The sequence below is a fragment of the Plectropomus leopardus genome, chromosome 14, assembly GCF_008729295.1.
Source record: "Plectropomus leopardus isolate mb chromosome 14, YSFRI_Pleo_2.0, whole genome shotgun sequence".
NCBI lineage: Eukaryota > Metazoa > Chordata > Actinopteri > Perciformes > Serranidae > Plectropomus > Plectropomus leopardus.
Window position 1 is genome coordinate 14,440,191 of NC_056476.1, and position 121,896 is coordinate 14,562,086.

General features: G+C 38.6%; 8 protein-coding genes and 4 non-coding genes across 17 annotated transcripts; 3 read left to right on the top strand and 9 right to left on the bottom strand.

The window, feature by feature from the left end:
- Positions 1-24,187: 24,187 nt before the first annotated feature.
- Positions 24,188-28,053, bottom strand: rpl13a (ribosomal protein L13a). The gene is made up of 7 exons (XM_042500500.1): positions 28,018-28,053; positions 27,273-27,345; positions 26,918-26,983; positions 26,583-26,684; positions 25,119-25,204; positions 24,854-24,913; positions 24,188-24,436 (listed from the first exon to the last, which is right to left on the bottom strand). Exons 1-7 carry the CDS (start codon positions 28,036-28,038, stop codon positions 24,227-24,229), a joined length of 618 nt encoding a protein of 205 aa, XP_042356434.1. The 5' UTR covers positions 28,039-28,053; the 3' UTR covers positions 24,188-24,226.
- On the bottom strand, positions 24,630-24,705 carry LOC121954172. The gene has a single exon (XR_006106548.1). It is a non-coding gene; the product is annotated as a small nucleolar RNA SNORD50 (small nucleolar RNA).
- Positions 25,424-25,499, bottom strand: LOC121954173. The gene has a single exon (XR_006106549.1). It is a non-coding gene; the product is annotated as a small nucleolar RNA SNORD50 (small nucleolar RNA).
- LOC121954170 lies at positions 26,781-26,861 on the bottom strand. The gene has a single exon (XR_006106546.1). It is a non-coding gene; the product is annotated as a small nucleolar RNA Z195/SNORD33/SNORD32 family (small nucleolar RNA).
- Positions 27,057-27,140, bottom strand: LOC121954171. Its single transcript, XR_006106547.1, has one exon. It is a non-coding gene; the product is annotated as a small nucleolar RNA Z195/SNORD33/SNORD32 family (small nucleolar RNA).
- A 2,239-nt stretch (positions 28,054-30,292) lies between the features above and the next one.
- Positions 30,293-32,430, bottom strand: atp5if1b (ATP synthase inhibitory factor subunit 1b). Its single transcript, XM_042500501.1, has 3 exons — positions 32,320-32,430; positions 31,170-31,282; positions 30,293-30,600 (listed from the first exon to the last, which is right to left on the bottom strand). Exons 1-3 carry the CDS (start codon positions 32,386-32,388, stop codon positions 30,459-30,461), a joined length of 324 nt encoding a protein of 107 aa, XP_042356435.1. The 5' UTR covers positions 32,389-32,430; the 3' UTR covers positions 30,293-30,458.
- A 1,156-nt stretch (positions 32,431-33,586) lies between these two features.
- zmpste24 (zinc metallopeptidase, STE24 homolog) lies at positions 33,587-41,457 on the bottom strand. Its single transcript, XM_042501385.1, has 9 exons — positions 41,090-41,457; positions 39,028-39,174; positions 38,544-38,747; positions 37,888-38,040; positions 37,079-37,220; positions 36,730-36,908; positions 35,442-35,546; positions 35,151-35,294; positions 33,587-35,060 (listed from the first exon to the last, which is right to left on the bottom strand). Exons 1-9 carry the CDS (start codon positions 41,195-41,197, stop codon positions 34,836-34,838), a joined length of 1,407 nt encoding a protein of 468 aa, XP_042357319.1. The 5' UTR covers positions 41,198-41,457; the 3' UTR covers positions 33,587-34,835.
- Positions 41,458-44,647: 3,190 nt separating this feature from the next.
- On the bottom strand, positions 44,648-65,855 carry rlf (RLF zinc finger; the record flags this gene model as incomplete). The annotated part of the gene is made up of 8 exons (XM_042500447.1): positions 44,648-50,052; positions 51,059-51,200; positions 51,414-51,550; positions 56,470-56,672; positions 56,794-56,929; positions 59,349-59,430; positions 61,705-61,859; positions 65,619-65,855. Coding segments are annotated over 8 exons (5,718 nt in total), but the record flags the coding sequence as incomplete, so codon positions are not given.
- A 1,890-nt stretch (positions 65,856-67,745) lies between these two features.
- znf593 (zinc finger protein 593) lies at positions 67,746-70,004 on the top strand. Of its 2 annotated transcripts, none has more exons than XM_042501260.1 (4): positions 67,746-67,774; positions 68,082-68,297; positions 69,670-69,732; positions 69,873-70,004. In XM_042501260.1, exons 2-4 carry the CDS (start codon positions 68,098-68,100, stop codon positions 69,997-69,999), a joined length of 390 nt encoding a protein of 129 aa, XP_042357194.1. In that variant the 5' UTR covers positions 67,746-67,774; positions 68,082-68,097; the 3' UTR covers positions 70,000-70,004. The 2 variants fall into 2 exon arrangements, with proteins under 2 accessions (XP_042357194.1, XP_042357193.1); XM_042501259.1 differs by lacking the exon at positions 67,746-67,774 and adding an exon at positions 67,792-67,945.
- Positions 70,005-72,228: 2,224 nt separating this feature from the next.
- selenon (selenoprotein N) lies at positions 72,229-82,386 on the top strand. The gene is given in 13 exon segments (XM_042500333.1): positions 72,229-72,659; positions 73,436-73,553; positions 73,993-74,054; positions 74,056-74,124; positions 75,535-75,747; positions 75,831-75,955; positions 76,698-76,835; positions 76,928-77,009; positions 77,720-77,908; positions 78,001-78,106; positions 79,155-79,267; positions 79,371-79,472; positions 80,138-82,386. Coding segments are annotated over 13 exon segments (1,674 nt in total). The 5' UTR covers positions 72,229-72,470; the 3' UTR covers positions 80,306-82,386.
- A 69-nt stretch (positions 82,387-82,455) lies between these two features.
- si:ch211-15d5.11 (oxidation resistance protein 1) lies at positions 82,456-100,404 on the bottom strand. Of its 3 annotated transcripts, none has more exons than XM_042500331.1 (16): positions 100,320-100,404; positions 99,406-99,615; positions 96,180-96,376; positions 95,839-95,918; positions 92,134-92,274; positions 91,492-91,662; positions 90,214-90,345; positions 89,947-90,131; positions 89,478-89,860; positions 88,322-88,481; positions 86,783-86,981; positions 86,476-86,592; positions 84,682-84,834; positions 84,491-84,586; positions 83,620-83,693; positions 82,456-83,499 (listed from the first exon to the last, which is right to left on the bottom strand). In XM_042500331.1, exons 2-16 carry the CDS (start codon positions 99,504-99,506, stop codon positions 83,364-83,366), a joined length of 2,325 nt encoding a protein of 774 aa, XP_042356265.1. In that variant the 5' UTR covers positions 99,507-99,615; positions 100,320-100,404; the 3' UTR covers positions 82,456-83,363. The 3 variants fall into 3 exon arrangements, with proteins under 3 accessions (XP_042356265.1, XP_042356264.1, XP_042356266.1); XM_042500330.1 differs by having other exon boundaries at positions 91,492-91,665; XM_042500332.1 differs by lacking the exons at positions 95,839-95,918; positions 96,180-96,376; positions 99,406-99,615; positions 100,320-100,404 and adding an exon at positions 95,609-95,652 and having other exon boundaries at positions 91,492-91,665.
- A 1,728-nt stretch (positions 100,405-102,132) lies between these two features.
- On the top strand, positions 102,133-111,400 carry mtfr1l (mitochondrial fission regulator 1-like). 3 transcript variants are annotated; one of them, XM_042501030.1, is made up of 8 exons: positions 102,133-102,248; positions 103,608-103,727; positions 103,887-103,994; positions 104,102-104,211; positions 104,663-104,874; positions 106,393-106,774; positions 108,050-108,211; positions 108,378-111,400. In XM_042501030.1, the coding sequence occupies exons 2-7, from the start codon at positions 103,713-103,715 to the stop codon at positions 108,165-108,167; spliced, it is 945 nt and encodes a 314-aa protein (XP_042356964.1). In that variant the 5' UTR covers positions 102,133-102,248; positions 103,608-103,712; the 3' UTR covers positions 108,168-108,211; positions 108,378-111,400. The 3 variants fall into 3 exon arrangements, with proteins under 3 accessions (XP_042356964.1, XP_042356963.1, XP_042356965.1); XM_042501029.1 differs by having other exon boundaries at positions 108,050-111,400; XM_042501031.1 differs by having other exon boundaries at positions 103,908-103,994; positions 108,050-111,400.
- Positions 111,401-121,896: the final 10,496 nt, after the last annotated feature.

Genomic DNA, 121,896 nt, shown 5'->3' on the forward strand with positions numbered 1-121,896 from the left:
TTTCTCCTCCTTTTCTCTCACTAGTCTCCAGTTGTCTTTTTGTCCAACGGAAGAAAAGACCATTTGTTAATAAGGGATTTTTCATCTTTTAAACTGACAATGGATTACAGCTTTAAATTGAGCTCATCCCCTTCAAATACTGTCAAGTAACAGAGCTGAGGGAGAATTAGTATACTCAGGAGCCAGACTGGATGTGTACTATTTCCGTGGATTTGTTCAAAGGCAAATAATAAAGCATTGGGGTAATTTGCTTTATTAAGTCAAATGAAGGTTGGGCTTTTCAGTGCAGTGTAGGAACAAACGTCCTTTTTCTTTTTTGCAGAAGCGGTCATTAGTTCTGATTGAAGCCATCAGTCATCACAGCTCCTGTGCATGTACAGTCAGTGATTTTCCGAGGGCTGATAGAGTGAAAGAAAACCATAAAAGACAGTGCGATTACCTGCACCTGCCGTCATCCTCTTGTTTGTTAATGCTCGGACCCCCCAGAGATGAACAATAGATCTATTCAAGGCCCACCCTGAATTCCCACCTTGCAGCTGATGATTAAAGTCTCCGCTGATGCCTAGAGCACCCTGCTTTCTCCCTTTACTTCTCCGCTCCTTCCCTTACACACACACACACACACACACACACACACACACACACACACACACACACACACACACACAATATCACCTCAGATTTATCCCCCATTTCATCTTCTTTCACCTGAGCTTTTGATGTCTTCGGGGGCCTTTGACATAGAGCAGAAGAAAAAGGAAAGATAAACATCAATAGTTCCAGTGGATGAAGCCGGGAAGGGAAAGACCTGACGCTGATGTTAGAGTTAACCCAAAGGAGACAATTCAAGGCCGTGCCTCTAAAATAACTGGTGCTGGTGGTTATTTGTGGAAAGTTTTTGCAAGTTGAGTTGTTGACTTGCAGGAAACTCCCAAAGGTTGTGTCTAGTTCTCAGTGCCTGTGTAGCAAGTGCTAGTCAGCATTTTCTTCCTTGCAGAGCACTGAATGCTCAAGAAGTGACTGTGAAAAGTCAAAAAAAAAGAAAAGAAAAGAAAATATAGCATCTATACAGCCTTTTTTGATGTTTAATCTCTGTTGACGGTAAATATAGTTGATTGGAGCAATCAATTACTCAGTGCGTGATATATTGACGAAGAGAGCTGAGTTGGCAGTTGCAGAATCCGTGCCTTCATTTGACATGACAGTAACATAATTGGATGCAGAATGAACTACAGGCTATTTCAGACTCCTGTGGTTAGCCAGAGGGCGTGCTCAAAAACAGATATTGCTTGTTCTCTTCGCTTGTAAACTAGCTACATTTCCAACAGTGAAAATAGTATCCAAAATATAAGTGCAGAGGATGTTATGGAGGAGGCTACATTTAAGAGTGTTTTAGTTGACTTAGATATTTAGCTGTATTTTGTCATATTCAAGTATATGACTGAAGAAATGCAACGATCTCCTTCCAACCTTTTCAGGTAAAGAGTATCATAATTATAATTGCCCAAGGAACAATGTTTAACCATGACAATCTCAAAAACCAAAAACTAGGGATGGTCAATGCAACCCTTCTAGACCTGAGCAAATTGGCTTGATGTTTGAAAAACATGAGCAATGAACAATGAAAGAAGAAAATGACCCAAGAATAAGCAAGACATTAGTAAAAACGTTCAAGAAAATTACCTGAAAAAAGGAGGAAACTGAGAAAGAAACTAGAAGAGACAGTGAGAGAGAGAGCGAGAGAGAGAGAGAGGGAGAGAAAGTAAAAAAAATACAAGAAAAAAACCTTTAAAAATGATAACTGTTTCGGAACATAATTGTAAATATTTGATTATGATAATGATATAGTGTTTCCCTAGATATTTTCCTCTTGCTTTTTCAAAATAATTTTCTAAATCTTGCATTTCTTGCAATTTATGGAACACTTCTTACAAAGTTGCTCATTGACTTTTTTCTGTGTTTTTTTTAAGTAAACCGCATCAGTTAACTCAGGTTTTAAAGGTATGAACACTGAACAGGAGTCTGAAAGCAGCACAAGAAAAGTGATGTGGCTCCAGGTGCAAGAGTACTAGCAAAAAAATCAAACTCAAGAGTAGGAATGTAAATCAGCCAAGAACGGAAAAGAAATGCAATCTGAAATTCATTTATTGAACAACCAGGCTTCAGTTAGCCTATAAACTATAAAGTGAAAGTAAACATAAGAAAAATCAGCACACTTTCTGTTGCTGGCATTGCAGGTTAAACGCAGCACTGAAAGACTGTTCTCCATGTCAGTCTAACACCCTGTTAACACCCTGCTATCACCACATCGAGCCATTTAACACTCCCAACAAACTATGTGTGTGCAGACGGACTCTAACCAACCCCCCAAAGAGTAGCAATGTTAATAAACTGAGAGAGTGAGAGAGGGGGGGTGGGGGGCAGTGGGGCAAGGAGGTGCTGAGCAGATTCAAAACTCTGCACATATCTCTAAATTGAAATAAGATTTAATGTATTTTGAACAGTAAAAAATGTGGGAGTGGCGCTGGCGAGTACTACTGAAGTCCAAATGAGTACTTGAGTACTCGAGGACACCGGCACATCCCTACCAAAAACCATCCTGAAAATGATGAAAATGTGAAACGATTGCATGAGAGTCTATGAAGCACAGCTGTATGGTTTTTGGGCTGCATTCAGGGTTCGGGACAAGCGTGAAGTGCTGTTCAACACTTTGTTAACATCTGCACTTGAATTGCATGTTGTAACAAAAATCTAACAAGTGATTTAAAGTTTGTTTGCCAGCATGAGCATCTCATCTCATATATATCATTCAATGACTCAGTCGTTATGACGTGCGTGTATTGTATTCCTGCTTGTCTTTTTCGAGGCAACACAAACTGTGATGTTCTCTTTGTTTCTGACCTCAGCCGGCGTCGGCCTACAGGGAGCTGCTGGCTGGCATACTGTTAGTGCCTGTGTGCTTGTTAGAGTCGAGTATCAAAGTCTCAGAGGAAATCCATATAGAAAAGACTGGCAGCACAGAAATAATGACATAATGCATGAGAAAAGAGGGATGGACAGCATGTAAATGTAAATAGTAAAGGTTGGAGAAACATAGAAGTTAACTGTGCTTTCTCATGCATGTCTGCCAGTGTGAGAAAAACACTGGAGGAGGATGTGAGAATACAAATGTGTATTCCTGCCATATGTAATACATATGCATTCTTGTGGGCTCACAGATGCAAGCACATCCTCTGCCTCCATCTCTACTTCTCACCCAGGCTTACACTTTCCCACCAGTGTTCCCAGGTTTTAAAGATCTGTTTTTCATGTCATTTGACTCTCACAGATCCAACTCAGATTCCTCTCACACGGTGACAAAGAGGAAAGTGGATTGTAGACAGTGAGGAAATGGAAAAGATGTTGGGAATTTTAAGCATCGTACAGGCAACAAGTCACACATTGACACACATCGGATTATCTGCTGCTACCATTACCTTGAAACCTGCACGATTGCTTCATTTCTGTCCTTCTGTCACCTACAATCTGTGTTTGAATAAGCGCCAAACTCCCCGTCCACCTGTGGTAATTGAATCCAACAAGGGCCAGGACAGAAAAGGCGGTCATACAGATGGCCTCTCACTAACTTAATGATGCATTCCTGATTCTTCCTAATTGGTTACTGGAGGTATATACCACAGGACACCGGTGGGCCGAGGAGAGGGGGCTTTTCTTGACACGACCGGACACCCTGAACCCTGCATCTCCCCAAATGGAGTCACTAAGACGTTTTTAGTTCTAAAAGGTTCCCTCGCCCCTTTGGCTTCAAATACCGTAATGAAGACGAATTGACAGCAGTGGGACATATGGATTGGGAATTAGCGGTGCGCTGTAACAAGATAAATGTATTATTTAGTTTGCAATATTTTATATTTTTACTCTACAACAATTCAGATGGAATATTGTAATTTTTACTCCGGTATATTTACTTCATCAGCTATAATTACTGGTAACTTTTAATATTTTAATATAAATAGTTAAATGAGCTCCATCTTGACCAATTAAAACAGTAAACTGCCACTTAAATATTATTTATCAGAGCTAATACACCATATAGATATATATAGAATATATATGCTTTCTTGCTGAGTTATGCATAGTTCACACTGCACGAATATATCCCTGATTTTCCACTCGCAGACAGTTTCTGAAACTCCTCGACAAAAGCCCCAAATCAGAGGCCAATTGGCGTTGGCTCAGCGCCCTCAAATTGACACTGGAGTGCTATGAGTGAACTGTTCAAATACGTGAGTTGAAAGGCTCGCTGAAGCATCACAGACCGTCCCCAGACATCTACTAAATATCCGGACCTGTTGAAGACTCTGTTGGCAAACTTCAGCCAATGAGAGCATAAGACACTGGCAACTGGAAGAGACAAGCAGCGCTGCAGCACTCTCCAAGGTGTGTGTGTCTTTGAGAGAAATAGAGAGAAGAAAGGGAGAAAACCAACACAACAACTCATAACAGCTGGGGCTCATCTCCTAACAACTCACACTCTGCCTTTCATTTATAACAGTCCTACAACACACACACACACACACACAAGCCTACGTTAGATAGTGTTGTTGACGTGGCTGTTGTTTTTGCACTTCAACGTTAACATTTTTTATTATCTGCATTTTAAAAACTGCACTTTCCCTTAAAACCAACTAGTACAATGTGACTTTACAATACTACGTTTTTAATGGTCATGCTAATAACGTCTATTTGAATTTGAAAGTGTGGAAGGTGGACTATTGCATGCTATGTTTCTTATAGTTACTAGCATAAAACTTACTCCGAAGCTGCTTTGTCACTATTTGACATTGATCATTTCTGGTAGCACCCCAAAACTAAGTAGCTAAATATGAAGCCTAGTTGTGGTTCAACCCACACATTACATGATATACTCTTCAAGGATTCTTCCTGGTGAAAAATCTTGTTGTGTGTGTCTCCCTGGGGCCAGTCAGTCATGTGGTGTAAACATCCACAACTTCAAGACTACCGATTACAAGACAACAAGTTGCATAATGTAAAAAGTCCAATGATCTTACAACTGTGACAGTTGTGTACGTGTGAACGTCACTTAAGATTAAAAGTTCAATACCACTCTCATATAAGCAAAGGGGCTAAATATGAAGCCAGAGCCTGCAAGTGGTTAGCTTACCTTACCATAAAGACTGGAAACACTGGGAAACAGCCAGCCTGGCTCTTGATTCACACATAAAGCAAAAGTGGAAAACTACAATTTCAAGGTCTCAGTCCACTAGCAGAGAAGCCAAGATACAGTTCGAAATATAAACCCCTATAAAACTGCAAATTGTCCTTATTTTACCTCAAATGCAGGACTTTTGCTTTAAATGGAGTATCTTTATAGTGTGGTATTTCACTGAAGTCATGGGTCTTCATCATAGAGTCATAGATTGTCTCCACTTATGGCAGAAATGCCCCCATCATGTGGTTAAATTCAAATTAAACAGTCTATGTCTCCTTTTTCTAAACTATTTGTTCCTGTTCTCTCACAAGAACGCTCTACATCTAGATATTTATGTCCATAACTTAAAGAGAAGTTAATCATCATCTACCTGCTAATGCATCACTGAGCAAACACACTGTACTCTTGAGTTTGATAACTAATTCCACCTCCGAGGGCAATGAGTTCTCTCATTTTCTCTCTGCTGCCCTCTCTCTCTCTCTTTCTCTGTGAGCTCGTCCTACTCTCAGGGAAAACTCAGGAGAGGGGGGACAGGGGCCAGAGGAGAAAGGTCTCTGGGAAAGAAGTGATTTATTCCTAGGCATTTTCAGGGGAACATCATGAATAAATTCTGAGATAGGTAAGCATTCATACATGTCTCTCTGATTGTTTCATCTTGTCCCTGAGGTAAAAAAAAAAAAGAGGGGGGGCACTGTATGTGCATTTATTTTATTATAGGAGCTTCTCAGGGAGACAATTCAGCTTGTATTACATAGAGTATATCTTACACAATGGATATTTTATACTGATCATTATGGTTGTATTTTTGATCACGTTAATGAGGCTGATGCATTAATGAGGGTTTTTATACATTTATATATCAAAGAGGTAAGCTTAAATTTGACAAATAAGTCTAATAAATGTCTGTCAAGAGAGAAAGACTCTTCCTCAAGGAATTTTTGAAGATGGCATCATTTGTATAGCTGGGTTGACAGATTATCATTTGTCGATAGAAATTTAGGATGCAAGAGGAAGTCATCTGCATACAGTGTTACCCTGGACAATTGTTTCCCTCATTATGCCCTCAAATGCACAGATCTATTGCAATGAAAAAGCATGTGGCTCAATTACTAGCTTAGAGGGTATAATGGGGATGCAGTTCTGTCTTGGCCCTCTCTGAAGAGGGAAATACTTGCAGTAAACTGAGAATAAATGGAAAATAAGCTGAATGCTGCAGATTCATGGAAGAAATAATTTGAGCAAAAACCAATTCTTAGACTTTTAAGACTAAAGGATTTTGAAGGTCGGTGTAAATCTATGTTATGTAAGTGAGCGTCTTACTTTCAAAGATCGATTTTGATCAGAATGCACAAGGCATGGTAATGTATTTTGTAAAACCTTTGTAATCTTGGGGCAACCTCTGGCTCACCAGGTAGAGTGCATGCCCCATATAGACTGAATTCTCAATAGCGGCCCAGGTTCAATTCTGGCCTGTGGCCCTTTGCCACATGTCCTCCCCCTCCCTCTCTCCCATGTTTCCTATCTATCTGAGCTGTCCTATCAATAAAGGCAAATGAATTGCTTCTGAAAATGTGTTGCATCGTGACACCTTTTCAAAGCGATTCTGAAAATGTGAAAATGAGGATGCATTTTAGGTGAGAAAACCAACAGCATAAACTCACTTTACAAAAAGACTGAGCTCATAAAAAACAGTCAAGCATTTAGCATTTTGATCATAAAACAATAGAGTTTTCATTGAAGTAAACAAAAATTAGAGAGGACAAACACCACAGAAAAGATAACTGAATGTTCATTTTAAAACATGGTCAACAAATGCCAGCAGTAGCTTGCCTTTTATTCCAAGACCATCACTTTTCCAACCTATAGATTCATAGTTTTCTCAGCTTGTACTGATCATTAACATCAACTCAAAGTAAAATTTAAGTTTTTTCGATCCACTGCTTAAACTATTTGTGCAAAATAAACCATGAAAAAAAGTGCTCTCACCATTCCAAGAAAAAGGGGTTATTGCAATAATGAAAACAGTTTTCCTCATAAGATTTTAATATTATTTTTTCAAAGCCTCTCACACTTTCAGTAGAACGCAAGCTTCTATGTGGTCAAGGTAAAAAAGAAGATTGTCGACATCAAAAGCTCTGGCTTTCTTTCTGTCTATTTGTAATTGTCAAATTCAGTGAGAAAACCTGGAAACATTTTTAAACAGAAGTTGTAAGGTATTGTGTGGAAAAGCTGGACAAATATACATACAGGGACCTTACTGTCACAAAATCCACACCATTTTCTCTTGATGTTAAAAGTTAAATCTGTATTACCAGCCAGGGAAAAGGCAATGCTGTTAAACGGTTTGATGTGGGGAGGTAATTGGCTTCCTCAATAATTTACTGACTCTCATTCACACAGTAGTCCAAATTACCTTAGGATGAACACTTCAAATATTTCTTTGTCTTTCCCTTTTGCTCACACACTATGTCTCTCCTGATCATAAGAAGAAAAGAGGCAAAGATAGAGGAGAGTTGCTGCTCTGCAAATACACAATACTGGGTTTTTAATGAGGTTTGAAGCAACCAGGAGAACAATTTAGACACCATCATCAAAGAAAAAAGGAGAAAGAAAAAGAAGTAAGAAACAAAACGAAGAGAAACCATGTTAGGTTTCTTGTTTGTTCTTGTTTGTTAAATCCACCTCTACCCCGTTAGATACCAAGAGTGGTCGAAGCGCATTATAAAAGCTGACAGAAAGTTTGGAAATAAGTTTTAAAATGACTTTCTTTTTCTCAAACATACCTCATAGCTGCACTCACTGCCCTCCACATATCAAACACACATTGGTTAACAGCGCTCTGGATGGCTGGCAGTGCAGCGTGCCTCAGGCTGTTCAGGGTTCAGTGTCTCCATCACAGCATTTTAGCTGTGATCGTGTTCACTACAGATCTAATAACACCCACAAAGTAGACCTTAATGTCAGCGACAGAATCCGGCAGTTTTTAGTACTTTTCCAAAGTGGTGTCAAACAAAAACAATAAAATGATCATTAAAAAACTGGGAGTGTTTCTAAGTTGTGATAAAAGACTTATGGCCTCGTAAAGGTTAATGCACAACAGGATAAATAATACTATTCTATATATGGGGTATGCTATAGCAGATAGTAAAATCCCACCACGTTTTTCTCAGTAAGACTGAGAGCAACCTGGCAACCCAAATGGTGTTCTTATGTTTAGCTTATAAATAATCAATAAAGCATTAGATATATAATATTTTATTAGCCATTAACAACAAGAAGTAAGGTTTGCATATGAATGATAAGGACATGTTACGCATTGAGTCACATTAAAAGTAAAAGTTCCACCTTAAAAGTTGCTGGCAGTCGGCCCAGTGAATTAAATTATTTTTATTATTTTTATAATTTTATTATTATTTATAGCTGCTGCTGCTGGAGGCTGGAACACATCCTTTGATTTTATAGTTACAGTATACTAGCGTAGTTCAGCTCAGCCCTGAGCACAGTGTTGATTCTCTACTGACCAATGAAGCGACTGCATAGTTTTTGCTCCACCTTTTACTACCAGATCTGCCTGGTAGGTACCTAAAGCAGAGAGGTGATGAAAAATGAGGACGGTTTCAAAGGTACCAAAAGGTACCATCCACGACTTTTTATAATGGAATCACAAAAAAGTGCGTACCAAACTGAACTAAACCAACCTGCTGGTGGAAACGCCCCATTAGCGCCCACACTGTCATTGCTTTAAGAGTAAATGATCAAAAAAGTTCAATAGATCCATGACAACATTGTGGGCTCCGTCTGTGCTTTTTCTAGTCCAGTGTCAAATAGTACCCTTTTTTTCTCAAAAGTTTAATCATTAAAAAGAAGTAGAAGTGAGTAAAAAGAACATCGGAAAAGACTAAGAAAAGGGGAAAGTAGGATAAAAGGTGCAAAGAGAAGAGTAAAGTAGTAGTTCTTGAAGGCTTTGGACGGACAAGCCATGAGCTTATTAAAGAATTGATTAATGGAGGTTGCTAGAAAATGGAAAAAGCAGAGGGTCCCCTGTGACTGTACTGCAGTACACACTGGTGATAGAGACACGACTCGCTCGTACAACCACCATCGTCAAGGGGAGATGTAAATATTACTGGATACGATTCAGTACGCCGTGTTACAGGAGAGAAAATCAATACTGAATGTACAACGCAGTACAGTGCCATTACTGATTATCATGAGCAATTTATGATCCCCGGAGCGCCCCTCTTCCTTATCTGTGCTCATGGATATCATGTACCCATTTGTTAGAAATGAGGAAAAATAACCAGGAGAATGTACTTTTTAAACTGATTTTTGCCAGCTTGCAGGAGGATACGTGGGAGTACAGCATCTTGCTCCTGGTACAAGGATACACCGCTGTTCTCCAACACAGCCTCATTAGAGATGTTCATCACTGTGTGGGTTTCTGTATGCAAACGTCTCTCTCTGCCTCTGTATGTGTCATCTAAGAATCCCTGACAAGTTTTATCCGGTGAACAGAAATAAAAACCCTGTTTGTCTGCAGCTTGAAGTCAGTTAAACTCTTCTCATTAAACTGCAAAAGCCCTGCGAAAGCTCTCGCTGCTGTATTTGGTTTGTTAATGAAATGTGCCTCTTCTCCTCTGGTGCCTCAGCATCTAATCTAATTAAAACCCCATACAGGTTTTGAATACAGATACAGTCTACTGTCTGGTGGGATTTCTAATGCCTTAAAGTCATAGTTAAACAGCAGTTAGAGCATCTTTAGCTCTAGTAATGTGACGTTTTTAAACAGAATAGAGAAGTCACGACGTCACATCCACAAGCTTCTGTAACTCAATGCAATATCTCAAACAGCATTTCTTTCATCTGACTTTCTGAATAAATAAACAGTTCTGCTGAACTTTCAGTATTCTGAGACAAATCAGAATCCACTACAGCGTTCGGTATTAGAAATTGAAAGCACTGTGATTTTAACAAAGTTAAATATGGATTACTTTGTGAAAAAAGAAATTAAGCTTCCATGACAAAAAAATAGCACAAAATAGCACTCTGGCATATTTTATGGACAACATTTCACAACACCAACAATATCATAACATCCATAACATCGATCTCACCTGCCTACTGTGTTTCAATCAGAAACGCATCATGATACTGAAGCTGGATACGAAATGCTGTTTCACCTGGACTTTAAATCCTTTCAGCAATCACTGGTACTGCTATATTTGGTTAAATATAATAAGCCATATACATTATGTTCAACAGCAACAGCTGCACACAAATAATTTTGAATAATCTATCTGCTGCCAGAATCCATCACAGACTTGGGACGTTATGCAAATATAATGCTTCAAATGATGTTGAGCTTTTAAGAAATTGAACTTCTTTCAACTCCAGCTTTCAAAAGAAGCCTCACTCTTCATGCTCATGAGGTATAGATTGATGTTAACACAGGAAAACACCTGAAGCCCTTATTCATCCACCGGACACAAATATGAGCCGCTTGAGCAGAAAACAGATGGCTGGAAGTTATGAGGAAGATCATTATGTTTGCTGTGGCTTATTATGACCCTGGTGTACAGGAACCGTATAAAAAGAGCTGGCGCAGGGATTGTCTGCACTCCATTGCGCTCTCGCAGCGATGGATAACCAGCACGCTCTGGGGGATTCTTGCATTGACAGATTTCTTTAGAGCAATTTCATATCTTGCTCATATTCCCAAGTGTGTGTATGTATGTTGAGGAGTTGGAGAGTAGGAGGTGATGAATGCATATTTGTGCTTGTTGTTTATCCCACAAAATCTCTCAAGACTGTTTATGTATGGCATACACACAATATCACCTGAAAATACAGTACGTGCAGAAATGTCTCTTGTGTTTTGACTTTCCTCAACTTGTCTGCACAAAATTTCATGATAACAATGGTGGTTTGTCAAAACACTGGTGTGAAATGTGTCCTCACTCAACATCTGTCTCATTACAGGTAATTTCACACAAGCACAACAGCCTCCTCAAAGCTACGAAAAAAGAAAAAAGTATTTATAATTTTACAGTTCACATTGCAGGGTTCAGATTGATTCATTAGAGATGGAATTTGTTCTGGATGAGCTGTGTGTGTGTGTGTGTGTGTGTGTGTGTGTGTGTGTGTGTGTGTGTGTGTGTGTGTGTGTGTGTGTGTGTGTGTGTGCTCGGAGGTGGATGTCTGCATCTGAAGCCTGAATGGCTTACGTGCTGTGCTGCTGAAAGGTCTGCTGTGGTAGGACAGACACATACCTTAGTACTTGTCCAAATGCCAGTTTTAAAGCCTCGTTCAGTCTGAAAGAGACTGAAATAGGCAGCAGGAAAGCGTTCCAGATTTCTCAGAAAAAAAAAAAAAAGAATTAACTCCACGTGAATTGCACTTGTTTCACATAGCTGCAGGGTAAATGCCTTCTCATTTGAAGATCAACCATTTAGGGCACTTTTCTACAGCATATACCAAGGTATTTATTCACAGAAACCAATTGAATGCATCACTTCTTTTAGATGTAATATCACCTATAATGCCTCTGTGTTTGCAGATATAGACAAATGCCAACAAAGAATCAATATGCAGCACTTGTTTATTGTTCTACAGAGAAAAATACTGAAAATAGCTTCTGTTCGTCAACACCGATAATCCTGCACAGCTACTGCTCTTTACCCTACTGCGAAAAATCAGGTTGCATAATCATTGGAGCTGCAGAGGAACTCATGAGCGCATTAAAAAAAAGAAATCAATGATGCCAAATGATGAGGGAATAATGCAAAATCATTTAAAGCCTCTTTCTCCTGTTTTTTGCTTGTGATGATACCGCTGGACACACAAAGGCATTTCTTGTATTTTCATTTATCCTCCTCTCATAACAGGGATGACGTATGACACCGGATGATGTATTTTATGTCAAGTTTTGCTGGCTCTCAGGCTGTGGCTAAAACTACAGAGTGCATGCATATGCATTTTCGTATTGCCCGCCACCCATGCCACCGCTGTGGATACGAAGACTTTAGACGCAGATCAAGAGAAAGACCCACCCCTCTGTCTGTTCCTCACACTCAGGCTGAAATCCAATCAAATGGTAAAACCAGGCAGTTCCCACTGAATATCAATCAAGATCTGTTACTGCACTGCCAATTTCTCACCTAAAATGTTTTCAGAGCCATATTTAATGCATTGTTTCATTCCAATAGCGAGAGTTTGTGAAAAGGAAGTAGGCGCAATACTGCTTCCTGCACAGTGAAAACAGAGGCCGTAGAAACTGAGATCAAACAGTAAAACTAGCGATGATCAAATATTGACCACGGCTGGAGTGCTTATTGGTCTTGTAGGCACAGTGCATAGTTGTAGATTTTCTACCTTTTGGAAAAAAAGACAATGGCAAAGTCCTTTTTCTCTATTTTTTTGGTCATGTAGCACCAAATTCAGAAGTATCTGTGTCTTTCCTAGTTTTATGTGAGGACCCTCTTTATATCAGTTCAATAATTCCTTAATAATCTTGTCTCATCCCTCTTATTCTGTCTGAGTTTTGTCTTAGTTTTTGCCTCTATATGTGATATTGGTATTACGTCAGCTACAACTTGGGGTCATTCCGCAGCCATTTTTGTGTTTTTCTTTCCAAAGCAGATTTATTTCCATTTTTCTTGGCCACATATAAGCATGTCCTTATGCTTTGCATTTGTGCCTGTTGCAGCTCTTTAATTTGTGATTGAGAAGGTTAAAACGGCCCTGGAGGCCTCTTGTGATATACAGTATATTCTTTCCTGGGATAAAACCCCCATTGCTTATGAACATAAGCGTGTGCATTATTAATCATGTCCCACAGAGGTCAGATCTTTGGTTCAAACTACAAAAAAAGAATAAACTGCACTAAAGGCCTCAGAAATCACTGATGAACTGAATCAATAACTCTGTGAAAAACACTGCACATGGTGCCCTTCACACAGTTGTTGTTCATGTGAAGCAAACAGTCACAACTGTTCAGAAGCAGAATAAAACCTGAAGCCTTAGGCAATGGAAAAAAAAGTAATATAGTGTAATAACTTATATTTCCGTTTTTTCCACAATCATTATGGGTTTACATTCAAAGAATGCCCTCAGGCTGTTGGAGGAAACAATCACACAAGAGCCATTCAAGCCAATCACTCCAGTGTTCAAAATATGAGGCTATTTTACAGGATAAGGTGCACTCATACCATTATGCAAACGCTGTTTCGCTTGTGATGTTCCCGTAATCCAAGATGATAATGTGTTTCACATTTCAGAGTTGTTTCATGCCCACCAGGATGTTGTCAAGAGTCGATCACCACATCCACAAAAACACCACGATCAAGGAGGGGTATTATGCCCTTTTTCCATCAAAATTGCCGTGTTTTTTAAATGTGGGAAAAAATAAGTAGGCCTATGCCTCTCTGCTTTCATCTGATGTGTCACGTTCAACATCATGAATGCAGCAGAAAACAGGATTAAGCCGGAGATATACTTAACTACATGTTTGCGTGTGCATGGCTGCCTCACATATCCTGCATCCATTTGGTTCTGGACATTCTCAAAAGTTAACGTTACTTGTTCACAAAATAGACTAAGCCCAGGAGTGGTAGTGACTAGAGACTATTTCATGTTACACAGTCCAAGATTTTTAAGTGCTTCTGATTCACCTTGATCACTACTTGGAGTTATATTGAACTTATATCATCAATTAAACTTCCTTTTAGATAAAAGAAATGTTCAATATTTTAAGGTTACCAAAATGTAGATATGAAATTCAACAATATAAAACATGGCTAATTAATTGAAAAAAAAAACCATTCTCGACCTTAAGAAATAGTATCTGAAAAGACAATCTCACCTCTGCTGAGAGGGATTTTGTGATGTGATTGACCGCTTCAGAAAAGTTTTAAAAAATGACCTTTGTGAGACTATATTGTCAATTGCTTCTCTCTTAAACTTTTACTCTTTTTTACTCTGTCTTCTGTCATAATCAGCTTTTGTAAAGTGGCCACCACAGGCACTCCACTTGCCCTTGACATAAGATCATACTACCACTACTACTACTATTACCACTACTACTACTACTACATTAATACATCCACACATGCTTTTACATGCAGCATTCACTGAATACATGTTTAAATCATGCAAGCAATATATGAAGCCACATGCCAGCAACAGTGTGTTGTTGTGTGCTCAAGGCAGCATTAACTTAATTTACATGCAGCAGCAGAGAAAGTGATTGCGTCTTACACACTGTGCAATTAAGGAACAGTTTTCTTCATGCTTTCCCATGAGACACTAGTGAATGTCTGTTTAAACAGAAGAAAAGCTGGTGTCGACCATCTGCAGCTACTGAAGGGTTTAATTTTGTTCAAGGACACTTTGCACACATACAGAGAGAATAGAAATGCCGCCTTTCACATAGTCTCCGTTGACTTTGTGTCATGGGCTTACGTGAACATTGCTACTGTGTGTGTGTGTGTGTGTGTGTTTGCATCAGAGGTTCTTCATCACAATGAACTTCATAAAGGTTTGTGTGATTGGTTGTTTTCTCTTTTATCTCAATTTCTCAATCCAATTTGTGACTCTGCGAGTCCAATAGCAATCTCTCACTGCCGCATTCTCTCTTGTCTAAATTTTACGGCTGCTCTCGTCTGCAAATGGATGTAATGACTTTAGCATGACTGAATGACTCGAGCTGCACTACTGTCACTCTAAATCATTTCAACCACACTCAGAGGGCAGTGAATATCAACACGCCCTACACCGTCTCATGTTTATAATAAAAATGCATCACAGAGCTGCACATGCAGTGCATACATCATGTAAAAAGGTTTTTTGAAAGGTACTGATGACCTGCCACCAGCAGCTCCATGTGGGCAGAAAAAATGTGTTCGTCTATATTGTAGTGATAAGCAAGCACCACTTTCGCATACATTTTTCACGTATGTATGTGCATATGTTAGTGTGTATTATTCAACAGTGATTCCCAACTGCCATACTTTCACGCCAGGCATGGGTGATTTAATCCTGTCACACAGGACCATGGGTTTGGCTAAACACATCAACCATTTCAATCCAAACAATACCACAACAAACCATCTACCTCAGCACATAGCCTCGCCAGGATCCCTACACATTGTCACGGACAATTGCAAACTTTTCCAGGACTTTTAAGGACCTAGGTAGTACTCTATAATAATTTCTTCTTTCCCTAGCTTCACTTGGCCAGCATTTTTCAAACATATCAGATTCAAACTCTATTCAAACATTATTTCAGCTAGAATTATGTTATGTAGGAAGTAAATGAGGAATCGTATGCAATGGTAAACCAAACGTTACACGTCGATCCTTTCCCATGGAATGGGAAACTTGAAATCACCACCACAAAGGTACTGTTCACAAATTTAGTTCATTTATACTTCATCGCATCTTTCAAACTACAGAATCAAGTGTTGTGTGACATGGAAAAAATCATCCAGCGTAATATTTTTTTTTCCCTTAAAACCTCAATATCAATATTGAAATGATACTATATAGTGCACAAAATATTTACACAAAGATGTAGTAATGCAGTCTTTAAAACCAGGAAAAGACAACAATGACGATATCATCATATCCAAAATCCAAGACAATATCTAGTCTTATATCACAATATTGATATAATATCAATATAGTGCCCAGCTCTGGCCTTTGAGACATCTCTATCCAACAGAATCACGTCACATGCCAAAATTTCAGCACGACTGCAAGCATTATACCACCAATACAACAAACCTGATGCATTGCAAGCACAAATCCATGCAAAACAGCCAAGCACATTAATGCCATAATAACCAGGGTGAAGTCACGTCATATGGGACATTTAATAATTAATAATAACTAATAATTCATCACGAACCCTAACCTCAGTCAAAAGAAATGTTCAGGTAAAATGGAACAGTTCAGGTTTTTTTAAAACAATTCAACAAATGAAGAGCTCAGTCATCAGGTCATTAAATCATATTTGTAACCTATGCCTATTGCCCTTTTCCTCTAACAATTACGGCCAACTCTAGACTATTGTTGCTGACATGGACTCACAGCACCATAGTTTTAAGTGTCAAAAATACAAAAAAATGTCTGAATTAAGACAGGGTGGCACGCTATAGCATAAGTCATTATTTTAAGGCTTCTGGTAGAGTAAAAACATGAAAATTTCAATTTAACCTGAATTTTTTGTCTCATTTTAACTAAATGCATGAATTGCTTACTCAAGCCAATTCCCATAAAAACTAAATTGTGAAGATATTTTATTATCAGTCAAAAATTTAATGAAAAGCCCTTATTGGTTTTTTTTTTTCTTCAGTAGTCTCATTACCAACATGAGAAAATGCCTCATGGCTTTTTCCTTGTGAGTTCTGGGACCAGAGGACTTTTGACTCTTTGCTCTGTCCCCCAGTAATGTCAAACCAACAAAAATGATTGTTCCATGTAAAGCACATTTGTAGAAACACCTAAAACACACGTTTTGTATCCGACTGCTAATATTCAAAGAGCCAAAGATGTAAAACCTTGTTTGATACAATTTACCTGATGTCCCAAATAACCTGACTTCACCCTAGCTTTCATAATAAACAGTGACTTACCTTCAGAAGAGTCGACTCCATGTTTATGGAGAGCGAAATCCTTATTTTAAAAAGTCCAGTCCCCTAAAAATGTCACAACAGACATTAGATCCATACAGCTCAGTATACTGGTGTGTAATGGGCCCACTTTGGTCCGACAGTACCAGGAACCGACCCTCCTCGTGTGTGGGTCAGTCAGTTACTCTCTGTGTATCTGCGGCGGTCTCTCAGCAGCAAGGTAACCTGCTGTGTCTTGTTTCTGCTGTTTCCAGGTTAGTTACAGTATTTGCTTTCGTTTTGAGGTCTTCCTGTTGACGTCTTGGCTAACTCTCGTGCTAACAGCGGAGCTAACCGCCGCAGGTGTCCGCGTGACGCTTGCGGCTGAGTTGCACGAGTCGCACCTGTTGCTTCGTCGCTTTCGGCCCAAAATCCTGTGAACTTTGGTCATTTTAAAAGTCATTCCAGTATTTTTTTATTGGAGTATTGATCCTATGGTTTTCAATGGAGAGTCGCCGAGCTCAGGTGCAACATTGCAGCAGCTGCAACACGTGACATCAAACTGACCAATCAGTGTTAATATTACCACTAAACTAGCCAATCAGTATACAGGATTTATGACAAAACCCCGCCCCCGTGACATTTATTATTGTTATTATTATTGCCACTTTGTCTTGTTGAAGCACAAATAAATCCAAACATTTGAAGTTTAACGGTATGAAACAAATATTGTATAGCCTAACTATTAATTTATATACAATAATAAAATGTACAACTTATACAAATTTTACAACTACAAATGGCAGGTAGGAAATTTCTCTAAGGTGCTGTGTTATGTGTGGAGATTTTAAGTCAGTGCAACATCACAACAAGGAAATACTTTATAATAGACACTTTAGATATCATATTTCATCTTAATCACATCAAGGCATCAAATGAGAAAATGATAGGACTGCACCTGGGGCATTCACGGTGCATCAATAGCATTAATAAATTGTATGGATTTTCAGAGTACAACACTGAGGAGAAGAATGAAAATTATTAATCTGAGTATAGCTGCTGGTCTATCTGGGGACAGATAATAGGACTTAAATTAGATTGTTGTGGCACTCTAAAACTACTGGTTCATGGATGCCTGAACTTTGCCTCTCTAACAGGTTTTTCAGATTTTTCTCTTAGATATACATTTGCTCTTTATCTTTTTCTTACTTTCTCAAACCCAGCCTTTGAGACTTAGAATAAATTTGTTCCCATTCAAGGGTGACATCAGCATAGATGGGAAAACTTTAACTGTTCAAAGAGAGAGTCAACTCGGCTGTGTCAACCCCACACACCAACATTTAGTAAGTTTTCATGAGAAATAAATTATTACAGTTATTCAAACTGTGTACCCTGACGTGCTCCTCTTTGCTAATCTGATTTTGAAGCTATCTTTGGTTCAATAATGACTCAACAGCATAAGCTTTAGACTGACTTGGTAGAAATGAGACATTACTGAAACATCAAATAAAAGCTTAAAAACTAATCAGCTCACGCTGGCATGTAAGAAAGCCTTTTTATCGTTCTCATTACTCACACGCTGTGTGTTTTGAATGCTCGCTGTGGTAAAACATGGGCTGCATCAGGTGACAGTGTTATAATCTTTCAGGTGACACTGCAATAAGAACAGTCAAAAAAGGTTAAAACTTCAAAGTCAAACTAAAGTTTAAATTTTTCTTTGCTTGGAAACCAATTGGCCACTTGAGACTGGCTCCAAAACAGAGTCCATCACCATAAATACCTATGTTAAAATGCCCAACTTTAGAGCCGAAATAAACATGTTAACTGCCTGGTACAAAAAATGGTGTCTATAGCTAATGTAATGCCTGATATAAGGTCTGTGGTTGAGACAAGCTTCAAAGGCTTTGATGTTTTGTTCTGCCACATGGAATTAGTCAGTAATACCCACTCGTGAACTCTGAAATTTTTATGTGTCGTAAAAAAAAGGCAGTTGCTAACAAGTGGCTAAGTGAGACTACAGAACATCATCACGACGAACCACGCTGAAATAACTTAACAGCATCATTGTAGTGGCAATGTAAAGTCATGTGACCGTATTGTGGTTCTTTTATAGCCTAACATTTGCTTTTTACTTCTGGAGATTGCATTTAGGCTTCAAAAATCCTAAAAGTGGTGATCATTTCTTAAAAATGATCTTGATGAACAAATCATGTAAGAATCATAAACATTTGTTTACAACGGAGTTTATTTTAAGCCACAATGCAAAATCCAGTGGAAAAGTTCCATAGACTTTTTGACAAGGGAACCAGGGCGACACTAACGTCTATAGAAAAACATCATCGCCAGGCAAAATAGGCCTAGGAGGCCACTTTTGATTTCAAGAAAAACTGGATGGATGGCAAAAGCCAAAATGCCGAATTTAAGGCTTCAGAATGGCAGTCCACAAACCAATGGGTGATGTCATGATAAGTTACGTTTCCAATACAGCAGAAAAGAAGAAATTGCAGAGAATCTGAAAGTCATTTTAAAATTAAAACTAACACCATGAAGTATGAGCTCCTTTCGGGGTGAAAGACTAAACTTTTTAGTTTCTTCTTTGGTGATTATTCTATAACCCTTTTGAGCTGGAAGCCGAGCAGTTCAATACAAAGACGAGTATTGTTACACCCCTACAGTTGCCTAAATTTTTGGTATTTTGATGTGTAGGCTATTAGTGATTACTAAGAAGAACAAATTTCATTTTCATTGCCCTTTCTGATGGCCTGTATTAGTATTTGACTCCGCACATTAGTCACTTAATGTCGTGATTTGAATCACAGAATAACATCCATTCACGAGACTCCATGTCATGTCTCCCACACGGACGAGCGCTCCGGTTCTGATACCGAGCACCAAACAGCAGCCAGTCGAAGGAGGAGGAAAAGGAGGAGGAAGATGTCTATAATTGTTGGAGCCCATAATGGGCTGGGCCTGCTGGAGCAGTTTCAGACAATCATGGGCTTTTCAATCTGTCTCAGATTGTGTGATTAGAGAGGGATCCATTGCAGGCAGCATCATCCAAAAATCTCATTTTTGGAGCCGTCACAGTGATTTTTCCATCTGCGTGCTGGAGACACGACATCCCACCTTAACGCAGGTAGACAGCCGTCAGATTGGCCTCCCCCCGATCCTCGGTGGGTCTGTGTTCAGAGGGTAGCATGTGTGTTGACATGTACATCTATGAAACAGAGAGAGACAAGACCAACATAGAAAGTCTAAAGTGTCTTGCCACATAATACAAGAAATCCTCCATATTTAATCAGAAGGATAACCAGCATTTCAATCAGAGTCCCTCAAAATGCCATACGACACAAACACAATGCCCACACACGCGCAACTAATCACTTTAAGACATCGCAAGATGCTTGGAGAAGTGCTGAGGCAGCCGCATGTCCTTCAAGCATTCGTCTCAGCTTCAGAATCCAACTCCAGCAAATAGACAGGATCTACATACTGCTTCCCAAGAAAAGAAAAAATCTTCACCCCACATGTTCTTTTTGCTAAAATGAGATGAAGAGGAAAGAGCAAAAAGGAAAAGCGAGGAGGTGACCTCAGAATACAGATTATCAACTTAAAATGAAGTGAGAGCTAATTGGGACAATTTACTGTGAGAGGGTTTTTTTTAGACTCAGCAGATATGGAGATTAACAGTCAACAGTCAAATTATCTCAACAAGGATTTTTTTTTTTACCCATCAAAAAGGCAAGAGATTAGGTTCTGTGGATTATATTTTTATCCTGTGCCATAAATCATGTTCTGGGCCCTTGATGAGGTCTTGACACTTGGATCAACTGCTCAAAGAAATCCACACATCATAAAGCAACACCCCTACTGGACCTTTCAAAGTGTCCAAGGATCATTCACATACGATAAAAAGGATTTTAAAAAATGACTGTTTCACCCTGACTCTTTGATAATTTTCTCTTTTTTTGTGAAACACTGGGTTATTTTACCTCTTAAAGGTGCAATTAACCCCCCATATCAAAAACACACATTTCTCCTCTTACATGTGGTGCTATTTATCAGACTACAGAGTGTTGGAGATGTCTGCCTTTTCTTTACCATAATGGAACTGAATGGTACGATCAAGGACTTGTGGTGCTCAAAGTGTCAAAAAAAAACAAAAACATTTCTGAAAAACTCAACAGCAATGTCTCTTTCCAGAAATCACGACCCATTTACTTACACTAATCCACAGACTTTGTTGTGAGCGGTTTCATGTAGGAACTACTTTCTTTCTACAGAACTACACCCACAAATTGTATCATCACACAGAGGGAAGCGTGCATCTGTGCCAGCTGACATAAAAGCTCTCCCGATGACATCCAGAGATGTGCAATAGCAACTATATATGGGACCCCTAGATGGCGCCTTTTATAATTCATATTTCAAATTGCTCACCTTGTACATATGCCAAAATGCACAGTACTGTTTCTCTCGATGGCTCCGCCATGAGCTCCAGCTCAGCCCAGTGATTAGTTCATAGATTTTTAAATTGCTTTTCTTGGCCCAAGGAAAGTTTTACAAACATAGTAACTTTATGACTGAAAGAAAATCATAACAGTAGGGGTCATAATTGATCTTTTTTGCAATTCAAGGTGTGTTGTCAACAGTTTTAGAGATTATTTTATTTAACAATGGTGGTTTATGGGAAAAAATGCTTTCTGGGCAGCAGGATTTTTTTTTTTTTTTTGCTGCAAAAGGCCTACTGCAGGTGGCTGCTGGGAAAAATTGGAAGTAAGGCTGAGTGGTCTTCCTGATGGCCGCGGGTACCATTACCATTTACATCTGCATATCATGAGCATGAACATCCAGTCAATGTGTAGATGCACACTTCCTTCTGTGCGGTGATACAGTTGGTGGGTATACTTTAAGAGCGAAAATAGTTCCTACATAAACCTGCTCACAACAAGGTCCGTAGATTATGTTGAGTAAGCAGGTCATGATTTCTGGAAAGAGACATCGCTGTTGAATTTTTCAAATTAATGTTTTTTTGCCGCTTTGAGCACCACAAACTGAGTACCATCTAGTCCATTATACTGGAGAGAAGGCAGACATCTCTACAGCCAATGTCTCCAACACTCAAATTGGGCCGGCTCTACCCAATTTGGTGCCCTAGGCGCCCTAACCCTAACCCGCACCTCCGCACCCAATAACAACACATCACATGGTCACACGTAATTTAGGAACATGTCACTGTTTATTTATTTGTAATGCTAATATATATTTTTTTCTAGACAGAAAACACTAAGTGAGGGCACCAGTGTGCATAGAAAATTATTATTTTATTATTATTTTCCCTCGAGGCCGAGGGGGACTGGCAGCGTGGCGGCGCCCCTCCAGCAGATGGCGCCCTAGGCGACCACCTATATCGCCTATACCAAGAGCCGGCCCTGCCAACACTGCAACTCAAACCAAAACAGTCTGTATTGATACATTTCACTACAGATAAGGGGGGGGGGGGGCACATTTTTAATTTTGGGGTGAACCGTCCCTTTAAAATCTATAAATTCTTTGGTGAAAAAATGCGAGAAAGAAAAATCACTCGGCTTTTAGGCAGAAAGTTTGTGTGCTCTTTACGACTCATGAAAACTTGCAGCTGCTACATGCTACTGGGTCAAATCAGTAAGCACATGTTTATAGACAGCTGTCATGTAAAAGCACACGGGTCAGTGCAGATGTGATTAAGTGAATCCACATAACTGACGCTCAATAACATTCAATTACTTTTGTCAGTCCAGCTCCTTCTGAATCACTAGTAACAGAGAGGGAATGACCTCAGAGTGCGTCTTATTTTAAGTTCAGGGGGTACAGAAAAATGGACAAATCCCATTCCCAATTCCCAGGAGGTTCAGTTGTTTTACCAGAAAAGAGCAGCTAAATTGCTGTGGTTATTTTGGGCTGCCAATTGTTCTTGAAAAAGAAAACAACCTTTTCAATAAATGGAGTACCTAAGAAAGAGAATAAGCTGGAATTAACTGTATTTTCCAGTGTAATCCTTTAAAATCATATTATTGTACATGTAGTTAAACACCCATCAAGTCCACTCGGTCAGGATTGTGGTTTTTATCATATAATTCATATTCATTTTAATCAGGTTCTTGGAGGATAGCAATATATTTTACATTAAGTATTCAGAAAGAACACACTTTTATGACAAGGATAAGTCATTAGAAACAAAGGTATTGCTTTGTGCCTGAACTCCTCAGAGCAGGAGATCAGCAGTAATACCTTTATTATTTTTCTTTAAATTCACTTTTTGGCAGTCAAACTTTGTCTTAAACCCTCAATTCACTTGAGACTTTTTTTTTCTTTTTTGACAAAACTTTGAATGAATTTCAACAACTGATGCATGAAATTAGGCACAACACTGCTCTCTGCTGGTGAAAAAGATCAACTGCAGAAACAACACTGAAGGCCTGTGTGAAAACAAAGCCTCTAAAACTCTGCTGTTGCCCTGAAAGTGACTAAATTGTAACAAAGGGAGATTAGTGAACACCATGACGATGTCATTCCATCCTTGTCAACTGTCTTATTTCTTGTCATCTTTGAGTTGTAAAAGAAAACAAAAAATACAACAACCTTATAATTAAAATAGAGGCAAAATTACACTGAAGATGTTTCACTGCAGCTGCAGCAGTTGGTGGAATAAATGGGAAGCTGAATGGCCCAAATGGCAAAATGTTTTGATCATGTATGAAAAGGGAACAAGACAGAATAAACTAAAGCTGCTAATAAGCAACATTTTTGCTGCTTATTTATTCCAATACACTATTTTGGAAATAATTTTGACCTCGTATTTACTCAAACTGGCATTTAAATCAGACTGTTTCATATCAGACTTTTTTAGAGACCATTGAGATAATCTTGTGAAATTCGCTTACTACAATTATTGATTTGAACAAGGCTTAAATTTATTTAATGGCAGCTCTCACAGACGGAGGCTGCATGCAGTTTTCCAATTACACGAGTTACAGAAGCGAGAGCACAGGGCTGAGGCGCTGCAGGGTGACAGGGTACATTAATGATACTTATTAAAAATCCTTTCTGATGACATTAAACGCTGTTCATATTAACTGCATGAAAACTTTCTGGCGCTTGTTGCATTAATAAAATTAGTCTGCACCAGCATTAAGAGAACTCAGTCCAGGCCACACGTGACTTGAAGCTGCTTTTACTGTTGCGTCCCCATTCAATGATGTGATTTTTATTCAGTTACTGTTAGCATTTTACTGTTATCAATTTTCTTTATTTCAACTTAAGTGCAATTTTAAACCATGAGAAAGAAAAGTCAATACACTTTCTATAAACATTGATGTATCTTTATTGGCCAGAGACAACCAGCTCAGACAAGGACTCCATATTGTTTCAGAACGTCTGTGTATTTTGCAATTTTGCCCTCAACGTTCTTTTCTGCCTGCTTCGTCAGCTTGATCAGAGTCTTTTTCTTGCCATAGCGGAGCTTAGCCTTCTCCTTTCTCTTCTCCTCCAGGGTGGCTGTGATTGCCTGGTACTTCCAGCCGACCTCGTGTGCCAGACGCCCAAGGAGGGCGAACTGAGCGGGAACGAAAAGTCAAAGTCAGTATGTGTCATGCATCGCTGCCACGTCTCAATTACTAGAGTAGACATTGTTTTAATTTAGAGAAAATGAATGTGAAGAATGAAGAATGTGTTCTTTTATATTGTTTTGAACGTGTTTGCAAGGTTATTTGTTCAGAGCTTCAATTCAAAGCACAACTTATCGACTCAACTCAGCAATCAGATCCGAAAAGTTTGACTCATCAATAGATGATCAGATTCGGGATAAAATTCTCATCATCGTCAAGTAAGAACTGTTGTGGCAGGTAAATTGAAACTTTGATTTGAATTTGTCTCATTTTACAGCCAAATGAGCTCTACAATTCAAGTAAAAAAAAACTGACCCTTAAATCTAATATAGTCAGCTGTTAATCAAATAATACTCAAGGCTCACCTTGCGAGTGGGCTTCAGACGCACAATCTTAAGAGCAGCTGGAACGACCATGCGCTTCCTCTGTGAACAGACGCCGCAATCAGATTAAGAAGAAAACAGCACGTCTAAACATTGACTGGACGGCATGTCTCAGACAATATGTCTTTTCAAAGTCAATACTCAAACTAGGTAGGTACGGTTATTTAGTGACATCACAGACAGCAGAGTTAAAGCGTACGAGCCCGACAGGGTACACGGTGGCACTTTGTTAACCGAGACTTGTCACCTTGTCATAGGGCGGGGGGATACCGTCGAACACCTTCAGCCTCTCCAGAGCAGCCTGTCCTCTCTTGGTTTTGTGGGGCAGCATGCCTAATCAGCACAGAGAAGACCTGTAAGCTCAAATGGCTCTTTGCTGTGTTATTTGTTGTATTGTGAATGTATCATTTTTTGTCTGTATGAGTTGGTTTGGTGGCAAATGAACTTCCCCACAGAGATTAATAAAGCTTTCTAAACTGAACCATGATATTTTCAGTAACCATTGCAGCTGTATCAACAAGTTTTGTCCAAGCACAAATGAAGACCCTACTCAACTCAGCAATCAGATCCGAAATGTTTGTCTCATCAATGGATGATCAGTTTCGGGATAAAGAGCTCATCACTGTCAAGCAAGGAACAACTTGTGCTGGGTCAAATCAAAGCAAAGATCACACCTAACGAGATGTCAAACTTGCAGTACTCAGCATTATGTTTTGATCCAACACTTGATCTTGTTGGGTTGTTATGATTCATAATTTAGAGCTTCAGTTGGTAACTTATAAAAACACTTTACAACTGATAAAACGGTCACTGTATTTATTAAGTACGCGTGACAGATAGCCTAAAGATGCATCATGTCCCTCCTCTTCTTCGGTCTTCTTCTAATGGCATTTGTTTGAATTGACCGCAGTGCACCAAAAACGTACCAGGGAGAGAGCCTCTAAATCACCTGTCAATCACAGTTTGTGATCTGCAGGGAAACTGTCAAACTGGGCGGCACTGATGAAATATAGAAAAAGATTGTTACTGCATTTGCCATTTCTCATCTCAAACATTTTCAGAAACATTTTAGCGTGCCGTTTAGCTGTAACTAGTAAGTCTGTGACCCAGCCAGCAGGCAGCGTTTTATTCAGCTTGACAGTTTCCAACACCATGGGTCACAAGCTTTTTTTTTTTTTTGTTACAGCTAAGCAGTAAACCAAAATATGTTCTGAAAACAATAAAAGAAAGAAAAATGTGAAAAAGTCACAAAATTCATATTTGAACAGTGCTGCCTAGTTTGACCGCACTTCATGACCACTGACAGGAGCTCTGGTTGTTTTCTCTCACGTGCAGCACTGCCTCTTAGCTTTTCTTAGAAGCTAAAAGACAACAGAATAAGCTGAGGAGAATAACGTTTTCACACATCTGTTATGTTGTGTACTTGTGGGAATACAGTGACAGTTTACACAAATGTGACACAAAGTTACCAGCTACAGATTTTGAGTTCTCAACTCGGCCCTGAAGACATCTCTGCCACTTAAATTTAATACAACTTATGTTTGAGTCCAGTCTATCATCTTGAGAAATTGTAAACCACCCAAACCCATTCTTTTCTCAGTTATACTGTGATATTCTTGCTACATTCTCAGTGTCATAATGTTTCATCAGTGTTAAAACATAAATTTATTCTGATGAAGATTACATGTCCAAAGTAAAGTCACATTCTCACCTCTGACAGTCCTCCAGAAGATCCTGCTGGGAGCTCTGAAGTGGTACGGTCCACGAGAGGGGTTGGTGTTCATCCTCTTACGCAGGAAAGCCAGGTACTTCACTGCAGAAATGCACATAATAAAGACATTATTTATACTGGATTATAAATACTTTAAAGTACGAAGCAATGGCAGCCATTCTTTTATTATGTAATGCTGATGTCTCAGATGGTAGTGCATGTAAAGTAGTCTCATGGTCATTGAAACTCGAACATTAGTGGTAAAACATCACCGACAACAAGCATATCAAAGAAAATAAAAGAAGCATAAACAAAGATATATACACCCTACTTACGCTTGTTGCGGTAGAAGTTGCCGGAGATGTTGATGCCTTCGCATCTCACCACCACCACTTTGTGTCCTAAAAAAAAAGACAGTAGTTTAGTGTCTCGAACTTTAAAAAAAAAAAAATACAGTTGTTTAAAAACCTGCGTCTTGTCTCAGATGGTAGTGCATGTGAGTTTTCTCATGGTCGTTAAACTCAAGCAAGGGAGATAACAGTCATCATCATCGACAGACTGAGGTAATACACAAGCTTCTCATTCAAAGAGCTGTTCTGTATTTGAATGTTGTAATCATGTGCTTATAGATATGGCGTTATCAGAAACAATAACCTGAATTCACACCTGAAAATACACAGAAAAACTTACCCAGCAGAACCTGTTTAGCCACAAGGGCAGCAAGCCGGCCGAGTAGATGGCCCCTGCCATCAAGCAGCAGAACCTGCAGGTTTCAAAACCAGAAAGGGATATCAATGGAGACCTGACAAATCTAAAGATAGATTTTTACATCAACCTGCATAGTAACTTGGGAGCTTCACTTTTAAGTCAATACGTGATTGTTGCTACCACATTTTATGAGCTGAGCACACGTTGCAAAAAAACACATTTGTAACCATCATTGCTAATTAAAGGCGTTTATTACGAACTTTGTTAAACACACTGTTGCCTCCGTCAGCCTTGTATTAACATGCCACATGTAATTTGCCGGCTAACGTTACTTAGCATTAACGTCAGAGCACAATGACAACCTAACCATAATTTAGACTTATGTAATGTGGATGCTTACATGAATATAACACCATGGTGTAAAAGACAACGTACTTGCATCTATTAAACTACTGAATTTGTACGTAGGTCATCAAGACTTGTACATAATCATGACTGAAGTTTAAGCTAGCGAGCTAACGGCGTTGACTCGTTAGGGAAGCTGCCATGATGAAGGCATGTCCACTCAAACATGTCCTAAAATAACGTCTTTACAGAAACACCGGGCAAAACTACGATGATATTCGTGATTCCAGCAATTGTCGTTCGCAGGTTAACTATACAGTAAGGGATTTAACTTCCATTTAATAGCAAAAAAAGACGTAATAAATCCGCAGCGGTTGCCCACCTTATTGAACCGGTCCGCCATGATGTGCGAAAAGAAAGATACACGGGGCTGCCCGTGGTAAAAGGCAGGGGCAGGCGGAAGTGACGATTTTATATTTCTTCCTCGCGGGAAAGTGTTTACAAATGTTCCAGTGCCGCCGCTGTATGGAGGGAGACGTTTAGCTCATTTTCAATAAACTATAACTATAACTATAACTATAACTATAACTATAACTATAACTATAACTAAACTATAACTATAACTATTTATTTATTCATTTAATTATTTATTTATTTATTGTGATGATGATTATCATTATTATTATTATTGTTACATTGATAATATTAAAGATAAAAAGACAAAGACAAGAGCTAAAAAGATAGAGCTACCAGTACCATTTACAATACAATTTTATTTATACATCAAACAAGAAGTTGTTGCCATGTGAAACATTAAACATATTTAGGTTTTTTTCCACTTTGGCATTTTGCCTGCACAGAAAGTACACTGACTGACTATTCATATATGCATTAATTACAATAACAATAACCATGTCATTGTTCTTATTATTATTACTGATACATTGATACCTTCTTGGATTTTTAAATACATTTTCCTATTTTATATTTGACTTCTGCAGTACTTTGCCTTATTTTTATTTCTTATAATATGTTTATTGCATGTTAAAACAAATTTTGTGAGTGAAAACCTACTAGGCAATAAATCCTTTCTGATTCTGATTATATTTTCAACTTTCCTCCCCTGCAGTTTGTGTTGACAGATTTAAACTTGGACCATTCATGAAATCACAATCTCCTACTTGGCTTTATTGGGCTAATGTCAATACTCAGTTTGTCAAACCAAATGTTCCACCCCGCTGTATTGTTTTAATTGCTTGTTGTTTGTAAGTGACTTTAACTTAAAATGGAAGTGTGCTGAATTTAGAGAAAAGCTCTGCTCATGTTGGCTCATGTATTTACAGATAATGCAGACTGCCATTATCTCATTTATTTTGCTTGGACACCCAGTGCATGTGGCCTCTGTGCTTACAGGATGGATTATATATCAAGGAAAATGAGCATCTACCTTAGGGCCATCCATCACTAGCCTGAGGAGCCCATGTTCATTGGCTCTTGATTATTTGATTAAATGGATATATATTTTGGAAAAAATATCACTAAAGCAGAACATTAACTTTAAAAATGAGGGCCTTAAAGAGCAATCAGATTTTTATAAAATGTATTTAAACCCAGGGCTGTGTAAAAATATGCACGGTGCACATTCTTAAATATTTCAAATTTCAGTGATTATATATATTTTTTAACAATAATTCATGTCATATTAATAACTGAGTGCCTTATCAGGTAATATTTATACTCTTTCATATTAAATATATCAGGGCTGCTACTACTGATAACTGACTTTAATATGCAGCTATTCTTTAGAATGAATCTACTGCTAATGAAAGGTGTATGAAACTGTGAGGTGATGTCTTCAACATGGCTTATTTTGTCTGACCAACAGTCCAAAACATTAAAGATATTAAAATGTGTGTCAACATAAAACAGTAAAAAAAAACAGAAAGGGATATCAATTTTGACCTGAAAAATCTAAAGATAGATTTTTTACATCAACTTGCATAGTAACTTGGGTGCTTCACTTTTAAGTCAATACGTGATTGTTGCTACCACATTTTATGAGCTGAGCACATGTTGCACAAAAAACACATTTGTAACCATCATTGCAAATTAAAAGCGTTTATTACGAAACTTTGTTAAACACACTGTTGCCTCCGTCAGCCTTGTATTAATATGCCACATGTAATTTGCCGGCTAAAGTTAGCTTAGCATTAACGTCAGAGCACAATGACAACCTAACCATAATTTGGACTTATATAATGTGGATGCTTACATGAATATAACACAATGGTGTAAAAGACAAGGACAAGACAAAAAGCAGCAAATCCTCACATTAGAGAAGTTGACATTGAGAGTGTTTGGTAGTTTTCAATAATGAATAACTAAGATGATTATCAAAATCATTTAAATCTATTGATAAACTAATCATCACCAAAAGATCGAGCTACCAATACCCTTTACAATTTACAACAAATTTATTTATACATCAAACAAGGAGATAAGCTGATGTGGCCATGTGAAGCATTAAAGCATTAAAGATTTTTGCGTTTTCCACTTTGGCATTTGCTTGCACATAAAGCACACCCGCTGACTACAAAAGGGGGAAAAGGCCTGAAAAGTTGTACAACTTGTGTCACAGCATGACATGGAAGCAATAATAATTTTATGAACGGCTTTAATCACTTTCATGCATTTACAGTACAATCACCCACATGTTCATGACTGGCCTGGTGACACAGTGCATGCAGCAATCTCAGTAATAAGTGAAGGTATCAGGCTGGGTCGGTGAGAAAACTGAAACTTTTCTTTTTTGGAAGGTGTCACTCAGTCATCGTGCTTCAGCTTCCTGATCTTTCCCTTGTGACGGTCGATCTCACGCTGCAGACGTTCAATCTCCTTTTTGTGATGGTCGATTTCCTCCTGGTGATGCTGCTTCAACGCAGCCAGCTGCTCCTGCTCCTTTCGCCTTATGTGCGGGCCGACAGATGAGGTTGTGGGTGACAACAGAAGGAGAGAAAGAATAAATAGTGAGAAAAGGGAGAGAGGGAACAGAGAATGGGCAAGGATACACAAACAGGGAGAAATTAGGACAGAAACAAAACATCATAATAAAAATAAACTTATATACCATCTTTAATGGGGTTGCAATAAAGGAGATTTTTATGAAAAGATAACCGAATCAGAAAATATCACAGTCTCATGGTATAACTTATATCTACATTATTAAACAATAACTATTATCATTATTAGTGAATGAAAATATAACATTTTTGGGTTGAGCAAACGCTTTATTATAACTGAAACTTGAAACCAGTTTTAAATTTAATTATGTATAAAAATCAAGGGAAATACGCATGCGCAGGTAAGACTTTGCAGTCTGTTGCCTTGTTTTGAAATATAGATAGAGATAAGCAAATGTACACAGTATGATAGCCTTCAATTTTTATATATCGCTGAAACACTAGTCGTCAATAAAGAGACAGTGGAGCTAACTCCACCAGACATTTGGTTACATTAAAACATAGAAATGCATACTTGAAGTACATCTCCTCCTCAGCTGCTTGCTTCTTCCCCATGGCTCCGCCTGCCTCCCTGATGGACCCTCCACCACCTCCACCTTTTCCTGCACCTTTACCCAGCTCACCCAGCTGAGACAGGAAGGGGAAAGGTTTAGTACACACATGCAGAGACATTTGAGAGCCTTGTTAGGGATTTGCTGTGTATACATTTCTTTATGGGATGGTGACTTAAAACTGCACAATTTTAAAGTTCATTTCTTACTTGAGTTTTACAAACAGACTTGTCTATGTGTTATTAGTACTATGCGATATCTATTTAATAACAGCAACAAAAAAAAGTCAGAAAGTGCCTCGCTTAATGTTTATGCACTGCTCTGTCCTACAAGTGTATTTATTTATTATTTCTGTATGGAATTATTATTTTTATATTGTTACATGTACTCATTGATATTGCATGGAATTGTGAATTTCTATATTGTTATGTTGCTGTTGTTGTTCTTATTACGTGCAGCATATTTCACGCCCAGGGACAACAGATGAAAATAAGATGCTTAAATAAAGCAATAAATGGGACAAACAAAAACATTTTTATTAAAATAAAATTAAGGTAAATAAGTAGTAGTAAATAAGGTTGACCCTTTGAAACAAAAAATAAATAAATACATTTTATAAAAATAAAATGAAGGTAAATAAGTAGTAGTAAATAGGGTTGACCCTTTGATAGTTACCCTTTTCTGAGGTTTAAAAATCAACATATTTCACAAAGAAGTGGAAGTGTATTGCTTGTTTGCAAGGTGATAATAGAGGTATATGGAAAAGACCAGAAACTGTTTGTGTAACAACAATGCCACGAAAACATCAGAGGGCCAAACCAATTCATAGCTCTGAATACTTTTTTAAAAAAATGTAGTTTAACAAGCGTCAACATTATTAGTAAACTTTATATGATTAAAATTGATCAATTATAGGTAATGTCATCAATCTCTCCCTAAAACTGCGCTGCTACAAAACTCCCCTGACCTACAACCATGTCACCAACAGTTGTTTACATCAGGGAAGCTAACAATATTAGGCCAATTCATTTAAAATAATTCACTCACAGCAGCATAACGGTTACAGACAGCGGCGTTTCAGTCAAGCGCCTTGTTAGCCGGATGTACTTTTACCTGGTCGGATGACATTCTCAGCTGTGAGGTGACAAAACTCCTGATGTTAGGCCTCAAAAACCTCGCCATGGTCGACTCTCACATGAGGAAACAACACTGACAGTGACAGGAGAGCGTGCCCTTGTCCTCAAAATACGCCACAGGCCGGCGCCATTATTGTCCAGACAGGGGGGTCTAACGACACCAGCGTCACGTTGTTCTAATGCGAAATCGCAGGAAATGTCAATTCACGTATCATTATACGATAAGTTTCCAAATTTGATTCTAATGTACGAGGCAAATGATTAAATATAACGTGAGAGGAAAAAACGTATCCCTTTTTTTCGAAATGGTTTGGTCTCCGGAGTGGACAGCGTGATACCGCACGTTCTTTACGTACCTGCTGAAACGACGTCGATCTTGGACGTACAGAAATACATACAAATGTTCTATTTTATTAAATTAATTTAAATTAATTATTAAGATTAATGAATTTTCTGTGTAAAAGTATTATGTCTGCAACACGCAATTTGTTCAGTTTAATTCAGATGTCAGAAATATTATTGTTATCTATGTAAACAATACTCCTGGGTGCTTCTTTTTTATTTGTTTTAATATACATTACTATTTAAATAACTATTTTATTTTCATTATTCTTTATTCATTTTTGTATTAATTAAGTTTTCAAATAAAGTTTTAAAAAATCCCAAAAGTAGATAAACCTTAATGGATAAAAAAATCTCAGCATACATTGCAAAAACTGGTTAAATATGAAAAAGCTACAATTAATTAATTTAAGATAACTTGATTGTTTAATTCAGATGTCAGAAATATTATTGGCTGCATCCTCTTATTACATTAATATTTAAATCACTACCAGAGTATTCATTTTATTTTATTTTATTTTTTTTGTTACTTAAAAAAACATTTAAAATGATTTTTCTATTTTTTAAATTTTGGAATAAAGTTTTAAAAAAAAACAAAAAGAAGAAATACTTTGGCAAAAACAAAACTTTTGCATACATTACAAAAGCAGGTTAAATATGAATAAACTACAATCGATTAATCAAAACTAATTTCTGTTTGTAGTTGTAAGGTAGTCCTAAGGAAATCCTTAGAACACAGAATTATTGTTGGTATTCAACTAAAATTTATTATTGGTAGCTGTCACAATAAGGACTAAATAAAACATGTAACCATTCTCTGTCATACTTAAAAACACAAGCCAGCTTTTTATTTGCAATATGTATAACTATATTTAAAATATAAAACCATCAAACATATGAAATGCTTTGAAGGATTTTATTTAATGCAGCAAAGAAAGTACACAGTCCCCTCGCTGGCAAACCAAACACTGGCTTATGTGGTGAAAGGAACCTTGTGGACCCCCTTTCCCTGGTCCCCTATAAATACTTTGCTTGCCAGGCAACTCTGGGCTCACTCTGGTCCAAAACCATGAGAAGAAACTAAGAAACACAGCATCAACTTAAAATTTCAAACCACATTCCACATGTTTCACAATTTACAACATACACCATTATTCTACTCATTAAAGTTACATATGTACAGGTACTGTCTGAAACTCGCCGGCAAGCAAGCGCTTTAGAAAAAAATAAAACAAGATCTCCCCAGCGCATGTAAAAAAGGACTTCAAATGAAAATTTCTGCACTGCTGTATCCATTATGTGATCAAAAACAGAGAAAATTAGAGGCACTCACACTTCTGTGATAAAGCATCTACATAGTTTCTCTTGCAAAAAAAAAAGAGAATTTGAGTTGATGACTTGATTTGAACGTTTTTACTCTTGAACTCGCCTGGAGTTATTTCTTAAGAAGCAACAGTTGCACTTGAGAGAAAAGTTAAATTCTGGCCTGTGTGTCTGCAAAAAGCATTGCCATGTATGAAGTTGTTAAGTTCATCATGTCTTTTTGTTGTTGTTTTTTTTTTAATGCGCAACACATAAAACTCAGTATACTTGTCAGATTAATCTCATTATAAGTTTAAAAAATACTGGTATGACTAACAGTTGGATGTCATGTATACATCACAACAGAAACACAGAATTCTGTACGGAAAAGTTTAGGATTTGAAATAACACATTGTCTTCAAAATGTTGTTTTTGGTCTAAAAAAGTAAAATAATCAGATTGTACAGAAATAAAATGATCTCAAAAACTAAACTTGAGGTCAATCAGCAAAATGTGATCTGAGCTCACTCTGACAATACGTTTTGCTAAACACACATTGCCCAAATGTGTTGCTCTCAGCAAGTGCCTATTAAGTGTCTCTAGAGAAAGAGCGGAGACTTCAGCTCAGGCTAAAGATCATTTTAGGCTGGCTTGTGCTGATATGTTTTGGTTTTGTTTCAAACAAAGTTTCAAAAGGAGGTATCGTAAGTAAAGGAATGACTAAAAGAAGATAAAACAAGATGAGGGGGCGGACAGGTGGAAAAAGGCCAGGGTGCATCAGAGGGCCAGAAGCGGTCTGCGGAGGCCCTTTGGGGGAGGCAGCGGTCGCACCTCCCCCTTCCAGCCCCGTCAGTCCTGCTTGGTGCCGCTCAGTTCTCTGAGGCGCTCCAGGAGGGGAGGGTGGGAATAGTGCCACATGGAGAACAACCAGTCAGCCACGGGGAAGCCCAGGTTGTCTTTGTTGAGCTTGATGAGGGCAGAGTAGAGCTGGGAGGCTTTGCCCATGCTGCGTGCAAAAGCATCCGCCTGGAACTCAAACCTGCGACTCAGGACTGTCAGACAGAAGGACAGCAGCTGCAAAGACAAAATGTATTAAAAAAAATCTGAATTTGTGAGGACGCCTGTTGTCAAATGATAAGAGTCAAAAAGGAATCACACTCTCACCTCATTGTATGGGGAGAAGATGAACTGGAAGATAATCATCAAGCCTATTAAAGTGGGTTGGCTGTCATTAAAGCCAAACGCTACAAACAGCTCCCTGCGTCCGATCAGGGCAGCGAACAGGGAGAAGCACAGGAAGGAATTCATCTGCAGAGCGAAAAGAGGCAGCGGATGTTATTTGCCGTATCAATGTACATCTGAACGACTGGATTTGATCATAATCAAGCCAACTTATTGCTTTGTTTTGGTGTTTTGGACTCAAAAGAGGGAAAAATCATGTGGAAAATGAATCACCTGACTGATGAGGATATTCTTGATAGTGTGGCCGAGCTTCCAGTGGCCAAGCTCATGACTCAGGACAGCAAGGATCTCTGAGTTGTTGCATCCTTGTTTCTTGTTCTGAAAAAGTATTTGTGAGGGAAAAATACCACTGAATTACACTGAGAGAGAATGCAAAAACAACATTATGACAGAACATTAACAGTTTCGTGTGCTGCTGAGACTCCCAGGCCTGTCCTGATTTGATAAAAATACTGCATGAGGACCAAAAATGTCCTCTTGTCCCAGCTGTTCAAGCCCTCGAGGTGAACAGATTACATGAGTTTAATTGTGTTTAATTCTGTTGCTTTTTCAGGTTCTGGCACATAAAAGTTCCTTTCCTGGCATCAGTTAAACCTGTAAAAAGTCACTTTCTGTTCATCAAAATGACATATTTCAAGGTTTTTTCCATGTTTTTTACCGCCTTAAAATGATTTAAATGTAACTCTACACCCTCGCCTAATTTAGCATGGAGGGGATCTATGACTATGCAAATTAGCCGTAACTCATCAGGCATATCAGCTCACCTTTCACTCAGCTCATGGCTTTCAAAAAGCTCAGTAAACTGTTTGAAACCTTCAGCTTGACTTCTTTTTTCTCTATTTACTTTGCAAAATACCAATATGCAGCTACACCTGGCTACTCCTCTGATACGCCTCGGAGCATGATGCTAAATATATGAAAAGCTCAACCTCAAAAGTGGATGGCATTGGTTTCTTAGGTTTGTGACATATGAAACCTGGAGAGTCTGAATTCATACTTTTAAAAGTGTTATTGGTACACTGCAGTTCTGAGGCAGAAATACTCGGTAATGGCACTGTTCTGTTTTCGCTCATGTGTCTGTCAGCATATCACAAACAGCACAGGTATATGTTAACACAGTAAAAAAAAACATGACTTTTATTCAGGGCGTTCTTTAAATTACTTTAAATTCAAAGGCTTATCAATCACTTTCAAGGAATTTTACATCAAATTCATGGAGTTAAAATGTGTGAAATCTGGGTTCAGTACTGTTAGAGGTTACAGAGGGCGCTTTTACTTAAATCTCCGTCATGTCAGTGATGACCCCTGAATGGAGAAATCCAAAGAGACGATGCATGTTGATTACATTTGGTGCCATTTTACAAAATAAACTAATGTCAAGGAAAACCTACAATACCTAAAGGTCTAAGTGCCACAACAACCTATTCAAGTCCTGTTAGGAACCTTGGTTTATATACAATAAAATAAAAACTTTTCGGAATAAAGTTTATGGTTTTGTAACCTTGGGCTTGGCTTTCGATTCACTGGGTGTCTCATCAGTCTCTGGCTGCTGCTCGGGCTGTGGCTCTCCGGACTTGTTGAGAGGCGAGAAGTCCTCCAGCAGAGTGTCAAACAGCACGATGCGTTTGTTCTTGAAGAACCCGTAGAAGTACGCATTGCTGTGTGACGAACGCTTAGAACCTGTAAAATGTGAAAAAAACCGACATTCAACACAATTAACGAGAGGAGGATCCTCAATCAATCTGTAGACATTTTCAACACATCTTAAAAACTTAAATTCCTGATATGATAATGAAAACAGGTGAAATAAGAACATGAAACTGGCTCTAGATGAGAGCTCTGTGGATTACCTTCAACAACATAAACCTTAGTGAGGGGGAAGTTTATAGTCTTGGCCATAATCTCAATGCCTGTCTTTAGCTCTCCGTCTGGCAAAGGAGTGAACTTATCGAACAGGGGAGCGATGTAGTCAGCATAGATCGTTACAAGGACCTGAGAGCACAAGAGACAGATGCATTATGATGAATTAAAGCCGAACAACAGAGAGTAGAGCGCGTATAAAGACGGACACAGATCTCCTCTTCCTCCCACTGTACAAAAATGAAGCCAAAATATCCTCGATAAAGTCGCTGCCATCTTGTTCTGGTGGCAGAGGTGTGCAGTTAGTGATCTCTGCTCTATCGAATTCCTGCCTTTACGCCCGTCTGACCAATCACAAGCAGTGATACTGGAAACAAGCACACAGACTGACACACAAAACTGTCAATCGTGATGTAAAAACCTCCTTTTTATAGCAACAACTAACTGATAAAAACTTTATCAGATAAACAAACAATTAAACACAAATCAGGGTGAGAAAAACTACTTTATACGACAGAAACCATCTTCGTATGTACATGTACACTTATTTTTTTTAGTTTGGCCCATCTGCTCACACGGAGCTGCGGCCACCAGGGGGCGATCGAGATGTTTTGGCTTCACTTTTGAGGAGCTGTCATGACGTCCATCTTTAAAAACAGTCAATCCTACACAGAGACTATGTATTTCTTTTGAGTTTCCTCCTAATTACCAAACAAACTTTACATTCCTTTATTAATGCAAAGATGCCTTTTCCACAAGTTCACTCATCAACAGCTGACAGGGTGAACGCAGCACTGACCAGAGAAACAGCCAGGGTGAAGAGCCAGGCGTAGATGAAAAAGTAGTCTCCACCAATCTTGATGATGTACAGGAGCAGCGAGGTGACGGGAAGCAGGATACACTGGGTCACAATGAACTTCTTTACAGTATCTTTGAGGAAGAACCCCAAAGTCTGAGAGGATGACAAGCCATTAATGAAAAATAAAACAATAGTGGATGATCGAAAAAGACGTGTGTAAGGTTTTATACGTGACCAACAGAGTTTAAATATCAAATAATCACACTAGACCTCTGATGTGGCTGTAAAAAAATACTAAGGTCACAGAGAAAGCTGCTGTGGTCTGCTTAAAATCATATCAGTTGCAACAGATTTATGCAAGCTTTCACAGTGAAAAATGCTAAAACCCTGTAGTGTTATTTCATTTTGCCATCCATCTTTAGATTTTTAATGTTCCTAATGGTCCTTGTTTTGCCAAAATACAGCAAAACACACAAATTCCATCGCAACTCTGGAGTTTGTAAGCCGGTGATGGTGAGACACATTTCTTAAACTGGTTGCAATCCAGTGTAACTGTCATGAAATGAAGCTGATCACAGCTGCTGTTCTTCCTGAGGAAGGAAACATTTAAACAGCCACATTTCGGGCCGGCAGTGAGTGCTGTTCAGTCAGCATACCTGCTGATTGAAGCCATGCTTCTCCTCAATGAAAAATGTGTTGTACACACTCCAGGGAAGTCCAGTAAAGGCGCTGAACAGCGTGGCAAGCATGAGAAACGCGAGCGACTGGGTGATCTCGTACTCCGACCCGAATCCTAAGCGAGCCGTCACAGAACCAGCGACGCCCCACAGAAATGGGATTCCACCCAGGAGCAGGATCAGCTGAAAAGTTGCGAACAGGATACGAGCCCATATTGGATTATACATGAGGCACAAAAATCATAACAATGACTATGATAAACTGATTCATGGTAACATAAACAATAGCCCCGGTCACATTAACAACACGAGTAATCTGTCCCGTTCTGTCTCCGTCTGAAGCGACAAAAGTTAAGACTTTTTGACACCCAGCTCAGTTTCATCAACACATCCTCAGTCACTAGTCTGACTGTGAAAGCACAAGTCAAATTATCTGTAGCTTTTAACACACTGGTTGTCTTACCGTCCCCTCAGTCTCAGAGTAGAGTCCAGACCAAAAGCTGAAGTTGCTTTTATCCAGCTGATAAAGACGCGACTTTTCAAATGTTTCGGAGTCCATGATCTTCCCGAGTTCCTGTGGCACATGTGTTGTTGATCTGTATATCCTCCTCTGTGGAAAGAGACCAACACCAATGTAAAATCATCAGTTCATTTATGCTGTTAGCCCGTGCCACAAATTTCAGACCAATATTGCAGAAAATGAGGACAAAAATGTAAATTAGCCTTAATAAATAAACATCAGATTTTATTTATAGTCTTTATTGGTTTGGTTTGTCCATATTTGTGCTCCACAAAGCACACATTTTATCAATTTATCTATACTATTCCACAATATAGGTCCTAATTCTACCTCTCCATCACATACTATCCTGTTTGGAGTTGCTTCGTTTCATTGATTGGTTAGTTTGTTTTACTGCTTACACCCATCAGCTACAACGCTGAAACCACCAACAGGTAAAAACAATGATTATTTTAATATTATACAGAAATTACACTTAAGTCTTGCACTGTTTTTATATTTTTCTTTCGTGTTGTATTTTTTTGCTTTTTAAATTTTTTCCTGTTTTTTTGTGTTTTGTAATCTATAAAATGTTCCTGTGAGTCTTTTTTATGTGATTTTAAGCGTTTTGATGAGTGCTATAAAAGTGAACTTTTTTTAATAATTATTCTTTTTTATTATTAATTGTCATGTTGCCGCTCATGAACTGTTTTTGTGGTGTGGCGTGACACTGTCCAGCCAGGGGAGCGGCATCGGGGAGTACCGTTGCCATGAGGGGAGATACTTGTCCTGTACTGTGTTTGGGTGGATGGTGTGTGTCAAGTGGCATCCTCATCAATGCCAGCACGTTCTCAAGCAGAACATTGACTTGTAACAATTTGATCAACAGTATTCATTTCAGCAAGAAAGTAGATACTTACACCCAATTTAACATAATGCAAATAAATGATGAATTTTTCTTTTGCCCTTATTAAACTGTACTAGTTCTGTTTCTTGTGCAATGTTAGCACCCTCATTTACACCCTTGACCAGCTTGTGTTATGTTCTGTCACAATATCCTGTTTCTAGGGGAAGTACAGCTAACTTGGCTCAAAAAGATGGCATTTCATTGTCAATTTACCAAACATGCTAAAAAAAACATCAATTACACCATTCAGAGGGTATGGGGCAGGGGTGTCAAAGCTTTTTTAAACTGGGGCCAGATTGGATCATGTTAGAATACCTGAGGGCCAACTGCCTCTCTCATAATATGGGTTATTTAAAAAAAACAATCATAAACAAATGAAACAAGAAGTATTCAACTTTCCACTGCTCCTAAAAGCCGTAGCTCTGGCTGTCCACTTCATGTTACTGTGTTGCAGCCGTGTCTGCTGTCTTGCAGAAAACGTCTTGTTTAAGGTAACTGTTAGTTTGCTTATTTCGCATCTGTTTAAGAAATCGCATTAGTTTTGCCTCTGTAGTTCATACCTGAAAGACAAACAATATGATTGTGCCACCATGAGGTGAATGGAAAGAAATGTAAAGAGATCATGCTTGATAAACCAATGTTGTGCTAATCATATAGTATATTTTGAAAGACAAGCAGAGGGCAGTTTGTAATTGGTCTGAGGGCCACAGTTGGCCCCTGGAACAGACTTTGGATATGATTGATTTAGGGCTGTATATTTGCTTTACTAATTACCATATATTGTGCCAACAATGATGTATGAACTGGAGCAAAATAAACCCAAACATGTACTTCAAGAATTTTGTAAAGAGGAAATTCTTCATTAATTACAGTTTCACCAAAATGAAAATGTCTACATTTAACTTGTATAGACAAAGTGTGTACATTTGTGCAGGTTCACGAGTAAACAACTGTTATGTAAATACTGTTATACCAGAAGGGTTAAAAAAAAGTCAATTGGCAAGAAAAAAATCACATCGAGTTTTTTTTAGCGTTAGCTTCTTTAATGAATTATTTCGAGGTTTCCTTGAAAAACACATTTAGCTACAAATCAGGAATTTTGACACAAGACGGACTTACCTGTCTGTAAGAAAGGTAAGCCTCCCATAGATACACCGTCCACGAAAATACCAACACAGCATAAAATATCTGCTTCTCCACCGGCAGGTCCAAAATACTTTCAACCATCTTTGCTGTGTTTTTGCTCTGTTGCTAACGTTAACGTCAACTAGCCTGACTGGTAGTTTCAGGCTAGCAGCTAGTTAGCTTCCACTTAACACACAAACAGACAAACTTCAGGGTTGAATAAAAGGAACGATGTTACCGCGTTAAATCGACAGACACCGGCTAAAAAATGTTAACTCGGAAAGCTCCGCGTCCAGTTTCCATTCCCAAAGTCGAGGCTTTCACAGCTGATTTCTTTCCATTCAAGCGAGATGCGAATCCAAAGGCGAGGTGCCGCAGCCAATTCTGCCCCTGTGGAAATACGGGCTGCTATAACGTTCCGCAGCTGATTTACTGCTGTGAGGAACTGTTTAAGTCAAACAAACGAAGATGTCATTTACCTCTATGTACCCAGAACAAATAGCTTTGAATACTTTCAGAAGCATGGGAAAAAGGCAATGAAAAAGGGCAAGAAATATCCTGAAATTGCATGAAATTGGTAGATTTAGACAATTATTTTTTTTAAAAGCTACTGAAAAATTTCTGGGGAACTGCTTTTCTAATTAGCGTAATTATACATTTACAATCATTTAACAGAATCTTTTAATTTCTAAGCAGGTTTTTTCCCCCAAGTATTTTTTATTACTGTTTTTTGTTTGTTTTTAACTTTTACAGTTTTTTTTTGTGATGATTATCAGATAGAAAATCATTTTTGAACATTTCATGTTGTTTTTTTTTTAAATAATTTCTTGCTAATTTCTAGGTCATTTGTCAGTTGTTCACTGCCTTCTTCCCATGTTTTTGAAATAATGTAGCATTTGCTCAGGTTTTAAAGGGTAAACCCTTTGAAACCTGAGCAAATTGTCCTGATTTCTTCCAAGAATATAAGAACGAAATGAGTATCTTTACAATTATTTCCCCCCAAATACTGGGGATGAATTAATTGAAATTACAAGAAAATTCCCTGAAAATTAAAAAAAAAAGTAAAAAGCAAACAAGGAAATGACCTGAAAATAAGAGCTAACATAGATACTTTTTTAAAACATAACTTAAATACATAGTTTATTTTTTGTTAACTTTCTAATATTTTTTTTCTCTCTTCCATGTCATTTTTGTTGTCACCTTTTACTGATTTCTGACAATTTCTGGGAGATTTCTTGCCAAAGTGCTCATTGCCTTTTCCCCATGTTTTCAAAATATAGCAAACAGTTTTGTTCCAGTTTCAATCGTTTACATGCTTGTGAAAGGCATCTGAATGCAACAAAAGAGAACTGAGGTGGATGCAGGTTTCAAATATTCAGGCATGTTTGCAGATACACTGCATACGTTTTTGTTTAAAACATAGCTGACTTTTACTTTGTTTTAACCCAAAAATTTGAAGGCATTACCAAGCACTAAATATTAAAATAGATTTTTAAAAAATGAGTTGAATTAATTTAATATAAGCGTTAAAAGTTTTATGTACTTCCAATACACTTAAAAGTAGCTGAACTTCTATAACAACCGAGAAACCACACAGACATATGGTGATGTTTTGATAAGAGTAAATGCAGAAGTAGAGCAAGTATTGAAAAAATGTGTACTGTTCAAGTCCTTATATTTGTTTGAAAAAAAAAATGAAATAAAGTTCTGAGGAACAGTTTAGACTAATATCACTCTTAACCCCTACGGAAGCCCTAAGCGGACGTGTTTTTTTTTTTTTACAAGCCGTTTTCTCGATATAACGAGATATTATCTCGTTCTAACAAGATATTATCTCGTTATCTGGAGAAAAGGAACTTTGTTTTTTTTTTTTGTTTTTTTACTTTATTGAATGAACGTCAGAAGAAGAAGTGGCGGGTGGATGATGTGACAGCAGGTGCCGTGCGGTGTTCAGCACGGACAAATGCGCAAGGTAAGATGATTATTACATGAACACGTCACCCAAATTCATCAGTAATCATAACTAGATTATTATACTGTTGCTCCGGTGCTTTTTGGTACGTGCAGGGGCGAGAACCTGCACGCATTTGATAGAGATAACGAGATATTATCTCGTTATCTCGAGAAAACGACTTGTAAAAAAAACCAAAAACCTCGTCCGCTTAGAGCTTCCGTACACTTAACAGTTCTACAAGACAAAAGCTTTTACTCAGACAAAAAACCTAATCCTCTGAGGGGCGCTGTGGTCCTTACACCTCTGGAAAAGCTGTGCCACACCCAAGTCATGCAAAACACACGTGAACCATATAGCTTACACAGCGACCTAATGTACAAAGGTAATCCAGGGAATACTCTTAAAAAGAAAACATTTCTAATAGCCTCTTTATAAAAAAATGGAAATGTGGAAAACACAGAGATTAGTCTCAGTGTTAATCAACTGTTATTTAATTAGGAGAAACATCGCAGATTAGGGCTGAGCAATTAAATGAAATATCACCAAAACTGCAATATGGCCAAGTGCATTATCCAAATTGCATGCTTGCACATGCTTGTTTGGCACCACAGCAAAATCATTATCATTTTAAAACTTTTTTTTCAGTGAAAATAAAATGCAAAAGTAATCATTCCCGCTGACAACTCATAGTTTTTTGTTAGTTTTTTTTTTTGCAGAGTGTGCAGCCCTACTGCAGATGATGTAAAATCTAACTACAATCAGTCACGGTCACATAAAGATGTTTAAAGGCCCCCAGGACAAAAAAAATAGCTGCTGGTGCTGCCCACTCTCTGTGCAGAGTGCTGCAATATGTCATGGATCCAAATTTTATGTGAAAGACTTGAATTCAGCACATTTGTTTCAGATGAGGCATTAAAACCTAGAAATCTACCTGAAAGCCACTTTCATGTCAGTTTACTGTTTTTAACCCTTTCCTAAACAAAAGTTCAATCAAACAAGTTTGCAAATACTAATTGCAACATTTCTAGGCCCCAAGGCAGTTGGCAGCTTTACCCGTTTGGTAATGCAACCTCGTCTACAAAATAAAACAATTCCCTCCAGAATAAAATACCTACTGAGGAACACTACACTAATAATAGTATTGGCTGTCACTTAAAAAAATGTTTTTAAAGGACACCAAGGTTTACACAGGTATCCGACACTTGAATTTAATGCGTTTAAAGAACTTTTCATGATTATTTTTAACCAAATTTAAGGCTGAGCTTTGGACAAATTATCCTTTTCTTATTCAAGCATTTACTGTTTTTGTGTAAAGGTCAGTAGTATAAATGTGGTCCTGTGTAGAGGTAGTTTTTATGTAGGAGTATGATTATTAGAGTGACTCAACATTTTGCCAACAGATAAGTGCAAGTATAAATTAAAAAGGCCAGTATTAGATTCAGTGGTAGTTTCACAGATACATAACATCAGAAACATGGACTTTCACACAGAAAACTTGAACCATTTTAAAAATAAGCAATGAAAAGATGTGTAAATAAAATTAGATAAAATGTTTGCAGCAAATAAGACCTCGTAAATTCAAATTCAAGAAATTTTAATGACTTTTAAGGCCTAAATTTACATAACTGAACTTAAGACATGTTAAGGATAGTACCTCATTGTGTACCATTAATCTTAAATACTATATCCCAGGCAGTGGAATTACATATTTACAACACAGATTATGCTTAATTAACAAATTAGGTGTGTTTTAAATTTAGAAAACAGATCTTAAAATTACATTTCACTGTGACTTTGTATAAAAAAAGAAGTCTCTTGCACCATTCAGAAAGTAAAGGGCTTTATATTCTTTCCCACATTTATTTCTTTAGAAAGTGTTACATACATGTCTGCCAATGTCTGTCCACTGCATCCCAACACTGATTTAATATAAACTGAGGTGAAAAATAACCAAACATATTCCTCAAGAGCTTTGTAGTAGGGAAATGTTTTTTTTCAGTCACATTTTCACACAACTGAGAAGGCCTTGCAATAAGCTACTGACCATTTCTAACAATCTGAAAATCTGTACATTTATCTCAGAGAACTACAGTATATACACTTGACGTGATCATGAGTTAACAGAACAGGTGTTATCTGAATGCTTTCATAATATAATAATGTCTACAAAAACAACCCCCTTGGTTCTGATGTGCACTGCTTAAGCTTGTTTTTATCTGAATGCTAATTTCATTTCTAAATTTCTTCATTTTGGCAACTTCAAAAACAAACAAAAAAAAAGTAATACTATAGTTTTGGGAGAAAGAAAAATACTGGTACAGCTTGTGAAAATACAAAGTAATTTGCTGAAGCTATGTTAAAAAGGTGCTCAGTTAAACTAACTTCCGAGAAGCAGTTTGCTGTTGTTGGTGTCTGATGGGAAGAGGTCAGGCAGGGTGGTGGTGCACACTGGTCTCCCCAGGACCACCACAGGTCTGAGGTACTGAAGCTGCTTGATAGCCAGGTCCCCACACCCAGCCAGGGCTTTGTCCAAGATGGACTTCAAGTTTTGGACTGATGTGAAGTCTCCAGTCATAGCGTGGGGCTTCAGCAGTGGGGAATGAGTGCGTCTGTTGCGGGTGTGCGAGATTCCCAGCTGGTTGTTCTCTTTGACCGAACAACTGCGCCGGCGTTTCACTGCCGCGTTTGGGTCTTTCGGCGTTGACTCTTGTATGAACCTCAGAAATGAGGACTCAAAGCCCATCGGCTTGTAGGCGGCGATGTCAAAAGGGCGTTGAGGAGGGCTGCACGGCTGAGGCGGAGAGTCTTTCAAGTTTGCAGGCGGTTCAGACAGTTCGTTTTTACGTTTTAGTGGCTGGCGAACGGGAGGAGCTGGCAGCGCAGCTGACCCGTTCACCATTTTACCACCGTCCTTGATGCCTGACACGTCTTGGAAGCCCTCCTCGGGAGTAAAGCGCAGTGAGCATGGTGGCGAGAGGTCAACAGTGAGGGTGCGAAGAAGAGGTTTGATTTGATCCAAACTTAATCTCTCCTCCTGTTTCTGAGTGTTCTGTGTCGCTGCAGACGAGTCTTCAGTGTGAGCGCCGGTGCTCGCCTCCCCGTAGAGCACCTCATCTGCGCCAACAAGGACGCCATTTCTCTCAACAGGTGGCGGGTCCTCCTCTTCCTCCTCTGGGAATCCCAGAGGATCGTGATTATCTTCCTCCTGTGTTTCTACCTTGATGGAGTGTAAGCTCATGGGTGCGGGCTGCCCTTCTGTGTTTTCCGGCTCCGTCTGATACTCCATTTTGCGAACGCCATTAGGGGAACACGCTCCTGTAGGTGTTGGTCTGGCCGACTTCCTCTGAATCAGCTCCTCCAGCTGCTCAGCGGTATAAACCAGCTTATCTTCATTCTTGACAAAGTCTTTCTGACGCATCCGGTGAACCCTCAGGTAGTGGCGGTGCAAGCTCCCCATGTACGTGACGACAGAGTCACAGTCCTGAACCATGCATGGGTAGGCAACGCGCAGGCAGCGGTCTTGGCACATCTGTAGTGCTTCTTCGTGTGATCTGAAGACAAAACGGTTAAAATAATTTCTTTTTTCTTTTTTTTTTTCAGAGACTTTCTTCTCCACAGCAGCCTCCTCACTCAATTCCTCCGACTGCTCCTCAGTCGCTTCAGGCTTTGGGCTCGAGCTCTCGTTCTCTGTCGTCGTGGTTGAACCAGGTTCTTCTTTCTGAGGACTCTGCGGTGCAACGATAAGCTTCTTTTGGCATCCAGAAATGGACTTTTTGTGAGTGCTCTGCAGACGTACCACCAGTGAATCGTAGTACTCACAGTGACTATAAAGTGTATGTTTTTTAAGTGCATCATCGTGGGTGAACACTCTGGCACAGCCTTCAAACTTGCACCTTATCAGCCCTGGCGGCTGCGAGTGGACGTCACGAGTGTGACGGACCAGGCTGCTTTTAAGGTGGTACGAAGCATGACAGTTGGCAAAGTGACACTTGTATTGGGGCTGGGGTTCATCCGAGTTTGCTAGTGGCCTTTTCTTGGCGGGCTCTTTTCTGACTTCTGGACTGTCATGTCCATCAAAATCTTTTTCCAACAAGAGCTGAGAGCGATTGTAGTGATGTACTAACTGCAGGTGGCGCACGAGGCCGCCCTGCGTGGAAAAAGCTGCATCACAGTTTTTTGCTACACAATGAAAGGGCTTACTGAATTTATCCAAGATATAGCAGAGATTACTTTTGGCGACCAAACGTCTTGTAGTTCTGACCTGTTGTGTGGTCCGAGCTTCACCCTCTTCCTCCTGCTTGTTGTCTTCCTCTTTGCTCTCTGCTCCGTCCTCTCCTTCCTCTTCAGATGGAGAATGATTGTCAAACTTTTTTCCGTTTTCGCTCACCACTGTTGAGTTTTTTTTCTCCGGTTGGCGTTGCACTTTGGGGACCTCTTTCTTCCACACTTTTACGGCGTGGTTTGCCGGGTGCTGAGCTGTGTGCTTTAAAGCGTCTTTGTTTCCCTCGAACCGTACCGACGCGCAGCTTATTTTCTCCACTAAATTCTCATTCAGGTTGTGAAAGTGAATATAGTGGGCCTTCAACACGTGCTTTTCTCTGTGACTCTTTGAACAAAGCTGGCACACGTAAGGCTTGAAAGATGTTGTTTTCAAAGACGTCAACCTTTTCGCCTGTTCAATGGTACGACCGTGTTTGGTGTTGTAGTGTCGCAATAAGCTGTAACTCTGAGCAGTCCTAAAGCCGCACGTTTTTACCTCACAGACATACGGCTTAGCAGTAGCTAATGACTCACCGCTGCTTTCTTCATCGGCTGATAAAGATTCGGTTTTGATTTTTAGCTTTTCCTCAGGCCGCTTCTGAAGCAGCACGACAGGAGGCTTTGCCATGATGGCCTGATGAAGAGCTATTAGGGAAGCATTAGGCTCTGGGTTGGGCTGAGGGGGCTCGCCTGCCTCATCGTGAGGCGATGAAGAATTCAGGTCCAGTTTACTGAGCCCAATAAGAATTTCATTTAGAGCATCCCCTTTTGTTTGAGGGCTTGAAGAGCTTGTGTCATTGTTTTGGGGATAAGAGGCTACTTTTCTTTCTTTACAAGCCTCTACAGGTTGAAATGTTGAGAGCTCGTTTTGTCCCTTTTCCTCAGCATCAGGCTCAGTTTCAGTCTTTATCCCTTTGGACTTTGAGCCCCGATCTTTGTCATGTTTGTGTTCTTTGTTCTCCAGTTTAAGGTGTTCTGGGTGGGCACATTTCAGATGCCTCTGGACATCTCTCGCTCTGGAGAAAGTCATGCCACACTTCTCAAAACCGCAGGTGAACTTACTTCCATCGAAACACACGGCCACCGAGGTAATTGTAGCTTTGGGCTCCTTGCTATCAGACGTTTGAACAGAGGAGGCACAACTTACTGAGGCAGTGTTCAGAACATCCCCATTTACAGTCTCTTCTGTAATAACTGGCTTAATAAGGCGGGGTGGTGCTTCAATGACCGTCTTAAAAAGTTTCCGCTTTGCCTTCCTCTGAGCCTCAAAGTCCTCTTCAGAGAAGGTGATATTGTGCGTGGATAAATGCTTTATGAATTCTTTTTTGGATAAATAGTATTTTCTACATTCGCCGCTAGAGCAGGTAAACGCTGCGTCTCTGAAATGCTGCGCTTCATGGTGATAGATTTGTCCCAAGTCGGAGTAAGTGACGTAACAGCCTTTGAGCTCACACTGGTAGTTGAGGTGATAGCCATGGGTCTGTTTGTGCGTGACAAGTTCATTGGAAGTGCAAAACGTAGCGCCACAGCCCATAACCATACACGCGTAAGGCCGATCACCATAGTGCACTCTTCGGTGTTTGCGGTGATGGTGTGCAGAGACGAAATGGCGTCTACAGAAAACACACTTCTCCCGCTTGTCTCTCATCTGATGAAAATGTTTCACATTCTCGTCACCTTTGTGCTCCGACTTTAAGTGGACATATAAGTACTTTGAATGTTTGAAAATCCGAGTGCACCCAGTTCCCGGACATGGATACTCATCCCTGTTCTGCAAAGTGAAGTGTTGGTCAATGTATTCGAATGTTACGTGCTCGTCATCGTCCGCATTCTTCTCCTTCACGGTTTTGGCTTGTTGCACAATATGGTGCAGCACGTCTGGATCGTGTGTGGATTTGTAATACAGCATTAAAGAGGGGTCGATGGTGATCTCACCTGGTTCAATGTCATCGTCCTCATCCGCCTCTTTTGGCCCCTCCTCTTTCTTTATGTTGTTTTTGTCACGTGTTTCTCTCTGCACGTGTTCTTTTATGTGAGGAACGAGCTCCTTTCTGCTACTAAACTTTGCCAAGCACACGGGGCAGGGGTGGCTGTTGTCCTCTCCATGTCTTTTGGAGTGGTGAATGATTTGGGTGTCAGTGACCGACCTTTTACAAATCAGACAGCAGAACGTGTGTTTCTTAGCGTCTGATTCTTCTTGGATTTCTGTCAAGTTAGAAAACGGCTTTTTATCTTGCTGCTCATGATCATCAAGACCTCCATTTATTCTCTTTTCAAACTCAGATTCTACTTTCACTGTGATTCCCAGGGGCTCATGTTGTTTACCCTTCTCTCGTTTGTCTACTGCCTCCTCCTCTTCCCCCTCTGACTCCGGTATCAACCCCAGAAGGGAGATGCAGTGATACTTTAGAGTTTTCCAGTCCCAGAATTCAGGGTCAAAAGGCCAATATGCTTTCAGAGCTAGTAGCAACTCGCAGCGTAGTGAGTTGGGAATGACTTCGTCTTCCTGGTCATGCTTTTGGTCTGGGCGTAAATAAAGTTCCTGTAGGGATCCAAAAACCTCCTGGCTGGGGCCAAGCAGGAACTCAGTGAGAAGGCAGGCACGCAACACTTCGAGGTCCCCTGGAAGAAGGCAGGACACTGTCTTACAGACAGAGATCCTTGTTTCTGAGTCATCCTGCTTTGGAAGTTGAAGGGCTTTGACACAAAGTTCTACTGAAGCAGGTACTCCGACTTCCTCCGTCTGAAAATAGAGAGATATATTATTAGTATTATTACCTTCAAATAATCATGGGGACTTTTTTTTTTTTTTTTAAATCACACTTTAATATTCATCAAGTTCTGAAACGATGTACGTGAAATGTCTCTGAAATACAAAGTGCAAAGTTAATTAATACATTAAAACAAGGATAAGTTTTCCTTGTAATGTTTACCGACGTTAAAAACAAAGTTAAATACAGTTTCACAATGTCCACCTAGTCCAAAAAGAAAATGGTCTATTTTGAAGACGATCTGCTTTCACTCTTCTTTTCCACCTTGTTATGTCTCCATTATCATTATACCATAACAAACATCAAACATCAGAGACTCTTTTGTTGTTTCCTTTTAAGGAAATGTCCTTCAATGGCCTTTTTTTATTGGCTGGGACCAGCAGCTCGATAGTCCGCTCTATTGGTTGGCTGGACGATCACTTAGTTGATCTGCTGGTTGATCGGCCCACAGAAATTTTCCCACCTTTTAAGAGCCACTGTTTACACCACTGTTTACACATGTAAACTGGTAAAAAGGGGCAACGTGGATGCATTTGCATACGTGGCTGCAGCGAATGCAAATTTGCACTTGTTTTCATCTGTTATCGAGGTAATTAGCATATTTTTTGTGGTTTTTGTGATGGAATGGAAATGCAAACAGGTAACTTGCTTAGAAAGCGCTTAGTTACTGAGTTTAGTTTTGTAGCTCCTTAGTAACTAGAAGTCAGTGGTTGAAACGTCAGTAGCGGTGGTGGGAGCGGCTGTGGCTGAGAAGGTACAGCGAGTCATCCACTGGCACCTTGTACAGATGTACTAGCAACTGGTGTATGAATGTGTGTGTGAATGGGTGAATGTGAGATGTAGTGTTAAAATACTTTGAGTGATTGTAAGACTGGACAGATGCTACACAACTACAAGTCCATATACTATTTATATACAGTAACCAAAGCACCAACAAACATCCAGCATAAAAATGGATAGTATGACTGCTGGACTCACCTCTGTCTGAATGACCCGGACCAGGCAAAGCAAATGGTGGATGGTTTTGGCAATGGCACCTAGCTGAAGGCATCGTTCCAGAAGAGACATCAACGAGGGGTCGATCCTCCTCTGAAGTTTACTCCACAACAGAGTCAACTCCCTTTGGGTAAAAAAGACAAGAACATTCACATTTTCTCTCTCTAAAGTATACTCACACCTGAATGATCTCTGACGACCACAACAATAACCAAAAAAAAAACAAAAAAAAAACTTATTTGATCAGAGATCTTCCATGTTTCGATTTGACATAAATACATAATTTACAATACATACAGTGCACCTAACCTCTTGGCCCCAAACAGGGACTACTCACCACGAGCAGTAAGTGCTCTGCTGCTGGAGCTGCTGCGTTAGGAAAGTTGTGCACAAGATGAAGGCGGTGTTCTCCTCCCCCTCAGTCTCCAAATTACACGTGATCTCCAGAACATCCTTACAGTCAAGTCTGGATATCTGTTCAGGGAAAAAACACAGTGTTGACTAAGGAAAAAAAACAACACAACACATAACATTCCCTCCAGGCATTATCAACCAGCAATATTTCACTTCTCAACATCAAGGGAGCGACTGTGCTTAAGTTAACATTTTAATTGATCCTTCGCAGAGCTCCGCCCTTTTGTGATGGTCTGTCAAAGTGTCTGAGCTAGCACAGATTCTACTGTCACTGACCCTCAGAGAAATATTGTCTAGGCCAATTTTTGGAACAATGACAAATAAAATGAAGCATGCAGCAAGCAATATTAAGCATGTTAAAAATCAATCAAAAATGTTGCATATTCAGAAATTCCATACATAACTCTCAGGGTTAGTTGCAAATGTCGTTGCAACACCAACCATTTCAGAATATACTGTGGTTTCACAGTATTACAGAATTGTTGTTATTGCCAGTCATAATAGCCTTTAAAGGAATGAAAACTGAAGGGTTAGTTTTGTTTGAACAAATGTTTTGTCGCTATAATTAAGACATGAAACCATTTATCTGGTATCTGTAAAAAGGCTCTCACTTGAAAGTAATTAAAATAAAGGTGAAATTCTCTGTCCAATTGCATATTTTTTTATTATCATAGATAAGCAAATGTGCAGGGTATGATAACTTTCATTATGAGTTAAATTAAAGTGGTATACCTCTGCAACCTTAGTTGCAAAATACAGTACAGAATGACTGTATGCCAATTAACACTATTTAGGCTCCTTCATAATGTTAAAAAAGACAGGATAATATCCAAAGAAAAAAAAAAAGCTTTTTTTTTTTTTTTTGCAAAAGCTGTTTTTTTTTTTTGGTTTTTTTTGGGTTTTTTTTTACCAAATTCTTAAAATACTGTGTAAAAGTGTTTCACACTAGTCTTGGGAGTATCAGAACATCATTAGTGATTTGTGGGTTTTCAAAGCCGAACTGAGCAAAGGAAGTCAACACAAGAAACAATGTGTTCAAGCACTAAAAATACTACACATCAAAATAACACATATGAAACATTTAACATAAATTATTTAACTGTTGTCCATTATATGCATCACGAAAAGGACTTATCTATCACTTGCACATAACAGCAAAAGACTGACAAGGTTCAACTTGAACCTGCAGTGTGCTTGAGATCCCCTTTGCCTGCATTCATCACCTTGACTCTGTGAATTTTGTCTATCCCTCTTCCACCTCCTGACCATAACAAAATACAAACAGGATGAGTGAGCGATGCAGAGGAGAGCGAGCAAAGTTACTTAACGGAGAGATCCTAGGGGGTTCCTGCAGGGGAGAGCAGCCTGAACAATCAGCACACACAAGATGTGAGCAATAATACGGATTTAAACAATTCATGTGTACCACTAGAGAGTGGAAGCTCATTAAAAAAACGTCAGTGTGATAAGTGCATGTAAACAAATGTGAATTTGCTTCAAAGTTATATTAAACAATTTCACATTACACCTCATTTTAGTGGGACAACTAATAATTGTACTGAATTTCCAGATGTTTCCAGATGATCTTTTTAGATTAGAAAATTGTGTTGACCTCCAGTTGGGTGCATGATCCTTCACTTGCTCTGAAAACACACTAACTGTAAACCAGACACACAAGGTTTTCAACTAACAGCATACCAATAAAAGGTGAGGGAGTCGGAACAGACGGCTGTACAGACGCAGGACTAAACAATGAGAAACATGTCGGTGAGTATAAGGAGGACTTCAGAGTGTACACCTGCAAAACAAGTATCTGTGGTTTAATAAAAAACAAGTAAATAAATGCACACATCATTTCCCAAGTGAGTGACACCTCACTTTTCTTATGATTGGAAAACCCAGTGATGTGACCAAATCTATTCGGTGCCCCAATCTTAAGATCTCTGAAGCCTTTTCAAACTCTTTAAAGTTTTTTGAGCTCTCAAACTGAATGCCAGAAGGCTCAATTTGCATGAGAATTTGGGGCTCTATTTTTGGAGACATTGCAAATAAACTTTATAAATAGACACCTCTTTTATATTTATTATAGAAAAGGTTTGACTTGCAAATAGGTCGCATTTTTATTCATTGCTTTAATAATATAAAATTTATATTACCAAGAGGAAATGAACTGCTCTTCTGGTGTGCGTGTGTTTGTGTGTTTGTGTGTGTGTGTGTGTGTGTGTGTTCTTGTTTGAGTCAGCTTATGTGTTACTGAATGCTGACAATAGATGCTGTATCTGGACTTGAACGGAGAGCTCTGAGATACCGCAGCCTGCTGTGACCCTCAAAACTTCCTGTCACTACCATGTGTCTATTCATATAGCAACAGTGTGTTGAGCAGAAACTTGTAATTTCAAACGTTTAAACTCTAAACTTGCTGTTGTAAATGACGAAATAAACTAGTTCAGTTATCCATTGGAACCATTCAGTCATAACTTTGCAACATGTAGTTTGCCTGTGATCAGTAAGAAATATGAACTGGTTAAACTCCATTTCCGTCTTCAGGCTGACACTTGCAGTCTAACTGATTTCATTGGGGGATGAGGATTCTATTTTCCCAAATCAATCACTAGAGAGCAATGTATCCACATAAATCTGACCACATTTTAAAGACCCAGTGAAATGAAAAACACATTTTCCCTATTTAAATCCTGTTTCCCCGTGCTAATGATTAATTCTTGTTATATCCTAAATATGTTTTAAAAAATATTACATCATCATAATAATATAACAACATAATAATACATCAAAATGTCCTGTCTTTTCTCTTTCTATTAAACGAGTAAATACGGTTGCAAATGTTTGATGACTCATCCTGCACTCAGGGCTGTTTACAAAAGTTCATCCAATCATATCAGACTTTGGTCAACTACCTATTCACATCAGTCATTTAAAATGCACAAGAGATATGTGTTTGGATAACAATGGGCAAAGCTCTGTGGATCACAATCAAATGTAGGTCACGAAATAGTATCGGGTGCTCATGAAAGACAGGATCCAACAGGATAAGACGAGAGGAAAATCCAAGCACTCCAAGAGTATGAGAACGTGAAAAACGAAGAGGAATTACATTAAAAAGCCTTTATTATAGTGGCTAAATCCTTAAAAAAGCCAACATGTTTCGACCAAACACCAGCCTTTGTCAGAGCTTCAAAAACATCTGCATTGTTGATGTAGCCCCGCCTATATAGTGGCAGGACCACGTAGTCACATGATAGACAGGTAAAAGCTGAGTGAATAATATATACACATATATCACACTGACCATACATCCATCAAGCCACCAGCTGTCCATAGACAAATTACAGGAAACATGAAAAATCAATATCATTAAGGGCAGGATTACTACACGCATCCAGCTGATGGATCCAAAAAGACTCCATTTGATTAAGTTTTTGTATTCTGTTCTCCCCTCTGACCAAATGCTTAATGTTTTCAATGCCCTCGATGCGCAACAGAGTGTCATTAGAGTTATGAAGTTCATAAAAATGTCTAGCTATGGGGTAATCACAGCTTTTAGTCCTGATAGAATATTTATGCTCAGCGAGGCGATCCCTAAGACGTCTTTTAGTGCAGCCTACATAGAAAAAACCCTCTAAACACGGGCAGGTAAGGCGGTATATGACAAAAGTTGTGTTTCAATTAATGAAATCAACCTGTTTATAAGTCTTATCTGTATGACCATCAGTAAACTCTTTTGTCTGCACAACATTACTACAGTGAGGGCAATGCATACACTTAAGAGTGTCAGGTGGTTTGGCCAGCCAAGTATGCTCTTTATCTGCTGGAAGATGCGAGTGCATAAGTTTGTCCCTAAGAGTGGGGGCGCGCCTGAAGGAAATAACAGGAGGTTCAGGAGGAACTTTACTTAACATCCAATCAGTCTTAATAATGGCCCAGTTATTTTTAATGATATGTTTGATCTGTTAAGCATGCGTGCTGTTTGTGGAGACAAAACATGGAAGAGGCTGATGTGAAGGCTGATGACTGGTGTTCTTCTGTAGAAGTGAGCGACGCTCAAGGGACTGTGCTCTATTAAAAGCCTGCTTTAAAACCCTTAGTTTGTAAGCTCTGTTAAGAGAGCAATTTGACATAGCCCGGGCCTGCTCAACAAAATCCATCTCAATATCACAAATACGTCCAAGACGTTGAAATTGGCCATATGGGACGTTTTCTTTAAGATGGTGAGGGTGGAAAGAATCTGCTCTGAGGATGGTGATAGGTGCAGTGCTTTTTCTAAAAAGCGTGGTATGTAGCTGGCCCTCAGTGCCCTTAAAAATAGTGAGGTCCAAAGAATTGATGTTGTGCTGGGAGTAATCAATAGATAACTTCATATTGCTGTTAATGGAGTTCAAATATTTATGAAAATCCAGCAGTTCAGTCTCGGTTCCATCAAAAATGAAGAATATATTGTCAAAATAACGGCCGTACCAGGTGATGCAATGATGGAAAGGATTATCTGGATGCAATACATACTCCTCACCCACAAACCCAAAAACAGACAAATGTTTAGAAGGTTTTACAGCTAACTCAATAATCTTTTTTTTTTTTTTTAATCAAATGGTGATTTTTATATTTTCAAATCATTTGAACTTTTCTGCAATCAAGTACCCCCTGGCAACTGCATAAGTCCAAATACCCCTGGTTGGAAAACACTTTATAAGTCTATTCTTAGACACCTGTTTTTGTAGCAGACTCTACGATAATCAGAATCATCTCAGTGACTGAGAGACACAGAATTTAGTGCTTTGTGTTTTACGGGCTGGTTTGGCCACTTGTCACTTACATACTTTGCCACACTGTTGTCGATGCTACCTACTGAAGTACGCGAGAACCATCGCTGTTGTAAAACATTTCACTGACAAAAATTCTGTGCTCAAACGGTGTGATAACAGCAACCAAAAGTCTAGTGCAAAAATGACAAAGTGTCGTCATACCTCCATGATGGCCTCTTCACTGGGCAGCAGGTGACAAAGCAGGGAGACATAGGTTTGACGAAATGTAGCTTGATTGGAGATAAAGCTGCATTCAGTGCACGCTTTGGCCAGCACCACTGCCTTGGCCACTTCACCCATCTTCTCTAGGTGCTTCACTCGCATCTCCATGAAGCCCTCGCCCTCCAAGCTGATGTATGCATCAACTGACGACAGAATGCAAAAAAGATCTGCTGAGCAATCTACCACGAAAACGTGAGATAAACACTAAAACCTGAGCTTTCATGTCCAATGGAAATAGCGTTTATAAGTCGGCTAGATTCTGACCTTCTTCTGTGTTGGTGGGCTGGCCGGTGAGGAGCGATGTAAGGACAGGGTTGTTCCACGCTCCTCCCTCTCCTGTGATCTGCAGTAAAGCTTGAAGGTCTGTGCTTCCGTACTGTAACAAGGTATCATGGGCATTCTGCAATAGATAAACACGCAAAAAGTTAGATTTAAATAGAATGACAATGATGAAATGATAATGATAATTATTTCAGTACAATTTTTCTTGATATAAGATATAATAAATATTTGATTAATCCTTATACAGTTAAACCACCCATACGCCCGTAGAGGGGGGCGGTAATCAGTTGCCACCTGCTATTAACCAGAAAAAGAAGAAGGAGGAGAAGTAGTCGCAGTAGCAGTGAAAGAAGAAGATGAGACCGGCCGCTAATGTGTAAGTTAACACTGTGATGCATATAACATGCTCATGAAGTCATTTTTAGTCTGATAGTTTTAATCACTAACTATCTGCTAAAAAAATAGCAGAAATTAATACTGTGGGAGTAAAACATGGACAGAAAGTACTGACCACATTGAGATTTTGTTTTTGTCTATTTCATTTGTTTACATAATCAGCTTAAACACATTTTAAACCATCTGTACAGAGTGTGACATTCTCCTGACTAGAATTAAGATATTTTTGTTGTTTGTTAGCTTTAAGGGTGTCCCAATCATGTTTTTTGCCTTCAATCCAAATAATTTAATATTTAATGTCTGGCAATACAGAGTCCTGATCCTGTACTTCTAACTTCCAAGATAATACAGCTGCACACTTCACACTTTAAGAAGGCTTCTTAAAGTTTTTCAGTTATTTAAAAAATACCTGCATCCAAACGGTTCCCTAATCTTTGTTTCTTAGCCTTTTATTGTTATTTATTTATTTGACAAAGCAGAGTATAAAATGACAAGCCTATCTTTAATCTTTCTGGCCACGTCTCTGTCTCAAGGACACTGCTCTGTCCCTTTAGGAGAGTATTCTCCAGTGTTTTCTTTGCGTTGGTGCAGACTGGCCTGTTTGGTCTTGTCTTGCTGTTAAAACTTTCACTTTACTCATGCAAACTTTCACTCTCTGAAATGTCCACTTTGTGCTAAAGGGTTTTAGGTTTTAGGAACCCTTCAGCAGAGGAAACTCGTACATGTCATTTTTGTCAAGGTCAGACATTTTAGGGTACATAAACAAAAGAAAATCACATTTTTGAGTGGAAGTGGACTTAAATTTGTGGACCCAATTCATTTACTTTAAACAAAGCAAAACATTAGTCTTTTGAAGACCACAATAAAAATCAATCACAGCTCAGCTCCAGCTGCCCAGTTTTTAAATTACTTTTCCTTTGTTGTCAACTCTGCTGCCAAACATGTAACATTTTCCCTTTTTTTAAAAACAGATTAACATCAAACAATGTCACCATTGCAATTTATTCAGGCAAATACTATACACTGGGCTTTTTTGTTACAGTGACTAAGCAGGGAACAATCTAACAGCAAAGAAAATTACTACTTTTTAAAGCCTATATCAATTAGTCGCCTCAGGGTTCGTGCAGACAGACAGGAGGAAGTCAAATTCAAGGACTTTCAAGGACTTTCAAGTACTTTTTCAAGCACTGTTGCAGGAAAAACTGTGCAAATTTGTAAATAGAGTGAAACCTGCTACCAGGGCCTAAAATCAAATTATTATGGATTAGCTAGTGAAATTATTAAAGCATGTGATTGGCAAAAAAAAGCAACAAAGAAAGCAAGAAAATATACAGAGTGCAGAACAGAGTGAAGCAGCCCCCCACCTCCCTGCAACCAATAAACTCACAAAATCCATTTAACACATCTACCATCAACAGTCAGTCACAAACACCTGCCGATTTACGGCCAACTGACCAGGAACCAGTAACCTGAAAAATCTCACAGACAGCTGACGAGTGTATGCGATGAGTGAGTGTATTGTAGGCTCATGAAACATCCAGGTGCTGATTATTTACTGGCTTTAACAAGCCATTGGTGCTCATTAGGCATCAGCAAAAATGTGTGACCACAGCCGTTCTTTGCTCCTTGGTTTAAAACTTTTATCAAATACATTTCATAAATACTTTATCATTCTGTCCTCCTCTTGATTACATGCAAGTACTTTTTGAAGGACCAAGTTCAAAAATGTCTGATTTTCCATGTATTCCAGGACTAACATTTCTGAGTGTCAAATTCAAGTACTCCAAGCACCTCAAGTACCTTGTACGAACCTGTTGTCTGTATGCCAGTATAGTCACAAGTTTGCATGACTCTTTTTACAATTGTTTATCACAGTTTTATTTGTTTGTAAGTTACCCTCTACCATTGATGAGTTAAAGGTCATAAATACCACAGCTTTAAACTAAACACGGGGCAAACAGAAACCTAACATCTACACTAGCACAGGGCTTTTTTTTCTCTTGGAGCCTCCTATCAGAGGACTTTTGATAACACCTGCTGAGGCACGAACAAGCACAATGGCCTTTTCTTTCCCCCACTATTCTGTATGATTTAAAGGTGCAAACTATCTGCAAACAGTGTTTTGAAATAAGGTCTTGTACCTGAACAGAGTGGTGGAACTGAACCCAGGCTTCAAATGGGATTTCATTGTCAGGCACTGACAGCAACAGTTCAAAACAGCTCCTGCAAGAAATAAAAACAAGATTAAGATGATTTCTGTTAATTGTGATCATTCCGGACAGTTCTATTCTTATCCCAAAAAAAAAAAAAAAAGAAAAACCGAGAAAACAGAGGCGCTGCAAGTATGAAGTCTGGACATATTAATCTCAGCTACAGTCTGTGAAACGACCTAAATTTCTGATGGCACAAGAAAGTACTCTGTTTCTCTGTATTAATGTTTTAGAAGAGTCAGCTTTACATATTCATACATTAAACATGTCAAAAAGGCTTGTCTGAAAATGAACAGCTGTGACATGTTTTTGAGGTTTTATCACATACACCTTTTACATCAGCCAGTAGTTAAATTTAACTACAATAAGGCAAATATTAAAAGATCCTCCCTGTAAGACTTAGTATTGAGCTATAACACTGAAACAACCTCTATTCTTCACGTAAGGACATTTTCAGATACAGTGTGGTCGTACCCGCAGTGTGTGGGCTTGGCAATTAACCAAAGGACATAATGAATCTCTGGCTAGCCGACCTAATTTAAGTCATGTCAGTAAATGTTCATTAAATTCTGTCAGACAGGCTGTCTTTTGCAGCAAGTACCCTTTAATGCGTCTTTAAAGGGTACATTCAGTATTTTCAACGTGGCCCCTATTTTTCATGTTTTTGTGTCTAAGTAACTGATGGGAACAAGAATTAAAGAGTATTGAGCTAGTAGGCTGCAGGCTGGCGAAACAGGCTGCAATGTAACCATTTGGGGTATGTTCGCACTGTTGATTTACGTCCACTAAAAATGCTTGTTTTTGCCACTGACAGGTCAGACTGTTAATCTAAGTAACTGACATTATGGAAAGCAGCCCTACAGAGGTAGACATTTTTGTGAAAGATCAAAATCCATTTATTTTTTTTTTTTTTTAAACCAGACACAGCCCCAAAATCACTATTGCTAAACTCACCAGACTCCATTTGAATAAACAGTAATTTTATCAGCATAAAACACACTTCACTCAAAGTCTATAGACACAAAATAGAACTCATAAAAAAACGACTAAGTTCCTCTTTCCACTGTTTTAACAATCACCAACCCTGGTTTGGTCAAAATAAACCCTTCATTCATTCAGTTAAATGTGAAAATATGCTGGCTCTATACACACTAAATTGTTTGTTTTGTAGTGGAGTCTGACGGCTTTGGCAACAGGGATTTTGAGGCTGTTTATGTTTAAATAAAAAAGACCTCACTTATTCACAAAAAGGTCCATTTCTGTCAGACACTTAAGAGGACGGGAAGTTTACACAGGTTTTTTCCGTGTTATGTTCTGTTATGATGTGAAATAACGAATAATAAAACACAAAGGAATAGGACATCAAGTCGGTAGTGGACCAGACTTTGGAGGGACTTTTTTTGTAATCTCAAAACCCCACCTCCAAAAATACCACCTAATTTAAGCTTTTCCCTGCCTCATGCGAGTACTTTGGATCTTCAAAAAAATAAACTGGAATAAAAGTCAAAACTGAGACACCTTGCAGACAAAATGGCCTTGGAACTTGGGTACGTTAATACGGCCATTATAAACAAACTGAGCCTGTCTGTGGCAAAAACAAGCACTTTTGGTGGACATAAATTTAGCGTTTGAACATGCCCTGAATGGTTACATTGTAGCCTGTTTCATGGCTGCCAGCTGCAGCAGTCTTACTCAAAACTAGACCATTTTTAAACATTGTTAATCACATTACTCACTTAGACTTAGGTCCAGGTTGAAATAGACTGAAGTTTCCCTTTATGCACAATAAGGATTACCCCTAACCCAAACTATCAATCCATTACTATCATCCAGTGCATGCTTGTGTCCTTTGTTTGTTTTTTTTTTAGAAACCGAGTTAGCTCAATTTGAATTATTACTGTTGATAAAAAATGTAATGTTACAGATTTAAAAGGAAACACAGGCGAGCTTTAACACATTCATGTCATATATGACGAGTGTTTATTTTTTATTCAGAAACTTGATTTGGTGGATAGTTTGAAGAAACCTGACATTCTCAGAACAGTACAGACTGATATTTCAGTCATCTACTGTACAGACTGAGTACAATGTCCAACGCAAATGCCAGAAATACGGCTACAAAAGGCAAACCTATAATTGCATCCTGAGTAGACAGGCCATTAAAATAAATAATTGAAGAAGCTGACCTTTTCACCTCAGTACCATAGAGTGAACAATTAAAGCATTCTACACCACAAACCAAGTGTGCACATAAGATGCACTCCCATGTTTTTGTTTCAGTACTCACAGAGCTAGTCTCTTCAACACAAGGGCCACTCTGTCTGACTCTGCAGTGAGGTGTGATCGGGCCGCAGCAAAACAGTTTATGGACAGACAGTAGACCTCCAGAAGAGGCAGACCATGCTCCATGGAGTTCCTGCTCCCAGCATAGTGCATCAGTGCCTAAAAACACACAAAAACATCACAATGTAAAGGATAAAGAGAAGTAGCAATGGGAAAAGTGAAACATTTTAAAACACAGATATCAGAGAAGATCGGATAAGAGAGACATTTGTCTCGAGGAACAGGGAGTTTCCACCTGTGGGAGACGTCAGTCTATACCTGATTGATCCCAGCTGACATTGTCTGGTGTGAGGTGCTCCTGATTAGGCCTAAGGGGACTTGACGGTACAACATATGTCAGCCCTGAACCCTCAATAGTGAGCCAATGTGCACTTAAAAACCGACTCATGCGGGGACAGGTGTGCTGTTGCATCTTTTCTTATTTTTATATTTTACAGATATTTTATGGCTAAGAGGATACTTTTACAAAAATGTGCTTTTGAAATGATTCAAGTTTAATTTCCCCGCTTCAGTCAACAAAATGCAAACTTCAAGAAGTATTTCTCTGAAGTAAGCAAACATGAAATGAAATATATGTGAGAAGTTGTGATTTTTTTTTACCTTTCACAGGCAGTACTTTTTTGTAGTAAATATTGTCTGAACTATCAACTGTCCCTAAGCATAGGACGAGTCAAATGCATGTGTCACCTGCATGTAGCCTGCTGCTACACACATTAAATCATCATCATTATCAACATCCCAGGAGTCCCATTTGCAAGACAGCAGGACTCCTGCTGGTTGCATCTACAGAGACACTAAATTAATTCCCTTCAGTCTAAATATATGGCGCCTTCTCAAAGGGAGCCAAAAATAAGGTCCCAACCCTGGAGAGCAATACCAGTGTACTAATTACATCCACACTACTTCCGACTTCGACAGAAAATAAATACTACACAAGCTTTTTGTTTGAAATTAACCCAAAAACCATTAAATATAAACAAATCAAAGAGAAGATTGTCTAGTCATTCTGCTATCTTCCAGAGTTACAGACTTTTTAGTTTAAAATGTCCTTTTTGTTTTAATATCCCTCCACTGCAGATAAACATAAAAGACACTGTCCAGGAAATTATGACAGTGTTGTAATATAATACAGTAATAATAGATCCCTAAAGTACTTAAGGGCTCAAAGAGTTTTTATATTTCTGCCGACTTTCACTTTTACATTTCCCCTAAGCATCTTAGTTACTTACTACAAAATAGGGAAGGAAGGGAGGAAGGATGAATGAAGGAATGGGAGGAAAGAAAAAAAAGATTTTGTTCTTTAAATCCTTTAAGTGGTGAAAAAAAACTTATTTTCTTAAGGTGTAATGTAAGCTCCATTTTACAAAGAAATTAACCTCATAATTTTCAAAATTGTGACCCGTTTTTTTTTTTAAAAAAAAGTGGTACATCCTTGTATTTTTACTTTCATTACTTAAGTACATACAGTAAATATCAGATACTTAAGGACTTCTTCTCAAGTAATATTCTAGGCACCTTTAACCTCTACTATAGTCATTTTCTGGTAAGAAATCTGTATTTTTACTCAAGTGTGGCTTTCAGGCACATCACCCACCACTGTCCATAGAGATCAATATCTCTTTCAATGTTGATCTGGGCAGGTGACTATCAGTTTGGGAAAACTATCAAGAGAGAGCTGGCTAATGAATTACTCTTCTATACGATCAACTTTGGCTGTTAATACGTAGATTGCGACACAGGGATGGGTCAGATGTTGTTCAGTGGGGTTGTATGGGGTACTTGTCAATAAAAAGTAAATTATAAACAGTAGATGTCTGTCGGCAAGCCCCCAGTTCGGAGAAGCAGGCTGGGGTCCAAAGCCAAAGTTAAGCAAGACAAATTATACTTAAGCCACCAAGAAAAACTCCCACCAAAGAAAAGAAAATCAGTATCAGTTGAAGTGTACTCTATGTTCAGAGTATTGTCACCGCTCTCTCTGTCTGACAGCTTATTTGGACAAGGAAGCAGTTATCTGCTTAATTTCCCCCCCTTTGCGCTTGTCAAAGCCACCAGACTCCATTTAGAAAAACAGTAGTTTTAGCTTGCTGAACACAGGAGCTGCAGGTCTGCTGCTGCGATGATCAGTTAGTTAGTTTGTGTTATTATGTGACTTTGGGAGATCTGAACGACACTTAACACCAAAATCACACAAACTAACTAACTGATCAGGCAGCGGTAGACCTGCAGCTCCTACGTTCAGCAAGAAAAAAAAAAATTCTGTTTTTCTCTATGGAGTCTGGTTTTGAAGAGATCAATATAATGGCTTAATTTTCCTATTGGAAATCACTTTATGAATTTAAAGTAGAGTACTGAAATACTCCCAGTAAAGCCTAGACTTATGCTGATATTTTTCTTTTTATGTGGGACTTTTTTTTAAGTGGCCAAAATACATTTTGTTGCTGACCCCTCCATAGTAGTACATTGCTTAGCTTCCTAGTCAGACATCAGCCTGCTTCACCTGGCTGGGGGCCGTGCCAACTGACATTTAATGTTTGTTATACACTGAAAATGTCAATGTCCAAAACCCAGATCTCTCAGATCGTCCAACCCGTTACTCCTGGCTGTCCTGCGATCCAGGCTAAGGGTCAAAGGCGATTTTGGGTTCGTTGTAGCTTTGAAACAGTTTACCCTTTACAAAAAAGGGCTCCCCCTCTATTGATGCATTCAAGGCTAAACCCACATGTTTGCTAAGGCCTTTGAGAATCCTTAAAGTTTTATTTTACATATTCATTATTAAAACTTTACTCCTCTGTGTTTTTTTTCTGCATTCACTAATTTGTGCAAGCTTACAGGACAGTATTCTTATGTTATTTCTTTTTACTGATACCATGTTAGGTTAGTATTAGTACTACTACTAGTAGTAGTAGTGGTGGTTCTAGTTGAATTATTCATTTGTCCACAAAATCTAGCTATTTTGAGACGTGCTTTATAAATACACCTAATTTGATTGATTATGGTTAAGTACCCAATACAGCCCCACATAAAAAAATCGCAACTATGCATATAGCTGTGGCTATAACTATACCTATACAACTATAGTGAAACTGAAAGCGATGGCTAATTTTTCAAACAACTCTAGAAGGTGAAACTTTAGGTAGTTTCCATATTACCAATAATACAAATAACAACACTTGTTTATAACTTGTGCTTATAATTCTATGACACTGAGTATGTGGGTTTTACAGATAAGAGTGCATCTTCTTTGTTGATAAGAGGAAAATTATAACATGTCAGATGCACAACATTGCCAGTTCATTTTAACACAAAAACAACAAAGGTGCTTGGTTGTGCAGATGCTGACACTCTGACCAAAGCTACATAAGACAATTTTAATCGGTACAACTTCTGAAATTGCCCGACATACCATCTCGCAGTCGCCGCAACTACCGTGTACAATCTGGATAAGCGATGCCGCCGCGCCCCGCACACATGCAATCATGCATGATGTGCAAACTGACACTGTCATTTGCATACAAACATCTATAAGGTTTCTTGTTTGGCCAGTATGTTTTGAATTAAGACGAAGCTAAACGAGCTATTATCTATTGGCTTACTGTAACGGCAATATGACACTCGTTTGTCAATTACATTATCATTAGCGCAATGATATTGACTTCAATTGTTTTCAAATGACATGCCTATGTGAATATGAATAAAAATACAAAAGGTGCAACAGCCTTCTGGTTGTGGACCAGCCCTAACTTGACTAGAGGGCCAGCAGCAGCCGTCGCAGATAAGCTAGCTTGCAGGCTGCGAGAAAAACAACCCGGAGTGAGCTAACGTCAAGCTAACAGTAGCTTCGATGTTACACAGTATTACCTGACAGAAGTTGTCGCAGTACTCCGTGGAGGATGCCGTGGATATTTCTTGTTGCCTGAGCACGTCCTCAAAGGCTCTCAGCGTGGCCAGCAGGGTCTCCATCGCGACTAAAGTCTCCTCGGCCGTGTCCAGGCTCCATTCGTGCTCTGGCTCGACATTATTCTCCGCCATCTTCGCTCTCCGCCACGGCGCGTATGCAGTGCAGTCTGACGCCGCCTTCAAGTGCTGTCGGAATATTTTAATGTGTCAGCCAAACCTCACCTGCATGACCCGAAAACATCATGAAAAGAGGGGGTGTCTATCACAAATGTGACGCGAAGTTTATTGATTTTATTTATTTAAGGTTATTGTTATTAACTGTTATTGTGTTATTCGACCTTAAAAAAAAATGCAACCCTTAGTTCGTTAATTTGAGTGAACATCAATTCCATTCAAATACTAATACAATTTATTAGTTTTTTCCAATCCTGCTGTCTCCTGTCATAATAATAATAATAATAAAATTAATATAATAATAATAATAATATATGCAGCATATTTATATTTATTATTATAGCTTGTAACAATGATTTAACTTCTGATGCCTGTTTCATTTTATGTCCATATAGTCTATAATTATTTCTGATCACAACATCAATTAGTTCAATTCAATTCAATTCAATTCAAAACTAATACAATTTATTAGTTTTTTCCAATGCTGTCTCCTGCCATAATAATAATAATAATAATAATAATAATAATAATAATAATAATAATAATAATAATAATAATAATAATAATAATATTATATGCAACATTATTATATTTATTATTATAGATTATCACAGTAACAATGATTTAACTTCTAATGCCTGTTTCATTTTATGTCCATATAGTCTATAATTATTTCTGATCAAACATCAATTCAGTTCAATTCAGTTCAATTCAATTCAATTCAATTCAATTCAATTCAATCAAATACTAATACAATTTATTAGTTTTTTTTTTTTCCAATCCTGCTTTCTCCTGCCATAATAATAATAATTATTATTATGTTTACTATTATTATTATTATTATATTATTATTATTATTATTGTTGTTGTTGTTGTTGTATTTATTATAGCTTATAAAAGGGTACCAATGATTTAACTTCTGATGCACGTTTCATTTTATGTCCATATATTCAATACATATTTCTGATCAAAACATCAATTCAGTTCTAATGCTAATAAATTAAATTAGTTCTTGCTTTTTTTTCTCATTGTTGTTCCAATCCTGCTGTTTCCTCATAGTCTATAAATATTACATTAATTAGTAATATATAGTAATCTTATCATCATCATCATTATTATATTATATATATTATATTATATTTATGATGTAGCAAGAGAAGACTCACACACAGAACAAAAAAGAAAATTCTGATTGAAGTCTAGATGGCACCAATATAAAGAATAACACATCTAATAACAGATTTTTAGACATATGATACACTGCCCTGCAACTTATCACTGCAAATATCATTTGAACAGTCACTTGTAGAACATAAATGGGAAATCAATTCTGCACTTAATCTGTCCAACAAATCACCATTAAAAAATACAGAAATGATCTTTCTGAATCCTGTGTGTTCTGTAATAGTGTCACAGAAACTATTATACATTTACTTTATGAATGCTGTAAAATTCTTCTCGATTTAAGTTAAACATTTTCTTTACATGTTGTGATGTCATTTTTTCATAATGGAAAAAACTACCTGGACAGAGGTAAAAAAGTTACCAAAATAAAGATTTTTCAGGTTTTTCATCGTGGTTAATTCATATAGTGTAAAAACAATTCATCTGTGAAAAGGTGCTGAGAATTTAATGCTTTCCTACTATAAAATGTAATACAGTATGTATTTAATTATATAAGTCACAGTTCACTTTAGCAGAAAAACATAAAGACTACGGGTTTATGCGAATGTTACTTTTTGTATTTTATGTTTTATTCATTACTTGTGTTGTTTACATCCTATATTGTCATATTTGAAGTATCGCATTGTTATTTTTTTTTTTCAATTTTACTGTCTTTTTTGCCAAATAGTGTTTGTCGCCCTCTGCGGGTGAAAGGGTATAACTTTAACGATCCTTGACCCGGAAGTGAAATTCATCTCTCTCCGCCCCACGTGTAAAAGGTAAGCAAAGCTAAAAATCGACATTAGAAGATTTCTTAGAGGCAATCTGATTGTATTTTGTGTCAGTTTGGCACAAACACGAATACAAGGCCTGATTTTGTTACACTACATCGCTAGATGGGTTTTATAACGTCTACGCTGGCTGACATCTGTTTTCTACGTACTCGACGAGTGAGAAACTATCCAGGATTTTATGGCTACATGTTGCCAAATTATGGTGTAACGATTAATCAGACAGAGTTTAGTTTTTCAGCTTTTTAGTTTTTTACTCAGTTATCTGACGTTGACGCTTACTTGTGTCCTCCAGTCCTGCAGGATCCATCATGGGGAAATCTAAACAAGTAGGAAACCACAAAAGTGACAAGAAGAAGAACATTTCAAAGACATGGAAGACAAAGCGCAGGACTAAAGACCTGGACCAGATCCACTCGGACATGAAGCCTGAGACAGCGGCCAAGCTGCTGCACCAGGAGGTGGACTACGATGTGACAGGCTGTGCTCAACACTACTGCTTACACTGCGCGTGAGTTTACACCTGTTTGAGGTTTAATAAAGTTGATTTCTGACTGAAAATCCTGCTGCCAATCTGTAAATCCCAGTCCTGCACAGGTGTGTGTGCTGTGAGAGAGGCAGCAACAAACAACAACAACAACAACAACTGACAAGCAGGATAAGTCCTGCTATGGTCATTTTTTTAACCATCATTACAAATTATTGATGAGCTGAATTGAGCAGTGGTGGAAGAAATACTCTTTTTCATAAGTAAAAGTAGCATTTTTTGCAGTCTTAATTTACTCAGTTGCAAGTAAAAGTACTGCATTCAAAATCTTAACTAAGAGTAAGTAAGTATAGCTTCAAAATATACTTAAAGTAACTAGACTAAAGTACTGAAGAGAATGAGCATTTAATGATATTATTGTATCACTGGATCCTTATTAGTATAAGCATCACATGTTGCAGATAATAAAGGTGGGGCTAATTTCAGCTACTTTTATATACTGCAGGCTAGCTTACTCCATAATAATAAATCATATTTTTACTTATTTATGTACATTTTACTGAATTACATGTTATTATTTGTTTTGCACTTGCTCCTCCATCTGTTCTTGTATCAGCTCAGTGCTGTTTGATATACATGCTGTCATGTTCTTTTTTTTTAATGTCACACAACAGTGAGGGGCTGATGGGTTTTCTAATTTGTTTTTGTCTTTTTAACGAATTGCAAATCTTTTAATCTGGAATCCACTTAGTGCTCAAACTTGAAAAGTGCTGTATAAAATCCTTATTGGTTATGTTTATTTATTTATTAGTTGATTTATATTTTTGCTTATATAAACCATATCTACAAAGTAAAAAAAAAAAATCCAAAGCTGTCAAATAAATATAGTGCAATACAACATGCAATATTGGCCTCCGCAGTGAAGTGGAGTCGAGGCTTAAAATAGCATCAAATGGAAATACTCAGTTTAGGTGCAAGCACCTCAAAATTGTACTTAAGGACAGCAGTTGAGTAAATGTAATTATTTATATTCCATCACTGCATATGGTTGCATGCTGTTGTGGAGTTTTCAATCTACATTTTAGGGTTAAATTTAGCTGTGTAATAACACAGATATCATACTAACACGGGAACTTACAGAATGTTATGCAAATCCATAAAGCCTCATTGCAACGGATGAACTCCAGTTTTTAATTTTGGACCTTTTCGTGCCTGATTATTCCTGTGTGACTGGCTGTTTTATTGTGTGTCTTTATCTCCCTTTCTATTTTTTTTTCTGCTGGGCTCAAGTCTCTCTTGCAAAGGAGATCTACAGATTACTTGATTAAATAGAGGCTGTTAAAAAAAAGGATGTTTCAGATATCCTTTAACACTGTGGCACTGTGATGTCTTGCAGGAGATATTTCGTGGATATGAGATCCTTGAAAGAGCACTTCAAAAGTAAAGTGCACAAAAAACGGTACGGCACCATGTCCATTCTTCTGTTAACACTCACATACCTTCGCTGACAATCATTTACCCAGTTTCTGCCCCCTTTAACTGTACAGTGGTTAAGTATTTCTGCGAGCTTCAGAGATTACCTCTTCTTTCTCCATCCAGGCTGAAGCAGCTCAGAGAGGAGCCCTACACCCAGGCAGAGGCAGAGAGAGCAGCAGGGATGGGCTCCTACATCCCTCCAAAAAAGGTTGAAGTGAAGACACAGCCTGTGGAAGAGGACATGGACTGAGAGATGCCCACGTAACCCATCGGACTGATCAACTCAACCACAGAAGCATTTACAGAATTAATAATGCTTCTATTGCTTCTTGCTGTCACAAATGTTTAATGCATTGTTAAATGCTTTTTTTTGTGGCACACTTTGTCTGACTCTTGATAGCAGTTAGACTTCTGTCTATCACCACAGTCGAGGAGGCCTCACCTTATACTGGGTAATATGATGCACCATGTACCTGTGTAAATATAGAGTGTGTGTGTGTGGAATGCTAATAAACATGAAGAGGATTTGGATTACAGATGGCATCAATATATTGTATTACACAGTGGGGTTAGAGACAAGACAAGACAAGACAAGACGTTTAACCCTTTGAAACCTGGACTGACATCAGTTTTCTTGTGCTGTGTTGAGATGCTTCTCACAAGCTATTAACCCTTTGAAACAATAGCAAATTGATTGAATTTCTTTTGGAAACATGGTGGAAAAAGGCAATGAGTGACTTGGCAACAAAAGTCCAGCAATTTGCACCAAATTAGTAAAAGGTAACAAAAGCCTTAAAATTTTTTTTTTTTTTTTTTAAAGAGGGAATTAAGAAAAAAAAATCAAAGGAAAAATGTCCAAGAAACAAACTATTAACTATCAAAAATATGTTACCTAAAAAAATGTATGTATGTATGTATGTTTTTTTCTTTTCTTTCTTTCTTTGTTTATTTTCAGGCAATTTTCTTTACACTTTTTACTTATATATTGCTTTTCTTGGGCAATGTCTTAAGTTAAACATTAAAATATAAAAGTTTATATGAAAGTTATTGTAAGATTATGACACAGCAGCACTGCAGCACTGTGCACAAATTGAAATTTTGTGCAGTCACACAGAAACAATGCCTTCACTTCTGCTTGTAGACTTGAAGCTACAAAAATGAATTTAATAACAGTGCGCCTTGGCAGAGAAACATGTAATTGAAGCTTGTTAGCAGACATTCCTGGGGAGAACAAGGCAGCACTGCCCCTTTAAATGTGGCTGCTGTGCCAGAACCCAACTTCCGCTAAGTTACACAGAATGTAAATTACATTTCCGGCTTTTACTTTCAAAATAAAGCGCTCAAATGTTAACTTTTTATTTGTACAGTTGAACTAACTTTTAAGTACAGTTTGCACCATACAAAGTTTAATTAAGGTGTACTTTAATGAAATATACTAATTAGAAAAGACTTGAAAATAAATACACTTTTCAGAAGAATTTATCACCATAAGTATTTGCCATGTTGTACACTGAAAGCTTAAAATAAACTTATAAAGTGCATTTTTTGGTGAGTATACCTATGTATGCACAATGAGAAACTCAAGTACAATATAATGATGCAGGCTAACAGTTTATACAAATGACTTAAAAATAAATGTTGTGAATATGTTTCCCATAGCACTGCAGAATTAGTAGCCTGTATTTATTTTTAGTGCATTGACGCTGTGCTTAATGACATCTATTTAAATACAGTATAAAAGTTACATGTTAAATTCTACAATTCTACAATTTATTTATGCTTTTTCCAAAGCGACATATACTTTAATTAAGCAAAAAAAGTAAGTGCAAAAAAGCTTCAGGTGTGTTGTCAAATATACTTTGAATTAAGCACAAAACTTGAAAGTTTTTGTAATAACTTTTTTTACACTTAAATTATACTTTTAACCATTTGAAAACTAGGTCACTTTTCTTGTGCTGCTTTCACAGGTATTTAAACCTTCAAAACCCTGGTAAAGTGGTTCAGTCTCTTGAAACGTGGGAAAGGCAGTGAGAAACTTGGTAATAAATGTTTAACAAATTGCATGAAATTAGTAGACTAAATAAATATTTTTAAAGATCAATTTTTTTTTTTAGAGAACTATATGTATAATGTTCATAGTTACATAAATAAAATTATGTACAGAACTATCAATTTTTCAGGTAATTTCTTTTTTTTTTTTTTGCTTTTTTTTTAACTTCCTTTTTCTTTTTTCCGATTTTGGGGTAATTTCTCTGTACTTTTTCCTAATTTCTTGCTTTTTTATTTTTTTTATTTTTAGTCATTTCTGCCTAAATCGCTCATTGTCGTCTTTTTGTAAGAAATCAAGCCGATTTGCTCACAGAGGTAAATTACTGTTTGACCTTGGTAGGCACACGTGTGCTTTTATTTTTAACACTCAAAAGCCAAATATCCGGTTTCACCTGATATTACTCGCTCGCTTGACGCATTTTAACCACATCCATATGGTGCTAGATTAGATGTGGGAAATAAGAAATCTGTGCTGCTAGCTAAAACATTTCCCAGCTGTCGCCAGCGACTGTAACGACCGGGAAAGACGCGCGGTCCCCGGCTACAGGATCACAGAACCGCCGCTAGATTCTCGACACTTTACGGAGGAAGTGTCGGTTCCTGCTGGTTCCTTTTTTCGGACGCAATCCGACGATCATGTCCTAGTCTAAATAGCTGAGGTGGAGGTCGAGGATGGCCGCAGACGTGGATAAAACAATCCCCGAGGATGAGAGCAAAATTTCGCAGCAGACTGGGCATCAGGGTCGTAGCTGTGGATCCTGGATCTACAGGGGGATTTGGACTCTGCTTGTGGTCTGTGCTGTCCCTCTTCTCGCCTTTGGGATCAAGTATTACCAAGATGCCCAGCTCCTCAAACGTCATGTGAGATCCACATCTTTTTGTAACATTTCACACATCTCATAAATTAAGTGATCTAATTTAGTGTTTTTATCTGGAAACAACACTAAGAAATAAACATTTTAGTTATTTGATATCCCGAAAATGCTCATTTATTGCAAAAAAAATGTGTATAAATAGAAAGTTTGCATTGACCCTCTGGTGCATTTTATGACTAATATTTACTGTAACACTACTGTAGGCACATTTTATTGTTATTTTTCAGTACTATTCGCCCAAGAAGGCGTGTTAGCTCATTATTTGTTGCCACAAAGCACCACATCAGCAGTTTTTCCACCCCTGGTGTTTTATTAGAGGGAGTGGATCTGTGTCACAGCTGGCAAAACTCAGCCTCTTGTGAAAATCCACTCATGTTTGGCAGCAGAGGGTCTCTAAGTTGTTCCTGTACTTCCCTCCCCCCTCCTCCTCCATTGTACAGGCGCTAGTAGGCACGCATCAGTCTGAGAAACACATGCTGGGAATCTGTGGCCTCTGGGCTGATGTTTATCCAGACAGGACTGCAGAGGTTTAATGATCCTCTGACACCCACAGGGACAAAACACTTAAGTAGCATGAAAATATATTACAAGAATAGTACTCCTTATTGTGAGATTCTGCATCCACAGGAGTGTTTTGTGTCGTTTTTTTTGTGTTTTATGTGATGAGACGCTCTCTGTCCTAGTTTTGATGCTGCATTGAAAATCTCTGAAGCATGTGACATGACAGTAAGGCTTTGTCTAACACACATGCTCCTCCAATAGGAAGAGAGTGTTCGGACTCTGGGTGCCGAGGGCCTTTTTCTCTTCTCCTCCTTAGACACTGACCATGACCTTTATCTCAGCCCGGAGGAGTTCAAACCCATCGCTGAGAAACTCACAGGTACATCGCATTATTTTATTATTTGTCAATTTGTCTATTTTAATTGGTCCATTTTAGTTTGTCTTTTAATTTATTCTTTTATTCTAGCTCGATCATGTGTCGTTCTATTATTATTATTATCATTATTATTATTATTATTATTATTATTATTATATTTACTCTTTTTGTTGTTATTTTTGTTTTGTAATTATTTCTTTCTTTTTTAATTCTACTTTAAATTTTGTCTGGCCTTAGTTTGGCATTATTGTTTGGCTCTTATAGTTATGTTGCCTTTTCTAGAAACTCTTTTTGCTTCTACTCTGCCTTGTTTGTCAAAGCACTTTGCAAACTCTGTTTTTAAAGGTGCTATATAAAATACAGTTATTATTATTATTATTATACCCTGTCCTCTCCTGCTATCAGTCTCACACTGACTGTGATCCCTGCGGCGTCCTCACAGGAATTACACCCCCGGTGGATTTTGAGGAGGAGGTGACTCATGACCCCAACGGAGAGACTTTAAACCTTGGAGGCCAAAATGCAGCCTCTCCTTCTTGACTCCATGACAAAAAGCAAAGATGGTTTCCTCGGGGTAAGACAACACCAAACGGTAGCAGGTTTATAATTATCTTGTTCCCTGGACTTTTTATTTATTTAAAAGGATCCCTATCAGCTGATGCCAATGGCACCAGCTAATCTTCCGGGGTTCAAATTTTAGTATTCATCACACAAATTTTACTACTGGATGGTAATCACAGAAGAGCCTCAATCAAGAATTTAAAATGAAGGCAAACATTCACTGTCATTTCTGAAAGGTTTAATTAACTTGTTTGGGCAAGATATTTGAGATTATTGGATTTAATTATTATTCATGAACTTTGCATGGAGCTGACTCAGACATTTTCTCTGTCTGAGTCAGCTCTTTGTTGATGCAATTCCTTCAAAATGAGTAAGCAACCAAGAATGGGATCAACAATGAAACAGCGGAGAATTAAAGGAGCAGCGTGTAAGATTTAGGGGGGATTATTAGTGGCATCTAGCAGTGAGGATTACAGATTGCAACCAGATGAACTTCTCTGTGTTTGGATTCCTTCAGTGTTCATTGTTTAGGAGGTTTACTGGCAGTTGAATTATCCACAAAGGCCTCTTCCTCTCTGAAACAAATAAATCAGATTAAAATCACTGAGTAAGGCAGTGTCACGGTACAAATCAGTGCGTCTCAGACGGTACATACTAATGTGTGCTCACTTTATTTCTGATCTAAATGTTCAGGAGATTTTCACCGTTCGCAGAATTATCCGCAGAGGTCTCCAAAACAAACAAAGCTGCTGATTTAAACCAGTAAAAACATTGATCAAAGCAGTTTCACGTTACAAATCAGTGTTTCTTTGACACTGTTCAGCTTGTCAGAGACCATCTGCTAATGTGTGCTCACCTTTTTTCTCTTATAACTTAAGATCCAGACTTTCAGGTTTTCACCAGGAGCCAAATTATCCAAAAAACAAACAGACCGGGTGACTTATACTGATAAAAGCACTAATTAAAGCAGTTCTATGTTAAAAAGCAGTGTGTTTCAGGCACTGTTCATCGCGAGGAACTGCTAACCATGGTAGCTGATGGAAAAAATGTCAATGTCTCTATTTAGAGCCAGTGTTCGGTTTGTCCATTCTTTGCTAGTGTAGAAACTTGGCAGTGCAACATGGCGATCTCCATAAACGAGGACTTACTGTTTTTTTTAGATATAAACATCTCATTCTTCGGTAACCAAAACGCAACAACTCTTATTTTCAGGTGATTATACCCTAACAAAAACATACTTCTCACATTATATTCCATTTCTGCCTGTATATCCCCCTAAATCTTACACACTAATAACTTGTAATCATCGTAGACTGATTCAGTTGTAACATGCATTTTTTGATGAAGTACATCTTGAAGTTTTGCATAATCTACTAATAGCAAATAAATTTAATTTCTGCTTTTTTGCCTGCTGTTCCTGCAGGTGTCCCACAGCTCCCTGAGTGGGCTGCGCTCATGGAAGAGCCCGGCAGTGCCTTCTTCCTCTTACTCTGCCAGCCAGTTTCGGGCCTTCCTGCCCCCAAAGAACAAGGTAGAAGTGGGCGATACGTGGTGGGTGATTCCTAGCGAGCTCAACATCTTTACTGGGTACCTGCCCAACAATCGCTACCATCCCCCCGCACCAAAGGGCAAAGAGGTATCCTAAAAAAACTCCTTGATGTTTAGTTTTTAGAGGTGATAATCAGACGTGTGTTAATAGCTGTTCTCCTCCTGCTGCAGGTTCTTATCCACTCCTTGTTGAGTATGTTTCACCCGCGGCCCTTCATCAAATCACGTTTTGCTCCTCAGGGCGCAGTCGCCTGTATCCGTGCCAGCAACGACTTTTATTATGACATTGTGTTCAGGTGAGGAGCGATTCAGGAGGAGACATTTAAGACCGGAGTAGTGCTTTTTTTCTTCTTTTAGCCCATTAACTACAGAGTTATGTATACTTGACATTAGTGCTGCCCAATATCTGAACATACTGTAAATTTTAATGTCGTCCCTGGCAAGCAGCCAATGGTTTTAGCATAAAATCAGCATTCAGAGCCTGAGTTCACTTTACTTTGTTGTCAGTATTACATTATTATTACAGGCTAATGTAGTTTCAAGTACTTTAATACGAGCTTTAAAAACTATTCGATGTGATTTCAGAGTCAGCTGCTGGTGAGCAAATTTTTTTAATGCAAGAAACGGACAAGTCCATACTACATGCTGCATTTCATGTTTGATTATTTACTTTTTCCGTCATCTCACAGTGCTTTAAGCAGCAGACTCAAATACCAGATTTCAGATTTTCAAGAATTTTTAAACCAATCCTCAGTCAGAACTGCATATCCATGTGACGGTAATGTAACATTAGAAAATAGAAAACTGTAAAGGCTGATAACTTAATGGAAGTATTGGACTCCATCTACAACGGATGGTTTGCTTTGGAAAATGGGCAGCTGTAATGTTAAGTATACACAATTTGTGATATAGAGGATGGAAACACTAAACTGCTGGTTTAGTCTTCTTAAAAGGCTACACCAAAGTTTTCCATCATGTATTGACAGAATACATTTTGGACATGAGAAACTCACGTCCTCGTTCTGTTCACCTCTGCAGGATTCATGCAGAATTCCAGCTCAATGATGTTCCAGACTTCCCCTTCTGGTTCACTCCGGGGAAGTTCATAGGCAACATTGTCCTCTCTAAAGATGCGTCCCATGTCCGCCACTTTCACCTCTACGTCCCCAATGACAGGCAAATCCTTTAAACACACTGTCAGCCTTTGTGCACACTATCCCCACTCAGTATGTTGTGGTTTTAGTGAAATATAATCTGCTGTGTGTCAGGTCTCTGAATGTGGACATGGAGTGGCTGTACGGGGCCAGTGAGAGCAGCAACATGGAGGTGGACATCGGATACCTGCCACAGGTACAGCTGCAGTGATGCGCTGACACTTCAAGAAAGACTAATGTCTCTGTTTATTAATTTATTGATATATTTCAGCACTTCTTAATTTAGTTTTAAATCATAAAGGCAGTTTAAGGAAAAACAGGTGCTCATATGGTCGACTTCTTTTAGGATTTCTGTCTTTTGAAATGTTTCCTGTCGCTGTTATTGACTTAATGTTCTCATCACAGTGTGTCTCAGTGTTGGAGTAAAACTTAAAAATTTAAAAAATTTCCTTTTTTATCTTTATTTTCAGTTATTAAACCTGTCAGGGAGCATTAAGCTTTGCTTCCAATCTCTGTAACTCCCATCTGTTCTCATACTATGTTTCTAATTATCATAATTATACATGTAAAATGTATTTCATAAAATCTAAGCAGTTTTTTTCAGGTTGATTCCTTGGGGTTTTTTTTCCTTTCTTTTTTGTTTTTGCAAATTTCCATATCATTATTTTAACTTTTTACTGATTTCTTGCTCATTTCAGGGACACTTATTTTTAAGTTGCTCATTGCCTTCTTCCCATGTTTTTGAAGTAAATCAAGCCATTTCAAAGGGTTAAAATATACTTGAGTCATTAAGTATTTTTCACTTATTCTTCAAATAATTTTCTTTTTTTTCTCTAAGAAAAACGTATGTAGTATTTTCTTTTATGAGGAACTGACCTGAATAAAAAGTTGTAAACGTGTTCACAGTTAGAGCTGCAGTCCACGGGCCCGTCCACTCCCTCCATCATCATGGATGAGGAAGGCAACATCATCGACAGTCGAGATGGCAGCAGCGAGCCGATCCAGTTTGTCTTTGAGGACATCCACTGGACATCAGAGATCAGTCAGCAAGAAGCCACCCGACGCCTGGAGGTCACCCTCTACCCCTTTAAGAAGGTAAACATCCATTCAGTATTTTATTCAACACACTGTTGACTAAATGCAGCTGTTCCACAACTGTTTCATTGCTCTCTCATGCTCGCTCCCAGGTGTCCTACCTGCCTTTTTCAGAAGCCTTTGAGCGAGCTGAAGCAGAGAATAAACTGGTGCATTCCATTCTGCTTTGGGGAGCGTTAGACGATCAGTCCTGCTGAGGTGAGATCATTAACAGATGGCGGATTTCGCAGCATCATACTGTTAGTGATATCTGAAGAAGGATTTAAAGGTGGAGTCTGCGATTCTGGAGAAAGATTGTTTTTATTTGAACTGAGCCCCCCAAAAAATACACCCCCGTCTGTCTTTTTCATTCTCACTGCCTTTCTCTTTATGTATTCATGACCTTTCCCCCGTCCTGTGCACATGCAAAAACGCCCTCTGCTGCTGTTGGGTATGAACACAGGAACTTTTTTCAGTGCACGCAGGACAGACAGCTAATGAAGTGTGAGGAGACTTTCAGTGAATTTGACAATAAGTGTTTTGGCTTAGAATTGCTGACTGTACCTTTAAATTTAAGGTTTAATATGGCCACATCCAAACCATGTTGAAACAAATCATCAAACATCTGCAACATCTGCACTCTAAATGACCCGTTAGGAGGATTTTAATGTTGTGCAATGTTTGGAGCAACAGCTCTTCCTCTGACTTTTGATAAATGACAAAGAATTACATCCAAACAATGAAATAAAAACAGGTTGATATAAGAGATGCTCAGGCAGAGTTTATCCACAATCTGGGAGTCTGATGGGGAAAAAAACTGAGTTACTTAACTCTTCAGTCAGTAGGACCATTTTTCTCGATATCAATTTCTTAAAAGATGAGGTAAATTCTTGAATAATATGTTTATGAGCAAGAAAGACTTAAAAAGTGGAGCCACAGTCAATAAATCCAAGTTTCAGGCCACTGGCTTTGAACTGGAGCATAGGTACTTAAGAGCAAGATCATATAACTTCAAAGACCTTACAAAAGAACGAAAAGTTGCATTCATCTCAATAAAACTCTCGGTGGCTTTGCAGCTGCAGCCTTATTTGGTCTGGTATGAGCAGGAGCCTGTGGTGGCCAGTGTTAGAAAACGTCTTCAACAGTGCACCTTACTGACATTCTTCTGTGTGTGTATGGCTTTTCTCCACTTGTATTACTGTTACTTTGGCATTTGAATCAAAGGTATCATTTTCAACATCTCCGTCTTTCCTCCTCATCTCTGTAGGTTCGGGGCGGACTCTCCGGGAGACAGTCCTGGAAAGTTCGCCCGTCCTGGCCCTGCTCAACCAGAGCTTCATAAGCAGCTGGTCTCTGGTCAGAGAGCTGGAGAACATGCAGGTGAGCAGTCAGGACAGTGCAACACCCCGAGAAATCCCACCAGGTATTAGTTAACTGAAAAAGCTTTATGCTTACATGATCAAATCTTCCTCTTCTTGAACAGGCTGATGAACAAAATCCTGTGTTGAGTGAAAAGGCCCGATTACACCTGGAGAAGTACAACTTCCCTGTGGAGATGATGGTGGCACTGCCCAATGGAACAATTGTAAATATTTTACTCTTTTACCAGCAATTCTGAAACATTCAGGACTCAGTTTTAAACAAATTATGTGCAGAGGAACTATACATATTTTTCGTCTTACCTGAAGTGCTATTTATCAGTCTATATTGTTTTGGTGTGAGTTGGAGTGTTGGAGTTATCAGTCGGAGAAATGTCTGCCTTCCTCCCAATGCAATAGCACTAAACGGCACTCGACTTGTGGAGCTCAAAGCACCAAAAAATTACATTTGAAAAACTCAAGAGCAATGGGGCTCATATAGCGACATTATCTTAAATTTCCCTTACATTTTCTCTTAAGAGAGGAAAACTCCAGATACACCAAAGGCTCTTAACCACCCAAATCTGCTTTGACTGAGTGTGGTCAGTGACCCCCTAAGCACTATATAAAGGCAGGTTTTGTGCAAAGACTCTGGCACATGGCAAAGACTGGAGAGATGACACCAAAAAGGTTGTAAGAAGAACAACTTCTGCAGTAGTAAAATTGACGTAGGCTTACTGTTAAATTAACTTAAACAAAGTAAATGTGATTTCAGAGAAATATTTTGTATTAAAAGAGGGAACGACCTCCTGTTTATAGTCACATTTCCCAATCAACATTGTTTTGGAAAATAGACTAAAGGCTTACATCTCTCTCCTGTGTATGATTTCAGGTCCACCACATCAACGCCAACTTCTTCCTGGACCAGACGGCCATGAAGCCAGAGGAAGAAGGCGCGACGTTCAGCTTCTCTGGTGGGTTTGAGGACCCCTCCACATCCACTTATATCAGCTTCCTTAAGGAGGGGTTGGAGAAAGCCCAGGAGTACCTGGCACAGTAATTTGTGTGTGTTTGCAGTAGAGCCTGAGACTAAACAGGAGGAAACGATCATCGTTCCTCTGGGTAATGATCCAAGATAAGGAAAAGCCTCCAATTATGTAGAGAAGCTTTCTCATCAGTGTTGGCAGCTGAAAACTTATGTCCTCTTTGTTACTATTTATTTAGGCGTCTCTCTTGGTCAGAAAGTTTTATACACAATATTTGTATTGTGACAAACAGCACAGGGAAATATTGCTTCTCAAACCGAATGTTACTGTCACTATAGTACGTTTTAACAAGATACAAAGCAGTAACAGATATGTAAACACATAAAGATCTGCTCTCTCTGCTTGTAGCTGCTATTACAAAATGTAGACAGATCATAACACAAAGAAACATCCAATATTTCTTTTTTATATCTCAATGTCACATGTGCAATATTAAACGATTGAGTGCGTTTTCCTGCTGCTGAGTGTACCCAGAGACAGGGGCCGTGCAGCTGTTACCTTTAGTCGTGTTTCAGCAGTTTGTGAAGACATTGCCTGAAAGCTCTCTGTGGGCCGGGCGACGCCTGATGTCATTGCCGAGGCTGCTGGAGGGAACACCCGTCTCTGACTCGGGACAAAAGCAGCAGGAATAACGAAACTGGGCTGTGGCACATACAACGTATTAGTTCAGTTGTTTTCTTGTAACTTGAGTTTGAAACCAAATGCTGAATATTTAGCGTATGTTTTTGTTTTTGAGGAAGATGTGACCACACCAAAGAACCTTGTTTTTAATATGGACAAGCTGGTTTGCAGCTAGAACAGTTGTAGAGGTTCATATTTATGTTATTCAAAAGAACCAAATGTTGAACTGAGAGGCATATGGTACTGTGTACTGTTTTATTCTTTTAGGCTCCAATCTAAAGAATGTATTTACTTTTGTGTATTTGTCTCTTCAAGAGGAAATCCTTGATTTTCTTTTTAGAAAAAATATAACAATCTGGACCTACCCTTTACTATATTTTCACAATATGTTTCAATTTCACCTTTTCCAGTCATGTAACAAAAATGTTGTGATTTTACATAGTAACAGGGAAATCTGATAAATGTGAATAACATTAAAAGAGCTGCATATGACATTCAGAGCGTAGCTGTGATTCAGAGTCTGATTCAGGTTGTCTCCACACGGCTCTCAACATGGAGGTGGCTTAGCTGCCTAGCAGCAAATGGTGCTAACAATAGAGAACCGTAGTAAAGAGTCCTAAAATCCAGAAATATGTCAGCTTTTCAGCACCTCTAGTTCCCTTGTCTTAAAGTCAATGGGTTTTTTGAATGGGTGTTTGTTTAAAAGCAACCATTTACAATACTTGCACGATTGCATTTAGGCCTCATAATCCTGAAAGTGATGTTTTTTTAGATTATCCTGCTGAAGAAATCGTGCAAGTGCTGTAAATGTTTGTTTCCCACGAACTTACTTAATGCAATGATCCAAAATACAGTGGAAAAATCACATAGGCTTTTTGACGAAGGAACCAGGGCAACATTAGCTTCCAGTTTGACCTACAGAAAAACGCCCTCCCAGGGGACTCTCTGAAACATTTGAATGCTGTCACTGACATAATGTCCTTTCCTTCTTTTTTAGTGTCCTTGCGCTATATACTGGGAAATGCAAATTCATAAACTGGAGGGTGGGTGCTATGCTTCAGAAGTGAAGACATGGGTCGGGATGGCGTTACTAGTGGTAACAGCCGTAATAGCTAGCCAGTGAGATACACACACAGGGCTTACATGCACTAACATGCACACGCAGCCAGACCATTGACCATAACAAAGAGCAGAGAAGCTCAGATTATAACACACACAGAGGGAGTGTGACTTCACTCTTCAGTCAGGATGCCATTACTTCACTCTGTCTTTACATAGCAAATAGTTGTTTGTGGCTATATTAATTCTCTGAATGTCATAAACAGAATCTTTAACTTTCAGGGCCATACAAGGTCCACTTCATATGAAACATCCGACTGATTGGAGCCTTTTTGGGGAAAACATATGTTATTCTGTAACCTACCAGTGCCATTTTTTCCACAGAAGTGAAATAATAAAACCCTTTTTTATACAATCTGAACTGTGTCCTTTTTGGCAACGTCCATCACACCATGCACAACTACAACAATCAAACAAACAGAAGTTTTTAGAGTTTAAATATTTGTGCTGATTTTTATTAATTTTTTAAACTAATCTACGATACCGTACAACGTAAGCAAAGTAGATCTGGCTTCCAGAGTGAGAGCATGTTATTACGGATACAGCTGAATTGAGACAAAATTGCATTAATTCAAAGGTTTTTCTGTCCTGTTCAGAAACCACATTGGTGTATGAGTCAGCACTTGAAATGAAGAGTTCAGAATAGTCATGAATGAAACGCTATGGTTTTCAAGTACAGATGTTGTTCAAATGAGAAGCTTTTCTCAAAGTGAAGTAAGATGACACTGATGATGCTGAAATGATTGTTGTCCAATGATGGGAGCTTGTATTTGTGGGATTTTGAGCTGTGTGCATCCAGTTTCAACGGAGAAATCTACTCATAAGAAGACTAATGTGTGTTTCAAACTTCCAGCATTATCTGAAGTTTTATGAGGGCGGGGACATGCATTACCCATATAGACAGGTGGACCATCATGTTCACATGATAAATAATGAGATATCATGAGGTTATTGATTCACATTAAGAGAAAAGTGCAGTTTCTGTGACTTCTAACCCACTCCTTCAAAAACGAGGTCTCCGAGAATCCAGTTAAGCTCAACTCAGTTCTAATTTTTTTTGCCAAACCCACTGAAATGAGTCAATCATAAAACAGTCCATAAAGGCGCCACTCCGAGACATCGAGCCATTCAAGATCAGCCTTGTTCACTTCAGTTCACCAAAATCCACAGCACTTAATCACGCGGATAAATCCAGCAGTTTGTGGAATCTTTACATGGAAATTACCATGAAATGAATGAGCGTTTGTGTTTTTTATGCTCAGTGATAAATACCGTCTTGATAAAGCTGATCAGTAGCGACGAGGCGAGGTCAAAAAGAAACTCCGGAGTTCTTCAGCCGAATGTCCACACTTCCAGCTCCATCACTCTGAAATCATCAGTTTCAGAGAGGCAACAATTGTTGAAAGTGTAGCAGGGGCTGCTGCGCCCCAAGTACAGATTCTCATCCACCCACAGACCAAAGTGACCACTGCAGAAAAAGAGACAAAGAAAAATGACTGAAATGTGCATCCAGTTTTTTTTTTTTTTTTTCAAAATATGCCAAATACATTCCAGACAAAATAGAGAGGAGGTGGTAAAAAAGCATTACCTTCCACCACCAATGGCAAAAGAGTCCAAGTCTCCTTTAATAAAAAAGGAGTTCTCTCCGGTCCATCTGAAGCACTGCAGAGAGAAGACAGAATCAATCATCACAAGACTGTTTTTTTGCCACCTCTCAAGCCTTTTGGGCACTATCTATTCAGGAAGTGAGGTTGTGAAAAATGCTTAATGTGTCTAGTGCAGCATCAATACCAATTTTAATAGGAGGGTTTCTGATTGCCTGATATCAGACAGAATTGTCAACTTGTTACACTCCATGTCCATCGTCAGTCCAACACTGCCTCCACTCAAGCTCATTCAACGAGGGAGAGGGATTCGATTTTACCTTAACCAGTCACTAGAAATAAACATATCCGTCTGAATCTAACTGAATCAACTGAAGTCCACACTCATGCATAGGCATTCAGACATACTTGTTTTGCTGGAGTGAAGTAAAACAGTTAAACAGCTTGGCAACGGTGTTATATCCAGCTATAGGTGTATATTTCATAGAGGACGCGGGGGACACGTCCCCCTCAGCTTTTAGAACATATGAATTTGTTCCTCACAATAAAAACGTGTAAACAGTAGAGGACTTTTATCTTAAGAAAATTAAAAACATTTCAAATATAAACTGATGCAGAAAAAAATAACAAGAATATAGGTCATTTGTGTTTGATATGTTTCATATGTGTCCCCTCAGTGTTGAAATGAAACCTACACCCTTGGTCCCGGCCGCACTTGTTTTTCAACTCAGAAACTGTTGTTTCATGTGATGATTTCATGATGCTAGAACCAGTCAACTCGAAGGAGTGGGCTGATTCAGAGGTCTGGTCTCAGGCAAGACTTCTTACTGAACTGAACTAACAGGCAGGCTTCACCTTGAAACGAGGATGCAACATGAAGAGAAAAGTTTCTCCTGTGCCGTAGAACGTCTCACTGAGCTTCAGAGGGTGCGAGAGAAAGGCCCCGAATATCTGATGAAGAAAAGTCACAGCAGCAAAACTATTAAAACTTAAGGACATTACAACACATAGAACTGATATTAGTTATAATGTAAAGTGTGTTTTACCTCATCAAGCGCATCCTTGATGACAATAAGCACAGGGGAGTCTGTGGCACCGAGTTTTCTGTAGAGGGACTTGAGGCTGGCGCCGTGACGGGACGTACTGTAAGTCAGCTGCCAGCTGTGGCCAACTGTCCTCGGGGGAAGCTCCTTACATAGCTGAGAGAAGATTAAAGAATGGGAGGAAATTTCTAATTTATAAGGGTTAAGGAGGAAGCAGCATAAATATGAACAGAGCCAGATGCTGACGTCTAAATCTTTGCAGCAATCAGCGTACTCTTCTCTTCTGTCTCTGGAGCTGTTTGCACCGGCTCCTGCAAATTTCTACCACTGCCTCGATCAGTTACTTTGTTTATGTTATTGTGTAAGTTTGCTGTTTCAAAGGGTTAACTAAGATTCACTAAAGTCACACAATAACACATCCAAACTAACTGATTGAGGCAGGGGAAGACCAGCAGCTTGTGTGTTCAGCGAGGGAAAATTATTGTTATTTCAATGCAGTCTGAGTTTGATGAGAGCACAGATACGTTTCGCTTTTGTACACTTCACCGTCAGAAAAAGCTATTTGGGAATTACTGAGAGTATATGGGCCGCTATGACTTCAGTTCTTCTTTTCTGTTTTTCTCTTTTTTTGGATTCTTTGTTCACTGTCGAGGCATGCAAGACAACACAATTTTAATGTAACAGTGTGAGTGACTGATGTACAAATGATAGTTTGGGGGATGAAGTGTTCTTTTAACTTGGTGTAGTTGTAGCTCAAGTGTTTAAGAAATGGAGACTTTTTAATTCGTCAATTAAAACCTGCACCACACAAACTAGTTCTCACAGAGAGATTGGTTGAATATTTACACCTCCTAACTCAAAGGTGTGGCAAACTTTTAACTGAATAGCTGTCTGAACCAAGTGACAAAACTATCTGTCTATAAACTATATGGAGTGAAAGGTGTAACAGGTAATATGGATTATAGTCAAATTAATTTTACTCACATAAAAAATCTAATTTCACAAAAAAGACAGAGAACCTGCAATACGAAAATAAGGAATAAACCTTATATATAGTCGACATATCTGATTGAAATACTATTTAATTACAACGCTGCAGGACTGACTCTGTTCTACAACAAAATAGTGTCAAGACTAACCTTAATTTACAAGTATCACATTTTTTATTTACCTTTGACATGCCCTGACTGTTAAAGAAACCAAATTTTTGAAACACAATAAACCTCAAATCATGCACAAATAACATTAATATAAAAAATAATGTAAAGGTTGCATCAGAATTATTTCTAGAACACCAATATGCCCTTGTGTATACATTAATAAGTTAAACAAAGTCAAACCAACATTTCAAAAGCTTTTGATGATTAAGTTACACATGACACTGTTATTTTTATGTCAAAGCTCAAGATGTTGCATTGACTTCGTGTTTAACTTACATATTTGTTTTGCATCTGACTGAAAGGCACTGCAAATGTTTCCTAGCAACCTATTCATACATTACTAAAGTCTCAAAGTCCAGTTGAAGTTTCTTTTGTGGTCACAAATTCCTGTGAAAGTGATTTTTTTCTATTCATTAGTAATCGTTTTTAAAGTTTAAAACTAAGAAGTGGGTAAATAAAAAATAAAACAAATTTAATGGAATAAATATCATGAAATGTTCTTTTATTCACTCCACAAGTTTTAATGTTGATTGAAACATGATTTAGTATTTTGAAGCGAGCTAATAAGACACAAACTTTGCGATGCGTTTACAAAGAGCAGGTGCATGTGTGTGAGGAGTTTGTGTGCATCACCCACTTCTCTGACATGTGAAGCTTGTAAAATGTGGCTGCTCTCCACGATGTTATTGAGTCCGTCAGGGTCCCTGTCGATGACCAGGGTCGGCTTATCCCCGCTCTTTTCCATCAAAACCATCTGAAAGAAAACCTCTGATGAATTAAAAACAAAACAAGCTAGATTGTTCATGAGGGATTTTTGACTTCCCTCCGTCACGACACTCACCTTGAGGCAAGTGTGTTCACAAACAAACACACCTGTTCTTTTCCATTATTTGCACCAACATCCAGGTAAATCTCTCCTCGGAGACTGAAATAAACCCACTCACCTCCCAGTCGTCTCCTGAGCTGCGGTGCCTCTGTAACACCTCCTCCTCCTCCTCCTCCACCTCCTCCTCCTCTTCCTCTTTGTCCTCAATGAGTACAAACTCCTCGTCGTCACGGTCTGCCTCCCCCTCTTCCTCCCCTCCCTCAAGTATACACAAGTCCGGCCGACAGTGTGTCAGGTAGGCGTACAGCTCATCAGAGCTGCAGGGGAAAGACAAAGCAGTCAGACAAACAACTCCAACAGCTGCGTCAACATGGTGAAACCTACATGACCAGGAGGAGCGCTTCAGTGTTATTCATGCTTTTTTTCCTTTTAATTGACCTTTATTTCCATATGCAATCATATGCAGTGGTGTGATGTAATAAAGTAATAATAGTGCTTATGTATTTTTTGGGATTATCTGTTCTTCACTTTAGTTTATATTTATGTCAACCTTTAATCCACTACATTTCCTAAATATTTTTTTTATTCATTTATTTTATTAAAAAGGGACCATGTACAGATTAAAACATAAATGTGACCATTTGATGCACCATGCCAGATTATATTTTAGAGCTAATTCGCATTTTACTCCACTACATTTCCCAAATAAAATGCATACTTTTACTCCAATACTCCTCCTCTTAGCATCTTACTACTACAAAATGAGTAAAGGGAGGAAAATGGGAGAGAGGAAGGCTGAACGAATGAAGGAATGGGAGGGAATGAAAAAATGCATTTTGCTCTTTAAATCTTTTAAGTTGAAGTGAAGTGGAGAACGCCATGTGTTTCTTTAAGTGTAATGTACACCCTATTTTTAAGGTAGCGTATGCTACAAAGAAATACATTTTATAATTCTGACCGCTTGCTGTTTTTATTAACAGCAATTACTTGTACTTTTACTTTCAATACATAATATTGTAAAATTACTTTGGATACTTAATTACAGAAGAAAATCTTAATGTGTGACAGGTGCGTCAGAGGAGGGAACAATCTAAAGACAAAGAGAGAAACTCTTGCACACTGTCCTTCTTACTGCTGACATATTTATTGAGTGAAAAAAAAGGATGTTTCATCAGCTGATGAAGGTCTGCTAGACCGAAACAAAGTTTTTTTCACTCAATAAATATGTCAGCAGTAAGCAGGACAGTGTGTGAGAGTTTCTGTCTTTGTCTTTAGTTACTTAATTACAGAAAATATACGATACTTAGATTAATTAAGTAATATTCTAATAGGGGACTTCAACTTCTACCAGAGTCATTTTCTGGTAAGATATCTGTACTTATACTCAAGTATGGCTTTCAGGTACTTCATCCTCAACTGCTCATATGGAAACATGATACATAAATCACATAACAAATGTAAGCATTGCACCAACCTTTTTGTTCTATTCATCAGCTCCCATTTAATCTCATTTTATCAATGTACAATCACCATATGTTTAAGCAGACTCTTCTGCTTAAAGGCATCTGAACACAGCGCAACAAAAGTGATGATGATCCAGGGTCCAGAGGGTTACATTTCTGGTCCATGTGCATTTTTCTGTCATTAGTTACTGTACCTCTCTTGAGAAAGGGCCAGCCAGGAGTCCCTTCTTGGTAAAGTTTTGGCCGACCCCAGGTGAAGGCCTCCTGCACTCTTTTTCTTTCCTGCAGATGGCTGAACCCGCAGCCGCACAAACATCAGACTCCCAGGACTTCCTGCTGATGACCTCCGAGGCGCTGAAAACAAACAGAGAGAAAGGGTTCACTCACGGTGAGGAAAATTAAAAGTCCCATATAATAGTACTATTATATAATAATATAATAGTTATATTTCCAAGTCTTCTTTTCATACAAAGCAGGTCTAATTGCTATACAAATGCTGTTTCGGTATGAAAATGCCCAATCCACAGAAAAATGCACACAGTCCATATTCAGAAACTGTACCTTTAAAACAAGGACTGTGAAGTGGTATGCCACAACTATACTATATTAAAGAAGAAACTGTTGCTACAGTGCCATTACAGTCCATCCCCAGCTGCAATAGAGCCAGGAGCGCAGATGGGGAAGACCCGGAAACACTGAGCGATCAGAGCAGACTGGGCTTTTTTGGGATGTGAGCAAACAGAAACAAGGTCAATACAGATATACTCAGGCAGACAATGCTGGAAAAAAGTGTTTTTGAACACTGAGCATAATTTGCTTGATTTCTTTCAAAAACATGGAAGGATGGTAACGAGCAACTTAAAAAGAAATGACCCACAATTAGCAACAAATTAGTAAAATGTTACAAGAAAATTACCATAGAAATTGCAAAAAAAAGGGGGGAGATAAAAAACAAAAACAAACAAGGAAATAAATGACCTTGAAAATTCACAATTCCAATAATAAATATAGTTTCCCTAATTATTTTAATACTCTCACTATCTCTCTTTTCTTGCTTTTTCTAAAAAAATATATTTTCAGGTTGTTTTCTTGTCACCTTTTACCAATGGCTCAAAATTTTCTTATTGCATTTTCCAATGTTTTTGAAGAGAAATGCTCACGTTTCGAAGGTTTAAATACTTGTGAAAGGCGCCTGAATGCAGCACAAAAAAACAGATGTCCATCCAGGTTTAAAGTGGTTAAAACATGTAAACATGTTCAAGTAGAAACCCAAAATAAAAATAATAACAAAACATTTGCATGATATGGGACCCTTAAAACAAGAAAATAAACCATTTTTCAGATGCTCACCTGCAGTCTGACTCTTCACAGAGGACTTCCCCGTTTCATCAGTGTGCAGCAGCTCCGTCTTCATTTTACTCGCCGTCTCTTGACCTCCACAGCAGAAGGTGGCTGCGCTGCTCAGGACTGCCACTCCCAGGCTGCCCACAGACGCCTCTGACAGCACCTCCAGAGGACTGCTATCAAGCTCCACCTCAGCCTCCGCCATGTCTCTGCTCTCTGCCTCCTCCTCCTCCGCAGAAACCTCTCTGGTCAGGCTCAGTGCCAGACTGGACAAATCTGACGGAGCCACAGACACCAGAGCCGGCAACGACTCTGCCTTTGGGTTTGGGAGGCCGCCTGCTCGGCTTTTGGTGGTTTTCAACTTCTGGAAAATTTTCTTTCCTTTTCTCCTAATAAGAAAAGAATAAAAGAGGGAATAAAGACTCTCCTGTAACAGTCTGTGTGTGTTGTTTAGGAGCAGTGAATCATTGCTGACCTCTGCTGGGAGGTGCTGAAGTGAACATGTGAGATGTCAGAGAAGAAGGAGACCGAGGCCAGATTGTCAACAGAGCAGGACAGCAGGTATTCCTCACAGCCGTGTTCCTTCACCAGAGCGTGCGTCTTACACGGGTCAAAGAAGATCTTATTCGATGTCACCAGCAGGATGCCTGAAACCACACCCTAACAGAGACAGTGGGCGCTGATGTTACCTCACAGATGTCTGTCTGATGACGTGAATTATGTAACCGTTGATCACACCCACCTTACGGTCGGTAATGTAGCGGCAAAACAGTTTGAGGTATGGCATGGCCTCAGGGCCCTCCCCCTGACAGCACTCTGGGGGCAGAGCCAGTAAACACAGCTGTCCATCAGGCATCGGCACCGCCTCCACATCCTGTCAGCATCACATATTGTATCCGCATTAAAGACAAAATATACTTTATGATAAAACAAGAGCTGTAGCTATTAGTTGATATCAGCTTTTTTTTACTGACAAACAATGAAGAAAAGGTCCAGTGTGTAGGATTTAGGGGGATCTATTGGCAGAAATAGAATATAATATTTATAACTATGGTTTCCTAAGTGTATAATCACCTGAAAATAAGAATCTAAGTTTTTTTGTTACCTTAAAGGCATAGTTGAGCTGTTTTTAAAATGGGGTTGTATGGGGTAATAATCCACAGACATTATTTAACATACAGTGGATATCAGTCAGCACAGCACCAGTTTGGAGAAGAAGGCTGCAGTCTGAAGCTAAGCAATATTGCTGCTGTGCTACAAAACACATTTTAAACCACCTAAAGAAGTCCTACCTAAAATATCAGTTAAAGTGCATGCTTTATTGAGAGTATTTTCTACTAAATGTCAGACAGTGATTTCCAACAGGAAAATGCAGCCAAAGCCAGACTCCACTGAGAAAAATAGTGATTAAACACTGTTGAACACAGGAGCTGCTGGTCGACCACGGCCTTGATCAATCTGTTTTTTTGTGTGATTGTGTGAGTTTGGTGTTAGAAAAAAAATAGTTTAGGTTCACCAAAGTCACACAATAAAACAAACTGATCGAGGCAGCGTAGATCAGCATCTCCTGTGCTCAGCGAGCTAAAATTACTGTTTTTGTCAACAGAGTCTGGTAGTTATGATGGGAATCTGACACTGCTTCCCCGTTGGAAATGGCCATCTGGCAGAAAGATTAAACAGTGAAAATACTTTTAATATAGCGTACACTTAAAATTATATCAACATTTTTAGCCTGCCTCTCCAAACTGGGGGCGTGGCAACTGACATCTACTGTTTATAATACACTGACTATAGATAAGTACCCCATACAACTCCACTTCAAAAAATCTGAACTATCCCTTTAAAATGTGCCGTTTATATCTACACACAGAGCTTAGAGGGGAAATCACTTTAGTCAACTGCTAAAAACTCAGACATTTTTGTATTTTCTTTACTTCTAAACATTAATATATTAAAATAATGCAAACGTAGTGTTTTCTAAAGTACATGAAGTGCAGTAAAGGAAGTAGTTTTGTCTTACCAGTAGTTTGTCATATTCTGCCTCTGGTGAGGGTGGCTGAGGTTGAGCAGCAAGTGTTTCCAAACACGCAGGATCCGCCTCGGCCTCTCGCTTCTGTTTAGGATCAACATCCAGTTCTGGTTGAGATGATCCTTGACTGGTGGAAGTGTTTTTTCCCTTCGGGACGACCAGCTGCTTCAGAATGGAAGCCATGATAAGAATAGCTCTGACATTAAAATAGATACAGCCCAGTGACAGGAGTGACTACTTCCTCTTTCTACAGGCCAACATTTCCCCTCCTCTCTTTGTTTGTAGTCACATCTTAGCTCCATGTCACACATGAGGGCTGGTGGCAGATTTTTACAGTTGCATTAAAATGGCTGAAGAGTACATGTTGTGCATTATCAGTCCGAGTTTTCTTACAAGGACAGATTTCTTGCTGAGGTTGCCGGAATAGGTTTAAGATGGATCAACACACTTCCTGCTTGAAACTACTCTAAGCTGAAGTCATCAGACCGACAGAGAAAATGTTTTGTTTTGCAAATCAAGTTAAAAATGGTAGGATAAAAACATGTAAATTATATCGTTTTACACATGCAATATGCGCACTTTGAGAGGGCTTCACATGTCAGGTGCCATTATGTGCTTACAGTTCACTCTTACCTCTTTCTGGATAAGGGTAGCAGACGCGGAGGGTGAAGTTGAAATGGAGGGACGTTGACCCATTTTGCCCTCATCTGCTGAGGACGTACCGTTACTGTTGAACCGAGACGAGATGCTGAACACCGTGTCTCCAGGGAGACCCTGAAACACCAATGCAAGAAAATGTTTCGTGGAAGTTCTGATCACACACCAGAAGTTTTTCTTTATTCATGCATGAGATCATTTGCATCCATCCCGATGCATCCAGCAACCTAAACACTTTGAGCTAGGACAGCGTTAAAAAACTTTAAGGAGCCTTGTTCACTTGGGGGTTTACTACTCGGTTCTAACTGTCATGGAAAACCTGGATATTATGAAAATTAAGAAAAATATATATTCTTATTATTCTTTTTACTCATGTATATTCCTGTTGTACATTGTAGCATTACAGACAAATATTATATATCTAACTTTACGTGCTAATTTTACACATTGCATTGTAGCATTCGGCACAGTTTTGAATTTTTAAACACTTTGCATACTCAGCACGTTATACTTACTTATAATTCTTAAATATTTCCATACTAATGGTAATTGTCTTTATTATTACTGTATTTCAATTATATGTTTTCACATTGTGCTGGTGCTTATTTCTACTTTCTGTGATCCTCTATGATTGGCATCAGAGTGACTGCAACGATAATACTGATAATACTGATAATAAATGTCTGATTCTGATTCTGGAATTCCAAAGTTTCATTTTCCAGCCCTGGAAAAGGCATGAAATTAGTAAAAATAATTTTAAGTTTTATAAAAGCTTTGTAAAAAATGTTACATGGAATGTATTGTTAAAATAATCTTCGGTGGATAACCTACCATGTAATCTAACATGACAGTAAATCTATTTTCTGTAGCTGTCAAAGCAACATAAAGCTCTAATATGTGTCGCTGTGTGACATTTCGTTGACATCGTGTATGTTTCTCTGTTTTGTCCCTGCACTCTTTCTCTCTCTTCGTGTGTGTTGAAGTTGAATCTGATATGTTTGAAAAATGCTGGGCAAGTGGGACAAGGGAGAAAAAAAATGTTATTGGTCCGTGAAATTTCATGGAAAAGTGTTGCTAGAGGAACCTTCAATATCTCAAATGGGGCACCTGCAGGAAATTAATCAATGAGGCTACTAAAAGCTTTCCTTCTGGGAAAACAGCCATTTCATAATTGTTGTTTCTAGAAGTCATTCTGGGAATATACAGACATATATAGCTTTCTATAGTCACAGTTATAGTATTATTTTTTAAATCTTGAGTAAATGAACAAAATTGAACTTCATTCCTTATTAAAACTGACGGGAAAGCACCTCAAAAATACCCCTTTATTCAAAAACTATTGTAGACTATTATCAAGGGGACAGATTATTAGTCTGCAATGAGCCACAAAGCTATAATTGTTATTATTATAATTATTATTATTAATTATGCTAATATGCTTCAATAACAAAAATGTTGCATATGACTGACTATTTTTTTCTAAAATATCAATTTGTTGATACATATTGTTCCTGAATATTTGAAACAGTTTTAGTACTCATTTTCTGCAGTTGATACATCGGCATCGGCTGCACTTTCTCTCTCTCTCTCTTAATGTTAATGTTGACTACAATCATTCTATTGTTTTCTGCCTTGTTATGTCTATCTTTTAATAAAAACTCAGTTTTCCCCATGTCATCAAAAAATGTTAATGATTATCGATATTTTTCAAGGCATATACCGAAGTTAGAAATTCCATGACAAACTGTATGTAAACCACTCACTATTTACTCTGTGCTCTACTCACTATAATCTGGCAGTATGTATCAACAAGACTGGCTAGTTAACTATCCATGTCTCCAAATCAATATTACAAATTTCACAAACAAATGAGTACATCTGTAGTGTGTAGCTACTATCAGCTGCAGTAACATCTTTACGAGTTGAACTGCGGCTCGACACAAGGTAGAAAACAACGTTCAGTCAAATAAAAGCTACAAACCCAAATACTGACTGCCATTTGTTGTGCAGATCTCACTGCGTGCTTCAACTCTAAATCAGTTTGACAGTTACATCAGGTTGGATCGGAACCTGTGAATAATATAAATTATAGTTTGAAACAGTGGAAGTGAAGCATCAGTCATCCACTAACAGATGGATCCATTGACCTAAATCAGATTACTGACGCCTGACAGATTATGTGACCACAGAAAAACTGTGTGCTTTTGTGTGGGAATGAGCATGTGGATATGTCTGGAGCTGTGTGTGTGTGTGTGTGTGTGTGTGTGTAATTGTCTAAGCATAAATTTTGTGTGTGTGTTTGAACAAACACAAGCTGCTCAATAGTTGAAAAAAAAAAACCCAACAAAAAAAAACAGTAGAACAATTATTAAAATTAAATTATCGCCTTCGCCTCTTTAACTGCCTGTAAGAAAATTTCCTCTTCTGCTGAAATCCCTTCTTCCCCCTGAAGTGTCACTGTAGTTGTTCACCTTAAGACCCTGTATAAGATCCCTTAGATTATGTGTATACAAAGATGTGCATCTGTGCGCTTGCTGTGACCCCTTGAGGTTTTCAATAGTACTACTATTGAATAATAATAATAATAATAATAATAATAATAATAATAATAATAATAATAATAATGATATAATAACAACAATAATAATAACTCTCCTTTTCCTTATTTATATTTTTTACATGTATCATTACTCATGTTACTTTTATTAGCATTCTATATATATATATATACATACATATACATATACATATATATATATATATATATATATATATATATATATATATATATATATATATATATATATATATATATATATATATATATATATATATATAGGCTGAAAATTCTTCAAGATACTAAACGCTTCCTACTTGTTCCATGTATCACCGTCTTGTTTCAATAAATTATTTGGAAAAAGAAGGATGTGTTGCTAAAATCTCTACTTTCAATCTCAACATACACTCATCATAAAATACTTTAAGTTGAATCAACACATCTGTAAAACTGAACATTATAACTGTTATGTTAGAGTGCAGTAGTTTTAGCTTGGTGCACCTAATAAACTGGCAACTGAATATACTGCATGTGATTTGTCTTCAGCTCAAAAAAATCCATATATCTTAAACAGAAGCAGCAAATGTTACTGACTTGAAAAAGAAAGGAAGGAAGAAAAATAACAATGAAAATATCACAGGTTTCCAGGCAAAGGTCAAACAAATCAGACTAGAGCACTTAGTAATAAGCACTGACACCCCTTGCAGCTTCATGATAATAGAGAAATCAACCCTTGCTTACATATTGAACAAATCAGCAGCAATATCAAAAATCCAGCTGATAAATACCTTTGAATAAACGTCTGAATATACATTCCTCCGGCTGTATTTGTCGTAGAGACTCTGAAAGAGACTCTGTTTTCCCATGGTGCTCACGGACGACTCTGACACTCACCTCTGAACCTTGGACGGTCTTTATCAACTCTTCCATGACCATAAATTGTGACACTAATTACCAGCCGCCAAATGCTTCCCTCTAGCAAAGATGATATATGCAGCAATAAATCCACTGTCTGTCCGTTGCTTCCCAACTTCCTCTAACTTGTTCCTACAAGCTGTGTTGCTCAATGCACACAATATGAACAATATAGTCTGAAAAGTCAAAAACAAAAACATGTGACTCACCCTGCTGCTTGTGCTGTCATCTGATGCTCCACTCATAAGCTCCTGCTTCACCGCAGCATTGTTTAGATCCCATGAAGTCCCTGTGAGTAAAAACGAATAATGACAAAACATCCTGAGCACAGCACAAGTATCAGGAGGCAGACTTCCTTTCCTAACAGGTTTAAAACACTCCAGCTCATGTGCCTGCCGTTCCTCTCTGTATGAAAATAGCTTTATGCAAAGAGATGGCCACCAGGCTCCCTGTGAGAATTATAAAATGTAAATTCCAACTCAAGTTCATCCCACAATTTGCCTCCACTTAATGCAAACAGCCTGCTCACTGAAGCACGCTGCAGGCTCACCTTGCAGGTAGTACTGTCGCAGTTTGGGGTTTCTGATGTGAGGGGTGTGGTTGAGAGGCCGGCCCACGGTCACTTGGTGCTGACGCTGGCTGCTGGCTGCAGGCTCCTGCATCACTCGGGCCTGAGGTTGAGTCTCCCAAGGCCGCTTAGCGAACTGTGGAGGCTGAGAGACGCCAGGAGGAAGCTTAGAACCGAGCCTGAGAGAGAGCAGGAAAAAACAGATGCAAATATATTTAAAGGAGCAGTTCACCCTAAATCAAAATACTTATTTTTCCTCTTATCTCCAGTGCTTTTATCAGTCTAGACTGTTTTGACGTGAGTTGCCGAGTGTTGGAGATATCTGGCAGACATCTGACAAACTCAGCAGCAATGTCTCTTTCCATAAATCATGACCCAGTTACTCAAGATAATCCACAGACTTTGTTGTGAGCAGTTTCATGTCAGAACTATTTTCTGTCTACCAAACTACAAAAAAGGAAGCATGCATCTACTCATGGATGACAGGCTTGTGCTCCTGACAGTGTGAGATGTGAAAATTAATGGCGTGCTCCTCTACTGAGCTGTAAGGTAAGCTAGCAAGCTATGTTTGTCTGTTTTCTATTTGGGGGGAACTGTCCCTTTATGCAGGTTACACATCTGCACACACATTAAGTCTGAATGTTTTCTAAAAAACACTGAAAGCATGTCATAAGTTACAGCTCATAACATTGTTCAAATATATAACTGATAGTCTAATCAATAATGAAAATATTCACTTAATTTCCTGTTATGGTGAATTTTATGCACCAGTTTAGGCCTTTTAAATATTATGGAGTAAATAGAAAAAACAGGAAAGTACCACTACTACTAAAAAACAATAGATACTTCATAATGCCAAAATGCGTTGAATTATCTACCGTTTTTATTAGAACTAGATTAAAAAACAATAGATACTTTAACACGTTTTGGCGTCCAGCTTCAGGAAGTATTTCAACTTACTGCTTTAAGACGAGTGCCTTGGTTCCTCTCTGTTTTTTCAGTTTGTTCATGTCCTTCACCAAAGAACACCATCTTTTTTGTGCTTTGTTGTACTATTACTAGTTTCAAGAAGCCCTCCAGTTTTTTGGCTTTCTATTACGGAGTAACTGTTTTTAATTTTGTTGAAAATAAAAATATCGTCTTTAACCCTTAAAACACAACAGACTGTCTATTTACCATGACTGCCTAAATCCTATTCAAAATTGGACTGCTGCTAATTTTCTTCAGCTTAATTCTGACAAAACAGACGTTCTTGTTTCATTCTCATCAGTAAGACGCTGAGCAGGAACTGCTGAAGAATATTACTTAACTTGCTGCTTTTCTTACTTAATGGTAGCAAGACATCCCTGGGTGTGTGTGTGTGTTTTTTCCTGTGTTGTATTTCTGTGATGCTCTACTTGAGTTAGCAAATTGCTCTTCACAGACAAAGTTTTTTGAACTGAATTGAGTTTACGAGTGGTCAAAAACGCTGCTGCAAAGCTCTTAACTGTTGATCTTCGAAAAGATCTCACGTGACTTCAAACTGGATTTCTTTACACAGATGCTAAACAAATATACTTTACTTATTAAAATTAATGATTGACATTTTAAAGTTAACTGAATTGCTGTCCAATGTCCCATGATCTCCACAGTCTCTGCTGCAGGTTCAGACTTACAAATGGATACTTAATTTCTCAAATCATTGACTACTTGTTGGTTTCTGAAATAATAAAGTTGAGGTGGGACCAAGTCATAATTCTGTGAGTCAGAAATAAGTCTCAAGTCAAGACTGACAAGTCCCAAATTCAAGACTCAAGTCCTAAACTTTGAGTTTCGAGTTCTGCTCAAGTCATAATGTATTAACTAAAAGTAATGCAATGCAAACAGGCTGAAAAATAAAATCTACAAAAATGATTTTAAAATGTAGATTTATTCGTTAAAACAAATTTTTCAGAAGTTATTGCATCTCTGCATGCAGTCTTCAACACGCGCATTTTGCAAACTGCGATTTGTCTTTTGTTGACCACCACAAAGTTTTTGTTCGCGAACAAAGTTAATTTTGTTATCACTTTTTCTAACTGCTTAGTAATGTATCATTACCTCTTCGTGGTCTTCTCCTGTAACTTGACTGGATGCTGCCAGATTGGTTCAAACAAAGAGGATAATCTGGGAAATTAAATGTTGACTTGCTGGGTATTAATAGCATTAATATAAATTGATTCAGTAGAATTAATTCATGGCACATATTTTAAATAACATACTTTTTAATCTTTGGGCTTGAGGGAAGGCATCAAATATTTTCAAGTCAAAAGGTTGAAGTCCGAGTGAGGTCAAGTCATTGATGTTACATTGAGTTGCAAGTGTTTTTTTTGTTTTTGTCAAGTTGAATCTGAAGTCGTCAAATTTGTGACTCGAGTCTGACTCAATTCAAAGTCATGTGCCTAGAGTCCACTTCACTGCAACAAGGTGATGAAACGGGTATCAGATATAATGAAAACCTAAGGTGTCATCTTCAGATTGCTTGTTTTGGCTAACAAACAGTGAAAACTCCAAAGACATTCAATTTTGTATCACATAAGACAAACAAAAGCAGCAAATGTACACATCTTAAAATCCAGCAAAATAACCTAAACTTAAAGATCAATTTACTAGTGTTTGTAGTTTTTAACCATATCTCATGATCTTCATTCAGACTTAATTAGGTTAGGTTAGGTATTAGGTTTTACATTATTTCTGCACAAATACTGCTCCTTAAGTCAAACATGAATGTCCACACTTTAATATAAATTCTGTGTTAGGGTGGATTTCCTCTCTAATAGCAAGGATTCAATGATTAATTGTTTCGAATATCTGAAGTGTGAATAGCTGTATAGAGCAGCATCACAGTCCAATCAGAGTTATTTATAGGGGGAGTGGGAGTTGTCTGTGCAATGGATGTCGTTCAGTGTCCTTCAGTGACAGTGGTTGAAACCAGTTAACGAAAATGTGCATATTATGCTAAAAAAAAAAAAAAGAAAAAAAAAGAAAATCCTCCATGTATTGCAGCCTGGCATGACACATGCTTAGTGATAATCTGGACATGTTACCCTTGTTATTAGAATAATGAAAGACTGAATTGTGGCGTGCTTATAAATCTGAGATGTAAATGCCAGCCAAACTCGTCACATGTCTGCTTAGAGCTTTCCCCTTTTGTTTTCTCTTCAGTAATCCATGTATTGAGAAGCCTGACCTGGTCTTGACGTTGCCAAAATAGCTGGTTCTGGTCTTGTCCCTCTGGGGCTCGTGGTCCATGGCTCCCAGAGTCTCCGGCCTCCTCATGGACTGAGCCATTTTCTGTCTTTTTCTTTACCTTGACAGCGGCTGCAGACAGATGAGGGGCTCAGCTGGCATCCTTCCTCCTCCTTTTATTCCCCATGCCTACCTTTTGCTCCAGTTACACCTACACAAGACAGGAAGTCATAAGATGTAGGCTGATTTTCAGGGATGGTCAAACTTCTATCTGCAGCCACATGACCCCATAAGAAAGTGAGCTAGACATGGAGCAGAGTAATGGAGCCAGGTTGTCGGTCAATCAATATTATTAGTGTGTGTGCTTGCAATCAGTGCTTGTGGTCCAAGGTTGCTCATTTCCAGTAGCTTAATATTTCCATAATCATGTGATGTAAATTATTATTACTCATTAATATGGTGCTTCTTAATGGATTAGATAGCTTTAAACAGCGCACTGCTGTATTTAGACATTACCTAACACTATGATCATATCAGGACATAGGAATGCATCTGACCACCTCCGGCAAAAGTCAAATTTCGGCAACTCATACGGCATTACAAGGTTCACACCCCTTTTGGGTGGTGAATTAGCTGTCATCTCTGAATTAACGGCAACAACGGCGTTAGTTTAGCATTATCCTGCATCATCCAATAGCTCCTCACTCATATGCTAATATGATTAAAAGAATGACCACAATTTGCTTCCTGTAAATCCATGGGGGTGCAACAATCATCGTGGAGGAAGTCAGCATTTTAGACGACATCACAGAATGATCGAGACTGCTGCTATTGCAGAAAAAATGACATCAGCAGCACCGCAGAGATGAAGAATTCATGGGAGCATGAGGTAAACTAAGCGGTTTCCTTACTGACCTGTGTCTCGCCCAGGGATGGAGCTGGGTGGCGGTCATATGAGCGCGTCCTCATATTGCAGTGTTGTGATATCACTGCAGACAACAGTTACAAGTTCAATATTCACGCTCCGCCCACTGCTTAAAGGGCCGTCGCGCCGATTGTCAAGATAGTTCCCTCCTCTACAACAGCGAAGGCGGAAGTAGATGGGAGTGATTATCTTGTGTTTTCAGACATCTGATCTCATTAACCTTTCTCTTTTATTTTCTTATTTTTTTTATTGATTATCATTATTATATTGTATATTGTGTACTTATTACTTATTATACGCCTTGTTATATAAATAAGTAATAAAATATAGACATTATTATTTATTTTTTCATGGATTTATTTCATAGTCATTCATTTTTTCATTGTTCTTGATCATATTTATTTGTTGATGTATCTCTTTTTAATTTAATATTGACTAAAATGGCATTTCAATTTATTACTTTATTCAAATGCAAACACTGTTCACAATTATGGGCAACTAACATCTCAGTCTAGATATCTCACTTCAGTCATTTTTATTGCTGCAAGATTGAGCCTATATGGTACTGAAAAGCAACTGGTTTTACTATTCTAGTCGGCTACCAACATTTTAATTTGTATTTGCAATATTAATAAAAAATCGAATAAAAAAACAACCCTTAGCATCCCAAGAAAATACCGCAATATTGCGCTATATCGATTTTTCCCCCATCTTTAAACATTCCCCACCCATAAAACTTGTAGGCCTAGTTGTTGCTGAAGGGTTAAATGGATATTTATTTTGTCTTAGGCCTACAAGTAACAATGTAGTAGCAAAAAGACTCTTATACATGTCTAATTTATGTCTAAAATCAAATGACATCATTGTGATTTTTTAAAAATAAGGCTGCTGCATTTCTAAACCGGCTAAAAATGTAAGTTCTTTTTAAAATTGTGTACTTTTTATTTTTGATATGTAGATTTTTTCAAGATTCAAGTTCCAAGTTTCTTTGAAACTAGTATCAAAGAACGCCTAAGAAGGTCATGTATAACTGTCAATACACACACACACACACACACACACACAAGTACAAGTACATAGTGCAAACTTGTAAAAGTAGGCTACAGTAGGTACAACAGTATTTCTGTACTGTTTCGTCTTATACTTTTTAAAATAAACGTCGTGGAACAGACATAGCATAACAAACAACCAAGAAATAACTCATACTTGTGCGAATAGACCTCCCCGCAAACTACAAAAAAAAAAGAAGACAAAAAGAAAACCTTGAAAGATTAGCCTACAAGTGTTGTGTGTTTTATCAGCTTTCATGTTGGTACATTTAGCTAAATTAAGCAATTTAACACCAAAGGGCGTGTGTCCCTGTCCCTCCTTTTGTCCTATTCTAACGACCATACATTATTTAACTCAAATTTTATTTGTTCCTGATTGCGCTACGTAGTTTAATCCTTAATGTAGGCTAACGGTTAACGTAATTAAGGTTCAACCCAAAACACCTGTAAAGCGGAGTAATACATGCATAAATCGACTAGGCCTTGCTCTCGAACAATAAAATTGCTTGGTCGGAACTAAATGTTGTATAAAGATAAATACTGCTTGAAATAATTAATAAGTATAAAAAAGTTCGACTTCATGCTTGTATATTTTAATTTATGGATAAAGAATTTGGTCAAAATGACAAAAATGTCATGTAGTGTCCTGTACTCACCACCGCGCACCTCCAACTCTGGGGGGCGCTCGTGGACTGGTTCTGACAAAGGAAGCTCGTGCGGCTCCCAGCCAATCAGATCACAGGAAAGAGAGACACAGGTTTCCGGCCTAATGAGAGAAAACACAACTCCAGTGTGAAAGACGAAGAGGAGAAGCTGCTTTTTACAGAGAATTTAACGGATCAGCTCTCCTAGATGCAGCCATAATTTACTGTAAGTTGCGATCTTGCAGCGATGAGTGCATTTTGCGAGGAGACGTGAAACACAGTGAAAAAATGGTGGTGCAAGTGTACCGTTGAGGGTCAACCAGGGGGCCGTTATTGGTGCTGCTAAAGCTAACTGACGGTCACTGTGTGAGTGTGTTTGACACCCGCAGCTACAGACTAAAGATGGACTGAAAGCTAATCACAAAAGCACTAAAGCTATGTTTCTGTCTTGACCACGCACTGTCTACAGTTACTTTAATCAAAGCAGCCTGTAACGGTACCGCTAGCATCGTTAGCTTAAGCTCGCTGTTGTAAATGTGAGGCGTTAGTCAGCAGGCTGTTAGCTCTGAAGATTGTTACCCTGCTGCTCCAAATGTTGATGAAGTCACGGTGATAAAGAAGCTCTAACTCCAGCAAGCGTTAGCTTGTCAAGCCCCTTTATACCCATGAAGTAATCATTTTATTATGCAATTGCCTGTCTTATGGGCAAAACAGTTGCAGTGCAAGGTTTGGATCTTTATAGTAATATGTGGTTATTTTAATGCTTTTTGTATTGTCTGGCTGGTGACCGGCTATGTTGTTTGCCTTGTCTACCCATTTCCTGTCCAGGCCTCTGTTACGTTAAAAAATTAAATAGAAATCAGATTTCCGCGAAAATGCTTTTTTTTAAAAAATGCTTTAATTTGAGAAAAGTACAACCGAGAAATATCAGTATAAACATTATATATTTTTACATATTTTCGTCCTAGATGTCTGCTTAAAAAGTCTTAAATTCAATTTAAGAAATTGAAGTTTGTAATTAAATGGCCTTAAATGTGAAATGGTGAGGTCCTAATTGCCTCAGACATCATCCAATGTCGTTTATCCATTATTTAATTTATTTTTGTCAAATGAGTCAAAATCTGTGTTAAAGTCCACATTTCTAATGTTACAAATCTTAACTCTGGACCTAATGTTGTTTTTCACTTACACATACATACTTTATACTAACCTGCGATTCTTGAATAAGAAAAGATGATTTATTCAAAAATTTGCCTTAAATTTGGTTGAAAGATATCTTGAAAAGCTGTCAAAAAGCATTAAATGCAAGTGTTCGCTTCCTGTAGACGCCTTGCCTAACCTGCCACCCAAACAGACCGTTACATTACTGAATACATAAAGGTTATATGTTGGAAATAGCTAGCAGTGCCAAAAGCTCTAATGTTACTCGAACAATCACTTAATTATCCAAGGGAACAATATATAATTTTTAATGATATGAAATAGAGAAACAGTTTTGAACATTTTATTTTATGTTGGTGGATAAAATAATGCAGTGTTCTCCTCCTGCCTGATGCTCTAACTATACACTGATTTATATTCCAAGAGCTGGCAGCAACATGGCATCTGTCCACTGAACTACTCCGTCTTCAGCCCAGCACCAAACATTGGTGTGCGATTTCCCAGCGAATGAGACTGACCCACAATCACCATGGAAACAGACACAGTGAGTTTGCTTCCTTGCCGTTAATAACACTGTTTTACTTAACACTGCCTTTCTCCCACATGATTGTGCAGGAATGCAAATGATTGACTAATCGCTGACATTAAAGTGTTATACGTTGTGTAGCGACTGTGTTTTTTTTTTTTAATATATGCTTTACAGGAAGTTATTCCTATCTGGCAGAATAAGCCTCATGGATCCACCCGCAGTGTTGTGAGAAGAATAGGATCCACTCTTCCACTCAGACCCCCACAAAGGGCATGTTTCCAGGTAAATATCAGATCCTGTAAGACAAGCTTGTAATCTTTTCTAACTGTCTTCTATTTTTGTGATAGAGATGATCATGTACAACATTAAATTGTATTTTTATGTACTAGGAATTACCGGGCCTGCCCCCTCTTCGGCCCATGGATGGCCCTATGGTTCCTACCTTGGCAGACATAGCATGGATTGTTGCAGATGAAGAAGAGACATATGCCAGAGTGCGGTGAGTATCCTGAAAGTAAAACCACAAAGGTTATGGAGTAACCAAGTCTCAAATGTATAACTGCATTATCTTAGACTCTCTGAGCTTCGTTCTTAATAGATGCACATGTGCAGGCTAAAGAAGTGCAGTACAATGTTATAACGGACTGTTTTTGTTGACACTGCTGCGTCAGGGAGGTGTTGATTCAGCGCTATGCTTATTTTTGCAGCCGTAGGCAGTGATATAAACTGAACAATATAAATTTAACAAAGACAGGATGTATTGTATTGCCTTTGGATTGGGCTGTAGCTGTAATAAACCACTAGTAAAGTATTCATCATCAGTGCTAATTTTCTAAGGAGTACGTCAAGGGAAAGACATCAGATGACATGCAGTGTATTTCAAAAACTGGACTCGGTTATTATCAAGATTACTGCTCAGTAACACTTTTCGCCCACTGTTCTCCTTTCAGGAGTGACACTCGTCCTCTGAAACATGAATGGCGGCCCACGCCTCTCCTGGTGCTCCACAGAAACTCATCTGTACCTAATTTCCGCCGCGAGGGCAAAAGGGTAGAGGGGCTTAGGAAGCCTGGGGTGACAGCGCTGAACCGTACAACCGCCCTACAGGACGAGCTCAGCAGACTCCGTGCACAGATCGCTAAAATTGTGGCAAGTGATTCTGGTGAGTAACCAAAGCAAATATGAAAGTGCAGACATTCTGAACTCTAGGAATTTGAATAGTGATAAAAACTCAGGGACATGAGAATTGCTAACACACTTAACTTGAAGCTCTCTTTATTGACACTTAAGATTATGATTCATAAAGCGTAGATTTAAAATTGCTTTATTGAGCAGATGTTTGCAGATGATTTGCCACTGAGTCACTGTCTTCATGTGACTGTGATACTTTCGATGCCAAGTCGGCTGCCCTGATTCTCCTAAAGCTCTTTGGTACTAAGATGTCTTGGCATCAGTTTGTAGGTCAGTAGCAAGAGATAATCTCCGCGGTTTAGTGGTGGCTGTGTGTCACTCGTTGAAAATGTCAACAGGAGTGTCACTGAGGAAAATGGATTTTACATGTTTATATTCCCACTGATTTCAAATATAGTTTCTGATATTGTATAAAAGAGCCACATAAAGAACTTCAGTTAACAGATTAAACAGTACTGTTAACTGAGCCTGCTTCTTCAGTTCTGTAGACTTTGCGCTGTAAGATCCTTTGTGAACAGGGGGAGGACCTCAGGTTTTGCAGTGTAACCTTTATACTCACTGATAGTGTCATGTGCTTTCAATACAATGATACAGGTGAGCTGTGAGGTGGGCAGTGTTATCTTTGAAGCATTTGGGCATCAGCTGAAGTGTACAGCAATAAAGAAATCACTTACTGGAGCGCCCAGAAGTTCATCTGGAAGAGCAGGCGCCCCATGTACAAAGGCAATGTCCTTTCCACAGTGGCCGCAAGTTCAATTCCACCCTCGCCCCTTCTGCTGCATGTCATCATCATCCTCTCTCTCTCGCTCTCTCCTTTCATGCCATCTGTCCTATGAGATAAAGGGAACCCCCCCCCCCAAAAATAATCTAAAAAAGACAAGAAAGAAAGAAATCATTTACTGCCAAATTGAGTTGAATACTGAAGTTGATACTTTTAAGCGGCCTGACCAAATAACGTTGGCGCAACAGATTACTAATTCATGTTCATCCGTCTGTACCAAAATTTGGTACCTGAGAGCACATCTGGGTGAGAACGGCTAGAGCTCCAAGGCCGGTAATGGAGTTCTGCAAAGCTGTCAGGTTCAACTTCAGGCAGGAGGCCGAAGTGCTCTGAAGCTGGGAAGCGTGCCATGGAGCCCCCGGGGCGCTCCGTCAGCTTTCCAGCGAGCCAAAACTGTCGCTGCAGGGCCCATCTGCCATAATAGTTTTGGCATCTGGTCTGTTTTCGTTTCTAAATTATTTTAGCTTTAGCCTATTATCATGGTTAGATGAGCAGAGACGCACACACACACAGAAAAACGAGCAGACGGATAGACAGGGACATAAGATTAACTCTGTGTGATTAGAAGAGCAACAGAGCATTAAAAGAGCAGAGGACCAGAATTCCATATAAGTTTACTATGCCAACCCTGCAGCCTGTTCAAAATGTAAACCTTATTACACAACCACAGACTAATTTCTCCTCCCCTACTCCTCTTCTTTTTCTCAGGCTCCAACCCTCTGACCCCTGACCTGCTCTCACCTGACGACACAAGTATGAGCTTCTCCATGGCGCCTTTCGAGGCAGCGCCCTACCAGCCGGCTGCCACAGCTGCCGCGTCCTTTGTCATCAGTGATGTCACGGAGGAGGAGGAAGAAGAGGAGGAGGAGGAAGAAGAAGAGGAAGATGTGGTCTCTGTGGTGTCGGAGCTTGTTCCTGACCCACTGCCGCCTGTTTCCATGACGGCATCAGCGACCTTTGACCTGGACAGACCCAGCATGGACTTCCGGGAGGCGGAGGAGGATACAGTGTCGCTCTCAAAGTCCACTAGCTTTGCTGATGTTATGGACATCCTGAAGGACATGAACCGCATGAAGATGAGCAAAGACAGGTGAGAATTGTCAGCGGGCTGAACACAACAGAGCTCACTATGGATTTGCTTATTTGTTAAGTTTTTGTATTTGCTGAACAGTCATAAGAGTGGTGTCGACCTCATTTTAAGCCCTGTTCACACAGGACTAGTATTACCAGGGGACCGCGTGATGTAGAAGTTATCCCCCAGGTCTGTGTTTCGTGCAGAGCATTCTCACGGGATAAGCAAAGTCTGTGTTTTGCTTAAATTTTCTGACATTATACCCCAGATATGATGCACACAGAAAATCTATGCAGCACTACCAGAAGTGATGTACAATGTTAAACTTATTTTTTCTTTTAAATGTGGCTTAAACTATCAGAACTGGTTCTTCCACACACTGTTGCATGTCATCCTTTTGAAATTTCACTCCTCTAATGGATTTGAGCTTGCTTTTTCTATGAACAAGTCTCCATGCTGTTGATGTGAGAAATAAGCCTCTTGCACCTAAAATGCTATCAAAACTTTCATTTGTAATTGCTAATGCAGCCTCTGTAATTTTCAACACTGCAAAAGAGGGAAAAAAAGAGACAGAACAAAAGGCACTGAGAAAGCAGAAAATATAAATATCACTCCAAGTCACAGAGATGGTTATTCACACGGACCATTATTATCACGCGACCTCTGTGTATGGTAGGTTACTTCACAAATTACAGCCATGGCAGATTCACATGGGATTAAGATCACTGGCAAATTCTGCAATTATTACAACCAGAGGTCCCGGGATGATACCAGTCCTGTGCTAATAGGACTCCTGGCAAGAAAGCAAACGAGTTTATTTCATAATATTCTGAACATCCCTTTAAAGCAAATTCCTTATTAATATGCTACAATTTCTATATGAAGTTAAAATAAAATGGCACTAGAGCTGCATTGATTAGTAAATGAATCAATTATTCAATCAACAAAATTAATCAGCTATTATTTTTATTATTAATGAATTGTTTGTCATTTTTCAAGCAGCTGCCAGAAATGTGACATTTACTTGCTCTCAGATGTTAGGATGTTTGGTTTTATTATACATTTAATTATTTTTTGGTTTGAAATGTCAGTTTATACAAAATAAGACATTTGACGACTTTCGAGTCTGATATTGTAACAGTCTTTTCTCAACTTCTCTTCAAATGTTTTGTAGACCAATCGATTAATCCAATGAGAAAATAATCTGCAGATGAAATGGTAATGAACAGAATGGTTATACATAGTGTACGTTCTCATACATAGTTTGTATTTTTCTGGTGGGTGTCACTGCAGGTACAACAGAGGCTGTACGTCCCTCAGAGAGGAGGACTCTGCCTCTCTGATTTCAGAAGCACTGAGGAAAAAGTTTGTCCTGAAAGAAGAAGATACTGCTGCCGTGAAACGGAAGTAGCCTGATCCCGTGTTTATCGTCAATACCCGATCCTGCTGCTCCATGTAAGTCAGGAGAAGATTGTTGGAGTAGTTTGTTTTTTTTAATATTTTGTATAATGAGCCCTTGAAAGAATTTGGTAGGTTTTCATTTGTATTCAGTTGAGGAATGTTTTAGTTCACTTTTGGGTTCTTAGTTGTTGTTTTTTTTTCTCTCCTTCATTATTTTTAGGCCTTTGCCTGTGGAATATTTACCCATGGATCCACAGCTTCTCTCCTCAGACCCAAGGCAATAGCTGTCTGCCAGAGCTAGAACAAAAAACACTTTGTCCCAGACATTCAGAACCAAATGTGAAGCTCACAGTGCCGGTGCAGTGTGAGGGGGAACAGCCAACTCTTGATAACAGTAATCAGTTTCAGCACTGCATTGCAAATCACATCCAGTTTTTTTCTCCCAGGCCAAAAAACCCCAAACCTTTTATCTTTAAATTTATTTTGAAGAAGGACTCAACAAACTGCTGTCGGTTAAACATGCTGTGTCCAGGCTGTTTGGATTTGAGGTGCATATTATTTTGATTATGTTATAGCACATTGTTTAGGGGCTACCATCCAAACAAGATAGAGTTTTTGGACTTAAATTGAGGAATGTCCCTTTAAAAAGCCTTTTCTTCATCCTGCTATAAAGAGTCCTCTGTTCTTTTTTTTTTCCACAGAGAGATGCAGATAAACATTTCTTTTTCAGTTGAAGTACGTAAGAAGTCCTCTAACATACTTGAAAATATTTTATGTACAAACAGCTCTAGTGTACTTGCAGAGACGTAATGTATCTTATCACAGAGTGTGTGTGGGAAATATAACTTCAGATCTTTGCTGTTAATACTTGCATTACAGCTCTGAGTTTGCAAATATGCACAGCATCAAGTAAAATATGTTGCTTGCTCCACTGCACCTCTTATGCCTGTCCTCTTGTTTGTGATTAACATATAGATTGATAGTCACTGAACCACAGGACACTGATTTTGAAACCTAAGAATATGCTGATGATATATTTTGAAGTGTATGGTGTAAGAAAAAACAAAGAAAGTGTGTGAGTGAAATATACACCCATCACTGTTTGCAACTGTTTCTAGTAAAGGCAACGACAGATACAAGCTTGTACAGGTCTGTTAAGACACACTTTTCTTCTGTGTAGATTGTTTCAAATATTCGCCCTTTATTGTGTTTTTTTTGTTTGTTTTTTTATGCACTTTTGGCAGACAACTGAACTATGTGTAAGGGTGCTTTTCCATCATGCAGAATTTTGACAAAGCAATGGGTAAACACTTGTGTGAGTCACGATCATAGAAATGCAATGAGAAGAGAACGGACATTGCCATTAAAATCTTGATCAGGATGATAAGAGTTACAACCATTTTTATGTGTACTGTTGCCATTGCAGTTACTGTAGCAGCTTAATTTCCATATAATCTTGTGTGCAATCAAATCAACTTGCAGCAAGTTCCAAGCTTACTTGAGTGAGGATTTGCAGTAACGTCCAAAAAGCAGTAATGTAACATTTTCAGATAATCTGTTTTAGGGTTTTTGGTTTCAAGGCTATGTGAAAATTGACAGTTATCACTCTACATTTGCTTATCTACAGTTCTGAAAAGCATGCAAACAGACTAAGAAACTCACCTGCCCATTCCTTTCCTCTTGATTGCCTGTCAGACTTTTGCACATACCCCCTTAAACAAACATTGTTTTAAGTTTTGATGATTATAAAGCTTTCTGTTTTCATGCCTTTAAGGGTCATTGTAACCGATAATGATAACTGTGTAATACCGTATACCCTGAAGCCCTAAAATTTTACTAGATGGTTATTATACATTGAAAATCCCACACAGTTGCAACCCTAATCTGTTACTTTAAATATATTACCATAACTGTTATTTTCCTGTTTCTTTAGTCGCCATTTATTTCGTGTTTGTTGAAACATGAATGTTCTATAGCTGCCACTGAAGAATGAGAAAAAGCCGCTGCTCAGTGGACAGCAGAGAGGCAGAGGCCTCGGGGGTAGACAGTGTGTAGATCAGCATGTTTTCACATCTAACTCAGTGAGTTAAGGGTTCATTTCAACCAAACCAGAGTTGGTGACTGTTGAAAAAGGGGACTAACTTGACTAATGACTAATAAGACTAACTAAAAGGTTTTAGGTGAGTTTTACTTTTTTTGTTGGGTTTGAAAAAAATGTATTTTATGATTAGTTTGAGTTCTGTGAACAAGTAAAACTTGGATTGGTTGTATCTTTGTATTTATTAAGGAAAATAGGAGCAACAATAAACCACAATCGAGTTCTCAGACTAGTATGTGCGACACCCTTTGTGGCCCAACTGATGTGTTGTCATCATAACAACTAACAACAATCATCATTTTCTTTGGTATAAGTCAACTGACTACGGCAAACAGTTAAATGACCGTTCAACTCTTATTGTATTTCTATGGTCACGATGAATATTCTTGCTGAAGCCTTACCACATTTCTATTTCCTGTTCCAAAGCCTGATTTTATTTCCATTATTAGTTAAAGTGCCATGGGTTTGTTTGACCCTTCCCTGAATGTGCCCTCCATCCTCATCTACATCGAGATTCCCATTTCTACGCCTCATTAATACCAGTTATGTGTGTGTTGTGATGCTGAATGTTTGTTTAAAAAAAAAACAACTCCCAAGATTAGCTGTTATGTCACTTTTTTTCCTCCACATACGTCACTCCTCTGTTTTTCATCTGTCACGTTTATGCCTACATTAATGGGAGTTCTTCAGTGTAGTTTTGCAGTGTGAAAAGTTACTGCTAAGTTTCCTGCCTGGATTGAAACAAGATTGTGCCCATGTGTGTGTTGCTGTATGCAGTGGAGTTAAAAGTATGTTATGTCTTGCTAAAACTGGCCCTCAACTTGTCTTTGGCAATCTTCTCAATAGTTAATTTCCTCATCGGAGTGATGAAGTATAGCTGAGAAAATATGCAAGTTTAAATATATTCATTGTGTGTGTGTACTTAAGATGTTTATCCTCACACAGCTGCCAACTGCATCACTATTCCTGATAAGAAATTGAGGGGAGAATTTTTTTTCACAGAATTTATTGATTTTGTTTCTCTTGTCAAATTTAAGGGTTTCTTACCGTTGTACCTCTGTGTAGGGTCAAGCCCACCACAACCTGTATGGTTTTTTTTTGTCATGTTTAGGACTTGTAAATAAAGATTGGCTGATGTTTTGAAACTGACTATGTTTTGTCTTTGGGAACAGTTAATTTGTATTTGCAGTGCCAAACATCACCACATGGGGGCAGTGCAGGTTGGATTTTTTTGCTTTTAACAGTAGTGGGTGCCTTAATTTCCAGTCTAAACCTTTGACTTTTATCACACAAATTTACAAGACACTACACAACTATACAGATAAATCTGATTTCACTAAGTAAACAAACATGGTGTGCACTGTATGGCCTACATTGTTTAGAGATCCAGAGAAAGTGGGATGGGAATATACAGGCTTTTATGTTCAATTTAATATCAACCTGTGTTGTAAGAGGTACTTGGTAAAAGTAAAAAGTGCAATACCACATTATTAAACTACTCATTTACACGCAAAGATCAGCATTTTTAAAGATTTTTCAGCAAAATAAACTTTTTAAGTATCAAAAGTAAAATGACTCTTGCAGAATGATGCTATTCACACCATAGATGTCAAACATACAACCAGCCTGCCAGATTCGGCCTACCAAAGGATCCAAACTGGCCCACTGGATGGTTCAGTACAGAACAATCTGTATCAGTCTTTTATGTTGAAACAATATCGGTGGAACTCTATTGCTAAGGCACTGCGAAAACTTTAGATTTGTGAATGGTTTGTAAAGCAGAGAATAACTTCACCTGCCCTCTCAATAGCTTCGACTTTAGTTTGGTGTGGTGATGCAAGCATGTCTATACAGGAATGGAAATGTATGGCGAAATTCGCAGGTAACCACATTTTCATACATCTCAGGCTTTTCATCATCTGTTTTGTAAACCGATGAACATTTACACAATGTACTTCTTTACACAAAAAACAGAAAACTTAGAGGTGTTGATATTTATAGGTTGTTATGTAATTGTTTTAATGGGCTGGTCCACTTGAGATCGAAATGACACTGCTGATTTAGACATATTTATATCATATATTGTATATATAAAGTTATATTATAATTAATGTGTATGCATCATTTGAATGTTGTCAAGATAGAGCTAATTTTGCTTAACTTATATACTGTTGGGTCGTTTGATCTATCATAATGTGTTTTTATTTATTTATTTTTTTTAAATGTCACAGGCTACAAGCGCAAGAGCACCCCCATCATATGTGAGGCCATGCTGCCGGACGGGCTGAACACATTTTATGCTCGCTTTGATCTCTTCAATAAGGACTCAGCTGTCAAGTCTACCCCACCACCAGAGGACCGGCCACTCTCAGTGACCACAGCAGATGTGAGAAAACTCCTGCAGAGAGTGAATATAAACAAGTCCGCTGGCCCTGACAACATTCTTGGATGTGTACTAAAAACCTGTGCTGATCAGCTTGTTAATGTTATAACTGACATTTTTAACATCTCACTCTTACAAGAGCCTCAAGACAGCCATCATCCTCCCTGTACCTGAAAAGTCTGCTGTGTCTAGTCTTAATCAGAATCAGAAACCGGTTTTATTGCCAAGTACATTTACATATACAAGGAATTTGACTTGGTGTTGGCTTTAATGACTACTGTCCTGTGGGTCTCACTCCCTTCCTGATGAAGTGCTTTGGGAAACTGATTTTCCAGCACATCAAGGACAACATCCCTGCCAGCCTGGAACCTTTGCCAGCATGCTTTCAGAACCAACAGATCCACAGAGGATGCCATATCTACTGCTTTTAACTCAGTCTTCACTCACCTGGAGCATAAGAACAGCTACATCAGGATGCTGTTTGTTGAATTCTGCTTAGCATTCAACACAATCTCCTATGGATGTGATTGGAAAACTTAACACTCTGGGCTTTAATACAACACTCTGCAACTGGATACTGGACTTCCTCACATGCAGACCCCAGAGAGTTTGGATTGGCAGTCTCACCTCCTCTACACTGGAGCCCACCAGGGCTGTGTGCTCAGCCCCCTTCTGTTCACACTGTAAACCCATGACTGCACTCCCAGACATCAGGAGAACTCTATCATGAAGTATGTGGACTACACCACCATCGTCAGCCGTAATACAAACAGCAATGACAATTCATACCAGGAGGAAATCAACAACCTTTCAGAGTGGTGCACAGAGAACCTACTGCTCAACATCAGTAAAACCAAGGAGCTGATTGTTGATTGTAGAAAGAAGGAGGCAAAGACACACAGCCCTGTCTACATCAGTGGAGCTGAGGTGGAGCAGGTGAACAGCTATAGGTTCCTTGGTATTATTATCACTGAAAACCTATCTTGGTCATCACACATCATCACCCGAGTTTAAAAAGCACAGAAAAGGCTCGACTTCCCACGGAAACTTAGGAAGGCAAAATACCAGAGCAGGATCCTGGTTAATTTCTACAGAGGAACAGTAAAAAGCATACTGACTGGAAACATCACAAACTGGTATGGTTTGTGCATGGCCCAGGACAGGAAGGCTCTACAGCGGGTGATTAAAACTGCCCAGAACATCACTTTTTCTCATCTACAGAGCATCAGTGACCTCGGTGAAGTGAGGTGTCTGAAGAGCCCAAAGGATACTGAAAGACAGCAGCCACCCCTGCCACAGTCTGTTCATCCTGCTGCCATCTGGAAAAAGATACAGAAGTATCTGCTGCCAAACCACCAGACTATGGAGCAGCATCTTTCCCCAAGCTGTGAGACTCCTCAATTCCTCCTTCGATGCCAAAAAGATGGAGCAGGATATAGGGTCAACTTTAATTCCATTTTTCTTAAACTACGTTTAAGAAAAATGACAATAAATCTACCTTGTACCTTATTTTTAAAAAGACTTTATGCATCAAATGAGCAGAATCTGTACATTTCCGTCGAAAACAGATGTGTGTTTTGAAAAGACGCATGGCATTTAACAGGCATAATCTGGCATAAATCTGGAACATTAACACCAGACACAGGAGGATACCTCGCACATCATATATAAACATGAACTGCACTGACCAAGCTGACCAAGTGATACTCGATGGCTTCCGAATGAGAGTGTGATAAATTTCAGTAGGCTGCAATCTGCAACCTCACTGTAGATGCCACATCGCTGATACGAACATCAAACATTTGTCCATTTAAGTCTAGCCATTTCATAAATGTTACTAGAACAGATTTGTGTGCCTGGTAAATGAAATCACATTACTTTTTCATCTGTAGGAAACCCGACACAGTTGTAACATGTAGTACCTCTTAACTTGATCGCACAGTGGGGGGTCTGCGCTCGTCTGCCTGCAATTTCGAGGATTATTGTCAACCCACATTCTTTCCTATTTCCTGTTCTTTCCCAAGATGATCTGGCCCCTCAGTGAGTCACAGTCTATTTTCTGTAAGAGTCCTTGGCCTACTTTGTCTCTCTCTACCTTCCACAATGGACTTGCTACCTATTTTAGATACAGGGAGATGTCTGTGGAGAGCTCAATTAGTAGGGCTCAGTGTCAAAATAAGGTTCAGTTAAACCTATAAATACAGGCCTTTAGTTCAAAGTGACATTGGCACATTTTTATCCCAACGAGACTTCTGCAAAGAATTTCAAAGCAGGTTACTACACATGAATGTTTTCTGGACGCTTCCTGGAGCTTTTGAAAGGCCCCTCAGAGCAAGGTGACAAGTATATCGTCTTCTGTGAAATTTTAGTAAAAGTTAAAGTTTAATGAAACTCTTTATAGTGAGGAAGCAGTGTACTGTGCATAGCTCGTGATTTGAGTCAGACTGAAGTCAAGATTTAAATGAGTTTGACAAAATCAAAACAGGCAAGTCCAGGTTCAAAGATAAATCAATCAATGAGCCACAGGAATATATGAAAGCCGATTTCCACCAGTGTGATGACAAAAAAAAAGATCCTGTAACTTATTATAATGAGAAACTTTCTCACAATAAGGACTTTGTGTGTCAAAATAATGACTTAATATTGTAAAGTAATGCAAAATAATGATAAACCCTCTCAAAATAATGGCAAGCTTTCTGAAAACTTTGGATCCCAAATAATGTGAAACATTCTCAAAATAATGACTAAAATAATGAGATTTCTCGAAAATGATGACTTTATTCTTCAAAATAAGGTCTTAGTATCTCCAAATAATGCCTTTGTATCCAAACATGATTACTTAGTATCTCAAAAATGAAAACCTTTCCCAAAGCTATGACTTAATATCTCAAAATAATGACTTTGTATCTTAAAATAATGATTTTGTATCTTATCAGGGTGTCTTTTTGTCATCACACCAGCAGAAATGGGTTTGTATAGATCACATAGATAACATATGAATTGATTTGGTTTGATATCAATGTTTAGGACTTAAAACACAAAGTGACTTGAGACATGTTGGTATTGACTTGAGAATGAGACTTAATTTCTGACTTGTAATACAATGACTTTGTCCCGCAGGGAGTTTGGCCAGCTCCACACCCACCACATGAGACAGTGGCTCTGGCCAAGTTCCCGCTTTTTGATAAGTGGCGCTGAAGCAGCAAACTCGCCAACAGGTAGAGTATCTGTCATATTGACTGGTCAGTGTGGCTCCTCCACCTCCCTGAGCCTCAGAGCTTTTTATCAATGTCTCCTTATGTTGCTGGAGGCTCTTCATAAGGAGACGTGCCACTGAAAACTGAAACTTTCCAACAATATCCTTGATGTATGGCGCCCACAGGCCGCCAGGTTTCAAACCCATTTGTTACTTTCAGGAACAATATGATCAAAAGAATTGCTTTTTGGTTTCCCTTCATGGTGGGAGAATTGTCTTGTGTCCTGAAGTTTTACTTTGGACAGAAACATTGTCAGGGTTTTTGGTTTTGATTAATCTGTCTGACAAATGTGTCGAGCACCTCTACAGCTGTGGGGGTGGTTGTGAGTTACAGCCGAGCTGAAGTGAAACCAGGGGAGCATGGATCACTCCAACATCCATCACTCTCATAGAGCAGGTGTTACAGAAAATATGTCACACTAGGTTTGGCACCCTCCTGAGAGTGACAGGAAATGCCTTCATTCAAGGTTTGCAATGCTGCATTCGCATAGTTTAAAGTGCAGAGAAATGGTTTTATCATCAAAGAGAAGCAATCGGACAAAGTGTTATCTCAGAAAAACAAATGTGTTTTTCCAAGATAACTTCTAGCTTTCCAGATATAAAAATTTAACTGAGTCACCAGTGAAATATTGTTATAGGCAGAATCTTCAATCTTCAGTGAAAAGCCTGATATTGGAAATACACTAAACACTTTTTTATTGTTAATGCTTTAACACCTGATTTTTAGTCATAAGTGACAATGAATAAATACTGATTCACACATTATACAAAAGGCTGTCTGGGACTGATTTTTTGTTGATGTATAGAATCAATTTAACACACCTTAAAGGTCCAGTGTGTAGGATTTAGGGGGGTATATTGGCAGAAATACAATATAATATCATAAATATATTTTCTTAAGTGAATAATCGACAGAAAATAGAATTGTTGTGTCCTCCCCACATAAGAAATACCAGCTTATAGCTACATACGGAGCGGGTTCTCATTTATGGAGATCGCCAGGTTACACCGCCATGTTTCTACAGGAGCTCAGAACAGACTCCAGCCACCATAGTTATCAGTCCCTCTGCATAGAGCAGCTTAAAAAAACACTGATGTGTTATGTGAAAGTGCTTTATATTGTGTTTTTAGCAGTTTTAATCATTGCTTCATCCCTAACATGGATTTATTTTGGCAGGAAAGTTATCGGTATTGTGTATCAAGACCGTGTTGATTAAATCTTGGAAACATGTTAACCCTTTCATTTTTTAACACTTAAACTGCTACCTCTATTGTTTTTTTAATCTCACATAGCAACCTTGCTGACCATATTTCAATGTTAAATCAACAAATGTTGCTATCTGAGAACAAGTACACTTAAGATAATGTGAAAGTAAAACTTTGATTTTTGCTCCCTCTTTTCATGAGTTGAAATAAAAGATCTGAGACTTTTTCCATGCAAACAACAGAATTATTTCTTTCAAACTCTGTTCGATAAATGTGTTAAAAATCACTTGAACCTTTGCCAAGTTAATCCATCATCTGCCAGGGAATATCAGTGACATATCAAGATGTCACAAGTTTTTAGGGAGTCTGCCATTGGCATGCTGACTGCAGGAATGTCCGAGGCGTCGACTGTGAACTAAACGTTCATTTCACAACCATAGGCCATCTCTAATGTTGTTTGCAAGGATTTTCCATGAACCATCCTCACAACCACAGATTATGTGTAACTACACCAGCTCAGGATGTCCATATCCTGTGTCTTCCCCTGTAAGATCATCTGAGACCAGCCACGGGGACAGTTAGTTATAACTGATTTGCTTAAGCAACCAAAGAATTTCTGCTCAAAACATTCAAACCATCTCAGGGAAGCTCATCTGCACGCTCATCGTCCTCATCTAACTGCAGTTTGTCGTCATGACCAACTCGAGTGGGCAACTGCTCACCCTCGATGGCGTTCTCTTCACAGATGAATCACATTTTATACTGTACTGAGCAGATGGCAGACGGTGGGTGAGCATGCATTTATACATGGCAATTTAAATGCACAGAGATACCATGACGAGATCCTGAGACAAGTCATTTATCTGCTGCTATGACCTCATGTTGCACCATGATAATGCACAGCTGCATATTGCAAGGAGCTGAAGTATATGTGTATATATGTATTTTTTCAAGCTAAAACTGCAAAATTTTAGAGTGGTCTTTTTTGTGATGAACTGTAGTCAATGAGCATGCAGATGAGCTTCCCTCAGATGGTTTCTGACAATTTGTGCAGAAGGTGGAAGGAGTGGGACGGTTAACCTGGGCTCCCAATGAGAAAGGGGCCCTTGAAAAGCCTGGAATAAAAACATTGGTTTTGTTTGCAGTTTTTAATTTCCAATCAATTAGTGCTATGAATTAAAATTGGCTGAATAAATCAGGTTAAAGACTGAACTTTGTATAAAACAACAGTAGAAGCTCTCTGAGGCCCTCTTCACCCCTTAGAAGCACAAAATGACTTAGTCCATCCCTGCACTATGATTTGTCATTAAATGCAGCTAGAGTTGAGTGAATGACTGCTTGTGCTGTTGGAGCACCAGCATACACTGGCAAGTCCTTTCCCAAAGAAAATATAGAAAAACTGACTTTGTAAAAAAAAAAAAACAAAATGTGCATGACAGAGATATGAATCAAGAGAGGGAGGGCAGGGGGCATAAAGAACACTTGTGCATAGGGTCAACCATTTGGTGCTACACTCTGGGTGAGGGCACTGAGCTGGTGTGATTACATGTGATGTGCACTTGTGAAGCTGGTTGAACCTACTGCCATATTCTTGGAAAAAACATTTAGAGAAGGCTTACGGTAGTGAAATGAATATTTAGCAGGCAACAGCTTTGGTGGACATTTTAAAGTGGCTGTTTATTGTCACCATCCCAAGACACACCCGTGTAGTAATCATGCTGGTTAATCAGCATCTTGATATGCTACACCTGTCAGGTGGACGGATTATCTGGGCAAAGCTGCAAGTGCTCATCAAAACCAAATCTAACAAATTTGTGAACAAAATTCAAGAGAGAAAAGCCTTTTTTGGGCACAGAAAAACTCTGATCTTTTATTTCAACTCATGAAAAATAGCACCAAAAAAAAAAAAATCTATATTTTTGTCCAGTGTAAATTTAATATGACAGTTTAGAAAATAGTTTCCTCAGTGTGGTCATGAAGCTGTAACTTTTTTATATAGAAATGACAGTTTTGAAGACTTAATGGCCTTTAACTACCAGAGGAAATACCAGAGGCACTGAGCTTCATGATGATCAAAACAGCTCCCAAACTTGTGTCCTGTCCTCCTCATTATCCATATCAGAGGATGTAAACCTGAGAGCGAAGAGAACCCAAATACTCTCAAATACTCCTCACTATCCTCTCTTTATAGGACAGTAAAAGACATTGTAATATACATATTAAACGTGATTCGTGTTTACAGCTGCAGCAGTATGTGAAGTGTTCACAGCTCCTGGTTTGACTCCTCACTAACATCATATGGGCAAATTTCAATTGTTCCAGAAATAGAAATAAAAATCCCTATAATGTGTAAAAACGTAACAGCTTTTTGTGTGTCCGTCTGCGTGTTGAGAGTCATCTAACATGTTGTATCGTAGCAACAGCTGAATGAAGCCGAGACTGAGTGGATGACAAGGGTCTGGGGGAACACAACATGCATCTGCTGCTCCCATCCGCCCACCCAGCCCTCCCCCAGCGTCACCCACGCATCCGCCCGCGTCATCAAGACACAAAACTAACACTTATGACTCACAACAGGAACAGCGCCACAAGAGCGGCTGCAGCTCCACTGAAATCACTCTGTTGATGCTATTTTTGGGCCTTTGTAGTGTTTCTGTCTTATTAGTGGGTTTGCCCTCTTAGCATGATTGCTTTGTGATGCAAAGTAAATTGCGTCCATAAGTGGAGCTGATGATGGCACTTATGTGCAGCATTGCACTACCTCTCACTGTAACACTGTGGTAAACCTGCTGCTGCTTTTATTAATGTTGTGCTGAGATCAACATGCTTCCTGTTGGGCAGATTAAAAGATCTGCAATTCTATCAAACATCAGACATAGAATGAACTCTTGAATTCTGTGCTAAATTCCTCTTGAACCACTTTCTGTAACTGTCCTGCTCTGTGTCCAGAGACTTTGTTTATGACCACTTGGCTTCATATCTTTTAGTTGTGTAGTTTATCTGACTTTGTTTGCATTCCTGTATGTTAGTGCATCTAGAAGATTTTGTTGGTTTAGATTTTCTATTATGGTCCTTGTTTATTCACTTATTCAGGTTTAATGTTTCCTGTTTTGTTTTGACGTACACACCTTATGTGCAGCCCTGGCCGAAGTAAACCAGGCTTTGAAGCCAATTTTTGTAGTAGCCAAACAGTGGAAATACAACTCCTGAGTCTGTCAAGCAATGCCATTGAGCACAAAAAGACTTTATTATCTGCAGCCTTTTCTAAATTGTCATATTAAATTTACACTGGACAAAAATATTGATTTTTTTTGTGCTATTTTTCATGAGTTGAAGTAAAAGTTCAGAGTTTTTCTGTGCCCAAAAAAAGGCTTTTCGCTCTTGAATTTTGCTCACAAATTTGTTAGAATTGGTTTTGATGAGCACTTGCAGCTTTACCCAGATAATAAATAATATCTGCAAATCAGTGGATACGTTTGATTTTATGTCACACCCAGCACATTGACTTGTTTTTCTGTCAGTACTTGATCCAATCAGTCTGATAACATTTGGACAATTTAAAAGAGTAGCATGATTGAATTACTTTATCCTGATTCAGGTCAATCGAGTGCTCGATTGTAGCCAGCTCGACTGTCGCTCTGCTCTATGGGCCACACAATGTGGAAGCAGTACTGATCATCTGAGTAATTTTATACGCTGCAGTTAGACTTTTATTGGCTTCATGCGCCTCTGAATAACTTCTTTGGAATGAACTGGGCCTAAACAGATCAACTATTTAGATCTCTTAACATACATTCTCCCACAAAGTCTGCCACGTTTCTGCAGTAGCCAAGAAGGAACAAACCAAACATTGGCTCTGGAGGGGGACTTTCCCTTTTTTATGTTAGCTGAAGGTCACTGCAGGTTCTACCACACACTTGTAAAGAGGGGTGGAGAGGCATTCAGTTAGTTGCAACCTTCAAAATCACTGCCAGATGCCACTAAACCCTACACACTGCTCCTTTAAAGAAATACAGTGGTTTTGGGAAATAAGCTTATTCACTTTCTTGAGAGTTTAATAAGAAGATTGATACAACTCTCACGTACGGAAAACAGCAAGTTGCAGTGAGCAACCGATTAGTCTGGCCAGGCAACTGGACATGAAAACAGCTGGCTACCTCTCTCCAAAGTAACAAAATCTAACCTAACAACTTCTCAAAACTGAGAAATTTTGAGATCAAATTTAAAGACAGTCTAATCTAAGGCAAGAAAGCAAGCAAGAATTTTTTTCCAAAATGTAAAAATATTCTTTGAGCCGTGTTCCCTAAAATGTGTAAGTAGAATAGGTAAATTGATAAGTGGAAAAAGGAGCAAACGTGAACAGCATTATGATGAGGGATTAGAGATGAGGCTTTTCAGATCTGTATTAGGGCAGCATAGCACCCAGATATCTAAGGTTTGTTCATATCCATCATTTTACTCCATTAATTGGAGCAAGTCATCATCTTGGCCTTGTTTCAGACTGCCAGTGCTTCATGGGTGACAACTGGCATTCATCAGCTACCTTAATAGAAAAATGTCTTTAGAAAATCTTCTTCTTATAAAATAAAGCCTTGAATAGTTTATTTAAAAGAAAATAGGGTAAATTATGGAAAGAAAAATGAACCTAGGTTCTACACTGTGTAGCCAAGGAGAGGGAGCACAGAAAATCAGAAAATATCCCTGTTTTCCTCCCCCCTGCTCTCTCTCTTCCTTCAGCTCAGGGTCACGTTTTGGTAAGAAATTGATAAGAGCCTGTTTGTGAGTCCCAGATGGTA

What these genes read in the sequence shown, in the direction of transcription:
- si:ch211-15d5.11 (XM_042500330.1), bottom strand. Translation starts at nt 99,506, where the DNA reads ATGGCTCAGTCCATGAGGAGGCCGGAGACTCTGGGAGCCATGGACCAC. An exon ending in CTACCCTTATCCAGAAAGAG is followed by an intron (nt 91,666 to 92,133) that starts GTAAGAGTGAAC and finishes TCCATTCTGAAG; the next exon opens with CAGCTGGTCGTCCCGAAGGG. An exon ending in TGTTGCATCCTCGTTTCAAG is followed by an intron (nt 83,694 to 84,490) that starts GTGAAGCCTGCC and finishes TTCTCTCTGCAG; the next exon opens with TGCTTCAGATGGACCGGAGA.
- znf593 (XM_042501260.1), top strand. Translation starts at nt 68,098, where the DNA reads ATGGGGAAATCTAAACAAGTAGGAAACCACAAAAGTGACAAGAAGAAG. An exon ending in CACTACTGCTTACACTGCGC is followed by an intron (nt 68,298 to 69,669) that starts GTGAGTTTACAC and finishes GATGTCTTGCAG; the next exon opens with GAGATATTTCGTGGATATGA. An exon ending in AGTAAAGTGCACAAAAAACG is followed by an intron (nt 69,733 to 69,872) that starts GTACGGCACCAT and finishes TTCTCCATCCAG; the next exon opens with GCTGAAGCAGCTCAGAGAGG.
- rpl13a (XM_042500500.1), bottom strand. Translation starts at nt 28,038, where the DNA reads ATGGCGGACCGGTTCAATAAG. An exon ending in TGGCGGACCGGTTCAATAAG is followed by an intron (nt 27,346 to 28,017) that starts GTGGGCAACCGC and finishes TGAAACCTGCAG; the next exon opens with GTTCTGCTGCTTGATGGCAG. An exon ending in CAACTTCTACCGCAACAAGC is followed by an intron (nt 26,685 to 26,917) that starts GTAAGTAGGGTG and finishes GCATTTCTGCAG; the next exon opens with TGAAGTACCTGGCTTTCCTG.
- mtfr1l (XM_042501029.1), top strand. An exon ending in CACAAAGGGCATGTTTCCAG is followed by an intron (nt 103,995 to 104,101) that starts GTAAATATCAGA and finishes TTTATGTACTAG; the next exon opens with GAATTACCGGGCCTGCCCCC. An exon ending in ATGAAGATGAGCAAAGACAG is followed by an intron (nt 106,775 to 108,049) that starts GTGAGAATTGTC and finishes GTGTCACTGCAG; the next exon opens with GTACAACAGAGGCTGTACGT.
- zmpste24 (XM_042501385.1), bottom strand. Translation starts at nt 41,197, where the DNA reads ATGGTTGAAAGTATTTTGGACCTGCCGGTGGAGAAGCAGATATTTTAT. An exon ending in CTTACCTTTCTTACAGACAG is followed by an intron (nt 39,175 to 41,089) that starts GTAAGTCCGTCT and finishes CTCTTTCCACAG; the next exon opens with AGGAGGATATACAGATCAAC. An exon ending in AGAATATCCTCATCAGTCAG is followed by an intron (nt 35,295 to 35,441) that starts GTGATTCATTTT and finishes TTCGCTCTGCAG; the next exon opens with ATGAATTCCTTCCTGTGCTT.
- atp5if1b (XM_042500501.1), bottom strand. Translation starts at nt 32,388, where the DNA reads ATGGCGAGGTTTTTGAGGCCTAACATCAGGAGTTTTGTCACCTCACAG. An exon ending in TGAGAATGTCATCCGACCAG is followed by an intron (nt 31,283 to 32,319) that starts GTAAAAGTACAT and finishes TTCCTGTCTCAG; the next exon opens with CTGGGTGAGCTGGGTAAAGG. An exon ending in GAGGAGGAGATGTACTTCAA is followed by an intron (nt 30,601 to 31,169) that starts GTATGCATTTCT and finishes CCCGCACATAAG; the next exon opens with GCGAAAGGAGCAGGAGCAGC.